The sequence below is a fragment of the Equus przewalskii genome, chromosome 1, assembly GCF_037783145.1.
Source record: "Equus przewalskii isolate Varuska chromosome 1, EquPr2, whole genome shotgun sequence".
Classification (NCBI taxonomy): domain Eukaryota; kingdom Metazoa; phylum Chordata; class Mammalia; order Perissodactyla; family Equidae; genus Equus; species Equus przewalskii.
Window position 1 is genome coordinate 48012066 of NC_091831.1, and position 144179 is coordinate 48156244.

The following is a 144179-nucleotide window of genomic DNA, read 5'->3' on the forward strand; positions in this document are numbered from 1 at the left end:
TCTAGAATTTTTTTTTCGGTGTCTGGGCCCCACCCCCACAGATTTTTATTTAATTGGTTGGGGTGGAGCTCAGTAAGGATAAGTTTGAAAAACTACCCAGGTGTTTCTAACATTGCAGCCAGGGCTAGGAGCCACAGCATTAACGCTTTGCTATAAGTTAGTTTGTCCCTTTAAATAACAGGAGCCTAAGAGAAAAGGAGCCATTTCACCAGGAAGGAAACTATAGATGGTAAGCAGAGTACGAACCTCTGGAGTGGGCACAGGAATTGAGAGCCTTGAAGAGCAAGGGGCCATGAAAAGACACAGAAAACATCGGAGGAGGCACAAATTTTCTGAGCCTCTAAACAAGACCCTGAGGAGATAGTATGGTCTTAATCTCTGGAGCATGCATTGTGGGATAGAGGACTGATCCTGGGGAGGGGTTGTGTAATGAAAAACTCAGTTCTCCCTCCTGTGTTTCTCCTTTACTCTCACACTACTAGTACAACACTCATCCTTCTAACCCCAGCTGTGTGGAGTTCTTTGCCCACACCAAGCAATTCTCTGTGACACCAGCTGGGTGGTCCTACAATTTAATTCAATTCTGACACCTGGAGATACCTGGCGATAGCGTCAGATCCCACAGGGTAAGGGCTAGTCTCGTGACACTGCCACTCACTTCAGATGCCAATCACAAGCAGTAAGTCCCCAGGTAACCCACAACTTCTGTGCAGTTGGGCTACAAATTGGGGGTTCCCATGACCTCTGCCCCCTTGGATTCAATTATTTGCTAGAGCAGCTCACAGAAGTCAGGGAAACACTTACTTATTTTTACCAGTTTATTATATAATAAATGATATGCTAGAGGATACAGATAAAGAGCCAGGTGAGGAGATAAATAGGGTGGAGTCTGAAAGGGTCCCAAGCACAGGAGCCTCTGTATCCATGGGTTTGGGGTGTCACCTTCCCAGGATGTGGGTATATCCACCAACCTGGAAGCTCTCTGAACCCTGTCCACAAATATTTGATATTTTAGAGATATTATTCTTAAAATGGCACTTTAAAGCAGAAAAGCCATTAATTGCCCTATCCAATAGTCTTGATCTTTGTTCTGTGACAAATATTACAAAGAAAAATTATTTTTCGTTTTGCATTGATATTGTCTGAATGGAGAGCATCATCCAAAAACATCTTTATGTTGGGTGTTAGCATACATATTGCTTCTGATAAGCTTCTTTACATACATGCTTTGATTTTGGCTTTGACATTGAAACGGATATTGCATTTGCTAACACAGATCTTAGAACAGTTTGCTATTTCATGTCAGAGTAGTCCACAAAAATGTACACATCTTTCTCTTTGCATTTCTCTGTTAAAGTATTTATAAATTTAGACACTGGAAAACACCAGCAAACATTTTTGGGTATATTCTCAAAGACTAAACTCCAGATTCTCTAGCAAATATAGCAGCATTACTAGGATCATTCTACAGATGAGAAATGGAGGCTTGAAGAGTTTAACTGGATCAAAGTTTACACAGCTAGTAAGTTGCAGTTACCGAATTTGAAACCAGTGTCTGTGTCCCTTAACCACTACCAAACTTGCCTACACAAGATACCTCTCCACAATCAGAGGCCAAAACATCAGCAGGGGCATAACTTATCTAACATTTCAACTTAAGGGGTTTTTATCCAAAGACAGACATAGAATTGCTCATGAGGTAAAACACTGTGGAGAGAGAGAGAGACCGTTGAACAGCAGGGCAGGTGCCTGACTGAGCTTTCCCGTGAATCCCTAAGTTCCCAGTGATGGCTGGGTCAGGATCTATGTTGTGCTCCGAGGTTTAATGGGAAAGTTTATGGCTCCTTTATATTCCCTTCCTCTACCTCTTACTTCGTCCCAAGGACTAAGGTGTATTGTTACAGACTGGTCAGTTTACTGGACTCCCCCAAGAAGGGAGCTTCCCAAGCGATTGAAGTTCAAGTGTACATGGTTACGGTCTCTCTTTAACTGTACTTTATTCCAAGAGGCTAAAGAGAGCAGAGGTGGAGTTGGCTCGCAGAAGATCTGACTAAATCCCCCACTTTATTTTGGACTGAGAGAAAGCAAGAATGGCCTCAAGCATTTGGTTTTGAACAATGAACAGGATTGTACACTAAAGGGAAACCCAAGGAAGGAAACAAGAATAGTGCTTAAACTGGAGGAAATACAAGAAAGTAAATTAGCAGGAATATGTTAAGAGGTCTCCTCCTTCAGGATAAAATTATCGGGGATCTAAGGAATTCCGATGAAGACATATGAAGCATAATAATAGGCCAGGGCCCAGAAAGCCTTAGAACCATGCTAGACAAAAAAACAGAGATCTGAACTATTTTCAGGGGGAGTGCCTGTTATAAATGTGGGGCACCCTGCTCCAAGAGAGAATGAGCACCACCTCCCTTGAGAGAACCCACACTGCCATGGACTGAATGTTTGTGTCCCCCCAATTCAGATGTTGAACCTCTAACCTCCAATGTGGCTACATTTGGAGATAGGGCCTTTAGGGAGGTAATTAAAGTTAAGTGAGGTCACAAGGGTGGGGCCCTAATCTATAAGATTGGTGTCCTTAAAAGAAGAAGAAAATAAGACACCAGAGAGCTCACTCTCTCTCCACAGGCACTCAGAGGAAAGGCCCTGTGAGGTCACAGTGAGAAGGTGGCAGTCTGCAAGCCAGGAAGAGAGCCCTCGCCAGAACCCAAATCTGCCAGCACCCCGATCTAGGACTTCTAGCCTTCAGAACTATGAGAAAACAAATTTCTATTGTTTAAGACACACAGTCTGTGGCATTTTGTAACGGCAGCCTGAGCTGACTAATACACTCCCTAATTCAGCAATGGAACCCAAGGAAGTAGGAGGTCAAAGGGAGATGCAAAGAAAATTTAGAGGTTTTAAACAAATAAAATGGACACCAAAAGGAAGGAGACCGTGGGAAAGACCTGAGGATGGACACTGTCACTATAGCAGGTTGCTAAATTTTGCAAAAACACAGGATTTTTAGATGTCACCCATGGAAAAAAGACAATTTGTAACAGCAGTGGATTTCCTCCCAGACTACAAGAGCTATCATGTCACAATTAACTTCCTGATGGGAGATTCCTCCCAACTGAGTTGTAAGTTCACAGTCCTCCCCTCTGGAAAACTGGCATAGATTGATTACTGGAACCAAGAAATTGTTGTCTTTTGCGCTCTTCTGTTCACTCTGTCAGTCAGCTTCTCCCTGATAAATCTCTGTCATAGTCCACGGTTTACATCAACAATGTAGATCTAGAATACAATTAAGTTAAGTTCCTAGTACTACTTTGTCAAAGGACACATTACTATACGGGGAAACTGCTGCTTCGATTGAGAGTTGCTGAAGCAGGATTATTTTTGCTGCAATTTTATGTCTTCTGTATTGTTGGAACTGTAGAACCATAAGATGCGTGTGGAAGCTGGAATTCAATTAATTCAAGTTTTCAGGGCCAGCCCGGTAGCCGAGTGATTAAGTTCACATGCTCACTTAGGCTGCCCAGGGTTTCACCAGTTCGCATTCTGGGCATGGACGTGGCTCATCAAGCCATGCTGAGGCGGTGTCCCACCTAGCACAACTGGAAGGACCTACAATAGAATATACAACTATGGACTGGGGGCTTTTGGGGAAAAGAGGAAGAAAAAAAAGAAGATTGGCAACAGATGTTAGCTCAGCTGCCAATCTTAAAAAAAAAAATTTTGAGATGTTTGGTGGTGCTGAAGGAGCGACCTCAGTTCCTGAGGAAGGCAGCTGCTACAGAAGAAATCTAGATTCCAAATAAGCCACCACTGATGGAGAATGAGTCAACTAAGAGAAAAATAGGGGAAATTAGCTGGTTTTATACATATTTATGGACCTTAGTTTTTCTATGGCAACAGGAAGAAAGGAGATCCATTTTATTATGACTAATTTCTCTGAGGAAAAGAAGGATTCACTTACTAAGGAATTCGTATTGCTCAACTTTAGTTCATTATGTCATAATAAAGCATTATAAAGTAGATGAGCCTGGGTTAAAATCCTACATCCATCATTTATTAGCATGTTGTTTTAGCAAATTACTCCATGTCTCTGAGCCTCATGTTTCTCACCTATAAAATGAGATCTACAGTAATATGAACCATCTCAGAGTGTTAATGTGAGAATTGAGTTAAATAATGCCTGAAAAGTACCTAGCACAGAATAATTTCTCAATAAATGTTAGATAATAGTATTACTGACTTTTCTGTGGACTTTGGTGCAGACAGTAAGACACCATCTGGTGAGCTGGGTTGGAGGGGGACAGGGGAGGAGGAACATTTAGCACTGACTGAGCTCTTACTGTGTGCTAGACACTACTGAGTGCTGGAGCATCGATTATTTTTTAAATGTATTTATTATTCAATTATTATGGATTTATTTTTTGTTTATTATTTATTATTCACCACAACCTTATGGACTAGGTATAATTACTTCAAAGATGATAAAACTCAGCCTCAAAAAGACCAAGCATTTAACTGAGGTCAACACAGGTAGTAATTAGTGACCCTAGGATCCTAAATCCAGGTGATATGACTCCAGGGTCTGTAATCTTGATGAGGATCAAATAAAACATATTTCAACAAAATTCAAATCAAAAATAAAAAGTGGATGGCTTCTCAGATAATGTACAGAGCGGTGTTGGGCTAACCTCAAAAAGACTTCCAGGGCACCATGAGGGGCATTCGTAAAAGCCTGGAAAGATAAACTGCCCAGTCCATGGTCACCGGTAGAGAGGCAGAGATCGAACCCATGGTCTCATGAAAGTGGAATCTGATATTTTCCTGACAATCACATCTCATGTGATGAAAAGCTTCTCTCTGGATTGACCACTGTCCTTGAATGTGAATTTTCAAGGTAGGTAAAGATCAGGTGCATAAAGTTATGTTCTTTCTTTGTATTCCCTTGATTCCTTGAAGCTGGAGAAACAAAGACAGGACCAGGGCCTGCTCTGTCCTGGGAAAAATCTGCGCATCTCTGTTTCATTTTGGCCCCCTTCTCCCTTTTTAGACCCACCTCATCCCACCTGGTGGGGAAAGGTGAGTCTGAAGACAACTTCTTCCTAAGGGCTTCTAGAGCTTCTTGATCTTTCATTCGTTGCTGGTGCTCCAGCCCTTTCACTGAAGCAGAAAGATCTGAGACTCAGGGATGCACTAAAGGGAAAGAAACTAGTAATTATTATTCTTGACTACACATTAGAATTAGGAAGAAGGGCCTGGCCACCCACTTCTGAAAAAATTGGCCATAAAAACCCTGTGAACAGCAGTAGATCAGTGTCTGCTGTATTGCTAGAAGGTGAGAGGATGGTGCAAAAAAACCAGGCAGGGTTCCGCTCTGCTGTAGAGGGGATCACTAGGAGTCGGGATCCACTCAACAGCACTAACAACAAACACTTGTTAGATTTTTAAAATTCTCTTGGCCAACCCACAAATTATACCAATTTAGCCAGTCTCTCTGGTGGCAGGGAAGAGAAGAACACAAGCCACAGTATTTTTTTTAAATCCCAGATAATTCCAATGGGCATATAGTGAAATGGACCACATCATCTGTTTTGGTTCTAGACCTCACAACGGCCCTTAAGATGGTAAAAAAAAGTTTTCCATATGGCTCAGTGTAGACCACTAAACTTCTGCAGTAGGTTTTGGGGCCAGAGCTAGAGCATAATGAAGAATGCTGCTTGGTTCCACCATTTTATTCCATTAATTCATATTCTCTTTAGACACTCTGAAGGATTAAACAGGAATAAATTCCAGGGGTTTGGGTCAAATACAAGCCTCACCCTCTTATCCCATAATATTTCTCACAAATTGCAGAGGCCACATTTCTCTCTCTTTACAATTACAATAGTGCTCTTTCCCCTTCCCATTTCTCTCAAGTCTTCAGCAACTCCTGAGCTGGAAATTGGGTTCTATCTAATTACGGTATAGTTTCATGAAATACTAGAAATGATTTTTTTAAGTATCGTAAAAATACTTCAAAGAGGAGGAAATGTCTGTCTCTGACAGAAGGATAATAGGTCGGTCATAATTTCTATTTATCTGTATCATGGAACAAAAATAATGGTCTTATTCAACTTGTAACTATGAAAAAAATCACAATGATCTTCACCAAGGAAGAAAATTTTTAAATAATCGTAATAAATTATGCACAGAGGGAGCAGTTAAACAGCAGTCAGAATGGCCATAGACAGTGCTCTCAACTCGGTTCGCACATTACAATCCCCTGGTGAGCTTTTAAAGATGCATTAAACCAGAGTCTGAAGCGATAAGACCCACGCAGGATGTTTTTTGTTTCTTTTTTTTTCAAGCTCCCCAGAGGCCTCCAATATTCAGCCAAGATTGAGAAGCCACCCTGTAAGTAGTGTTTCAGGACCTTGGACAACTATACATAGCCTGGGCAGCAGGAAGAAAAAACAGCAATGAATTGAGACACTGTTTTTGAATGATTATTTTTTTATTAAAGAGACAAACAAGTGAAAGAGAGCAGGAAGGGAAAAAAAAGAGCACAAAACATCAAGAGAAAAACCTCATTCTTGTTTGAAATAATATTCTCAAACCAAAATGACTTACGGGGTCCAGGAAGAAAATGTTAAGAAAAGAGGTTTGTTACATAATATCCATTCAAATGTATCCTTTGACAAAGAAACCTTTTGTATGTAGACTACTCTTCAATTACATACACACGCGCGCACACACACACACACACACAAATGTTGTTTGATTTTTCTAGAAAAGTCATGACTTTCTAGGTCTGGGTTTTGCTTTTCCGCTTTTGATGGAAAAATATTCATAAGACATTACTGCATTTTCCTTTTTATTCTGCTGTAAGAAAAGCAAGATGACAATAAATGAAAACTGTGGGTTAATAACATGAAAGCTAAATAGAACACATCTGTAGGATGATTTTGGCGTATATAACATCAACTTGCAACTAGAAATTAACAAAATAATGCAAAATATAAACTTTCTTTCCTATTCACTTCCAAACTAAGCTCAAATTAATTCTCAGGTCATAATGTGCTTTGTGATTTATGGGGTGTTTAAGGGAGGGAGATCTTTTCACTATTTATTATCAGCTTTCCTACTTCCCAGTCAAATTATATTAGCAAATTTCCATTTTATAAAACACCTGATGGCCTGATTGTTACAGCTTATACAATGCAAAGAACTATTGCAATTAGCTGGATAATTCATGATGAGCAGGGCATTTGCATAGCATTCAGGACAGTCCATTATCGTTTTCATTACAATGTAGGCAAATTATTTATTGGAAAACCAGATAAAGCCGTTCACATTTATCACAGGAAGCCACAGAGGCACTATGCAAATACCTCAACCTTTTTCTGTCAAATGTGGTATTTCAGTCAGTTAATCATTGAAAGCACATTTCATTAAGAACAGGAATCTGTGAAGGCCTAAAGCCAAGCAAAACTCTTTTTTATCCAGTCAGTCACGAGAAAATAGATAGTGCCCACATTATCTAATTTATTTATAACTGATTAGTCACTAAAAATCAAAGACATGAGAGAAATTTGTTTTCTCCATGAATAAAGTAAGTCATTTTCATATATTTTTTTTTAAAGATTGGCACCTGAGCTAACAACTGTTGCCAATCTTTTTTTTTTTTTTCTGCTTTATCTTCCCAACCCCCGACCCGTACATAGTTGTATATCTTAGTTACAGGTCCTTCTACTTGTGGGATGTGGGACACCGCCTCATCATGGCCTGACGAGCGGTGCCATGTCCATGCCCAGGATCCGAACCCCGGGCCGCCGCAGCGGAGGGCACGAACTTAACCACTCGGCCACGGAGCCAGCCCCCTAATATTATTTTTTTAAGGCGAGGATATTTCAGGCATCTGATTGACCCTATCTATGACTACTGACCTCCTGATTTTAAATAGTTTAGAGTTCACCTGGCAGAGTCAGAAGCTGGTTTTTCAAACCATCCCATTGATCTCCTGTGAGCTGTGTGTACTGCTCTTTCCAAAGAGAATGGTGAGTACCAGACCAAGCTTCCCGTGACTGTGAAGAGGAGAAGCACTAAGGCATAATGTCAGAAATATTTACAGTTGCCAATAATTCCGTCTCTGAGCTGAAGTTATAAATACTTGACTAAGTTCCAAAGGAATATTTATGAGATTCTTTTCCCCTGAGAAAGAACTGCAATCTCCAAAAATGTCTGTTGTAAAAAAAAAAAAAAAAAAATCAAGTTTGAGAAATGTATGTTTCTCTCTGGTTTCACAGAACTTCGGACTCTGTGGTACAAGAGGCCTCAGGGCTCATCTCTACAACCCTGACTGATGCCCGGGGGTCACACACAACACTGAAGAGGCTCAGGCTGCTTTACGGGGTGTGTAGCTGCCTTGGCTGGAGGCCTCTCTGATCCATCCTGCTTCTTTTTATTGTGGCTACAACCTGCTCCTTAATTAAGACCTGGAACGATATTACTGTAAATATTGGAAGGCTAAGCAAATCGGTTTCCAAAGCATATATTTCAGAGTCTGATTAACCACATGGGCAACCAGAGAAGACCCAATGTCACTAGCACACCATTCATTCCATATCCTGAATTCTATTTCTGCTTCCTGGAGTGTGATAAAGACCCAAACAGAGAAAGCCTCCAGTAATTTATAACAAAACTATTGGAGTAGATGGCTAATTTAGAATTGATAGCTAGGAAGTTCCCCCCCCCCCCGCCCCCGCCCCATGGGAAAATTTGCTCTTTCTAGTTTGTGTGTGTGTGTTTATTGAGGTGAAATTCACAAAACATAAAATTAACATAACATGTAACATAGAATTCTAAAGTGAACAATGCAAAGTCATCTTTCTAGGTATTTTAAATCCTCAACTGGCTACCATGCCATTCCAATGCTAAAAGCAAAAGACATCATCAATCAGAAATGTTTTGTACTTTAGGTTTATGCTAGGTTTATGCCAAATGAAAGCTTTAACTGATTTTTTTTTTCCACTGAACTGACTAGTTTTAGACACAACTGGCTCAAATTGACTAGTTATTCAGGATATATATATATATATATATATATATATGGATATATGTGCTTATATAATACTAAAATAACAAATCAACCCAGAGGAAAAATAATAATTAAGTAGATTGTGTTCTCATGCATTTGGCTGATGGACAAAATTTTTACTTTTTAATTTATCATTGTGGTGTCTTAGAAACATAGCCTCAGGGGCCGGCCCCCAGGCCCAGTGATTGTTTAGGCACTCCACTTCCTGGCCCAGGGTTTTGCCGGTTTAGATCCTGGGCGTGGATGTGGCACCGCTCATCAGGCCATGCTGAGGCAGAGTCCCACATAGCACACCAGAAGGACCTACAGCTAGAATATACAACTATGTATGGTGGGGAGGGCTTTGGGGAGAAAAAGGAAAAGAAAAAGAAAAAACATAGCCTCAGCAATAACACTATGAAACCCTACGACATCCACAAAGAGAAGCCCTGTGCTCTTGACCAGGAGACCTGACCTCATCTCCAACACTGCTCAGAGATTAGAACATGCCTTTGACACAACTGGATTCAGCTTCTCCGATCCTTCCCTGGGAAGAATTATATATTAAACTTGACTCCTCCATACTAAGCAGTGAGCCTGGGCAGCACCCCGCAAAATTGGAAAACATACAAAGTCTGCTTTGGGGAACTTACAAATCCTCTAATCAGCATCCTTTTCCTGGCTTGTTACGCTCTGGTGACCAGTGAATTTCTGGGCCTCCCCATAGTCAGACCTGCTCTTCCCAAGAGGATGCAAAATCTTAAAACTTTTCTCAACTCCTATCAAACTAGGGTTTTATGCTCAGTGCTGTATTGACTGCTTTTGATAATACTATAAACAATTCAAAACAGTAAAGCTAAACGCTGTTAATGAATGACATCTAACATTACTGTTGCACTTCAGCCTTGGAGACAAAAGGGAGGAACCAGCAAGAAGACTCTCAAATCTCCTACGAGGCTGAAGGGAAGAATGGATTTGGGGCCCCTGGGTCCTTTTTGTGCTCCTGAAACCACCGTTGTAGGCTGTTACCGTGATAAGGATGATCCTGAGGATGTGTTTACTTTATGTTTAAGAAATTATAAATGCTACTCCAGGAGTGGGGTTTTCACTGCAGAATCACCTGTGTAGAAACGCCCAAGCCCGTTTCCCACCTCGGGGATGCTATCTCTATCATCCAGGCACCCGTACTTTTTGAAAGCACCCAGGTGAGTTTCAGTCACAGTCAGGCAGGGTTGACTTCCTCTCAAAGAGATTCTAGTCATTAGATAATCACTGAGGACCAACCTAAATCTGAAGTTCTAAGATGTGCAATGAAACATTTCTGTATCCATAATCATGAGGTAAAATTATACCCCACCATCTGTTCTGTTAGCCTCTGCTAGGATCTCAAGATTCTTAGGCAAAGATTTTTGGTATCAAACATGACGTCCAGGTTTTAAATCAGATTTCATTTTTCTCCTAATACTCCCCATTGATGAATGCGAGGTTGAGGTCCTCAAGACTCCACTCCGTTACTAAAATGAATTGAAAGGCCTCAAAAAAGCAGCCCCAGCCAAGTCATCAATAATGTAAAAACATGTTCGCTCTAGATTCCAAAAGAGATGTCTATTTCAATGGGAACATCCTGTGTGGCCTTCGTGTGTAAGAGGGTGACTATTTAATTAAGACGATGCAACGTCCTGTCAGGACAAATTCACGCTCCAAACTCAACCAAATCTTAACAAGAGCACGTCTGCCACCTAGTGTTCAAAGTCAGCATAAAATCCTGTCAGCACTCAGAGGGTAGCAGCTCCTTTCTCTCCTGCCCGCTGCAGTTTTACTTTCTTTAGCTAAGGTCAATTCTGGGATGCTTAGGGGTAATAGGGAGAGGTATTTATTTCTGGGTAAAACCTATAAAAGCTCAAACACTTGCACTACTCACTCGCGCAAGACTATAAACATTAATCCAAAAAGTCATGATCCATCTGTTTGACCCTCCTTCTCATTAAATTGGCTCCACAAAGTTGCCAACCAGATCAACACAGGCGCGTAGAGCCAGAGCCTTGCTGTAGTCAGCCACATATAGTGTCTACGTGCATGTCTATAACCTTGAGAAATTTTGTGCCTCTTTGGCTGAGGCAGTCTATCCAATTACAGTAATTTAAGCTTCGACAAGAGGGTAATATGAGGACTGCAGTATTTTGGTCCTGAAATTCACATTTCACAAAATATGATTCACATCAAAATGTTCTGTCCCTACGAAATGCCTGAGCTCACAGCTCAGTAGACTCAACAGTCTTCTCTCCCCAGGTGGTAAAGAAGAAGACACTTAATCTCTAACCTCAGCTGGAAAATAAGCCTGAACTTACTCACAAGGAGGTGTTGAAAGATAGCTATTATATGCAAGGGTAAAAGAGCTTGTAGAAGCAAAGATGTTCCTTAGATGATGTAAAGCCTTTCCCAGCCACGGGAAGAGCCGTGCTATAGCTACTGCAACTAGGGATGAATCACCTGGTAATGGATTCAGAGAGAGAGAAGTCTATGGGGATATTCTCGCTTGTGGTTCCACCTCTACAATGCACTCTATCCTCTTTGCACTCTCCCAGGGTAAAGATAAAATAGCTATGGCCCACTGGCAACAAATAAAGGACAAAAGGCCATCACGGGAATTGATGCCATCACTGCCACCACTGCGAAAGTAGTCTAAACCTGACCCTTCCTCTAGTCGCTGCATTTGGCCACAGAGGGAACTAACCGGCATCAATCAAGTACTTACTACGAACCAAGACCACGCTTTACCTACATTACTCCTCCCATCTTACCAGTGAGATGGCTTTAACTGTCTGACCGCAGAGCCCCTTCTCTTCATGGTACCCCGTACCAATCAGAGAAGGGTCTAGAGGTCCTCCCAGCATCCAGGGAACTCCAGTGTTCTGTTTATCTTTGATACCATAAGCCACCTTGGCTCTAGGCCCTAGGGAAAAAAGTTTTTGAGAACTCCAAACCAACATGACTCAAATATTACTCAATCGTGTTTATATAGTCTGGTACCACTACTTTCATGATCTAAACCCGTATGAACACAAGTCACCCAAGATCCTTTCACCTCATGCCAGGATTTTAACAATCGTCTCCTACCTGATACCCTTCAGTCCATGAAGACTTTTTCCCAGTCCATTATGTTCTAAATTAATTTTTCTTTATATCTTCTTCATCAAAACACACTCAAGCTTTCATATCTTTCCTGTGGTCCAGGATAAAATCTAAATGCTTAATGTGGTATTTGAGGTTTTCCTTAATCTGACCACAATCTAGATGTTCAGTCTTTGCTGCTGCTCCCTGCTTGTGCAGATGCACCCTCAGAACTCCTGCAGCCCTTATTGTCAGAGTCGCTTACCAGAGCCTGTGTGTGTGTGTGTTTCCACTGCACTGAAGCACCTCTGGGACAAAAGCCATGTTTCCAATTCAAATTTCAACTACATTTATTGAGAATCTTCTTTGTGCCGGGCACAATGTACCCTGCTACCTTATACTTCTTTAAGGCCCCAACATAACACCTGACAGACAGCTGGGTGTAAAGTAGATGTTCAAGAAATGTTCGTAGAAGAAAGAGAGAAAACTAATACTTTTGAGGGCATATCTCAGTAGTAGATGTTTGATGTATGTTATTTTATTTATCCTAAAAACCACCAAGAAAGAAGGTATTTTTGCACATGAGAAACCAATATTCTAAGACGTTAACAATTTGCCAAAGGTCACCTAAAATGTGGTCAAGTTTGGACCAAAGCTAGTTGTTTCTATCTCCAAAATATGTCTTTTCTACTATGTTATGGAGTTGCCTTGTCTTTATAGCAGTTAAACATCTCCTCTGACGTATTTCCACACCTAACATTAACCTGTAAATAGACTGGTAAGAGATCCAATGAAAGAAAATCTTTCTTTGGGGGGCAACTGATGCTTCCAAATAAATGCCATCTTGTAGGGAGAATTTCTCCTTTTGTCACCAGACTGTCCCCGAAATTACTTGGTGTGTCCGAGCCTAAGTTATAAACCAGATGACGCAAACTTGTTACAATAGAGTAGTTTGAATCTAAGTGCAAATAGTATGTTTAAATTTTTTAAATGTGGTGCTATGAAGAATTCTTTCCTAAAAATTAAACTTCTGTATCTAACTACCAGTTTACGGAAAATGTGGGGGTCTAGGGACAAGCTGAGCAATGACATGAAGACCCAATCAGCCAAATCTAGAAATGTGGAGCATTTCATTGGACAAAGGCCCCAATTTGGGCAATAGGTCAATGAGAGCCGTCAGTGGCTGAGCCAGGACTGAACCCAGGCAGTCTGCAGTCAGCTCGAGAACCTGGGCTCTTAAACGTGCTACTACACTGCCCTTTGCAACATAGCATTCTACATTCTCCCTTGACAGCTTATTCTCAGCCCAACAGAAACAAAGAAGAAATATCTCAATGTGATACCATTTAAATTTAAATCAGAAAGTGAACAACTTCACTTTTCCTAAAAAAAAAAAACACACAGGAAAACCATTATAGAAATGTCTAATTCTTTCCCAGTGCTATAAATATTCCTAACAGCTGGTTCCTGAAAGCATGGCTCAGTGCCATGATGAAGAATGAAAGCACAAAACCATTCCTGGGCCCCCATTACTGACATCAGCAAGCTGGGATGGCTGTCACGGGTCTAACAATAGTGTACAGCAGGGCCTCATGGCCCCAGACCTTCTCCTGGTTACACAACATGACCTTTGTATAATAATCGAAGTTCCTGTCTACTAGATTGGACAATATTGGTATTAAGGCATCCACATGTTGCTTTAAACATTTGCAAACATTTACAATTTGTCAAGCAATTTAAGACAAAAATTTTAAAGACAATCTAAACTGTGACTAAACATTTTCTGTAATTTTAATTCCTTGTACTGGGTTTTTTACTTGGGTAGGTTGAAATCTTTCCTCCCAGCAAACAAATTCCTTTCCGGGGCTGGCTACATGGCTAAGTGGTTAAGTTTGTGCTCTCCGCTGCGGCGGCCCAGGGTTTCGCCGGTTTGGATCCTGGGTGCGGACATGGCACCACTCATCAGGCCATGCTGAGGTGGTGTCCCCCATGCCACAACTAGAAGGACCCACAACTGAAAAAATATGCAACTATGTACTGGGGAGATTTGAGGAGGAAAAGCAGGAAAAAAAAAAAAAGAGATTGGCAACTGTTGTTAGCTCTGTCGTGTGAAGCCCTTGAAAAGCTTTAAGAAAACAGAGCTCCCAGGGATTAAGTCAGTGGTTCAAGATCTGACTAATATCAGAACTTCCTGGTCAGATTGCCAAATGTACAGGCTCCCAGGCTCACCCTGGATCATCTGAATCTGATTCTGATGAGACTCAAGAATTTGTAATTTTTACAAACTCCCAATGATTCCAATAGTTAGCCAGGTTTGAGATCCTCTGCTCCAGACAGCAGGAGGAGCCCTTCTCTTTCTTTCTCTTTGTTCCTACTTTGGCTCATGAAAATAGGAACTTCCACCCTGAATTTTACCCTAAGTGTGAGGGAAGAAGTTTCTGCCAGCCATTGGTTCCTCTTCTTCTCACTTGCTCCCACCTGAGATGAGGAATGACCTGCCCTGACTGGGGGAGTTGTGGGGAGGTCACCGAGCCTGTACGGACTGTCCTATTGCCTCTGGTTGTTGCTCTCTCCCAAGCGGGCCTGCTCACAAGTAGAATATCTGCTCCAATCTGCTCCTGCTTCCACGCAGCAAGTGCCCCGATGATTTCCCTAGCTTCTAGGCTTCTCTCTTGGCCCTCTGATTCTTATCTATTTAAACTTGAAGGGTTATGAGCAGGCTGTGACCTTCCGTTGTCTCGATGGGGAAGCATCTGCCTTACAAACCCAAGTCCCCCTGCAAGTCCCAAGGTCTACACTTGGGTGTGGGTAAAAGAAGGTTCCTACATAGACAACATAATGAATCCTGCATTTTAATTCCCATCTGGTTCCTGTATCTACTTCTCAACCAGCTCCTCCAGAACTTCTAATCCAGACCACCTAGCATCAAGGCAAAACACATCTGAGTAGTCCCATGCTACATTTCACCATTAATCAAGAAGTGAGTACGCAATGAGCCCAAAGTAAACAAAAAGTAGGTAAGAATTTTGTGAAGGGTGCCCTTTTGGACTGCCTCTGCCAGACCTCACCTATGGCATCAGGAGGTCCAGACTAGGGGGTGGAGCATGGGAGGAGCCATTGGCTACAAATATAAAAATAAAGGGATTGTAGGGACAAAATGAAAAAGATTCACTCCCATTTATCTTTCCTCAGTGGAGCCAGATTCTCGGAGTAAAGAGCTGATCCCCCTAACTCTTCTTTCGTCTCTCTCATAACACACACCTAAGCATACACACATCCCTCATTTTTAAGGCTGTGCTTATGGCTGCGTCACCTAACCCAGCAAAAATATGTGCATTGGGCATGTTATTTTGCTGAATGCGTTTCAGTGTGAATTTTATATGTAATTAGTGCACAAAAGATCAATAGTAGCTTTTCCAAAATGATTGCTATAAAAAAAACGCTCCAAACTCCTATTTCATGTCAGCTTTCTTTATACAACTCCTTTACACCTCAGGTGGAAATGGAGAGGTAGTTTTTATGTCACCTTTTAAAAAATGTGTCTAGGTTTTTTCAGTTTAAAGATAAATACTCTTTATGGAACCAGATAGAGTTCTTGTAGAGAAGGAAAGTCATCTTTCAAAACTCTTCAACCTGAATCATGCTGGGAATGTTTTCAGAGGGTATTGGCGGAATAGCAATGAGAAAAAAATTAGAATGAATCATGGAAGCAACTCTGATGCCAAAAGATAGAACTCACAGCCTCCTAATGTTACAAATTATCTTTCATCAGCGTTTAGCTACCATACAATCAACATGCATCAAGCTTGACTTTACCCACTTGAAATTGATTATAATTCACATGGTGGTTGGTTTTTTAATTTTCTTGTCTATGGGGAGAAAGGGTTTGTGAAGAAAATCAATGGTATTGATAGCATATATGAGAGAGCGCTTCCTAACTTGAAAAATAAAAAGTCTTCAAACACTTTAGAATTCTTTTGCAAAAAGTAATAAAGCAAACACTACAGCGTCATTGCATATAAATGTCTGTAAGCTGTTCTATAGTAGCAGAAGATAAGGAAAGTACTGACATGCCATCAAAGAGTTTCTCCCACCATAGTGAATGTACTCTGATTCCTTCTTATTTTCTTCTATGAGCCTCGTACTGACCAGCAGGACTCATCTATAAGGAAAAATGACCCCAGCACAGGGAAAAGTTAAGTGACCAGTATGGAGATGGCACTGGGCTGGTGAGAACTGTGCCCTGATTTGGTTGGCATACAGTCCTATCAAAACTGAAACATAGTTCTAACACACCTCCCTGTTTATCACTTTATATTGTACTACATAGAGACCATAATTATTTACATATATATGAACAACGCAACCATAATACACTTAGGCTGGTGGTTTTATAAACTTATCTATTTATGAAAGCAAAGCTTCCAGGAGACTTTGAATGCAGCAAGCACTTGAAAATATTCGACTAAATTCATTTACAAGCTTTTTTTTCAAATTTATTCAATTTACATAGACATTTCCACCCAGTTCATCTAAATTAGTGACCTGGAGCTCTAGTATTGAGTTCTAAAGAATTCACCTGATGTGTGCTCTACAACATGCTTTCTAATAATGAGATAAATTATAACGGGGCTCTTTGCACTTTCCTTTAACTGAGAGCAATTATATATTGGCCACCTTGCAGCTAATATTTAGAAATAAGCAATGTCAATACATTATATATACACATATAATATTTATCAAGGGTCACTAAGGATTTGATCCTGTCATTTTTTAATATGCCTCACATCAAAGGCATTGATATTAAGTTATCTGGCAAGATGACATCCCAAGCAAGACACGATTTAATCAGATATTTGGAAATCATCCAGTTTCACACAAGAGTTCAGTGAAGAGAATGCATTAACTGGCAAAGAAAACGTATTTCTACCTATAGGACTATTGATCTGCTCATGTAGTTGGAAAATCACTGATTTACATTACCGGCAGAAATATCTCACTTGGGTTCTTAGGGTCTATTTTGCACTATAATTTTGAACATTTGGTAGTTAAATTCCTCCACCGAGTTCTAAATTTATTCCTCTCTTACATCAAAAATTTATTCCTCCGTGTGGTTTTCCCACTTTAGCGCAAATTATGTATTGCTAGACACCTTCATAAGACAGCAGGAAATATGATTTCCTCTTTGATATTTTTTAATTAAAATATGGACTGGAATCCATAAGGAACATTTAGTCACATCTGAAGGGAGAGCAATTTAACTAACTTGCTATTTTCTTATGAAAGTGTTGAGAATGGAACCATTCTAAATAACTATTCCCATTTATTGAATCTCTCTTCTGACAAATAAAAATGGCAAGCAATAGGATATATTGGAGTATATGAGGAAGCCATTTGGTATAAACCTAATTCAGTCTGACTTTGTTTTTCCAAAAGGGCCTGACTGTGGCCATTGAGCATGCATTGTATATCTGCTTAGACATTTTGAGATAAAGGTGCAACTTCCCTCCCTCTCCCAACGTTGGCATCTCCTTAAAGACTAAGCATCTTTCTTTAGGCTGGGAATCGATTACAACGCTCATCTGTGACCGCCCACCTCGAGGCAACACACCTGCCACCCCGCAGCGTTCACTGAGACAGTAGACCTATCTGCCGTTTCCATCAATCGCTGTGCCGACAGAGCAGCCTCGTGACAATTGTAAAAGGGACATTTCAATCATATATGAAACATACTCTTTGAGGGTATGTAACCGCCCTGTATACCCCCACTTCTTTGGAGTGCTCTGCTCCTTTGTGGAAAGACTCTCCCGGGTTATAATCCTCAGATTTAAACTCACAATAAACTCACCCAAATTTTCATTTATAGATTGGTTATGGATTATTTTCGTCGACACTTCCTTGAGAGTAAGCCAACAGTTGAGTGATGGTGACAAGAAAAATATATCATGTCCTTATGCTTTCTCTGTATGAATTATGTGAAAAAGGATAAAAAGGAAAGAGTAAAATTCTTATTTCATAGTCACAAGAAACAAGATTACAACTACCCCAGTAGTGTTATGTGTGAAGGGAATTCCTTGGCATGTTAAATGTTGAAGGAAAAAAAACCAGCATCCTCATCTATTGCAAGATGATGTTCAATTAGACAATTGATATAACATCATGTCACAGAAACTCTAAAGGAATAGTGCTATTTAAATTAAAATGTATTTTATCATCTTAGAGATGGACATTGGCAGCTATCTATACAGTCCACCCTTTTTGTCTTACAGATGAGGAGACTAAGCCCTGGGGAAGGTAAGTGACTTGTTCAAGGTTACAAAATTAATGCTACAGGAGGGCCAAGAACTCCGTGTCTCCTGGCTTTCAAACCAGTGCTCTTTCTAAGTATCTACTAGCTCATCCAGCTAGATTGGGACAAAGGATCAAGTCAACATTTACTGAGCACTCACCAGGATTAGAGACAAGGAAACCCTGTGTGCCACTTATCAATGTATTGCCTCTCAGCTTTAAATTCCCCTCTTAATACACGCTCTGTAACAAGGGATGGATTTTCTTGTGCATTTCTCTTTTACAGTGAGCATGATGTTCATTCATTCAGCAACCACGTGCATTGAGCCCCTGCTGTGAGCCAGGCACAGTGCTCAGCCTGAGGCACAGTCTTAAAAACCTCTGCTTTCTTGGAGTTGAAAAATCTAATAGGGAGACCAAAAACACATATAGAAGTGCTGCAAGGAGAAGCATGGTCTGCTGTGAAAAGGAGGCAGTGGCCAACCCTGGTCTGAAGGATCAGAAAGGCTTCTCAGAAGAAGTGAGATGTCAGCAGTTGAGGCTTGAAAAATGAGCAGGAATTAGCCAGGTGACTTCTCACCTCCAGTCGTCCAGTCCCTGCATTCTGGAGCTTCAAAGGGAGGCCCCATTTTGGTGCCTCACCCTGGCTTTCCTTTCCCAGAAGATACTCCTAGTCACCCCCAAGCTCGTCCTCTACAAAGAAAAAGTAAGCTCCTATCTATTTTGTCCTGAGGCCTTTTTACAAAGATGCTCACAGTCACATCATTTGAGACCAGCATTCTGACTCCACCACTTAAAAGCTTTGTGAAGGGCTGGCCAGGTGGCGCGGTGGTTAAGTGCACATGTTCTGCTTTGGCAGCCCGGGGTTCACCAGTTCGGATCCCGGGTGTGGACATGGCACCACTTGGTGAGCCATGCTGTGGTAGGCGTCCCACATGTAAAGTAGAGGAAGATGGGCACGGATGTTAGCTCAGGGCTGGCATTCCTCAGCAAAAAGAGGAGGGTTGGCAACAGATGTTAGCTCAGGGCTAAGCTTCCTAAAAAAATGCTTTGTGAATAAGGCAAGTCATTTTTGGTTTTGATCTCCATTTTCCTCACTGTGAAAAATGAAGTCCTTCATACCTTCCTGCCTACTCTACAGAGAGAGGAGTAAATAAGAGAATATTGTTATTGCTGTTAGATACGAAAGGAAACTTTAAAGAGGTAGAATTATCTCGTAAAGTCATTTCAACTAGGCCAGATACTTCCAAAACACCCATCCTCTCCCATGATGCCATTAATAATTGTAATTATAGTCATCATCATCATCATCAAAATTAACATTTCTGATTGCTTACTTTGATGTCTGTGTATAGCCAACACTCTAGAAATATGTTTCAATTACTTAATCTTCCCAACAATTCTCTGAGGTAGATATGTTGGAGGAGGTCATCCAGAGGCTGTGACTGCTGGCTGACCCACAAGCTGGACCCAGGCGATCAGAACCTTCTCACCCGCTCCCTGTCCTTGAAATGTCCATCAGCCTACTATTCCCATACTACAACCATTCCAAGGATGCAGCCTCAAGAGAGTAAGGTGTTGGTGAGATCATCTAGACAGAACAAACCCGGTTAAGGCTTTTACATAAACTTAAAATTCTGGCGAGTGGGGGCAGAGATCTACTCATCTTGCAGCCACCCAGGACAAGCCTCATATGTAAGTTCCCTTGCTTATTAAACCTGCCACCTAGCAATCTGGAGTGTCTGCCTCTTTCTTTGGTCTCTCCTTGCCCTCTGTGTATGGGGGCCAGTTTCAGATTTCACCCTGGAACTCTCGAGGTGGTGAATCAACAAGATTTTATCATTAGTTCCACTTTCAGATGGATATGAGTCTGGGAGAGGTTCAGTCATTTGTGCAGGATCACACAGCCAGGAAATGATGGAACCAAGAGCATCTGTGCATGCTAGCACATCACATTCCTTTATCTCCCTTTATCTTCCAGCTATCTGCTTTTAGACCCTCCCTTCATTGTGCCCCTGCTGTTGTTTTCTGGGGTCTGCAGTAAAAGCCAGAAGCAGCCTGCCCATCCTTTTCTCTACAGCGCCACGGCAGAGCTATCTTTTTTTTACATGCTGCAAGTACAGAAAATTTCAAGCCGCTTCTTGAACAGGCTGACACATAGTTACAGAATGTGACAGTGCTCCACTCTGTAGTCACCACTGGGAGACTGATTTCATTGAGTGGGAGAGAAGAAGCAGGTAAAATGAAAGCCTCCAGCCAAAAGTGTCAGATGTCCTTTTCAAAAATAACGACCTCTATCTACGGACAACAACGTGTGGTCCATCAAGACACCTGACTCATTGCTTCTATTCCAGTCTCTGGATTAGGTTCAAAAAAGCAAGTAGAAAAAATATGATGCTATCAGAGAGCCTTGGACCTTTTTGTTACCCTGGGATGTTATGGCTACTGATTATTACCATAGTTGCTCAAGATAACCATGAGATACTCACTCCTTTTCTCTGTTGAAGTTCCTGGGAGACTTTCTTTCAAATAGACAGGAAATTGAGAGTCCTGGATAGTATAGGCCCAAGGCACTCTCCAGCAGCTCATTTTCAGGGAAGAATTGAATCTGTTACCATTTGGAGGTATACCCTAGAAATACGCAATGCAGAATACACTAATAAGGAAAGAGATAAGATGAAAATGAATGAGAACAAAAAAAATAATAAAGCAAACAGACCCATTCAAATAAAATAGTCATATCAGGAAACTACACACTTGCTGAAAAGAGACAAACCGTAAACCCACTGGATGGCCCTGGCGGCTGCCCCCTATGTCCCCCTCGCCACCGCCCACCTTGGGGTGGCGTGGCAGTGAGTTAGCTAAGCAGAACTGAGCGGGCTCAGCTGAAGCACTACAAGGGAACGAGCTCATACTGGCTCTGGCGTGTGAACTTCCTAAACTATTGACCTCTGGGCTCCGGACACTCCCTTTCCCCAACAAGGCCACTTCTCGAAACCAGAAAACTCGTGGTACAGCTTCAGTCAAGTGTTTCCTGTTCCCCTCACACATTCTCTGTCTCGATCTGTTTGGGCTGCTAAAACAAAATACCACAAATTGGGTAGCTTATAAATGGCAGAAATTTACTTCTCACAGCCCTAGAGGCTGGAAATCTGAGATCAAGGTGCCAGCATGATCCGGTTCTGGTGAAGGCACTCTTCTGGGTTGCAGACAGCCTTCTGCTCTTGTCCTCACATTGTGGAAGGGGTGAGCTAGTTCTCTGGAGTCTCTTTTATAAGGGCGTAATCCCATTCATGAGGGCTCTGCCCTTGTGACCTAATCACCTCCCCAAGGCCCCACCTCCTAATGCCATCACCTTGGGCATTAGGTTTTCAACATAAGAATTTTGGAAAGACACAAACATTCAGACCACAGCATTTTCCATATATATGTAAAGTGGTACCACGGCAGGATTCTTCTGCTGGAGCACTTTCCACTGTGCATCCAGCTGTGCCTAAACTAAGCACCCTACATGCAACGGGCTGACCTTTCTAAAATCTTCCCCAATAAACTTCACTTTATGCTTACCCCTTGTGTCACTAGGCATGCTTGTCCCTGCCCTAAGGCATGACACTTACATGACAAAACTCAAGAGAAAGTGATTCTCTTCGCTTTATAGTAGTTTTTATTCCAAATAAAGTCAGCATTAAGGAGTCAGAATGGTGGAAAGGAAAAGCCAGTCTTCTGAGTGAGATAAATCTTGGATTGAGTCCTGGCCATAACAATAGGAACTGTGTATCCTCAGGCCACTTACACAACTGGAATTAATAATGCCGATTTTGTAGGTTTTTATGAATTTTAACAAAACTTAATAAAATTTCATTTCCTTTTCACTTTTCCTTCTTCCACTTCTACCCTTTAGCCTCATTCTTCCCAGGCTTACCAGACTTATTTTTAACTGAAGTTTGGCTGTTTGCAGAAGTCAAGTCATTTTCATAGGATGAAGATTTATCCCTATTGAGTTACAAAGAAAAAAATGCCACAGATTTTGAAGGCAATTCATAAGACTATTTCTCAAAATATACTGAGCAATGGCAGTAACATTCACTGAAAGACTTTTTAAAACCCCCAGGTGACTACTTTGAAAATAATAATAGGCATCCTACGAATTCTGGCCTGTGGAAATAAAATTAGTTAGCTGTTTGAGGGGGTCGATCATGCCATTGTTAAGCATCTGCTCTGTTAAAGAAACAGTGCTCTACCCTGTGAGAAGAACAAAGCTGAATAAGATCCAGTCTTTGTTTTCCTACCTAATTGATAGGTATGTCTTGAGAATTAAAGTAAGAAAATGGTACATGTGAAACATTTTGTACCTACTGTTGACGAAAATAATCCATAACCAATCTATAAATGAAAATTTGGGTGAGTTTATTCTGAGATGAAATCTGAGGACCATGGCCCAGGGCCTTTCTTCCCAAAGGAAGAAAGGGCACCGAAGAAGTAGGATGCACAGAGTGGTTATATACCCCCAAACAGGGTGTTTCACATATGATTGAAATGTCCCTCCCACAATAGTCACAAGATTGCCCTGTTGGCACAGCACTTGATGGACACAGCAGGTAGTGGGTCTGCTATCTTGGTGGGCGTAGCAGGAGGCAAGTCTATTGTCTCAAGCTGGACGGTCACAGGTGAGTGCAGCAATCAGTTTCTAGCCTAAGGAAAGATGCTTAATCCTTAAGGAGACACCAACGTTGGGAGGGGGAGGGAAGTTGCACCTTTATCTCAAGGGCCTTTGTTCTTGCCATAGGGAATATCTAAAGCAGATACACAATGCATGCTCAACAGCCATGGTCAGGCCCTTTTGGAAAGACAAGGTCAGGCCAAATTAGGTTTATACCGAATGGCTTCCTCATATACTCCAATATATCCTATTGCTTGCCATTTTTATTTGTCACTACCTAAATAAACAGAGGAAGTCATAGTCAGGAATCTTTCAGTCACAAATGACAAACCTGATAGGCTTAAACAAACAAACGAAAAAGGGAAAGAAGTTATTGACTCAAGCAATTGAAGTCCAGGAATATTTAGCTTCAAGAATGGCTAGATCAAAATGCTCAAGTGATGTCACAATCTGTTTCTGTGTATGTGTGAATGTGTGTGTGTGTGTGTGTGTGTGAACTCCATTCCAGCATTTTTCTTGTGTTGACTTCTTTTTCAGACCAGTCCTCCTTTGTGCTAATAAGAGCCTCAGATTCACGTCCTCACAGTGTAGTGACTGTGGTGGAATGACAGCTTGTCTTTCCGATTAGTTACAACAAAAGTCCCAGATTGCATCTCATTAGTCTGGTATTGATCATGTGACCACCCATGAGCCAATAACTGAGGCCAATTAGATGGAACATTGTGATTGGTGAGCAAGGCTCATATGCCCTTCCCTGAAATTGGGAGGCTAAGGTCAGCCTCATCTAATTACATGGACAAAAACAGGAAAATCAGGGCCGTGTTTCCTGAAGAACGGGAAATGTATGCTGTGACATCCAAAAACACTATAGAGTATTAGTTAAGACTATATTAGAATGCAAGTGCCAGAATAACCCAAAATCATAGTGGTTTAAACAAAAATAGAAGTTTATCTTTCTCTCACATTTAAGAAGCCCAATGGTAGTCAGATCAGAATCGTTAAGGCGCTCAATGGTGTAAGAGATCCAAACTCAATTATCTTGTTGCTGCTCCCTGTAGGATTCCTATTCTAAAAGTCATCTCATCTCAGTCCAAGATGGTTGCTGCAGCTCCAGCTATTACATCCTTATTCTGCCCAACAGATTGGAGCAAGTATACAAGAAATGCAGACCCCCTTGCCTTTAAACATCACCTCCAGTTACATCCCATTGAGAGGAATGCATCCACTTGGCCATATCTAGCTACAAAGGAAAATATGGTCTTTATTCTGAGTAACTATTCATCAAAACAAAAATTGGGGTTTAAAAATTTGGGGTTTTAGATGAAAAGGATGAATGCTGGGGGAAAACTAGTATACATTACCACACAAATTTGAATAAACACTTGTAGTACAATACAAGCTAGTAAATGCTAATAAGATAAAATAAAAGGATGATGTTTTTGGCTTTATATTTCTGGAATGCTAAGCAGCTATAATTCAAGTTGGTCTCCTGATAACACTGCTGAATTAGGGAATCATTGATCTAAAAGAACCCTAAATAATGATAAAAGTAAAATTGAGGCAGCCAGAGACTTGGAGCGCATCACTTACATAGCTTTAGACTTTCGCCAAAGACATAGTTTTGAGAATAATAATGAAATATTTTTTTTTGACATTGGGAGTTTATCATTTCAGATCTTCAAATCATGTCACAAATAGTGACAAGTAATTTACATGACGACTTTGAGAATAATATTAACTAAATGTTTTCCCTATTCTATTATTAAGGACTCAGAATCAAAGCCAATACAACAAAATGTCTAAGAACTCTACATGGTCTACAGAATAAAATGAAGAGCTTTGTTTCGAAGATTCTCACCCTCATGGGTCCAGCTTACATTTCCCAGCTCCCCTCACAGGAGTCCCAGCACCGCCAGCGCTACAGCATAACTGTCCATTCTTTCTGCACCCTTCCCAGGAGCTCACCTGCTCCTTTCGTGATACTGAGCACTTTAGATAAAGCTCCCTGAAAACATCCCTTCTTGTTGAAACTCCATCCTTCTTTTTACAACTTCAAAACCACTAAGGAAGAACAGATGAGCACAGCAGGAAAGAGAAAAATAACCAGTAAAATAAAGCCTTCCCTCTCAAGGTAAGAATGCACTCCAAATGCCAAAATAATTGAGAAAAAATCGAATCAAGGCAAGACAGAAATGCAATCAACTGCTGCAACAGTTTGACAAAGACCAAAACAAGCATCTTATAAGATGCTCATCAAAATAAATGCAAAAAGCCTTATTCTAAAAAGAACAACTATAATTCTAAAATTGTTATAAATTTATTACATAATCCTCTCAGAAACTGGTGTAATGAGCAGACAAGGATGTCAAGATATCCAAAACATAAAAAATTAATATTGTATTGGATCTATTAAATATATTAAATGTATTAAATACATATTGGAATACAGACACACACACACATACATACAGCCAATGAAAAATAGACACTTTTTGGATACACATGCAACATTAATAAAAATAAATCATTTTAGGCCTTTGAAATAATCTCAGCAAATTCCAAAAGATCAACAGAATATTTGCTCCAACCAGAGTGCAATAAAATTAGAAATTAATGTCAAAAATATAGCTATTAAGACATTTCAAATGTTTGGGAACTAAATAACATATGATCAAGATACCCATGGGGTTAAAAGAAAAATTCTAAAGGAAGTTAAGATCTATTTAGAACTGAATACAAGCGAAATGCAGGTCATATAAAAATTTGTTTGACATAGGGGCCAGCCCGGTGGCGTAGTAGTTAAGTTCGTGTGCTTCGCTTCAGTGGCTTGGAGTTCACAGTTTTGGATCCCAGGTGTAGACATAGCACCACTTGTCAAGCCATGCTGTGGCGGTATCCCACAGGAAAGAGAGGAAGATTCTCACAGATGCTACTTCAGTGACAATCTTCCTCAAGCACAAAGGGGAAGATTGGCAACAGATGTTAGCTCAAGGCGAATCTTCCTAACAACAACAAAAAAATTTGTTTGACTTGCCTATGATAGTACTCAGAGGGAAATGTATTGTTTTATGTGTGCTCATTAGGAATTAAGAAAACTTAAAAATAAATATTTTTATTATCTCTTTCCTTCTTATTTCTTTGGATGTGCTTTGTTATTCTTTTTCAATTCATTGAATTAATGCTGTGCTTCAGTGACTAGTAAGTGTATGAAAAAAGATGCTCAGCTTCCTTAGTACTCAGAGATAAGCAAATGAAAAGAATAAGATGCAAGGCTGGTTTGTTATGCACATCTGCATAGTCTAAGATAGGTCCTTACCATATTTGCATTTCAGCCATCAGAAAAAGAAGCAAGGAAATGGACAGAATAGGAAAAGTCCTTCCTTTCAAAAGGGCATGACCCAAAAGTTGCACACGGGACAACAGCTCCCATCCCATGGACCGGAACTTGGTCACATGACTACAGTTGACTATACCTCAGAGCTTTCCGAGGGTCTGGGAAATGTATACTTTATCGTAAGGCTTTCATGTATCAAGTTGAAGACCGGGTTTTATATTAATGTAGAAGCAACAGAGAATGGATGATAACGAGCAGGCTCGGTCACATGTGACACACACTTAAGTGAATTTTTTTGTTTAACTTTCAGTCTTCTATGGGGGATCCAGCCCTCTTGTGATGTTCTCAGTTCATTTGTCTGTGAAAAAATCTTTGCTGCTCAGATTTGGAATTTCAAAAACAGGCCAAAAGAAGCTTTGGAAAGAAAACTAAAAGTATGCATGCAAACCTTCCTTTAGGAAACTCTCGTTAACTTTATTTAGTCCAGTATTTAATTACGTGAAGCTTTTCAAGTATGTACCTTTAATGGAGCTTTTGAAGCAATGTACCTGCAGTCTTCTAAAGGGGAATTGATAGATAGTTCAAACCCTGGGACTTGATGGCAGCCACTACTTATAGTTAAAATCAGACCACTTTGCATTTCTGTTTATGGTATTCCATGATTTACCAATAGTTTTATCTTTCTAATTCCTTACACATCAAAAAAACTATAAGGGGCTGGCCTAGTGGTGCAGTGGTTAAGTCTGCTTGTCCTGCTTTGGCAACCCAGGGTTCCCCAATTCAGATCCCGGGTGCGGACCTATGCACCCCTTGTCAAGCCATGCTGTGGCAGGCATCCCACATATAAAGTAGAGGAAGATATGTACAGATGTTACCTCAGAGCCAATCTACCTCAGCAAAAAGAGGAGTACTGGCAATAGATGTTAGCTCAGGGCTAATCTTCTTCTTCTTCAAAAAAAAAAACTATAAATATCCTTGAATGCAATGACAAAGACATTCGAACTTAACCGCTGCGCCACCAGGCTGGCCCCAACAAGAATTTTTAATGCCTCTTTTATATCAAGAATGCAATCTCTGGAAAATGAATGGGCATTTGACAAATCAATTAATTGTTTAATTGAGTGCAGAGTAAAAGATTTTCTTTGGAATAGTTGATTCCTCCTAGTTGGTTTGAAATGCCTAATTTCTTCTCACAGTCTACTTCCAGTTATTTTCCAAGAAACAAGATGACCCAGCCTTGTCAATTTATCAAAGCCTAAATTCTTTATTCTGAAATATTTTAGGGGCCAGCCTGGTGGCATAGTGGTTAAGTTTGCACACTCCGCTTCAGTGGCCCAGGGTTCACAGGTTTGGATCCTGGGGGCAGACCTACACACCACTCATCAAGCTGTGCTGTGGTGGCATCCCACATACAAAATAGAGGAATATTGGCACAGATGTTAGCTCAGTGACAATCTTCCTGAAAGAAAGGAAGAAAGGAAGAAAGGAAGGTTATACAGAAGAAAGGAAGTGTTTGACAGAAAGAATCAGTTGACATCTATGATACATGATGGATAGAAGCAAGCAGGAAATAAGAATGAATGAGGAGAAAAGTAAAAGCCAAGAGAAGGAGGCTTGTGATACCAGGCAAAGTGCTGTTACTCTTAGGGGCCAGTATTAGAGTTCAGGATCGTGGTAATCAACTCAAAGTTCAGCAGGCCCAAATCCTCACCCCACTGACCGGACAGGGATGAAATACCACTTTCTTTTTTGGGTTTTTTTTTTTTTCTTTTTTTTGAGGAAAACTAGCCCTGAGCTAACATCTGTTGCCAATCCTCCTCTTTTTGGTGGAAGAAGACTGGCCCTGAGCTAACATCCGTGCCCATCTTCCTCTATTTGATATGTGGGACTCCTACCACAGCATGGCTTGCCAAGTGGTGCCATGTCCACACCCGGGATCCGAACTGGTGAACCCTGGGCAGCTGAAGCAGAACACACGGACTTGACCACTACGCCACCCAGCCACCGCCGAAACACCACTTTCTGTTATACCTCTTCTCTGTGCTCCCACACACCACTCAAAGAAATGTAGAGACATGAGTAAAATCAGTCTAAAATTTACATTTGTTCAGAAAAATGCATAAAAGGGAGAAAAATGTAGGACATGGCAACACTGTCTCTTTACTGGGATGCCACTGGCTGCCTGCCACAGTCAATGCCCAGTACCAGGTCAGGAATTTATTACACCCTAGGGAGGGGTCTAATTACAGCTAGGGGAAAGTCGCTTCTTTCAGATGACACGTACACCTTCCTGTGTCCTGAGTTCTGAAATGTGTGTTTGTGTGTGCGGGTTTCCTCTCACTTGTCCTCTCACCCACGTCAGGAGTCTTGGGAGAGGTTTGGCAGGATGTGCAGGTACAGGATGTGCAAATATGTAAAATGATTACGAGGAGCTCTAGCAAGAATTACGCCTAAGGTAATTTTTTTGTGCCTTGTAATGAGTTGAATAGTATCCCCCAAAACATATGCCCGAGATCTAGGCCCCCGTGCCCACCCTCTCCCCATCGGTACCTGTGAATGTGACCTCATTTGGAAATAGGATCTTTACAGAAGTAATCAAGTTAAGATGAGGTCATATTGGATCAGGGTGGGCCCTAAACCCAAAGACTGGTGTCTTTATAAGGAGAGGGAAATTTGGAGACACAGACACACACATATATAGGGGGGAAAAGGCCATGTGAAGAGAGGGGCAGAGACTAGAATCACAAGTCAAAGAATGCCAAAGATCGCCGAGAGCTACTAGAAGCTGGAAAAAGGCAAGGAAGGATTCCATGAGCCTTTAGAGTAAGCATGGCCATACCAACACCTTGATTGCAGACTTCTAGCTTTCAGAACTGTGTAAGAGTAAATCCCTGTTGTTTTAAGCCACTCAGTTCACGGTCATTTGTTACAGCAGCTCTAGGAAAATAATACAGATGAAAATTATATTTCTAGGTCAAATTTTTATATTACATCATCAGGAGTTAGTTGCAGGCAATAGAACCTCAGGGAAATGGGGAAAAAATGGCGTTGGTTATTTGGCCTGAAGGCAGTAAAAACCAGGTTAACGTTTGGAAATGAGACTATAGCAGCCTGTATCGTGCAGTGGTGAATCACCTAATTAAACTAATTCCTGGGATCATCTGGAATAAATCGACCTTTGAAGGAGATTTAGGGGAACTGAGCTGCTCTCTGGCCATAGAACAGTATGAAGAACATGAGGAATTCAAAATTGTAGGGGGGGATACTTCCAACAAAACCAAAAGTTTAAATAGAGAGAAGTTAAATCCTTAAATTCTTTGGACTAGGATGAACTAAAGACTATTATTCAGCACCAAGGCTGGGATAACTGGGGACCAAACTCCTCCGGGTTGTCGAGTTGGCAGTCCCATGATTTCTTACACGGCAATTATAGCATTGGTCACGAAGGAGTGGAATACCAAGAATTTGACTGAGAATATGTAGCAAGATTTAGAAGATTTGGACTATCCCAAGACTCCAACATTCCCTGAACCTCCTCAGACAAATGAATCAGCCTCTCTGCCCCTGCCTGCTGAGGCAGACCCCCACCTTCTTGAAGACACAGTAACTCCCTTATATGAGTGAACCCCTTGCCAAAGGAAGTCACTGCTCAATGCTCATCCCCAATCTTTCCCTCTTACCACTCTTCATAGTCTTCAGATATTAACCAGAAGAAGATACAGTATACAATAGGGGACTAAACCTAAGAGGAAAATGTGTCATTGTGATATGTGGCTTAAATTTCAGGAAAGACACGATATCATGTTTGTTAAGAGCACAGACACGAGCGCCAGGCTGCCTGGGTTCAAACCTCCCCTGTGACACCCATGTGTGACCTTAGTCAAGGCTCTCTACATATTTCTGCCTCAGTTTCCTCATCTGTAAAATTGCAAAAATAATAACGTTATCCCTTGTGGTTTTTGTAATATTTAAAATGAATCAACATGTAAAACATGTTAGAACAGCCAGCACAGAGTAAGTGCTATGTAACTCTTAGCAATTATTGCAGGTTACATTAAACTACTTTTAAGATACAGTCCACATGTGTCCCAACCAACAATCATCCCTTAGTGTAACCAGACTCAGGCCTTTCCTGGCACTCAGGCTCCATCCTGATGTGTTTCACATCTTTGGATCCCCGCCACCCCCAACACAGTCAATCTGCACATTTTCTATGCTGAGCAATTGCATGTGGCTAAGGAAACAAAGACAATGGTAGGGCTGTATGTGCTGATACCAGACTCATCTTGTATGGTCTGTGTCAAGGAAAAGAAGTAGAATTATGCAGTGAGACTGAAACAATGAGGTCCAGGTTACAGCATCCCCTCTATGTGGAACTATCATTTATTGAGGGTCTTTAGTGTAACAGACACTGTGTGCTCCCCACTTTACAGGCTGTTATGGACTGAAAGTTTTTGTCCCCCCAAATTCATATGTTGAAGCCCTAACTGGCAATGCGATGGTATTTGGAGATGGGACCTTTGGTAGGTAATTGGGGTTAGACGATATCATAAGGGTGGAGCCCCCATGATGGGATTAGTGTCCTTGTAAAAAGAGACACCAGAAAGCTGTCTGCTCTTTCTCTCTGTCCCTTTCTGTCTCTCCCTCTCTGCCAGGTGAGAACATAGCAAGAAGACCAACCATCTTGGCACCCTGATCTTGTACTTCCAGCCTCCCGAATTGTGAGAAGTAAATTCCTGTTGTTTAATGGGGCCAGCCCGGTGGGGTAGTGGTTAGGTTTGCACACTCTGCTTCAGTGGCCTGGTGTTCACATGCTTGGATCCAGGGTGTGGACCTACACACCACTTCTCAGCCATGCTGTGGTGGTGACCTACCTACAAAAATAGAGGAAGATTGGCATAGATGTCAGCTCAGCAACAATCTTCCTCTCAAAAAATAAATAAATAAATAAATCCCTGCTGTTTAAACCACTCAGTCTAGGGTATTGTGTTAAGGCAGCCCAGCTAACTAAGACACAAGCATTATCCTTTGTCCTCACAAGCACAAGACCCAGCCCCTGACCTCAGGGAACTTGCAGTTTAGTAATTAGGTACTAATCCCAAAGTGATTAGGTACTGTAATTTCTGTCCTGATGACAGCAAGCAATGTAATTTGTCTGTGTCTGTGCATTTCTCTTCACTTCTGCTCTCACCTGCTTCAAAATTCTTCTAAGAGTTTGGACAAGGAATCACTAGTCCTGAGGTTTCAAAACAAGCTTGCCCTGCTGAGTGACGGTGGTTTCAGAACCAAGGACAGCACCTGTGCCCCGCCTCTCCCATACTTTTAGTTTACTATCCACACCTACAGGAGTGGTGTGATCAGATTTCCCCCACAGTCACAGGGTAAACCAGACCTCCCACACACCACTCTAAGAAAAGAATACTGATAGTAAAATAATTGTAGCAATATATAACATTTATTGAGCACAATATATAGAATACATGTATCATTTCATCTAATTCCCATAAGGATCCTATAAGGTAGGCATTTTTGTTATCTTCAGCTTACAGTTGAGAAAAAAATTCAGAAGGAGGTCAAGTGGCTTTCCTAAGTCACATTGATAACAAGAATAAGAGCAAGAATAGGAATCTAAACTAAGTATTTATTGTTATTATCTAACTTGACATCTCTAATTACTAAACCGCCAAAATTACTGTTTCTTTGAATAATTTTTTTGTAATAAAGCAGTGTTTTCTGGGAACACTATCAGAATTATTTGCATTTCACCATATGAACACTGTTGATCAAAATTTAATTAATCTTGGGACACTGAGCTCCCATGAAGGCAGGTACGGGTGAACTCCCCAGCAAGGAGTCATACTGTGAGGCTGAGGCAGGAGCTTCCCAGTTAACCACTGCCTTAAGTCTTTTCCTGTCAGTATGCAGTTACTGCCACAGAAAGGGAGGAATCCAGAAGGGGAATAATAGTCATGGAAAATTACTGTCTTTCAAAGACTTTGCTAAGTGTTTTTGCAATATTTTGAAATTTGATGTTCATTTTTAAAAATAAAGTTTATTACAGTTTTTTCAACTATAAGTATGTACTTGAGAGAAAAATAAAACCAAAAGGAAAAATTCACTCTTTTTCCAATATCCAAAAATAACCACTCTTTCTATTTTTGTGTATTTCTCCACAGTCTTTTCTTTATAAAGTTAATTTCATCAAGTGGGGAAGCAAGTGGATCAGGATCCAGGCCTCCTCATCCCTGCCTCAAATTGTTAAGCATTTATCAGCTAAGCAGATTGGGGCTCCAGGGAAACTCTCGTTTGAAGAAAGGATATCATTAGTTTTTTTAAATTGAAGTTTCAAAAATTTATCTAGTAAGGATTTTAGATAAGCTTGTCGATATTTTCAAGTTGAATTTCAATTATAAACCATGAATATTTGTAGCTGATTTAGTGATTCCATAGAAGGAATCTGGAATCTGAGGATTTCAGGAACTGCAATGTCACCTTGCTATTTACTTAAACACCACTAGGTGGTACTCGGTAATTTTTCGTTCTCTTTAAGTAGTAAAATGATTGTGTCTGTGTTTGTGTTTGTTTTCCTCCCTCAGGCCTGTTAAGAACAGTGAAACAAGTGCAAATGAGCTTGAGAAATTTTGGGGGTGATGGAAAAGTTCTAAAACTAGATTGTGGTGACGGATCACAAATTTAAATCTCAAATTTACTAAAAAGTCCTGAATTATACCTCAATAAAACTGTAAAAAGAAAAGAAAAAGCAAAAATAAACTTTTCCTTACATGGTATATCTTGAAAGCATTCCTATGCTTTGTCTTTGTATTCATAAGAAAGCTCTCTGCTTAGCTGCAGGTTAAAATTTTAGATTCATGTATATAATCTGAACATACTTCCACCACTGTACTTTTACTCCTTTATTTTGCATCCTTTCAAAATTGTTTTGCAACATCAGAAAACCATCATAATGCTGCAAGTAACTAATTAACTAGTACAATTAAGTACATATTTAAAATCTCTTTTCCTAGGTTATGTAGTACACACAAATAGAAACAATCCTATTTTTAGTTCTGACCCTTCAACGTCTTCTTTAACATGCAGAGTATCTCCATGAAGAGTGAGAGCCCATAAACCCATGTTTTTAACTTGGATGATATTTTCAGCATTTAATTGGATTATAGGTGTTTTTTTCTACAATGCTAGTACATGGTACAGCATATTCTCACTAATCCAGCCATCCCTTGTTCAGGAAGTTAGGGAACTGGGAAGTAAGCAAATCTAGTTGAGAGTTAAGCTACTTGGCATCTCAGATCTGGGTTGAACTCCTTACGATAAGCTCTGTGATCTTGGACAGGTTACTTAATCTCTCTAGGCCTTTTCCTACTCTGTAAATTTGGAATAAAACTTTCTTGTGGAGATTTTGTGAGGATTAAATGGATTTGACATCAGTAAACTAGAGGGAAAACATGTTACTAAACTGTGCTTGCCAAAGAGTGGCTATCATAATTCATCTCAGTAACACTGAATTTCTGTTCTCCCACTTACAGATACTATTGGGAAAGGGGGAAAAAACAAAGTCCAAAAGCCTTGGTCAGTGCTCTTAAGCTTAAGATCTGAAGCAGGTAAATAGCCTATTGTTTTTAATAAAGACTCAGATCTAGCAATTATTAAAAATTCCAGGAGCTGGGGTAGAGGGACTAAAGCTCAGTTTAAGACAAGGATGTTTAATATTCTATTTTAATTTGTTTGTGTTATTGCAATGTGACCAAGTTTTTCATTCCCAAGTCTCCCTTAAAGCCTGATATACAAACAAAGTCTCTGTGAGAATAGTTTGAGAGGAAATCAAGGAAAAGGTGCGGAGTCTCACTCCTGGCTTTGTGTGGAGCAGAAAGAGCAGCTGCTGAGACAAACGAGATCAAAGGCTTAGGAGGAATACGAACTTGGGGCTGGTTCCTATTGAACACAAGCACCTAGGATTTCACAGGACTCTTGGGAAGTACATTGAACTTCTCATAGGCTATGAGATAGATGGTTCTAATCAATTATGCTTAAACCCCAAACTAACGGAGTATATTTATAGATGGAATAATATGTAAATTATTAGTACAGTGGCTGATAAAAACACACATACTGTAACTGAGCAAAGGCTCATTCTGCCCCCCACAACCCTGAAGCCAATCAATTGCAAGATGATTTGGGGGTCAAGAAAGGGATTTATTTGATTAGCCAGCAAATCGGAAGATGGTGAACTCATGTCCCAAAGATCATCTTCCCCAAGCACAAAGTTTAAGCAATTACACAGGGACTAGTGGGCTATAAGGGAGGGGCTCAGGAATGTTGACCATCTGGCATCAGTGACGGGAGATGCCACACCAGGTCTTTCAGTTGTCATTGATGATGGATGCCAGCATAGACATTCTTCTCTGAGGAGGTTGTCATATTCCTAAGAAACTCAAAAGAGGGGCCAACCCGGTGGCACAGAGTTTAGGTTTACACACTCTGCTTCGGCAGCCTGGGGTTCACAGGTTCAGATCCCGATCACAGACCTAGCACCACTAGTCAAGTCATGCTGTGGTGGCATCCCACATAAAATGGAAGGTTGGCATAGATATTAGCTCAGCGACAGTCTTCCTCAAGCAAAAGAAGAGGAAGATTGCCAACAGATGATAGCTCAAGGCCACACTTCCTCACACACAAAAAGAAACTCAAAAGAACAACGTTATCATCTATCACTGCAAGGAGGTACATGCGTCAGCCAGGATTATGAAATCTACAGAGCATGCATATTCATCACCTAGGCTACATGTAAGTTAAAACATATAGCGTGGGTGAGTTAGTCAGAGGTCATTCTGAGTTACAATATGACTTCCCTCATGTCAACCTTGTCCTGGGCTGATATCCATACTACGTCTATATAGGTGAGTCTAATTATTCATGGATTCCATATCTGTAAATTCACCTACTCACTAAAATTTATTTGTAGCCTCAAATCAATACTCATGGCATTTTTGCAGCCATTTGCAGACACTCCCAGAGCAGCAAAACCTGAGTCACCCAATGTGCAGGTTGTCAGCTGAGGCTGACTGAGGCAACGCTCTGCCTTCTTGTTTCAGCTCTCATAATGTAAACGTATCCTTTTCACAGTTTGTTTAGTGCTACTTTTTTCGCATTTTTGTGATTTTTTTTGGTGATATGGCTGTTTATAAGGGCCCTCCGAGTACAGTGATGAACTGTTGTCTACTGTACCTAGGTGAAGAAGGCTGCGCCATGCCTGACAAAGAAAACACATGGGTTACATTAGATTTGTTCAGGTATGAGTTATAGTGCTGTTGGCTGTGATTTCAATCTTTTTTTTGTTTTTTGTTTTTCTGATTTTTCTCCCCAAATCCCCCCAGTACATAGTTATATATATTTTCAGTTGTGAGTCCTTCTAGTTGTGGCATGTGGGACGCCACCTCAGCGTGGCCTGATGAGTGGTGCCACATCCACACCCAGGATCTGAACCAGCGAAACCCTGGGCCGCCAAAGTGGAGCGCGCCAACTTAACCACTCGGCCATGGGGCCGGCCCCCATGATTTTAATCTTAATGAATCAACAATTAAATTAACTAAAGTGTCTTTAAACAGAACACACATTTAGGTACTGCAATATGATTCTGACTGACCACCTGGGGTCACCATCAGACTCCACAAGTTAAATGACACAGTCCCCAGGAAGACTGCCCTTACTTCAGATGCCAGTCACAACTTTGGGGGGCCCCAGGTCATCTACACTTCTGACCAACTGCCTACAAAATCAGTGGTTCCAGTGACTGCCCCTCCCCCGGGCATAGGTTCAATAATTCACCAGAGTGACTCACAGAACTCAGGAAAACACTAACGTGTGATTACAGTTTTATTATAAAGGACACGTAGGGCGAGGTTTGGGAGGATCCTGAACACAGAGCTTTTGTACCATTAAAAAGCTTCTGTTGAAAAGAAGAGAGAAGCTGATGAAAGATAGGTAATGCAAGACTAACCAAGAGCTTGGCAGTCTAGAGCCATTTATGTTCAAACAGCCTTGTAATCTTCATAAGCCCCTGACGCTACTGGGTAACAGGATCATTGCTACCTATTTTTTAAATTTTAGATTCACCAAAAAGACATTATTGATTCATTCAGTAACATGTGAGGAACACCTACTCTGTGCCAAGCAGTGTTCTAGGGGCTGGGGAAGCAACAGTGGACAGGAATGGCAAAGCTTCTGCTCTCGTGGAATTTCCCTTCTGGTAGGGGCAGGAGGGGAAGATAGACAGCAAATAAATTTTAAATAGACTAATATGTGTCTGATAGTAATAGGTGCTAGGGAGGAAAACTAGACAGTGTAAAATGCCTGAGAGACGAGGCACTGCCTATTTTCATTCAGGGAAAAACCTTCTGCGGCATTGATACCTGAACAGGGACCTGCGAAGTGTGGGCGAGAACTGTATGAGTATGTGAGAACAGAAAGTTTCAGGTGAAGGCAAGTCCAAACCTCAGGGGTAAGATAAAGGAACTGTAAGACGGGCAGTGCCAGCTTAGCCATAGGGCTAAGTACGATAGGAATGGTAGGAACTGAGATCAGAAAGGCAGCTGCAGATTAAAGAATATAAGGTTCAAGAAATAATTGCAAGTATTTTGGATGTTATCCTAGTGTGATGAGAAACTATTGGAGAATTTTCAGCAGGAGAGTAATACGATTTCACTTATATTTTTAAATAATCATTCTCACTGCTAAGTCGAGAAAGAGCATAAGGTGGCAAGCAGGAAGGCATGAGAGCAGTTACGAAGCTAGTGAGCAAGCCTGGAGAGTGTGGTGACTTCCACTAGGGTGGTAGCGCTGGAGGTGGTGAGAGGGAGCCAGAGTCTGGAGAGGTTTTGGAAGTACAGTACTTTCCCCTCATCCGCAGTTTCATTTCCGAAGTTTCTGTTATCTGTGGTCAACAGAGGTCCAGAAAATATTAAATGGAAAATTCCAGAAATAAATAATTCATAAGTTTTAAACTTCGTGCCAAGTTGAATAGCATGATGAAATTTTGCACCATCCCCTTCTGTCCCGCCCAGGACATGAGTCATCTCCTTATACAGTGTATCATGTTGTATATGCTACCCTCCCATTCGTCACTTAGTAGCCTTGGCGGTTATCAGATGGACTGTCGCAGTGTTGCAGTGTTTCTGTTCAAGTAACTCTTAGTTGACTTACTAATGACTCCAAAATGCAAAAGTAGGGATGTGGCAATTAGAATATTCTCTTACTCTGCCTAATTTATAAATTAAACTTTACCATAGGTATGTATATATAGGAAAAAACAGTGTATATGGGGTTCAGTACTATCCTCTGTTTCAGGCATCCACTGGGGGCCTTGGAAGGCACGCCCCAAGGATAAGGAAGGACCACTGTAGAACCAACAGGATTTGCTGGTGGAATGGATTTGGCATGTATGGAAAAAAAGACCTCAAGGATGACTCCCAGTTTTGTTGCAAGGACAAGTGGAAGGACGGTGTTGACATTAACAGAACTGGGGAACAGCAGGAAGGAATCTGTATATTTTTCTAAGTCTTTTTGGAAGACTTAGTGCTCTAGTGTAGCTGAAATACATTGTGACTATACTATTTCAAATTACTTTGGCTGCCAAATGGCTAATGGCTTAAAACTTGTAAAGTACAGTGCTTGGGACTCAGTTAGGGCTCAATAAATATTAGCTACTAATACTACACTTTAGATCACATGGGTAAATTATTTTGTAAAATGTCCAGAACAATCAGACCCAAAATAAGGATAGTCCTTGAGAAAGTAACCCAAGTTTTTTTTCTGACTTAGTGATTAACCATCCTTCTAGGTAAAGGGAGAGTGTTCAAGTGTTGAATTCTCAGAAGAAACTAAATTTGAATGCATGGCTTTCAGACTTGTTTTCTTGGAATAACTGGAATGACAATTAGACGTCTAAGACGTAGAGATTAAAATAGTAAGCTCCTAAAAAATGTTGCTGGGGAAGGATATTTAACATTTGTAAACCAGAAAATTTATATTGCTTTCAATCATATTGTATTCTGCCATGTGCTCCAATGTTTAGTTCCCATGAAAATAAACAGAATGTGTGTCTTACAACAGAACAACTGGCAGAGCATGAGCAGTCGCCACATTTCCTGTTGCTTATTTTAATCAACTTTATTGAAGTATAATTTACATATAACAAAATGCAACCCTTCTATGAGTTCCATGAGTTCTGACAAATAGACAAATTTGTGTATCCACCAGCACAATCAAGTTAGATAATATCGCCATCATCTCTTTCCCAGTAAATCTCCCTCCACCTTTTCTGGTGGCCCTTCTTCTATTTATTGTTGGAGATGATTAACTCCGAGTCACCATCTCTGTCCAGCTGGGGAAACTCAAACTTATGAATGAGTCCTGCATTTTTCTCCTTTTGGGGAGACAGAGGGACTTCTATTCCACATACCTGGTGTATATGGGGTAGGGGAGGGGTGTGAGGAGGTGTTAATGAAGTTTGTCAGAGTTTTATATAATATTCTTCTTCTCTCCAAGTGCTTTTAGAGGGATTAAAAACTATGTCTTTCTGCCTCTGGGTGGGACATTTCCAACTTCATGTTACTAAAAGACGAACACATGACATGCTCTAAAATGTGGAGGAGGGAGAGACGGCTGGTGTAAGGGGAGAAGGGTGGGTCCACCAGCCCTGGATCCAAATCTCAGCTCTAACACTTACTAACTGCAAGACAGTGGGCAAGATTAGTTAACAAGACTGACCCTCACTTTCCTCATCTGTAAAAAGGACAATAGTGGCCTCATGTACTGACGTCCTCTGCCTGTGCCTCTGCCTCCCTGATAATCTGTGCACTCTGGCGGGCGGGGCCGTGCCTGCCCCCGCTGCACCTCCCAGGCCTGGCCCACAGGAAGCAGTGATCCAGGTTGTAGAACCCAGCGTGTGGCTCTGAGTGTCTCATAAATCTCTTGGTTTCACTCAGATTTGGTTCCCTCAGAAACATTCTTTCTAAAGCCCCTTTCCTTTCTGCCATTCTTTTCCCACTTTCACAAAATGGACATGATGGAGAGAGGAAAAGAATTGTAAGAGGCAAAAGGCTGAAAATGGCTGCATTAATGCTGAAATTGCAAATTTTTATGTAGAAGCTTATTTCTTCATTTTAAGGTAAAACTTTTACAGATATAGAAATATGACCTAATTTTTTCTCTTCTTGTTCAGTTTCTGTTTAAGATTTTTAAAATGTTGGTTGCTACTTGATGAGAATGCATTGAAGCACTAATTATACAAGGTGAAAATATTTTCACTACAGGAGAGGCCACTGAACTACAGAAACTCCACTTAAACTATTTTCTCAATGTAATTAATATTCTCTCCTAGTTTAGAAAAAACAACTAGCATGCCTTTGGATATTTCTAAATAATTTAATAGTCCTAACTCATGACTAGAGCTTGACTCTCTTTGAATTCTGGTGTGTTTGGGTTTATACTCAAGTTTCTGATAACTTAGGGAAAGCGTTAAACTATTTGGGCTGAAGCTCTCTGACCTATCCAATGGGGATCATAATGGAAATATATTTTAGTATGAAAATGCTTTACAAAAGAAAAAAGCATTGCAATATCAAGCTGTGTGCTTTAAAAATTTAAAGAATGTAATTTCATGGATTCAGTCAATGTATATTTATTTAGAATCATACATAAAACATAGGGGGTTGTCCATTTGGGAACTCTGAGGGTGGATTCATCCATGACATAAAAATCTTTGTGACCTTGAATTAGAAAACTAGAGAATGAACCCCAAAACAATTATGCTAAGTGAAAGAAGACAGATCAAAAAAACAGAGTATATAAATGATGAAAATGAAAGCTAATATATAGTGACTTGAAAGCAGACTAGTGTTTGCCTGGGGATGGAGGAGGGAAGAGGGGATGGTGAGGAGGGGATGGAGGAAGGGATTACCAAGGGGCACAAGGAAACTTTTGGAGTTGATTGATATGTTCATTATCTTGATTATTGTGATAGTTTCAAGGGTGTATACATATATCAAAACATCAAATTTCAAATATGTGAGTTTATCATGTCAATTATATAAGGGAGCTTTTAAAAATCCAATTGATTATATATACTTGGGTCTACTTCTGAACTTTCTGTTCTGTACCATTTCTCTATGTGCCTATCCATTCTCCACTACCAAAGTCTATTAGTTTTCATAGTTTTATAGTGAGTCTTGAAATCTGGTAGTGCTAATCCTACAACTGCATTCTTTTTCAAAAGTTTTGGCTATTCTATTTCCTTTGCCTTTCCATACAGATTTTAGAATTCCATTGTGGATTTCTAAGGGGGAAAAACCCTGCTACGGTTTTAATTAGGATCACGTTGAAGGGTCAGTTTGGCAAGAATCGACATCTTAAAAACAGGGAGTCTCCCAATCCATAAACATGGTATACCCTCCCTTTATTTAGATCTTCTTCGATTCTTTAAATTAAAAAAAATTATATGTGTGAATAGATTATATCATCTATGAGTTTTAGTTCAGGATTTCAAATGTGGTTTTATAAAGTATTAATTATTGAAAGAGTTGTTAAGTCTAATAAGTTTGAGAATCTGATCTGAAGAATTATTATATAAGAGAGGACTGATCTTCAGTGTACACCAAAATGCAATGGTTGGTGAAAAGAATGATTCAGTAAAAGAGACTGAGAAGGTAGGAGGTTGGAGAAAAACAAGAATGATATATCAATAATCCTGGTGGGGCAAAAAGAGAAAGTTGACCTAAAAGTAGTAGAGAGAGAGAATTGAAAGTACAGGAGGCAGAGCAGGATAATAATTAGCAATGTCTAGGCTATGCCCACCGGAATGAGTGGCTGAAGCAGGGGTGGAAAACAGAATCTTAAGAAGTGAGTGGTCAGGGACTGAGAGGGCAAGGTGTTAGGAAAATCACCTATGTATACATGGAAATCACCAAGAATAACTTCAGTCACTCAGGTGGAGAATATGACTGTAAGCCAGGTGCTATATCTGACATCGCTGGAGGGTCTGTGAATAGACGACTGCAATAAGGAGGGAGAGCAGGTACTTCACAGGAGTTTGCTTTCGCTTTTGTTTTGTTTTAAGGAAGGAGATGGGAATAACAATGATTCTGGAAGAGGCTACAGAATATCTATCACCTCCTGGCCTAAAGTTATTTAGGTGGTGTTTTTTAGTCACCACTTACCTTCAATATCTTCTTCTGAAAATGTAAGGAATCGTCAAATGCCTTTTGGAAGGATTACTATAAACACTTTAAAAACACTGTGACACAAAGTTATTTGTAGATTTGTTATGTGGAAGCATCTAATATGTTATCTGCTATTTACGGCTTAACTGAAAAGGATATGAATATCACATTTCAAAGAGTCAAATACTTGAGCCCTTTTGTAAAAGCAAATTCTCTACAAAAGCTACAAAAAAAAAAAAAAGATTAAACAGCTGGGAAAAGCTACACAGCATATCTTTGTGTAGTTCCTGAGCATACATCTGATGAATCATCCCACTTGAGGTTACGCACAATTACCATATATCTAGAAATCAGAAATTAAGGATAAACCCACTGATTGCTTTGGATAAGTTAAGTCCAGAGTCCCAGATGTTGTCATTCTTAAAAGAAGACTTCTTAATTTTATTTTCCCCAAGAATATATTCAGAACAAATTACAAGGCTAAAAACCATAATAGTATGCCCTCTGGGAAAGACGAACAGGAAATGCATCAGGAAGGGAAACTATGGAGTAAACAGACATTCTTCCTAAGAATTTTCACCCTTTGGTATATTGTATACTAATAACAGAAAAAAATAGGGAGAAAGTGACAATTAATGAATTAAAGTAAAATTCTGATTTAGGGAAACTAAAATCCAGCTAAATTGTCAATAAAACAGCACTTTCAAGTTCAAACAGTATTTTAGAATTAAGTAGCCTCCGCACGTAAAAATTGAACCAAAACTACTAGTTCAATGAAAAAATAGTTTTAACATCAACTGAACTGGAATAGAAAGTACACTTTTAACATAATTTTTGTCATAGAAACCTAACAGTTTGTATACACTTGGAAGAAAAATCAAGTGACATGCAAGTTCTCACCAAGGAAGTTCATGAATAAGACAAGATTGCTGAGGATACAAAACCACTCCCCAAATTATAACAACACAGTAACATAAATTGAAGACGGCAACACTATGAGACGGCCCAGTGGGTTCTACCTACGGGCGGTGATGGGTGGAAACCTGGATGAAATTAAAAGAAGGAACAAGAAAAGAGATTTTAAATTTTGCATATGCAAAGTAAGAATTGTCCTGCTGCCTCTGCTCTATCAGCAGAATTAAATATCCACATTCTCACATGATCTGACATTGCTTCCTATGAAATCGTGGGCCATGACAAGCCGAGAATCAATTTCCTGGTGCCCTACAGGAGTTGGTGTGAGATTGGAGAATGTTGTTGATTGCATTGAGACCTCCCTGCATCATGCCCTTCCTTCGGGGTCTTCCTACACTGACTCTAGATTTGGCAACAGCAGCAACCTTGACTCAAACAAGCTTGAAACCTGTTTGCATGTTTCAGCATATTCTCTTGGACCCCCACTACCACTAGCAGAAAATGCCTGGGCTAGCCTGCTGATAGAATGTGAGAGTCACCTCATCCCAGTCATCCTAGACTAGCTGACAACCCTCCCTGCCCAGGCCCCCACTCAGATGATCTGCCAGCTGATTAGAGAAACATGAGTAAGTCCAGCCAAGATCCACAGAACCACCCAATTGACTTGCAGACCCATACAAATAATAAAGGGGGGTTGTTTAGACCACTTACATTTTGGGGAGTTATGAAGCAATAACTGCTGACAGAGTGGTCAGGCTAGCCCAATATTTAGATTGTCCTCTCTCTCTGTGGCATAACCTGGATGGGTTAGGGTCAACCATAATAGGGAGTGGAAAATGAAAGACCGATGAGAAGTAAAAGTTATGGTATTATAGTTTCCTCACAAATTTACAAAAACAAGTGATCTTTTTTTAACTGGATTCAAGCCTCAGAAGCTATAAAGCTGCTTACCTTAAGTTTACCATCTTCAAAACGTGTGAGGTGATACTGTTTAATCTTCCAGACTAACAAGCATCCACACAATGCCTCACATTCATCATCTTCTTTGTGCCCAGCCCAAGGCACTTTGTCAAATATTACTAATTTTAAAGGCCTTCCTAACTTCTCTCAGAAACATAAAGCTTCAGCTTAAAAGACCTGAGAGTATCCAAACCATGTCATTTATGCCTAAAGCATCTCTTGAATGTTAGATGGCAAGTACAATGTAATTAATGAGCATATGCAGAATGTTTTCTTCAGTTGACAAAGTAGTTATCATTCACACACAAAAAAGGCCAATGACACACACAATAGAAAAAGACAAGTCTATTATCACAGGATTCCTAAGACCTGTTGCAGGAGGAAGAGTTAATGGCCTGACACAGCTGATGAACTTTTCTTCCAATTGAGAATGGCCAGTATTATTTCGAGCCATTGCTGATTGTGTTTTGTCACATTATAAACTCACTTCTTTCTCTGAAAGAAATTTCACTTCTTTCTCAGCACTCTTTCCTGGTTTTCAAACAGCTCCAGTTGCTTGGATCAAAGTGTTCCAAGTTCTACTGCACACTCCACTCCCAAAGAACTTGTTGAAAATCTCGCTACTCAAAGTGTGGTCCACAGACCAGGAGCATCACAGATCCCATTCAGAACATGCATTTTCAACAAAATCTCCAAGTGATTATTTTTACTTTTAATTATTATTTTCACTTATTATTTCATTTCAGGTTTTATTTAGTTCTTACACTTAGCTGTAACTTGGGGACTATAGCAGTGGTGACTCCCTGTTATTTTCAGCAGTTAGGCAGCCAGTCTTAACAAAAGACACTTCACACAGTATTGCTCCTCCCCACAGTATTGCTCCTCCACACAGTGCACAGGAGCATGCACTAAACAGGAATGCCATACAACCTTCCAGAGCCTCTACTCAAGATTGCTAAGAGACTATGAATCACAGACCCTCTTCCTCCTGCATGCTATCAGAACTGACTCCCTTCTCTTTCACAGCCCTGCTGGATATTGATAAGTATCAATCATAGCCCCAATAACATTTTATCCCACATTTATATGGTTTTTTCTTTCTACCAGATGGTCCATATCTTGAGGACAGGTACTGAATCTCCTGTTCAAATTTTTAAAATCTCCAAAGTCAAATACAGTGCCTAGTAAAGGGAAGGTATTTGACAGTGTCCTCTCTTTTTAATTAATGACAGAAAGAATAACTTGGTCACTAATTAACTGATTCATGAAATTTAAAATACACGCAAAAATATCTTACCTACTCCTGAAGCTTTAAAACTATATATTTTCATAGTCATGTCAATTTGTTCCTCCCATAGTTCACTTGTCCTATTAGGTTGATTCCAAAGATTTTAGTCTATGATAGAAAAATAAATATTCAAACAAAAGAGTTTACATACTTTTTCATTTCCAGTGCATATGCTTCTTTCAATTACATCCTGTCGTAATCATCTCTGAATCCCTAATGATTCCTATAGTCTCTGGTACATAACATGCACTCAAGTATTTGTTAAATGAATAAATTAAAATTACCGTTGTTCGTTAGCATATTACAATTAATGAAAAAAGCTCCAATGCAAAACATTTTAATAGGTTGTCAAATATACAGTTATTAGAATTATCTAAATATCACTTATAAAAATCGGTATATCACATTAGATGATTCTATAAAATAAAAACACAAATCACATTGACAATAACCCCTGCAGTCCAGGAATACCCCCATCAATAGTACAAATTACAAACACATTAAAAAAAAGAGACATTGTTTAGACATTTAAACCAAAGTAACTTTGACTAGACTAAATACATTCATTCATCAAGTACAATAAATTTAGCATAGTCACTAATAACACAATTTTAGGTGCAATTTCACATGCTTTCATAAATCTTCCAGTATAGCTCCCATAGTAAAGTGTCTTTGTGCACACCATTTTCATTTATATGCAAGTGCATCATACATGATAGTTAAGACTATTTTATGTCATAATTAAATTTGTTAATATGTAAGTGAACACCAGGCCAGATTTTAACCCCAAAAATGACAAAGCTTAACAATTAAAAAACTTTTTGAAAGTATATTCTAATTTGTTTAATCAAATGAGTACTAGTTCCCCTTACTAGACTCTATCAAAATAAGAATTTAAACATTAAATCCCCAAAAATGGAGACTCCAACCTTCTTAAAATATTAACAAGTATTTTAAGTAACAATACAATCACTTTGTAAGCCAAAAAGTAATTTTATATTCATTGCCAAATTTAAAATACCAGTGATTTGAAGATAAGATTGAGGCCTAAAGTATTTGTACTAAATTGTAAAATACAATTTTAAAAATGTGCAGTAATTTGCTTGTGAATATGTAATAGAATGTTTTTCACAGTAACGTTATGTTAAAACACTACTCTAAATGGACAGTCTAAGTAAACGTACCCTTACCAGCAAGAAAAGTGAAAAATTAAGGCCTTTTTATGCTATCTATAATCACTACCTGAACTCAGAAGTCAAATAAAGGTTACAATGCTACAAAGTATTATTTTTAACCTCTCTAACATATTGGTAATGCTTCAACTCAATAATTACTTTATCTTTACACAAACTCAAATGCTAGTTAACTTTATTATCTTTAAATGCATATTTCTCTGTATCTCTATTTTAATTAAGCCCTCAACCCCACCCCATGGAGAAAGAATGCTGGAAGTGATTAGGGCTTCGTCTGATTGGTTCACAACTGCATATTCAGGGGCTAAAAATGCTTGGCACATGGTAGACATCCAGTAAGTATTTCTGAATGAACTAAGAAGCCTGGCCTCCAAAGGCAACTCGACTTGTTTTCCTTTGCAAAGCATTAATAGAAAATTGCTACCTCTTTACAAACCCAAATTGACAAATTTTTAAAAGAAATTGATGTCTAGACTATGAAAACGTAGGATGTAATAGAAGAATAACTAAGGCTACAAATACATCAAATCAAGGTTAAAGGCACTGAATAAGGAAGATTATTACAAAGCACTGTAAACAATTTTTAAAGCAAATCAAGCTTAAGTATCAAATGCCACCTGCTAAGAGAAATTGGTACTAAATGACAATGCTTTAAGAGTGGACAAAATTTCTGTAATTTCACAAATAAAACTTTCATTGTTCTACCGTTTTCTTTCATCCTACATCTTCTACAATAGTCTAAATCCTAGAAACAAATGTTTTCAGTCACGTAAAACAATAAAAGTGCCAGTGACATATCTCTGAAAATTAATTCCTTTTTCTTAAGTTATGTTGTAAATTTGATATGCAGATGTTATAAAGACGATATGAAGAACAGCATCTTGGAAATCATAAAATAGCAAATTGTACTCAATCAAAATGCAGAAAAAAGTTATTTGGTTGAACACAATCGAAAGCCCCACAACAGCAAATTGTAGTGTAAAGAGGCATAGTAAGTACAATCTTTCCAGACACATAAAACAAAGAATAATGAATACTGAGTTGAAAATACCACAAGCTCCATGTCAGAGCCATTTAATATACACATTTTCACAATTGTTTCTTGAAAAACTATTTAGATAAAATATTTAGTATTTATCAACTTTTAATTTATTTGAATCTATGCAACTTCCATCCATATTAAAATATCAATTAATGTAAATACTTTATTATAAAACTATTACACAATTTAAATTTTTATTAGAGAAATGTATTATTCACTATCCACAATTGCTTATAGTCCTTTTTATGAGTGTATTCCATAAGAAATACACTAAAATCATTACTTACATTTCCTTAGGGGGAAAAAACTATGATAATCCTATTAACCCAAACTATATCCTTATTATTCTTATTTCTTAAACATTTAAATGTTTAACTATGCTTGGTGAATAGTGATTATTCAGCCCCACAGTGGTAAATTTCAGCATAATGTTAAATGACTGGAATAGATAGTAAAATAGTCATATGTAGATTACATAAACAGATGCTTATTCTGTTACATGTAAGCTTACTTGTAAAGTAACACAAGATGGGCATTGGATGACAGTGATAAAAAATGTAAACAAACAGAATTAAATGTTAATCCCTTCCCTGAAAAACAAAAGATAAAAGCGCTTCTTGTTTTATTAAAACAAAACATGATCTATTGTATCAAAAAGTAAGACACTGATTTTACAAAACTATATTTCCAAATACGGATAAAGAAAATCTGGAACAGTTGATTCAGACTTTATTGAGCTAAAATGTGCAAAAAATCTGATAATACTTAAACTTATTAAATTGATTGTACATAGGCTGATTGATATCATCCCATACAAAAAAAGCCTCATTTTTGTTCAGATTCAAAATAGTGTTTAATTATCCGAGCTTAAGATTTATTGAACCACTATCCAAATAACAACAACAACAACAAAAGTCTGTACTGTAGGAGACAAAAAGTATAAAACTAAAAAGTTTCTGACTACTAATTATGACTGAAATCATCCCCACAAAAAAAAGCAACAGCAATACCCATTAGGCAGTAGAGAAAAATATGAAGTCCTTATGGAAAATACTTACACTGACTCTAAATAAAAAATTTTAAACAATAACAAAATGCATATGGATTTTAAAGTTATTCAGGTTTAACAGATTTACTAAGCATAGAATTCAGAATATGTGGTACTTCTGTTTGTGCTCAGATATTTGCAAACGGCGCTCAGAGAGGGTTGAGAAGGTGAAATAAACCTAAAATTGTGATACTTTCCTCCACATCAAAAAAAAAGATGTTTGGATTTAAACGTTTAATTTGTAACTCTAGGGGAAAAAGTTTAACAATTCACAACTCTGAAACATTTTCCAGGAATATGGCAAAACTGTTAACTACTTAAATGGGTTATTAGTGAATCAAAGTGCAAGTAATGACAGCATAAACATCTAACCTATTTGCAAATTTAATTTCAAAGTTTTAAGTGTTTTCAATAACAAATAGTTATTTTTAAAAAGGTAGTGGATGTGTAAAAGATAATACTTAAGAATCTAATTTTTCCAGGGAAAACAGCATTGCCCTCCTCTCCAGGAAATTAAAATTTCTCTCTTGAATATGATATAAAACTTTTGGGTGAAATAGAAGCATGGATTTAGATATGCACCAAACTCTAGAGGATGCACTAATTTACACATAGCACTTTTGGTAACATTCACAATATTGCATGTTGTTCTTTCCTGCTTATTAGAATTCTCAGAAAGACTATTTTTAGCAACATATATTTATACTACTGCTTAATTAAATGGGGACATTTAAATATTCGGATTTTAGAAGAAAAAACTCAATATTTATTTAAAGGAGAAATAAGATAACGCTTCAATCACCCACCTTTTTGAAGCTGCAGTTAGAGGAAAAGGTACTATATGGTTTCTAAAACTTTTCACAAGGTAGTACATTTTCCCATAAAGTAAAGATTTTAAAACAAAACACCTTGTTCCTTGCAAGTTACTTCTCTCTTCTCATCCTGGTAAGTGTAATTACTAGTGCCCTTAATTTCAAGATTTTTGTTGTTGTTGTTGTTGTCCATTTCAATTATCTTTTTCATGAAGTGTAACATTTTGAAATATGAATATAAAGGAAAATTAAAGGGAAAATCTGCTTTTGAAATGGAAAATTCTAAATCATTTCACTAAGAAGCACCTTTGATATGCTGGTCTTAACTTTTAATATAAAACCTAAACAGTACTTATTTCTGAAGTAGAATTTTCTCCAGTTTTAATAACTTCATACATAGCAATACTAAGTATTTCAATCTGTGCTTTCTAGATTTTTGAAAGTGTTCTAATAATGTAATGAGTTTAGATATGGCTCATTGTCAAGGTTGGGTGGACAGAGATTTCCTGATAAATTGGCTACAGAAAATTGAACTCAATGACTGAAAAATGGTTTGTGTGTTGCTTGAGCCAAATACATGTATAAGCCATGTACCACCACATTCCCTGCTCAACATTCCTAAGTTTCTTTATTCTTCATAGTTTTCTAATGAACAAATAATTAGTTTTCCTGAGTAAGATTATAAAAAAGTTAACCCTTCTACCAAAAGTATAAAGACAAATAAAATGTAGATTCACAATACAAATTTCTTACATAGCATTACAAGTATAGAGATATTGACTGCTGCTGCTCTTCATTATGATTGCCCCACCTCTTAAAAAGACTGCAGCAAAGGATTCAATTATCTAAAATACTTTGCAATACAGTAATTAAATGCTTCAGCCCATAGACATATCCCTCATCTACTGTATTACTAGGGAACACATGAGCAAAATCTATCATTCGTACTTCTACTTCTGCAATCTCTTGGCAACCAGTGGGAAGATGGTAGAAAACCTTTTCCAGTTGGGAAAGCACATTTCCATTTAAATGTTCCTGGGACATGCTTTTCCATCCATTGTCTTGCTCTATATTTTCAACTTTCAATGAAGTCTGACTGTGATGCTTTTTTGAATACATTTTTCTGTGACGAGCATACATCTTGGACAAGCTTTTGCCTACTGACGACTCTATTTTTCCATTCACTGTGGAACTTAACACATGAAAGTTATTATTGTACTCCAGTACGTCCGTGTCTGCAAGTTGTCCTTTGGACAAAAACTTCTCTGCCAAAGTTCTGTCATTTGATTTTGTAGTAGATGGCTGAGATGAACCTTCATAAACAAACAGTAATGAACTTGCATAAAAGTTAAGCTGCTTCTGGCTTTCAAACCACTGCAGAATATTCTTAATCTTCTGAATGCTGGCAGCAATAGCATCTTTTCTTAAGCAGAATCCATTATGAAAAAACTTGGAGACTCCTATAAAAAGGAAAATATTACTATTATAGTGAAATAGCTATCACTTGGGAAGTAAACTCATCTTAGATATAATTCTTCAACTTTTTCCCATCACTCCTTGAAATTAACTGAACAGGTAAGAATTCCAGTCAGACACAGAAACTTGGACCTCAACTTAATTTCTGGTGAAGATGCCCTTACTAGAAAACATTTAAATGACACTTAGGTAAAGTGAAAGATTGTATTCGGACAAAAACATTTACTACAGGTAGACTGATGGTTTATTTCTCTCTATACATATTCTCTTAAAGAATATCATTCCAACATTTGTTTCATTTGCTATCGTAAAAGATTTGATAGTAAGATTACTTGTTTGTTAGAATAACACTCAAGAACTAATCTAAAACCTAGAGTTAAATCGTAACCATTTTTAATGGTGTCAACAGCCCATTACCAACATAACAAATTGTACCTGTCATAAGTTTTTTGTTTTCTATAGTACTGATTAAATCAGTCTTTTCACAAAAGTTATGCTCACTTTGGGGATCAGCACTACTCCAGGTTGAGTATGTTATTCAAAATTGACTTTTAAATGTTTAATATATCAGATTATTAGGCCTCTTTTAAAATTATCTATGCCTAATTTATCATAATTGGGAATTTATGGGCATATTACATAATTTGATTTTTGTTTTTAAATAGCTTATTCCTCCACTCTGGGATAGAAACTGCTAAAAAACATTCAGATTAGCCTGGAAAATATTAATCAAGAGTCAATTGGACTATTATCTTGCTATTGATTAAGTATACCAAGGCAGAAACTAATTGTTAAGATCACACTGTGGATGTTTGTTTTCTATACATAAAATAAAAATTATTCTTCAAACTCCTTACACTATTCATAAGCTCTTCCTCATCTTAGGTAGAGCTAAGAATAAACTCCTAATAGAATAGTATTTCCAGAAATCCAAGATATCATTTCTTTTGTAATGGCCATAAATATTTTAGAAGCATATATGTTAACAGACTTTATTTAAACTACTTTTAAAGCCACTTGTTTATTCATTATGTAGCTTATATAGCTCAACTATATGAAGGAAATTTCAATAAAAATACATTACATGCTATAACACACATTTTAAAGTGTGTTATAAAACAAGCAGTTTTAATATACTATAATCTATATTCTATGATTTCAAAGACAATCTCTAGTTCCAGTACTTGAACTAGATGGTTGGTTCACAGATATCCATTACTTTTTTAAAGTATATTAATAAATAAAAAATGAATAAAAATGTAAAAGAGGGCCATTCATGGACCTATGGTTTTGGTGTATCATGAACTAAAGATTATGATTAATCTAATTCTGTGCATCTAAGGTTTATTTTTTTTAAAGTTTATTTATTTATTATTTTTTGTAAAGTTTATTTATTTATTTATTTATTTATACCAACAGAGAGTTAAAACTGAAATCACTTGAGAATTATTGTGACAACCATGCAGTAATACAGGCATTGAAATATGGTTTTTCAATCCTTACCATCCTTTAGAGTTTCTTTTGTTAAGCTTCTTCCATAGTGCTGGTTTTGTGTTTCATAGGTATCAGAATGAACATGATAAACCTGTCAGAAAAAGCACTGAATATTAAAAACTAATATTCCTTGACCATGTGGAGTTTACCCTAGCAATGCAAGGATGGTAAAAGATGGGAAGATCTACTCATATATTTCATTCTAATGGATCTAAGAAGAAAATCACATCGTCACATCAACAGATGCCAAAAACTCATTTAAGAAATTTATATCCACTATTGATGAAAATTCTTTAAAAGGGAAATGAATATTCCCAATATGAAAATTATCTATCTCAATCCAACAAAAATTAGTTTCAAGTTTAAAGTGGAAATAAGGAAGTATCTGTCGTAAAACACAAGAAACTTCCACAAAAAGTATTCTCTTACAATGTCTTCCATCATCATTACTATCTAATATTGTTCTGGAGTTTCTAATAAATGCAAATAGACAAGAGAAAGAAATCAAAGATGTAATAATTTGGAAAGGAGGAGACAGAAATATTACTCTTTGTAGGTAATAGTTATATACTGTAAAATCAAATGAAAAACTAATACAAACAATGAAAACGAAATGGTGACTGAGTACAAATTAGTAAACAGAAAACAGCTTTCATATATACAAATAATTGTTTAGAAATTGTAATGGAAGATCCCATTTACAAATGCAACAAAAAAGAAATAAGACATAGAAATAAACTAAATAAACGTATGATCTTTAAAACAGTCCTAAGACATACACACAAACACACACCCATGTTCTCAGAGAGGAAGCCTCAACATCATAAAAGATAGCAATTCTACTTAAGTTAATCTCTACTTAAAATGAGATTATAATAAAACACTGACAATTTTTAACCATATAAGCTAATTCTGAAGTTCATATAGAAAAATAAGAATAGCCAGAAAAAATCGAAATAACATTAGCAACGAGGGACTAACTTTGCCATCTTACTAGACATTAAAACAAACTTATTTTTTTCCAACTTAATTGAGGAATAAATAACAAACATAACTGTACATATTTAAAGTGTACAATGTGATTATTTAGTATACACAGACATTGTGAAATGATTACCAAGATCAAGATAATTAACTCCCATCTCGTCACATAATTAACTCGTTTTTTCTGTGTGTGTGGGAAGAATGCTTAGAATCTACTCTCAGTCAATTTCAAGTTTACAATACCATAATTATTAAATATAGTCACCACGCTGTATAATAGATCCTCAGAACTTCTTCATCTTATAACTGAAAGTTTGTACCCCTTCACCTACATCTTTCCATTTCTCCCTCCCCAAGCCCCTGGAAACGACCATTCTATTCTCTGTTTCTATGACATTGGCTTCTTTTTTGATTCCACATAGAAGTGATACCATACAGTATTTGTCTTTCTTTGCGTGGCTTATTGCATTTAGTAAAATGCCCTACGGGTTTATCCATGCTGTCACAAATGGCAGGATTTCTTTCTTTCTCATGGCTAATATTTCATTGTGTATATATACCACATCTTCTTTATCTATTCATCTGTGGACAGACACTTAGGTTGTTTCCATATCGTGGCTACTGTGAATAATGCTGCAATAAACAGTATCTCTTTGAGATACTGATTCTGTTAAAATATATTTTAAATACATATGACAAGTTTGTATGTTATGATATTTTAAATCAGCAGAAAAAGATTAATTATTTATTAAATGGTGTTAGTATGATTAAGTAGTGATCTGGGAAAAAAAAAAGCTGTATTTACACTTTATGCAAGGATAAATTCCAAATACATCAAAGATCAAAATGCACAAAAGGAAATGATACAAGTGCCCTCCCCCCATCAACATGAAAGAATCTTTGAATAACTGATAACTAGGAAGGTATTTCCAACCAAAACTCAGCAATTTCCACCACATAAAATATTTAAAAAATGTTCACGGTGTTTTTACCATGGAGAAATCAAAACACAAATAGACAAACAGTATTGGAAATTTATGACAAACAAAGGACATATATACTCTTATGGGAAAATAAACAAAGGACCTGAAGAGTTCACGAAAATCAAACAGCTCTCAAACATACCAGGACCACAGCCCTCCCCAAAACCGTGACAACCAAAAATGTCTCCAGACATTGCCAAATGTCCCCCTGGGCAGCAAAAGTGCCCCTGGTTCAAAACTACTGCTCTGTATCCGGCAGATGCTCATATCTACCAAAATTATAAACGCACATAAGCCAAGCAATTCCCCCCTAGAAACTTATCCCATAAATATGCTAGCTTACTGGTGGAATGAGGTAGGTCTCTGGTTACTCACCTGTAATAGCAAAAGATTGGAAACAATCAAAGAATCCATCAAAGAGAACTGTTCAAATTATGGCATGATATGTTAAATGGACAAAAAACGAAGATATGCAACAGTGTTCAAAGCAGGATTTGTGATAATAGAACACATATCAGCAGTACCTGTTTTTCTGTTTTTGGTGAGGAAGACTGTTGCTGAGCTAACATCTGTGCCAACCTTCTTCTATTTTTGTATGTGGGACGATGCTACACCATGGCTTGATGAGTGCTGTGTAGGTCTGTGCCCAGAACCTGAATCCACGAACCCCGGGCCACCAAAGTGGAGCATGCGAACTTAAGCACTACACCACTGGGCCACCCCCTGTAGTACTTGTTTTTAAATGTGTAACATACCTCTGGAAGGATACGCTGGAGAAAAAAATAGAATACGGTATTCTCTGTGGAGGGCGACTTCTCACTCTGCATATTTTTATATTTTTTGGAGTTTGAACCACACAACTTTGTAACTTCTCAAATTTTAGTTAAATACATTTTTAAGAAGCATTAAGAATATATTAACTTAACAAATTGATATTTTGTAACTCCCAGTTTCGCATAGCTAATTATCATCTATCTCAAATGCTTCAAGTCATTGGAAAAGTTCAAATACAACCATGTTCTTATATACACATACAGCCCATTAAAGAGAGACAATTTATCTTTAAAAATTGTTACTATGAATGGAAGAAAGCACTTTATAAACACCAAAAATTATATTTGATTACAGGAAAAAATGTTTTTGTAGGAACACTTAAGCACATCCAAAATGTTTATAAAACAAAAACAGAAACAACTTATGTTCTCTATACACATAAATATGTTTAAAGGAGGATTCTCAATGTGATATAGGTGTTACTTAGTGCTATGGTGGTAATCATATTGCAATATGCAAATGTATTAAGTCAACCTGTTGTACACTTTACACTTACACAATATGTCAATTATGTCACAATAAAAAGGATGAAATTGAGAAAAATAATAATCTGAATAAATTACAAATCTGAATAAAAACAAAAAAACAGAAAATTTTCAAGTCATAGTCATATAAACTACAAACCAGGAAATGCACCAAAAAAAAGAGGATTCTCAAAATAAAAAGAGTCACCATTCTACTATTCAGCGGTATATTATCTGAGCTAAATTAAATTTCACATATGAGAATCTAAATTTCACATATAGACTAAAGCTAAATAGTTTCAGTTTACTGATATTATTGATATTTGTTGATATTCCCTCTCCCTCTATTTATTTTTACGTTACTAGTTAAAGCTAGAATGGAAAGAGATCTGAGAATTTCTCCAGTCTCTACCTACTTCCCAGCCTTGGTCAGTAGCAAACATATTTCTAAATCAAAATTTATACTCCCATCTTGAAAATATGTAAATATGTAGCAAAAAAGGTACCTAATTTTTTTTTAATGGAAAGGAAAGCTGGGAGACACGAGTAGGACAGAATGACAAGCAAAAGTAAGCTCCAGCACTTACTGGATCATATTTCACTATATAAGTTGATTATTTTATATGAACTTATGTCAGGTGCAAACAAAATGAAATATCTTTAGTGAAATACATTTCATATTAAATCAATTCATGGGAAGGAGAGATTTGAAGACAGTGACTCAGTATTATAAAGAAAAAAGATATACAGAGTGATTCTGATTTTTAGATAACGTGATCAATCAAGATCAAAAGAGAAGTATCAAGTAATCAGGAATCAGTGGTTAAGAAAGGTTATTTCTCTCCAAAGGGTATTTCTTTGTCAAAAATTTAAGTTGTCACAAAAAACATACAGAAACATCTAAAAATTAAATCATTCTAAAGTCTTAATTACATGTTTTAATTTCAGGTGAATTTCTACAGATTTTATTTCAATAATAAATCCCTATAATTACATAGCACATGTCTTCACAGTCAATACAAAAATTGGAAAATTAACCATGTACACAATAGTTAACTCTTAAGGACCCTATTTCAAAAAACCAGTAAGTCTCAAAGCAAGTTGCTGATATACTAACTTCTCTCAAGTATGATCCTTTAAGACAATATACACTCCACCTATCCATATATGGTATGCTCTAGTCACCTTGCATAAACTCCTAACAGTTCACAATATGCTCTGCTTCTTCTTGGTTTTCTAGCTATTATTTTCCCTTGCCACCAGTTCAAAATACCACCTTTTCCAAAGTCACTCTATACCCCTCCTCTCTTGACTCCCTTTCTCTTATAGGCCCTATTATGTTTCTATCTCTTTTAAAATACATATCTTAACAAATCTTCTTATTCTATCAATGGTGTCTTATCATCTACCCCATGTTGGAATCAAGGAAATAAGAGTATAATTGCTGAAAATCATTTAAAAATAAAGAATTCCTAAATCAGCACAGAAAATCAGCAAGTTATTCTGCCCACGAAATTTCTTTCACTACTGGTTAAACATAACAGAAAACTATTTAAAAACATGTATTTGGTGAACCTCCATCTACTCAGTGATATCCAAGGTTTTTTTATTTAAAGGCATGACTGTCCTGGGGGGAAACTTTTAAAATTTGGAACATCAATTCTAAAATTATCCAAGTCTATCTTTATTATTAGTCTATAAACCCACTGTGATTAAAAAATTCAATGAATTTATCACCTACTAAAGAAATAAATCATTTGAAAAACTTAATCCTAACATTACTCCTGTGAAAATTCAAGATTTATCTCCCAATCTGAATATTCCAGAATTGTATAATTAAATCTATATTCACATTATCATTTTATTTCACACTTCAATCATGCCTTTTCTCAGATAAGTAAACAATATGTAATTATAAACTGTCAAATACTATATAAAGGAAGATATGAGAACAAAAAGAGGGGAACCCAAATTGGCCTACAGATCCAACATAATCCATACCAAAATCCTAGCTGGCACTTCTTTGCCAAAACTGACAAGTTGATCTTAAAATTCACGCGGAAATTTAAGGGACTCAGAATAGTCAAAACAATCTCAAAAACGAAAAACAAAGTTGGAGGTCTCACAATTCCTGATTTCAAAACTTACTCCAAAGCTACAGTTAATCAAGTTAGTGCGGTTCTGAGAAAATACGTGCAAATCACATATCTGATAACTGGTTAATATCCAAAATATAAAAGTACTCATATAATAGGAAAAAAAGCCAATTTGATTTAAACATGGGCAGAGGAACTGAATATACATTTTTCCAAAGAAGGCATCTAAATGGCCAACAGAACATCAAAAAGTACTCAACATCACTAATCATCAGGGAAATGCAAATCAAAACCATGATGAGATAGCAGTCACAGCTGTGAAAATGGCTATCATCAAAAAGACAAGAGATAATAAGCATGTGTTGGTGAGAATATGGAGAAAAGGGAACTCCTCGGCACCAGTGGTAGAAATGTAAATTGGTGCAGCCACCACGGAAAACATTATGGAGGTTCCTCAAAAAAATTAAAAATAGAAATACCATATGATCCAGCAATTCTATTTCTGCGTATACATCCAAGGAAATGAAAATAGGCTATCGAAGAAATATCTCCATGCCATGTTCACTGCAGCATTATTCACAGTAGCCAAGATACGGACAACCTAAAGTATCCATGAATGAATGAATGGATAAAGATATGGTATAAAAATACAATGGAGGGGCTGGCCCTGTGGCTGAGTGGTTAAGTTTACGCACTCCGCTGCTGAGGCCCAGGGTTTCACCGGTTCAGATCCTAGGCGCAGACATGTCACTGCTCATCAGGCCATGCTGAGGTGGCATCTCTCATGCCACAACTAGAAGGACCCGCAACCAAGAATGTGCAACTGTGTGCTGGGGGGCTTTGGGAAGGAAAAAAATTAATAAAAAATAAATAAAAAATAAAAATACAATGGAATATTATTCTCAAGTGAAGGAAATCTTGCCATTTGTAACAACATGGATGGACCTTAACTGCATTACGCTAAGTGAAATAAGCCAGACAGAGAAAGACAAATATTGTTTGACATCACTTATACATGGAATCTAAAAGAAAAGTCAAACTCATAGAAACAGAAAGCAGAAAAGTGGTTGCCAAGCACTAGAGGATGGGGGAAATAGGGAGAAGCTGGTAAAAGGGTACAAACTTTCAGCTATAAGATGACTAAAGTCTGAGGATCTAATGTAAAACATAGTGACTACAGTTGATAGCACTGTATTGTATACTTGAAATGTGCTAAGAGAATAGAACTTAAATGTTCTCACACATACACAAAAAAGATAGATGTTAGGTGATGGATGCATTAATTAACCAGATGGGGGGAATGTATACATATATCAAATCACCACAATGTACACTTTAAAACTTTAAATATCTTACAACTTTATATGTTAATTATACCTCAATAGAGTTGAAATTAAAAAAAAAAGACAACAGTGTGGTACTGGCATAGAAATAGACAATCTGGATCAAGAGAATAGAACTGAGAGTCTAGAAATAAACACACATTTATGGTCAATTTACTTTTAACAAGGGTGTCAAGACCATTCAGTGAGGGAAAGAATAGTCTTTTCAACAACTCGTGCTGGGACAACTGGACATCCATACGCAGAAGAACGAAGCTTGACCCCTTCCTCAAACCACACCAAAAAATTAACTTCAGGGGCCAGCCCTGTGGTGTAGTAGTTTAAGTTCAGGTGCTCTGTGTTGGCGGCCTGGGGTTCATGGGTTCAGATCCTGAACGTGGACTTGCACACTGCTCATGAGGCCACGCTGAGGCAGCATCCCACATGGAAAAGAGAGGGAGACTGGCACAGATGTCAGCTCAGCGGCAATCTTCCTCAAGCAAAAAGAGGAAGATCAGTTAAGATACTAGAGTCTGGAGAGGGATAATGGTGATAATGGGACTCAACAGATATTTGGGAATTAAGATTGATAGGATTGATGGATAGCTCTGAGAGGTGATGGTGACTGTAAGGTTTCTAGTTTACAAAACTGAATGTAATGGTGATTTCTAATTTATTGAGATAGGGAATAACAGAAATTTGTTGCTATGTTATGTTTGTTAGTTTCCAAGAGGGATGTGTGTGTCAGTTTTTTATGTATTAATCCTAAATGTCTTTAAGTTATCTAAGTAAAATGTCTAGTAGGCTGTTAGCTATACAGATCAGGAGATCAAAGAAAAAGCAGAGGCTGAAGATATACATTTGGGAGTTATCAATGTAAGTGAAACTGAACCACTGAAAACAAAGGACACTGCTTAGGAAGAAATAGAAAGAAAAGAGAGGGAGGCAGTAAAATGGAACTGAGCAGAATATCTCAACATTTAAAGAATAAACAGAGAGAAATGAACTGGCAAAGAAACCTGCACAGTGGCCTTTGGAAAAAACCAGGCGAGAGTGCAGTGCCATGGACACAAAGAGGAATGTTTCAAGGAGGACCAAGTCAGCCTTGAAGGCTGCTTTTCTAAGTGACATAAGGTAAGTAATGAAAAATACCATTTGAATTTAGTAACATGGAGATATCATTAGGGACATCTTAGTGAGAAGCCAATCTGGTGGCATGATGGAGCAGAAGCCATATTGGATTGGACTGAAGAATACTAAGTGGAAAGTAGCGAAATGGAAATAACTAATTTGGTTGTGAAGGAGAGGCAAATTAAATCCACCGCTGGAGAACAGGGCAGGGTAAAGGTAGGTTCTGATGTTTTGTTTTTTAAAAAATTGAGAGTGATTTGAACATATTTAAAGCAAAAAGAAAAGAGTAGAGAGAGACAGAAGTTGAAGATATGAGAAAGACAAGAGAGAATCAATTGTGTTAGAGGTTTCTGAAAAGGTGGGAGGGAATGAGATCCAGAGAACAGAGAGAAGGGCTGTCCTTAGACAGGAGGATAGAAAATTCTTCAGTGTGACAGGAAAGAGTAGAGAGGGAATGAAAGCACTTGCAGGTTAGGCATGTACATCTGTAAGCAGGAAATTAAAGGAAATCCTGTCTGATGGCTTTCATTTTTTTCTGAAGCAGAAGGCAAAGTCATCTGCTAAAAGTTGAGAAGTAAAGTGGAAAGGTGAGAGATTTGAAAACAGTGAAAGTTTAAATAGTTGCCCACTCAGATTCCTGTGGAATGTTTATTCCTTGTTTGTTTTAACATTACTCCATTACCCTTTTTTCTCTTTACTATATACCCACATTTAATTACAGTTCCTAAAATGAAATACTTGTATCAACAATTTCTTTAGTTTATTTACAATCAGAATACCAAATTCAACTGTGCTGTTATAACCATCACATTAACAGTTCATCTATAACGCTTCCTATTAACTCTCCTGCTTAAAACTCAAAAGACTCATATACCATCTTACATGAATTTCAAAACTACCCATTATGCTTATATAGTTAAGCAGACATGAGAGTGAGGTCATTTTACACCATCTACCCCCAGTAGACCCATCAGATGAGTGCAGTCACAGGAGGGACCCTAGGGGAGACTAGCAGAATTGTCCACCTGAGCCCAGCTCAAATTGCCAAACCACAGAAGCATGAGCAAATAAAATAACTGTTTTAAAGCACAATCTGAAACAGTGACCTAATTTTTAATTTCCTTTTTCTATTTTAAAATATATAAAAATTACTGAATATATAAACAACACTTTTCTCATGCGAAAATCATAAATATCACATTTACTTATCATAAATTTTGTACCTAAACATAAGCTTGTTTAAAACATTCATTCATCTATTTAATAATCACATATTATATGTCAGAATCATTCCAGACACTGACCATGTTATCAGTGAACAAAAGAGCTAAAAATCTCTGCTCACATTGGGGAGTGAGGGACAAATCAATTCCAAATATATTATCTTTTGATATATTAGTAGTATAATGACATCTGTAATTTTTCAAAGGAAAAACATGTAAAGAGAAATGTGTGCATTATATTAATAATCACTCTTACCCTCATGCCAAGCACCAAGAACCCAATCTCTTCCATTAACGGGTACTTGCTGACCTGTTGCTGAATCTTCTCAGAAGAGGCAAAAGGATCATAACTTTTTCGCCCTATCTTTACATCCATTATACAGGGCTTACTAAATTTATGGGTCACATCTTCCAGTTTTAGGTATAAATCTGTTATTAAAGAAAAACCTTAATTAGTATTAGGCAAACACACTACTACTCAAGTAATTGTCAGGTGAAAACAAAATGAGGAAATCATCTGAGCATTGAGATCTTTGCTGATTTTTTTACAGTCATCATCACTGGAAATAAATCTAAATACAAATTCTCTCTGAAAAACGCAATTAGCAAATTATTTCACTAGAATAGACCTTAATTTGAAGTAAGTCAATCTTGAGATTCAGTAATTTAAATGATCAAAGGCATTTTATTGCAGGGGAGCTTCACTTATAAAGCAAGGCCACAGAATGGATATCTAAGGACACTTTTTGAGCTAGGCCCCTCTGGGTAGAGTGGAGCAGTACTTTTCAATTTTTAGGTGAACAGACAATATGTTGTAAAACTCATCCAAAAAGTCCGACAAACTAAGCATAAGATAAATGTTCTATCTGGAATGGTTTAGTTCATTCTGACCAAGGTCAAGGAAATAAACTACATTAATATGATATTCGGAAAATAATTACGATTATTTGATCTGATGTAACTTGCAAGTAAAGACAGAATTTTACATATTAAAAAAATGGAGAGAGTTTTACATATAAGTACATATATATGCATGTGTGTATTTGTGTGTGTATAAATCATAAAGATAGATAGTAGAATAACTGGACCGACTTTGTTAAATTCTCAAACACTCTGTTTAGGACAACAGATTCTGATGAAGCCCATCTGTCAGAGGTCCAAGGACCAGCATTTGTGAACCTCAGATCTAAGACAGTATTCTGCAATGCTTAGTCTTGGCATTTGCAAAATAAATAGAAGGACATCTACTTTTCATAAATACATGGAGCTCATTACAAGAGGTCACACTGAAGAGAAATATAGTTAAGTTTAAAAGGCTATGTCCACAGAAGATAAATCTAGCATTTATCTATTAATTTATGGAAAGTATATATATAATTTCTATAGTTTCTTAATTTTTTGAGGTAAAGATCCTGAAAATAACTACCAGGTACTTCAAAATATACCACTTCATGGCTGGTTATAAGCAGACTACTAAGTAAGATTTCTCAGTGGCTTTACCAATGACATGGTTAGCATGCTCAAAACATTTATATACTTCATGCTGTTGATGATAGCACAAGATTACACAACGTTACTATGAAGGAAGGAAGCTTTTCTATTTTACATATATTTTCAACTTAAATATATATAATTAAATATTATCCTAAATATAAATTAAATATACTTATATCGTTTTATAATACATTAAACATTAAAAATTCCCATAGATGGGCCAGCCCAGTGGCGAAGGGGTTAAGTGTGCATGTTCTACTTCTTGGTGGCCCAGGGTTGGCCGGTTTGGATCCCAGGTGCGGACCACCGCTTGGCAAGCCATGCTGTAGTAGGCATCCCACATATAAAGTAGAGGAAGATGGGCACGATGTTAGCTCAGGGCCAGGCTTCCTCAGCAAAAAAAAGAGGAGGACTGGCAGTAGTTAGCCCAGGGATAACCTTCCTAAAAAAATAAAATAAAAATTCCTATAGCAAATTTTCTACTGCTGAAATATAGTCCTGACACTCTAAGAAAGAGAGGCAGAAAATTCCCCAGTATCAAAGGAGAAAAAACAGAAACATTTGAAACATTGTGGAAAAATCAAAAGACCTACAAATAACTAAATAGTAAAGATAACTAGTTCCTTTAAAACAAAGACAAGGGAGAGGGCATTTAGGGAGTTGAAGGAAGACTTATTTAGATCCCCTTAATGAATATCGCTGATTCTATAAATTATGAGAATATGGGTTCCAAGTTTCATCAGGCTCTTCCCCACCATATCTAGAAAGTTTACTAAGTATTGGCTACCATCTTCATTTCTGAACCTCTCAAAAAGGAGAAAAGACCAGGTGAGGATCCCCTGCCCAACTATGAAGCCAAACGGAAAAACAGAGAAGGCCTTGTTCCCACTTTCCCCATCAATCACCAGCCACTTCTGAGCAACAGAAGCTGAAAGTAGGAATCACAAGTAGAGAACTTGAACCTCCAAATCTGGGGCAAAGAGGGAGGGAGATAACAGACATGTATGCCAGCTTATTTTAGTCCATGCTTCCTGAAGCTTGACTGGTAGCTAGATCCAGAACCCCACCAATCAATAAGGCTGGACATTACATCTGAGAAGCCTAAATTTGCTCAAACCTACTTGAACATATACATTTCCATTCCTCTAAAAAACTATCAATAAAAGCCTTTTGATAGTATGTGTACTAGGCATCTGTGTTCATACACAGGTACAAATGAGATTTAACATATAGAACTAGCCCAAAATCTTTAAAAATAATTGCCAACAAATGTTTTATCTTAAAAAGAAAAAAAGAATCCTATTGGTCATGTTCTAAAAATAGTTACAGGTGATGATTGTGCAACTCCATGAATACACTAAAAACTGAATTGTACGGAATCGTACACTTTAAATGAGTGAGTTTTATGGTATGTAAATCATATCTCAACATAAGTTTATACTGAGATAAGCATATCTCAATGTAAGAAAAAAGTTTCTGTGCTCCGCCTTAGCGACCTGGGGTTCGCAGATTTGGATCCCAGGCAAGGACCTACATACCACTCATGAAGCCATGCTGTGGCAGTGTCCCATATACAAAATAGAGGAAGACTGGCACACATGTTAGCTCAGGGCCACTCTTCCTCAAGCAAAAACAGGAAGACTGGCAACCAATCTTCCTCACCAAATAAACAGATAAATAAAGCTGTCAGAAAAAAATTTTTTAAAAAAACACATTGGTCAGCACATTCTTATGCTTCCCTAAAGTTACAATAATTTGCTGAACTGACAGTACTTTCTACATTTTACTACTTTGGATTATAAGAATTTACCAAGCTTTATAAAACTCTACCCTGAGCATATAAGAAAAGATGCCCAAATAAAAAAAGAAAAAAAAAAGGGCCAGGAAATAAATTACGTCATTACTCTAATACTAAAGCTCAGCTCACTTTTTAAAAACATTATTGACTGACTATTAGCTAACTGGGGACAGTCACAGGCAGACACCATGATTCACTACTAATGCAACTTGGCAAATCCTGTGAATAAGCAGAAGGAAGACAAAGAAGTGAAGCAAAGAACAAGCTCAAACTGGAGCCCCCTTCTCTCCTCATTCTCAAAATGTGGTTCAAGCACTATCCACATCAAAAAAACTTGCAGCTTTTATTTAACAAGTATATCACTAAACGCCAACCTACAGCTACATAATCAAAATGTCTGGGAGTTGAGTCTATTAATTTGCATTTTAAGAAGCCTATGGGTTATTCTTAAACTCTGTCAAGTTTGAAACTCTTCTCCATTCATGAACCTTCTTCAATTAAGTAGTCAAGCTGCTTGTTTAATCAAATTCTCTTTGCTCTGTCAAAGGCCTTGAAGTGGCAAATACTGCTTCAATATTAACTAATATTAAGAGAGAGAAATACTGTGACCTACATAGATCATTTTGTCTCCTAACTACGAAACTTACCAGTATTTTTTAAAAGACTGCAATTTAAAGCCTGGAGGTGGAGGATGAAGGAGTGGGTAGGAGATAGGGAGGAAATTATGCAAAGAAAATATTTTTCTTGATTTTTTTTCCTACTCAAAATGAGAAAAGAAACTGCCCAATAAACCAGGAAAAAAAGGACATCTGTAAATTGATACAGTATTAAGTACCAGTATACATTATTTTCATTCAATTGTAAGATTGGCCATTAATTTGTATGTATCATTTAAGAAACTGGTTATGAAAAGCAAGTGTTAATAAGTTTTCTTTAATGAAGTAGAGAAGGATTAGAAAGAAAAACACATATATATTCTTTTTTATACTACTAGGCTTAGTTTTATATAAAGACTTTTAAAAAGCCACTCTCATGAATTAAGATTAAAAGATAGATTTTTAAGAAAAGATTACCATTTGGTGCAGTGGGAGGTGACCAGATACCATAATATTTTGGCAAATATTTTCGTAGCTCTAAAAGAACACCATCAGTACAATCAGCAGCATAAACCTGAAACAAAGAGAAATATAACATTTGCATGTTAGCTTTCTTATAACGCTTTATAATTGCTATATACTTTTCAAATAAAACAATACTGTTGAATCACAATTTATCTGGTCTGAGTTTCAATTTGGAAGTAAATTTGGAAAAAGCAAAAAAAAAAGATTACTGTGCGTCTCCAGTGAAAAACTATGTGTTGTTTAGAGCAAGGTCTTCTCGGTTACTTAACTCTAGGCTTTCACTATCCTTCAACTATTTTAGAACTAAGTAAGTTGTAGATAACTCTTAGCAAATACAAAATAATTCTTGTTCATAGACATGCAAATAAATTCTGGCCAGAGGAGGTTCAATTGGTGTCTCTCCACCACCCCCAAGGGATGGGGGGAGTTTAGTGTCCATTTGATCACATCTATAAGCAAATTGCGATTTTACTTTTTTTAAAAAAGTTATCCTTTAACTTAATGTTAAGTCTAATTATAGCTCATTTAATTCCTTCATTTATAACCAGTAAGAATTTTAGAAAATACTAGAAATGTTCAGATATCCTGGAACTAGGGTCTTAGTTTTTTTCCTAGAAGAGGAAACAAATATTTTTGTCTTAAAAACAACTTGTAAGACATCTTATCCAATGAAATTTCACCAGATATGGTCTACCTAATTATCCAAAACCATTAAAGTTTACTGGTATAAAATGCTTATGAAATCTTAGTATTTGAATTCTAATTATATATATCAAACCATGCCAAGTAGTTACATACAACATAACTTTACAGAATAAACTCAAGTGTGGCAGAGACTCACCAAATATTCATATGGTACGTTGTATTTCCCAGCCTCCCCTACTGAAATGTGAGCAGAAGTGATATTAGTCACTTCCAGACCAAGGTAATTAAGAGCAGGGTGTACCTTATCATCCCTCTGTTCCTGGCACAATGACAATGAGGGCAGTGTTCATGATGACGTAAAAACAAGATGGAGGAGCCAAGTATATCTCTATGTACTTACCTAAAGAAGTCCATGAAATATTTATAAGCGAAAAAGATAAAAGAACTGGAAGAGTAGAGAAGTAAACCTTCTCTTCTTATTTTAAATATAAATTTCTTAAAGTACTAGGACTGGTATTTACTGCAACATGCCAGACTTTCTACCTAAAAATGTAAGACAAAATTAACGAATATTTCCTTAAATGCATAGCTGAGCTCCCAAGAAAGAACAGAAACTAACAAGGATCTAAATAAAGAGGAAACCAAAAGCGTTAAGCTGAGCAGTGATCTGTGGGCTTCACAAAGGTCCACTATGAAGACTTGAACCAAAGGATCTCTGAATTTAGGGACCAGGCATACATGATGATAGAATTACTATACTGAAAAAGGGAGAGCAAATAAAAATCTAAATAGTGAACAGTAAAAACCTTGGCATCCCTCTCCATTCCCCTACCATTACACTACAAGAATGCTGGTGGCCAAACTGATTGAGAAAAAGAGAGAAGCAGCAAGTCAACAATATCAGGAATAAAAAGTGAGTCACAACTAGATTAGCAGAGATTTTTTTAAATACTATGAAGAACTTTGCCAAGTGGTCAATTTTGTATAAAAATATAATCTAACTATTTTACCATTACATTAACAAATAAAAAATCAAGACATTTAAGAAACTAAATCACTGGTTAAAAATATATCCCTTCCCAGGAAAGAATGAAAGGAAAAAAGAAGGATGGACAGGAAGAAAGAAAGAGACAGAGACAGACCACACGCTACTCTGATGAACTTATACTTAAGTTTTATCAAGACTTTAAGGAAAAGATTTTTGTTTTAAAAACAACTTGTAAAACATCTTATCCAATTAACTCTCACCAAATATGGTCTACCTAATTATCCAAAACCATTAAAGTTTACTGGTGTAAACTTTGGATAAATCCTTATCCGATACAAACTCTTTCATAAAATAGAAAAAGAAACACTCCTCAACTCATTCTATGAAGCTAAAAGAAACCTGATATCAAAACCAGACAAGGAAAATAATAGTTTAATCTCATTTATGAGCATGGCTGGAAAAAATCTTAAATAAAACACTAGCAAACAAAACCCAGTAATGTGCACTATTATAAAACAAATAAAAAAGACATGTCCAAGTAAGTTTTATTCTAAACTTAATACTAGAAATCTATTATGGCATTTACCACATTAACAGATTAAAGGAAGAAACTCATATGATCATTTCAACAGATACAGAAAAGGTAGCTGAAAAGTATTCAATACCCATTCATGTTTTAAATTGTTTCTTGAAATAAAAATAGAAAAAATTCTGTCTATCTTCCCCTTTCCCAAGAAGCTAACTTGAATCAACTGCATGACAATGGGTGGGTCCCTTGCCCTCTTGCCATTGTCTCTTACTGGTGCAAGAGATGGAGGGTAGAAGAGTTGAGATCAGGTTATTTACTTCTCTAGTTCCCTCCTTATTAGTTCATGTCTTCTCACAAAGTTAGCTTCCTGGGTTTTAGTAACCACTCCCTCTCCTTGCCCTTTCGGCCCAGGGGTGGTATAGCATTATCTCTTGCAGGTGGCCTTAAACTCTGACTGCACCTTTGTAAACAGTCCTTTTATTAAACTGACAGAAAGCACATTTATTTCTTGACAGAACCCTCACTCACACAAAAGGCAATTTCCTTAATCTGCGCAGAAGTAGCTATCAAAAACTTAGAGTCATACTTTAATGGGGAAATGTCAGAAGCACTTCTGTTAAATGAGAGGGACATGCCCCCATCATTACTTCAATGCAGGACTAGACTGGAAGTCCTTGAGAGAAGTAACTGGAATCAAAAGGGACAAACAAAACTTCCAATCACAGAAGATATAACTGTCTATACAGAAAACAATTAGAATTGTTAGAGAAGCTCAGATAAATACAAGTTAATAAGAGTTCAGTAAGATTACTATATGTAAGAACACTATAGAAATATCTATTTCACTCATATATTAGCAATCATTGGAAAACGTACTTCAAAAGAATACTGTTTACAATAGAAACAAAAAATAAAGTACCTAGAATAAATTCAACAAATTATGTACAAGACTTTTACAGAATAAATATAAAATACTTTCTTCAAAATAAAGGCAGTGTGGAGAAGTTAAACGCATATTCTAGAGCTACACTGCTTACATTCAAATCCTGAGGCCATCATTAACTATTTGAACAATCTTGGTCAAGTTATTTAAACTAATCATGCTGTAGTGTGCACGTACCGTATGGTCATGCACCGCATAACAACGCTTTGGTCAACAATGGACTGGATATACGACAGTGGTCCTGTAAGATTAGTACCATATCCTAGGTATGTAGTGGGCTATACTATCTGCGCTTGTGTAAGTACACTCTATGATGTTAGCACGACCAGGAAATCACCTAACGACGCATTTCTCAGGACGTATCCCCGTCATTAAGTGACACACGACTATATATAAAATGAGGATAATAACTAACAGTGCCTAACTCACAGGTTGTTGTGAGGATTAACTGAGTTAATATTGGTAAAGCATTTATAGCAATACTTGTTTTTCATTTTAGCTTGTATTGTTTTTTTTCACTTGCACCTAAATTTAAGAGCTAAAGCTATAAAATTCTTAGAAGAAAATAGCATAAATCTTCATGACCTTGGATATGACACCAAAAGCACAAGCAACAAAAGAAAAAACAAGATAAACTGGACTTCAAAATTTAAAAACATTTGTGCTTCAAAAGATACTACCAAGAAAGTGAAAAGACAATCCAAAGAATGAGAGAAAATCTTTGCAAATCATAGATCTGATAAGGGGCTTATATCTAGAATATGGAAAGAATTCCTAAAACTAAATAAACAAGACAACCCAATGAAAAAATGAGCAAAGGGTCTGAAGATACATTATTCCAGAGAAGATATAAACATGGCAATAAGTACAAGAAAAGATGCTCAACATAATGAGCCATTAGAGAAATACAAATCAAAACAAACCACAATGAGATTAACACTTCACACTCACTCAGATGGCCGTTAAACAAAGCAAAACAAATCAAACAAGCATTGTTTGTGGAACAATATGTGGAACTCTCACATATTGCTGATGAAAATATAAAATGGTGCAGCCGCTTTGGGAAATAATGTGACAGTTCCTCAAAAAGATAAATGTAGAATTATCATATGACTTAGCAATTCCACTCCCAGGTATATATCCAAAGAAAATGGAAACAGGAACTCAAACAAATACTTATACATGAATGTTCACAGCAGCACTATTTACAAAAGCCAAAAGGTGGAAACAATCCAAATGTCCATCAATGGGTGAATGGATAAACAAAATGTGGTAGGTAAGTACAATGGAATATTACTCAGCTATAAATAGGAACAAAATACTAATGCTTACTTTAATGTAGATGAACCTTAAAAACATTACACTAAACAAAAGACGCTAGACACAAAAGATTACATATTGTATAAGTCCATTTATATGAAATACCTTGAATAGGCAAGTCCACAGAAAGCAGATTGGTGGTTACCAGTGAATGGGGGGAAGGAAGAATAGGGCATCATGGCTTAACTGGCACAAGGTTTTCTTTTGTATGATGAAAATGTTTTGAAACTAGACAGAGGTGGTGGTTGAAAAACACTACCAATGTACTAAAAAGTATCCTAGTTATATGGTTAACTAAGATGTTAAGGATGCCTCTTCCCCCTCCCCCACTTTGGTGATTCAACGTACACATTAGCCTATTTAAGGCTCTAAGAAATCCTGTAATAAAAACACTTATTTACACTCAGTATTTCTGAGAAATACAAAGTCTCTCAGTTAAGTGTTTTTCAAAATGTAGGTCATCTCATTAATTGAAGTCAATTTAGTGGATCAGAATAAGGATCTTTAAAAAATGAAGTAGAATAGAAAATACTACACTGCATCAGTAAAGATAAGAATTGTATTTCATGAAGCTTTTGTTTCAGTCACATATACAGTATACTAGGACTTGCTGTCAAATGTATTTCTTACTGACTCACCACCAGAAAACAATGAAAAACACTTTGAATACAACAAAACAAATCTTACCTCACTTACCATATTATAGAATTCCAGCTCTCTTGGACCCCTTGGAGGTGGCTGTAACTGTTTCAAAACTGTGCCATCTGGATGTTGCAATATACCTATAAAACAAAAATTGAATACACTTTAATGCTTTAACAATATTGTACCTTGCATTATAGGATAGATTTGTACCTGAAGTTACAGATAAACAACTTTCATAAATTTAAGCGTTTCCTTTTACTTATTTCAGAAATTTTAACATTCATGCAACACATTTCAATTCTTGTTATACACAAAGCACCAGAAAAAAAATTCTAAGTAGCTTGGTTTTATTGTCTCCAACCACTACTCCCCAGTAGCGCTCTCAGACTTTCTAATAAATAGAACATTTGTGTACATTTTTATAGAAATTCTTTGGTAATAGACTTTCCAAGAGATGCTAATTTATAGTTAAAACAAGAAGTTGAAAGCAGAAGCATAAACTGATGCCACTTTTATTAGCAGAAAAAAAAATACATGCTAATGGTAGTCCTATATGAACTTCTTACTTTGTAATTTTTTACAAGTTTCTCTCATCTGTTACAAGAAAGCAACTAAAAATTTTTCCTGATTCAGATGCACTATGTACAGCTGTACAGATAGTAGGAGGGCACATAGCCAATGGGAAAAGTGGGGGTTGAAATCAGGCACCAACCCTGGAGCAGGAAGGGGCACTTTTACAATCAGCCCACTCAAAGCGGGAGCCTTTTCCTAAAGTCATCATATATGTACTAGCACTGGCCCTGTCCCTATACTATGAAGACTCATTCTCAAACTTACATGTTAAAATCTTAAACTTTCATATACTGAGATTTTACAAAATCATGCTAAACACAATAGGGCTCAAATAAATCTATTTATAATTTTGAAATATGCTATTAAGTTTCTATTTCTTTTGGTAAGTGTCAGGAATTTTTAATCATGACAAAAACGCAGAATTTAATCAACAAAAGCAGAAAGTTGCAACTTAAGAAATACAATAATCACGTTTGTTTTAAGACCTAGACACAGAACAGAAAGGCAGTAAACAGTAATCTGTACGGATATAAGGGAGAGTTATGTCAGCATCATGGCAGAGTAAGAGGTTCCCTGTGTCTCTCACCTCTAAACTACAACCAGACAGACATCCACTGAGCAACACAGGATTCCCTAAACAGCACAAGACGCCCAAGAGATCCAGGCAGCTTTATATCTGAAGGTGGGTGGACTAGACCCCGGGGAAGCAGTGGAACTAGGAAAGCAGTCCTCTGCCCCACCCACAGCAGCAGTAACCCAGGACATGGATCCTCACACAGTGGCCTGAATGACTGCAAGAGGAGGCAAGGGCAGCATGGCCCTGGGCACCTGAATGCCAGTGAGGTGGTGGCAGCCCCTCATGCACAAACACCCAGAAGGCAGCAGTAGCAGCCCCATGTGCGTCTGCAAAGTCCAGAAGCAGCGACAGCCAGTGCACGAATGCCTGAGGGGCAGCAACGGCAGCAGTGCAGTGCTGCCCCACAACAGTCAGTGGAATGGCGGCAGAGGCAGTGGCTCAACCTGCACAACTGCAAGCAGACAGGGCGGGAGCACCCAGCCCCCAGTGGCAGCACCCTGACACCAATTCCACCAGCAGCAGAGGCTGCATATGAGTCCGTTGGCCCATACGCCCCCACCAGGGACAGCGACACCTGTGAACCCAGTACCCCTGGCAGTGGTACAACCAGCATCCCCAGACAACCGGGGAACAGCAACACAGGTGGTGCCTGGGACAACAGCATCCGAGCCCAGAGAGAGCCAGTGGACGAACACGAGACTCAGGTGACTGGAATCAAATTAACCAAAGCCATATCCAAATAAGAGAAGGTGATTACTACCACAAATGAACTGGCAGAGGATCTATTCATCAGACACCCTAAAGAACTATAGTCACATGGCAGAACAGAAGGAAAATGACAACTTTCCAGAAACCAAATCTGAAGTCCCAAAAGTTTACAATCTAAGTGACAGAGAATTCAAAACAGCAGTCATAAAGAAACTCAATGAATTACAAGAAATTCAGAAAGTTCAATGAGCTCAGGAATAAAATTAATGAACAGAAGGAATACTTCACCAATGAGCTTGAAGCTCTACAAAAACCAAACAGAAATTCTGGATATGAAGAACACAATTAATGAGATAAAAAATATAGAAAACATAAAAAAGAGAGCAGACCCCATGGAGGAGAAACTTAATGAGCTTGAAGATAGAAACACAGACATGATTCAGGTGGAGAAGGAGAGAGAACTAACATTTTTTTTAAAAATGAAGAAATTCTTTTTCATGTCGAGAAATATCCAACTCAATTAGGAAAAGTAAGATTACAGGTATCCCAGAGGAAGAAGCGAGGAGAAGGAAGCAGAGAGCTTATTCAAAGAAATAATAGCTGAGAACTTCCCAAACTTGGGGAAGGAAGTGGACACCCGAGTAAATAAGGATAATAGAACTCCTAATTGCATCAAACCAAAAAGACCTTCTCCAAGGCATATAATATTAAAACTGTCAAAAGTCAATGACAAAGAAAAATACTAAAGGCAGAAAGAAGAAAATAATGTACAAAGGATCCCTCACCAGGCTTTCAGTGGATTTCTCAGAAGAAACCATATAGATAAGATTGTTGGTAAGCAGTTAAAAGATTTTAGGACTTCAGGGGCCGGCTCTGTGGTCAAGTGGTTAAGTTCGCACGCTCCGCTGCGGCGGCCCAGGGTTCGGATCCTGGGCACAGACATGGCACCGCTGGTCAGGCCACGTTGAAGTGGCGTCCCACATCCCACAACTAGAAGGACCTGCCACTAAGATATACAACTATGTATGGGGCGGGGGAGGGGGGGAGGTTTGGGGAGATAAAGCAGAAAAAAAACAAGATTGGTAACAGTTGTTAGCTCAGGTGCCGATCTTAAAAAAAAAAAAAAAAAGATTTTAGGACTTCAAGGAGTAGTTTAATATAACTAAAAATTTCTGAAGAGAAATTCTGTTCCCAAAGGTTGGGATGTAGAACAAGAAAGGCCTTCCCATCCATGGAGTGCTGAGATGGTAAACAGCAAACATGAAATCTAAGACACAAACCACTATTAAAAGGCAGGATGGGAGCACTGGCTTGCTTTTGGCAGAGCATGGGAAGATGGGGCCACCTTACAAGGCAGTAAAAATAATTCACCTAACATTTTCAACAAATGGCTAAAGGACAAGTGTAGGTTAGGGAGAGAGTACAGATGGTCCCTAATATAACAATTGTTCAACTTATGAATTTTCTTCGATGAAGATCTAGCAATATGCATTCAGTACAAACTGGACTTCAAATTTTGATATTTCTCAGGCTAGCAATATGCACTGTGATTCTCTCTCACGATGCAGGGCAGCAGCAGAGACCCGCAGCTCCCAGTTAGCCATGCAATCACAAGGGTGAACAACTGATACACTTCCAACCATTTTGTACCCATACAACCATTCCGTTTTTCACTTTCAGTTCAGTATTCAATAAATTACACGACATATTCAACACTTTATTATAAAATAGGCTCTGTGTTAGATGATTTTGCCCAACTGTAGGCTAATGTAAGTGTTCTGAGCACATTTAAGGAAGGCTAGGCTAAGCTATGATGTTCAGTAGGTTTGATGTATTAAACACAGTTTCAACTTACGATATTTTCAATTTACAATGGATTTATCAGGACATAGTCCCATCATAAGTCAAGGAAGATTTCTACAGAACTCTTGAGAAGCTGCAAACACTTGCAGCATCTTCTCCAGGGATCTCTCTTCCAGTCCCTCAAGAGAAAGACTGGGGTAAGGAAAACCCCACCTCTCAAAAAAACCCAGAAAAAGGGACCCTCAGGGGTAGGAAGAGAGGAAGTCCTTGAGGAAGGCAGACACCACTATTATAGAAAAAAAGACCTCCCAGGACCTCTTGCCCCGTGAACAAAACTCTTAAGCTTCCAGGATAAGGGCAGTAAATTATGCTGCCCCCCAAGGCACAGGTGATCCACTGTGGACAGGCAAACGTTAAAAGAAAAAATCCTCTAATCCTGGGGAGCCGAGAGAGCAGAAAACGATAACGGGTTCACAGTTCAGAGGTCTCCTATTACAGGGGAAGGAAAGGAAACTCATGTAAAGCACCTGCTAAAGAGTTTGACTCCCACAAAAAAAAAGGTGTAGGATCACTGAAAAAGCCCACCGCAAGACTCAAGGTCACAGGGCCTTCCTAATATTGAAACTGGACCAGGCAACACAGGACACGCCTACAGCCTAGTCCAGGCCTGCAATCACCAAGTAATCAGCAACAGTAATCTGTATTTGAAGGAGGGGAATGAACACGAAGAAAAACTCTCTCTGAGGCATGAGTGCACAAGGAAGAACTAAAGCAGAGGGTTAAACAGCAATACTGAGAAAAATCCTCTGGCAAACCAGCCCCACTTTAAACATAACTTACATAAACATAATTTACAACATAGGTATTTCAAGCACATGGTGCACTGAAGGTGGATTGGTCTGCTCAGGTTTCTATAACAAAATACCACAGACTGGGTGGCTTCAACAACAAAAAATTTATTTTCTCACAGTTATAGAGGCTAGAAGTCCCAGACCAAGGTGCCAGCCAATTCGATCCTGGTGAGAGCTATCTTCCTGGTTTGCAGACGGCTGCCTTCTCACTTTGTCCTCCCATGGCAGGGAGAGAGAGAGAGAGAGCATGCTTGCTCCTGTCTCTTTTCCTAAGGATACTAAGCCTACTGGATCAGGCCCTCACCATTATAACCTCATTATCTTAACTATCTCCATAAAGGCCCTATCTCCAAATACAATCATATTGGGGCTTGGTGTTTCAACATATGAATTTGGAAGAATACGACATTCAGTCCATAACAGAAGGTAACTATAACAACAACAAAGGTCAAGGCTGGCTCTACTCCTGACTAGACTGGCTCAATCACTAACATTAACAGCCTAGCAGAAAAGGCATATTTATTTCAGGCATAAATAATGTTTGCTCCAGTTGCTTCAATCCTACACATGCTGTCCAGAATTTAATAAAAAAAATTACAAGACATGAAAAAGCAAGGGAAAAAATACTGCCAAGAGACAGTGCAACATACAGAATAGTTTCAGTGATGACACTGATGTTAGAATTATCAAAGCAACTTAAAATAACTATAATTGCTGTTAAAGGTTATAATAGAAAAGGTAAACAACATGAATGAAAAGATGGAAAATTTCAGCAGAACAAAAATTTAAGAGAAAAAAATGGAATGATAGAAATAAAAAACTGTGGTAACAGACAAAAAATGCTTTCTGCGGGCTCATCAGTAGACACAAAACAGCAGAGGAAGGAATCAGTGACTCTGATATCAAGTCAACAGAAATTACCCAAAGTGAATCGCAAAGGGAGAGAAAAAAAGAGTGGAAAAAATCTGAAGAGAGAATCCAAGATCTGTAGAATAATATCAAACAGTCTGAGAAAAGATCTTTAGAATCTCAGGAAAAAAATGAGAGAAAGGCACACCAACGTTCACTGCAGCCATAAATCATAAGAGCCAAGAGGTGGGAGCAATCTAAATGTCCATCAACAGATAAATGGATAAGAAAATGTGGTATGTACATACAACAGAATATTATTCAGCCTTAAAGAAGGAAATTCTTTGATACGCTACAACATTGATGAACCTTAAGGGCACACGCTAAGTGAAATAAGCCAGTCACTGAAGTACAAATACTGTGTGATTCCACTTACATGAGGTATCTAAAGTGGTCAAACTCTTAGAACAGCAATTACAATGCTGTTTTCCAGGAGCTGGTGGGAAGGTAAATGGGTGATTTGTTGTTTGATGGATACAGAGTTTCAGTTTTGCAGGATGAAAAAGTTCTAGGAGATATGTTGCACAAAAACGAGCATATCGTTAAACATTACTGTACTGTACACTTAAAAATGGCTAAGATGGTAAATTTTATGTTTTGGTTTATTACCACAATAAAAAAAATTGTGTATTCAGTGGAACTACAACTATGTAAAATAAATGCATGTTATACTTTCTATCTGTGGATGGAACATTCTAGGTAATTTTTAACCCTTTATTGTCACTTTTTCTAGAAATTTCTATAATAAACACATACCGTTTTTATTATTGAAAAAATAACATAAAAAATACATACATGCTAAAATAATTATACATCTGTACAATCTCAATTACATAAACAAGTTATTTAAAAAGACTGGAAGGGAAAAATTTTTTAATGACAGAAAGAGTTTGAGGAAATACTTGACAATGTCCAAAATGTTCTAAAACTAATGAAAAACATAAAAACACAGAATCAAGAAGCTTACAGAATCCTAAATAGGACATAAAAAACAAACTCCTAGACATTTTAAATATAAAGACACAGATGGCTTAAAGGGATGCGAAAAAATATATACTAGCAAGTACTACTCACAAGAAAGTTGATATATTAATATTATTATATATCAGACACAGGAGAGTTCAAGAAAAGGAAAATTATCATAGAGAGAGGGACATTTCCTAATGATAAGAAAGTCAATTCATTCGGACACAACAAGCCTAAATGTGTATACCTAATAATAAAGCTTCAAAATACACGAAACAAAAACTGACAGAACCAAGAGACTGGCCTGGTGGCGTAGTAAAGTTCGCATGATCCACTTTGGCAGTCCAGGGTGTACTGTACTGGTTCGGATCCTGGGTGCAGACCTACAAGCCACTCATCAAGTCATGAGGCTTCCTCAAGCAAAAAGAGGAATATTGGCAACAGATGTTAGCTCAGGGGTAACCTTCCTCACCAAAAAACAAACCAAACAAAAAAACTGTCAGAAAAGATACACAAACCCACAATTACTCTCAATAATTGATAAAACAAGTATAGAGAGCATTAGTAATGATATAAAAAATTTGAACAACAGTATCAAACAACTAGACCACACTGACACCTGGAATGCTACATCCAACAGAATATACATTTTTTCCATGTACAAATGAAACATTTCCCAAGACTGACCATGTGCTGGACTATAAAAAACAAGACTAAAATCTAAAAGGACTGAAATCACACAGAATATTCTCTGACCTTAACAAAAATAACACTAAGATATTTGAGAAAAATACCAAATTAGATGGAAAGTAAACACATTTCTAATTAATCCATGGGTCAAAATTCACAAGTGAAATTAGAAAATATTTTAACTAAATGATAATGAAAACTCAACACATCAAAATTTGTGGACTGTACCTAAAGTACTACTTAGTGCTTAGAAGAAAATGTGCAGTTTTAAATGTTTGTGTTACAAAAGAAAACAGGTTCCAACTTAAGATGACAGAAAAAGAAAATATTAACCCCAAATAAGTGGAAAGAGAGGAGCAAAAAATTCAATAAAATAAGAGTGAACAATGGAGAAAAATCAGTGAAACTTAGAGTCTCTGAGACCACTAAAACTGATAAACCTCCATCTAGATGGAACAAGAAAAAAAAAGGAAACAGAAATTACCACTACCATTATGAGGAATAAATGAAAGATGGGATATGACTACAAATCCTACAAACATTAAAATCCTAAGAGAATTATGAACTTCATATCAATAAATCTTAGATGAATGAACAAATTCCTGTAGATACAAATTATTAAAACTGCATAAGAATAGAAAATCTGAGTTGTCCTATGTCTACAAAAAAACATTCAATTCATAATTTTAAATATCCTGAGACAACTGTAGGTCAAAATGAGTTCACTAGTAAATTCTATCAAACATTTACAGAAAAAAATACCAATCTTACCAAATTTGTTCACAAAACAGAAAAGCAGGAAATATTTCCCTACTCTTTTTATGAAGCCACCATAGTCTTGATTTTTAAAAACCCCAACAAAGACTTAAAAGAAAATTACACACAATTATCTCAAATGAACAGTCACAGAAATCTTTACTGAAATATTAGTAAACCTAATCCAGCAATATATACAGAATAATTTATCATGATCATATAGACATTATTCCAGGAATGCAAGGTTGGCTTAAATATTCCAAAATGAGTAAATATTTTGATGTTTTGGGGAGACAGAGTTCTCAATGAGAAAGAAGGGAGATACAAATATAAAACAGGGAGAGGCAAAGAACCACCCTGTGGTAACAGATGTAAATTATCAGTGAGCATGAACTCAAATGTTTAAGAATATGAAATTATGTATTTCTTAGTCAAATCTGCTAAAAGGATAAACAGCAACCACACCCAAGTAACAGTAAGTACACCTGGTGCAAAGATCTTGATTTTTAAACAGCTTTTACCACTAAAGGAACCAGGTTCTTGAAAAAATGGCTCATTCCAGGGCAGAGATGAGGAAAGTACAAGATGAACATGGAATATTTTTTTATGCCAGAAAGTGAGAAAATGTTTTAAAATAAAAAAAGGGAAATGTTGAAAAGACAAAGTAGCCAGCTTGAAGAAGCTCCCATTGCCCAAATCTAGAACAATTTGAGCATCAAAAGAAGCAGCAACAATAATGGGTAAGATTCATTCATTGAAGTTTGAAAAATCCATTAGTCCATCCTGATAACGAAAGAGAAAGAGAAGGGAAACTTACATTCCTTAAAGTAGAATGCCAACTAATAAATGTAACAGGAATGACAGAGAAAATTACTATTTTGCAACTATCATAGTAATAAGTGAGTTGGTCAAATATTGTCAATGGATGCTTATCACGTTGGGTGAAAACTTAGATGAGGAGGAACAAGATATTTAACAGTCTCAAAATATTCTTCTCAAATCACTTAATTACAATAGGAAAAATAAAAGCTTTACAGTGGAAAAATCTGGCAGACATCATTTAACCAAGTTGATCAAAGTTATATCACCAGTAATGCAACTGACATCCGTGCTTTATGATGCTTCAAGAACACAACATAACTCACAGAGTGTTCTTCCCAAAAATGCATTAATCTAAATCTAATTATAAGGAAACAATCAAACTTAATTTAAAGGATATTCTAAAAAGCCATATGCCTATATTTTCAAATATTTCATAGTTATGAAGCATAAAGAAAAATGAGAATCTGCTCCAAATGACAGGCAACAAGAGTCATAACAACTAAATGCAACGTGTAGTCGTGGATGAGGAAAAATTTCTACAAAGGATATTATAGGAATAATGGCAAAGATGAATGTTAAATATTCTAAATTTGCTAATTTTACCATGGTAAGGTAATGTTCTTATTTTTAGGAGATACACACTTTATTTAGAGGAAAGGAGTTATGTTTGCAATTTAGTCTTAAATGGTTCTGCAGAATCATTATCAAATAAAGAAAGTGATAAAGCTAATGTGGCAAAATATTATGAAAGGTATACATCAGTTCATTGCACTATTCTTGCAACTATTCTGTAAGTCTGAAATTTCTCCAAAATAAAATTCTTTAAAGAGACAGTGTAATTTGCAATAGCATCAACTACTTAGCAAAAACCTAGTGAATGTTGTGTAAGACCTCTTCACTGATAACTATGACTCTCTAAGTGAAACTAAAAAAGGCCTAAATAGAGATATACCATGTTCAAGTATTGGAAGACTCAGTATTACAAAGGAATCAATTCTCACCAAAGCAATCTATAGATTCAAAGCAGACACAAAACCTTATCAGGTTTCTTAGGGAAAAAAAAGACAAGTTGATTTAAAATCTATAGGGAAATGCAAAGGACCAGAAATAGACAAGACAATCTTGAAAAAAATGAGATGCTTATTGTACCATACATCAAGACTTATAACGCAACTTGAATTAAGACAGTGAGATATTATTGCTAGGGTAAAAAAATCAATCAACAAAAATTAATGAAAGTCCAAAAGCAAATCTAGAAAACTGATTGAAAAAACTGGGGTATATACACACAATGGAGCACAACTGAACTATAAAAAAGGGTGAGGCAGCACTCTGTGAACTGATACTATGGACTTCTAGGATATATTGTTAGGTTTAAAAAGCACAGTGTAAAGCCAGCCCTGATGGCTTAGTGGTTAAAGTTCAGCAGGCTCTGCTTTGGCAACCAGGGTTCGGTTTCCAGGCAAGAAACCACACTACTAGTCAGTAGCCATGTTGTAGCGGTGGCTCACATAGAAGAACTGGAAGGACCTACAACTAGAATATACAACTATGTACCAGCGTTTTGAGGAGGAAAAAGGAAAAAAGAAAGAAGTGCAAAACACTATATAAGCATACTACTTTTTGTGTCAGAAAGAAAGAGAAATGAGAAAACACAGAGATCTGCGTATTTTTGCAACAAGAAACTCAGAAAGGATAAATGAGAAAACAATGAAATTGGTTACCCACAAGGGATGCTGAGGAATAGGATGGAGTGACAGGGAATGGAGTGACACTTCTAATAAACTTTTCATAAAGTTTTGACTTTTGGAAGCATGTTAATTTTATAAGCATTCAAAAATATATAATCAAACAAAAATGAAGAGAGGGAACTGAATTTAAACAGAAACAAATGAATCCAATTGTATTTCAAACAAATAATATTACAACAGAGAAGAGGGAGTAAAAATAACAAGAAAAAAACCTTCCAATCCAAATAACTTTTGAAGTTTCCAACCACATCCCCTCAGTATACGGCAATCTCATCCTGAATTCTTTATTCTAGGTTTGTTTTCTGCAGTAATATGGGTATAAAAATTCTGAAAATTATAGGATTGGGAAAAAAAACCAAAACCATTAATATTCTTGGAAGCCAGGTCCTCACTGAGGTAGACGGGAAGTACAAATTTAGAATCAGGAAAAGAACTCCGTAGAGTTGGAATGAAATTGGAAGTATTAGTATGAAATTAGGATTTCTAAAATATCTATACATACTTTTTAGTTATGTCCATTGAAAAGGCCTGGAAGCAATGATACCCCAGTGGCAATGAGCACACCTAGCACCCAGATCGTGGTTTCTAAATACCATTTCCCACTAAAAATGAACCAGGGGTCCTTGGAGAAATGGCTGGTTCTGGAGCTGGGAAGGGAAGGTATGAGATGAGTCTAAAATTACTTGTGACAGAAAGGAAGCACTCCCAGTGGCCAAATCTGGGACAATCTAAACAGCAAAGTAAATAAGTTCTATAACGGGATATGACACTTCATAAAATAAGAATCCATAAGTCCAAACTGATCATAAAAAAAAGCACACAGATATGTACAGAGGAGTAAAGGGAGGGCTACTTCTTATAACAAAATGTCGTTAAAATAGGGTGCGTGGTTAATCTGGAAAAATCAGCATTTTTCAAGTATCAAAGACTACTTCAGGCAAGAATCATAAATAAACACCAAATCTAGGGTGAAGTGTGATGAGGATCCATACAGCTGCACAATCTTAAACTGTCCCTCCACAGACATCTTATTGTTGCAAAGGGAAAAAGATTAACTATTTACTGGAGAAGCCTCACTTGGACCAGATGATCAAAATTACCATCACTAATAATGGGCAGATAGAGATCATGGGCCTCCAGATGTGATACCTTAGGAAGGACACATTAGTATAGAGTTCCAGCCAGAAGTGCATCACCTGAATTTCATCATAAGCATCCATCAGAAATCCAAATTAAAGACTGTTTTGTAAAATAACCAGCCTGTACTCTTCAAAAATGACAATGTCATAAAAGATAAAGACTGAGGAACTGTTACAAATTGAAGGATTCTAAGAGATGTGATGCCTAAATGCAATAAATGATCCAGGACTAGTACCAAGAAAAACAAACAAAACAAAACACATTGGAACACTTGACAAAATTAGCATATGGACTATAGATTAGATAAAAACATTGTATCACTATTAAATTTCCCATATTTGATAAATATGCTGTGGTTACAGAAATACTCAAGCATTACTGTGTAAAGGGGTATGCATGATCTATGCAACCTATACTCAAATAGTTCAGAAAAAAAATAATATGCAGAGACAGCGCTAGATTCAGCAAAATGTTAAGTTCTCTATACTGTTCTTGAAACTTTTCTGAAAGTCTGAAATTATTTTAAGTCAATTAGTTTCAGAGACTATCTAATAAAATAGACCAGTAAGCCAAAATAGTTGCGGGTTTTCCCCCAAAACACTATCAGTTTAAATGCTTCTTTTCCCTACGAACTATGTCATTTCTATATCTTTAGTTGGATCAGGATACACAAACCATATTTCAACTATTCATTTAAAGCTTTAAGGACTTTTGAAAGAAATCAGTGGTACACGTTAAAAATTAATACAGAAAAAGGATTTTATGCTAACTTTGGCAAACTTTGGGAATTTAAATTGATAGCAATTACACTTCTGTGAAACTTTCCTATAGAAAAAGTTGCACAATGTGCAAGGTACACTATAACAAACAAGAATGTTTAATATATTATTTATAATTGAAAAAAAAAATGGTGAAAATTTAAAAATACGTTACCAGAGGAATAAATCATGATACATCCACACTGTAGAATACAACAGTTTTTTAAAAGAATGAAGTGTATCATAAGTAGAAAAATATGGACATACTACATGACACAGAATGAAAACAAAAAGTTGCTAATACATCTATTTATATGAAAAATCCGAATTTTGTTAATGTTTTTGTATGCGCCCAGAAACAAAGGCCTGAAAGGATTCATGGGAAATAGTTACCACTGATTGCCCAGGGAGAGGGAGAGGTGGGGGCAGGGCACTACTACACTGAATTTTTTTCCCAAAAGATCATGTACTACTTTTACCATTTTAAAGAACTAAACACTTTGTAGTCTTAGAAATAAGATTTAAATATACTTTGATAAAATATGATTTCATTAAAGAACATAAAATGTAACTCTCATATTAGAACTATCACATTCTTATCACTTAACTGTAATAAAATCTATTTTTCTGTTCAAGTACCTTTGTGCAATTGGTTCCATGTTTTCAATTTTTAATTTAAAAAAGCCAACAATTCCTTTTTGGAAATAGGTAAGACATCAATCCTAAATTGAAAAACCCTGTCTACTTAATGATAGTAACAAATTTAAACAAACAAACAAAACAAAAATAAATATCCACACATCTTTAAGAAAGTTTATTCTGAGAATTACAGTTGACAGCCAAACCAAAGTATGTTCTACACAATGTACTTTATAAGTAATTTATGGTAGTGGAGAAAGATGATAAATTTTGAACTCTGAATTACTAACCATATTGTTATCCATTTTATGAATATAAAAGAGTATCACCATTCAGGTGTCCTTTTACGAACAATATATAATATATGCAAGATTGTGTAAATGACTGAGAATTAAGTTCAACAAATATTTATTAGATTGACAGCACAGTATCTTTGAGATGCTGTGCCCTGCTGATGCAAAGACAGTCCCTAGACAAGAAAACCTTACAAAATTGAAAAAAAAAAGTTTATTTTAAATTAAATGCAGTAATAAATAAAATTAAGGACTCCTTCCTCTAGAATCTAAACTACTCCTTTAATTAGGTAATATGGATGACAAATTAACTCTTTCAGCCACTGTTTTTACAATGCAGCCTATGTCACATTCAGGGTACATTTATAATTACCTAGAAATAGCTCTCTGAATAGGCTCACAATTACATACTTTGATAAGCAGTGGTTACACTCTTAAGTGACAATCGTCATTGAGATTGTTTGGGTTTATGTTGGGACTTTTAATCTCTTCTCCTTTGCAGGAAAATTGATCTCTAGGGACCCTCAAGGAAACAATTACTTTTTCAGGCCTCTAGATTATTAGGAATAGTATCATTACAATTCAGTAATATAAATCAATAGGTATGCAATATAAATCTATTAACAGTAATTCCATAAGTACTCTCATTACCAGAAGTGACACACATGATAATATGTCTATGCTAAGCGTCTTGAGAAGGTTGTTTCCTTACATCTATGCGAAGCACCTTGAGGATCATATTTGTTTCCTTGTTTTCTTACCTATGTGTACTAAAGGAACAGTCATTTTCACTCTTTCAACATTTCCGGAGTTTAACTGAGCCCAGTCTGTGTATGAGGCTATGAGAATAAACAGATTTGGTCTCTAACCTCAAGGAACCCAAAATTTATTGAGCAGAAAGCCACACAATCTACATGACAACATCATTTATGCCTCACTTTCAACAAGAGAAAAGAAACAGATAAAGACAATAGTAGTGGGAAATTCTGCTCTTTGAGAAATACATACATTCAAACGAGTACTCATCCATTTTCAAAAATGTTTGAGTTATCTACAAGTACAATGCATGGCCGAAAAAGACAGTGCTCTTAGCAGGACCCCTGGTTTTCCGATTCTAACACATAGTAGCAGTGTGACTTTATGCTTGTCACTTAACCAGGCTTGGCCTCAGTCACCTCGTCTAAATATGTCAGTATTACCTTACCAGCCTAAACTAGAACCATCTTACCAGCACAAACCAAACTGTCTCTAGTGGTTTCCAGGTCGACGTAAGATGCCCAATTCTCACACACTCATCAGTCAGATTCCCCAAATAATCACGGCCCAGAGAACGAGTGTGAGTAAACTAGGTGAATTTCAGTTCCTAAACTGAACTTTGACCTCACCAAGACAATAAACTGAGATAAGGCCCTGTATTGTGCTTTAAACGTTGTGAGCTCACAAAATGTATTACACAGGCCATGATACAGTCTGATAAAGACGGATGAAAAACAACCGAATGTCTCAACTGTGTATCATTCCAGGACAACAGCAGGGTGTATTTCCTACGATGAATCCGAGTTTCTGCACTACTGGAGCCACGCCTCCCAGAGAAATTCAGGAGATAGCAGAAAAATTTCTCAAGGAGGTCAAGGAGAGAGATCCCGGATAAACCCAGACAGGCTTCCCGCCCCCACCCCCCCCAAAAAAGAAGAGAAAGAAAAAGCCCTCTGTTTTTTCTTCCCTTCCAGCTATGCAGCTGCACCGAGAAGAGAAGCACCAGATTAGCATCATCTGCATTTCATTCCTTTTCTTTTGCAATAGCTGCCCGCCTATAATAAACAGATCCTGTGCTCTGGGGAGAATTTACTTCCCCGTCCAGTAAAAATGAAGTTCCTTATTTTCACTAACAATACCGTCTCCAGTTGACACCCACCCTCCCTGGGGAGACCAGGAACTCCCCTCCCGGTCACCTCCTGCTGCAAGCCTGACGCCCCACACCCTAGGAATCGCCCCACTTTTCGAGCCCCTGCTGCGCGGGTCGCGAGGCTCCGAGGGAGAGCGGATGAGGCCGGGGGGGAGGGGGGGGGTGCGGCGTGCAGCCCCGGAGGGGCGTCCATCCCGGCCCCGAAGCGCCAGGCTGCCTCCGCCGGGGGCTCGCGGAGGCGGAAGGGGAGCGGCGAGCCCCGCGCCACCCCCACTTACCCACTTTGTCCTTCCCGTACATGTGCCCGGCCACCTGATGCGAGAGGGGCATGCAGCCGTTGAGGAAGCGCAGCCTGCCGCCCGCCGGCTTCGGGGTGCCCTCAGGGGCAGGCTCGCTCACCGGCGAGGTCCGCATTTCTGGGGGGCCGGGCGCCTCGAGCCGGAGGGGGGATGGCGGCTCCGTTGCCATAACTGAAAGCTGAAGCGGTAGCGACGGCGAGAGCAGGACAAAAATCGGGCGGAGGGAGGGGGCGCCGGAGAAGCCGGGGGTCGCTCAGGCTCGGCCGCGAGGAGGCCCGGGGGTTCCCGCGGCTGGTGTCCGCTGAGGCCCGGGGAGGGGGCCCATGACGCCGCGGAGGCGCGGGCTCTCGCCAGCCCAACTCTCGGCCGAGCGCGGCTCCCGGTCCCCGCTGCTCTGCCGCCGCGGCCACCGGCACGACGCAGCCCTGGAGACTGAAGCGAACAGAGGAGCGGCGGCGGCGCCCCGCGCTCCCTGGGGCCCTGACGGCGACGGCGGCCCCACCTCCCGCGCCCCCGCCCCCTCCCCTCCCCCTCCCGCCGTCCTCCAGTCCCCTCAGCTGCCGCGCGCGCGTCAGCGCCGCCTGCACGGCCGCCGCCGCCGCGAGCTTCCGACTGCGCGACCCGCGGCCGCCGCCGCTACTGAGCATGCTCAGAGGCCGTCGGACAGGACCCCAGCAGCGCGGCGGGCGCTCAGCGCTGCCAAAGCAAGCTAAAGCCGACCTCGGTGGGGCGAGCGCACCCCCGGGCTGCCGTGACGATGCCCCCAGGGTTGTCGTGTCTTCATTCACTGCGCGTTTCAGCGCTTCCCAGGGTCCGGCTCAAAGCCGCCAGGGGCTTCCAGTTGTGAACAGCAGTCACTGGTTAGGAGAGTTGAGAGGCAGTACCTGTGCCAAGGGTAGCTTGGGAGGCCACCCTTTAGCTGCAGTCAACTCCCACCCTGCACAGAAACTGCAGGAGTAAAAACAGGCAGCTTAGTAGAACACCCACCCTCAAATCCCCCCCCCCCACTGATGTCTCTAAACAGCTTTTATAAAAAATTTTGGAACTGGTACTAATTTCAGACTGTAGAAGATAGAGAATAATCTTCATTCTTTTTTTAAGTTAACACATTTTTAAAAGAAGTGAGCCGCTTTTTTCTCTCTCCCACTCGAGCCTTAGCGCATGTTCCAAGGTCCTCAAGAGATAACTGGGTCAAAGGCAGAAGAAAGGGATGCACACCGGGAGCGCGGGGAGCTTCTGGAATGAGACTCCAGAATTGATTCCTATGTGTCTGCCACTGGCACTTTATATGAAAACTGGACCTGGCCTGCAGGTACTGGACCGAGCAAGAAAATTGTGGGTAAAATCTTAGATATCTGTTTACGCCAAGTGTTACACCAGCACCTGTCCTCTGCCCTGAGAAACCCGCACACCTGGAAGAGATGTAAAATCTGGCCTGGACTACGTATTCCCAAGGCCCTGCCCCAGGGCGCCTCAGGATTGCGCAAACTCAGTTGCTACCTCTCTAGGTCTCTTCCTCCTCCCCCGCTCCTGCTGCTGTCAAAATCCGGACTCAAGACTTCCCTAAATCCCGGGAGGCAGATCCGCGCATGCTCAACATCTACTTGGGTGGATAATACACACGTGCTCTCGGCGCCTGCGCCGTAGCAGCCTGGAGTAGGTGCCCTTAGGCCGCCTGTCGCACCTTGACTCCTGCTGTCCGTGCGAGCCCGTTTGTGGTCTGTGTCCTGTGCACACGCCTGGCAAGCGACGGCGCCATGAGTCTGACTTCCAGCGTAAAAGGTGAAGTAGAGCCTGGGAGCGGGGGACGGCCTGCGCCCCGGTTGCAGCTTCTTCAGCTTCTCTGGGCTGCTACCGCTGCCCTGCTGCGCGCCCGCCGGTCCCGTAACCTTGAGATGCAGAAGGGCAAGCGCTGGGCCGGCCTACGGGCTCCCTGGGCCAGACGGGGAAAGGGGGCGAGGTCAGGGTATGGATTGGTGATATCCTCGGGCATAAGTGGCGTGGGGGGCACGCAAGCACCCACCCAGGTCTGAACCACGTTTCCCGTAACTAGCTAAACCCTAAAACCTGATGATCTCGCTGCTAGCTTTTCTCGTTCTCCCCCTGAGATGCCTCTGTGTTCTTAAGTCACAGAGCCTGGAAAAAGGAAAGGTGGGAAGAACAAAAAAAAGACCTGTTCCCCCATCTCATGTTTAAATCACCGTGGAGTGAGGAGGTCGATTTCCTGCAACCCCGAAGCGATGCATGACTAATCACATCTTAGTTTTGCACATTTTTTTTTAAGGGAAGAAATCCAGTCCGAAGTCTTCAGTTTTCCCAGTTTTTTAATGTCTCTGGCATCTGGCGCTCGGTGGCAGTAGTCCAGGAGAGAGGATTGAAAATCGAGCTCACGGAGCCTTCAGTTTTCTGAGCCTTGCTTCTTATGCTAGTACCTGGCGTTTAGAAACGTACCTTCACAGAAGGTCCAGTTAAAATTAAGAGACTTTCTAGAAGTCGGTTAATGTAAGGCTTCACATTATAACAATTCTTGGTGGTGGTATAATTGTTAATATATAACTGCATCAGCTAGGTGATACATGTGATCTCCCTGCCCAGGTGTAAAACGCCACACCTCAAGGTGTGCTTGCTTACCTGTAACAGTAGTTAAGTAAAGATAAAGAGATTGTTTAGAAGTTAATATAAAATAGTCCCGTCAGTTCACTTAGTAAATATTGGGCAGCTAGAGCGTCAGGTTCAGTAAAAAGCCCTTGCTAACTTTAGCCTTAATTTTGTAATCGAGTCTGTTAAATTGGAGAATTCCACTTTTGTTGTCCAAAGTTACCTGGCAGAGTGAGAGTGATAACCCGTGACATTTTTAAGTTACTAATGAGTTATATAGGAGGTGATTATTGGCAAAAATTATTTCAAAGGATACTCATCTTTGGGCTCCTTTAAGTAGAAGCACTTTGGTGCACTTAAAATGTGGAGTGATTTTTGTTTGTGTTTTTTTTTTAAAAAAAACTCAGACCTTTACTTTCTCAGGAATAAGACTGTTGTGTAAAATAAGATATTCATGTGACTTGAGCCACCGGTAATTTCAGAAGATAGTTTGTGTTTGTGTGATATGGGCCCAAAGATTCCAAAACGTATTTTTAAAATGTGGAGTCATTGTGTGTAAATGGGCACTAAACTCTCTTTGGGTAGTCTAGTATTGAAATGAGATAGATATAGATGAATCCTAGTGCTTTTTTGAGGGGTGGAAGAGTGAGGAAAATTGGCTCTGAGCTAACATCTGTGCCAGTCTTCCTCTATTTTGTACGTGGGATGCTGCCACAGCATGGCTTGAGGAGCAGTGTGTAGGTCCCCCGCTGGGATCCAAACCCAAGAAACCAAAGCAGAGCACACAACTTAACCATATGCCACCAGGCCAACCCCTCTAGGACTTTTTAACTCTATTTGCGGGCTCATCTTTCTTGCAGTCAAGACAAGTTTGTTGTTTTTTTAATCTTAACCATAGGGGAATCCAAAGGTGACTTTCTTATTAGTTTGGCATTTTCTAAGGGGTAGGTAATTGCTTGCTGAAGCGATTAAACTTGAAGTACTCAACTTTGTTATGAGAGGTAGCTACTTTTTTTTCACCTAAAAGCATAAAAGTTGTTGTGAGGACTTTGGAAAGAGGCCCAACACCTTTGTAAATCTCTTCTGCCAGCACCTTTGCCCTCAAATATAGTGGTGTGGCAAGGTAGGGACAGGGAATGTCTTGGGAATCCACCTTGTAATGTTTAGCTCTCAAATTGTTCTACTCCCAACTTTTAAACCAAACCTATTAATTCCTATAGAGTGAAAATCAGTTTAGATCTTTTGATTTTGGGGAAGATGACCATGTCTCTTCTCAACTAAATAAGTTAATAATTATAAAGGGCTTAGAATGGTATTTGACAATGGTAAGCACTATGTAAGTATATGTTAAATAAAAAATAAAAGGATATTTGTATGCATGCAGAATTCTTGTTTCTATTTAGAGGAAAAATAATGGGTGGGTTATAAATAAAATTAATGAGAATCAGGCCAGGACATGAATCTGGGAGAGGCAATGAAGGTGAGTAATTGGAATTAAAATCCAAAGACCCCAGTCCCTGAGATGGCTCTTGATACCTGTTTGGTCTATGACACCGACCTTATTTTTTTTCCTTATTGAGGTATAATTGACATACCAATCTTATTTTTTATTTGATACCAAATATTAGTTTATTACAGTTTCTTTTTTTTTTAAAGGTTGGCATCTGAGCTAACATCTGTTGCCAATCTTCGTTTTTTTCTTCTTCTTCTACCCAAAGCCCTCCCAGTACATAGTTATATGTTCTAGTTGTGAGTGCCTCTGGTTGTGCTATGTGGGACGCTGTCTCAGCATGGCTTGATGAGCGGTGCCATGTCCGTGCCCAGGATCCAAACTGGCGAAACCCTGTGTGGCCGAAGCAGAGTGGGCAAACTTGACCACTTGGCCATGGGGCGGGCCCCACAGTTCTAACATTTAAGTGGCTTTCACTACTATGGAGTCCCCAGTCTCTAGTGACTCCCTCTCATACCCAATAGATCACCTTCAGGAAGTTTGCTAGACGTCTCACTCCTTGATAACCTGCAAAACTCATTGAATCTGCTCTCATCCTTAACCTCTTCTCCTCTGTTTGTAAGGAAGAGATTAACTGAGACCTTTTTCTTTCCATGTCCTCCAGATGCTGTTTTCTCTTCCTGCTTTAAACTCTTGCCTCACTATTAATACCTATTACTCTTAAATCTTCAGGCCTCTTACTCACAGGGGTTTTCTTCTCTTAGCCCAAAGTCACTCATAATTCACCTTCATCCCTGAAAAAAAAAAAAACCAATCCTCCTCTTTTTGCTGAGGAATACTGACCCTGAGCTAACATCCGTGCCCATCTGCCTGTACTTTATATGTGGGATGGCTGCCACAGCGTGGCTTGGCAGGCAGTGCTAGGTCTGCACCCGGGATCCAAACCGGTGAAGCCCAGGCTGCCAGAGTGGAACGTGCAAACTTAACCACTGCGCCACCGGGCCGGCCCCTAAACCAAATATTTTAAAAGGCCTTCCTTAACCTGCTGTCCCCTCAAATCACTTTTTTTCGTATTTGCTTTAGCCTCAAGTTACAAAATAGATGTTTGTCTGTCGACCTTGCACTTTATTATTCATCCTAAACCCTGAATGTTACAGTGCACATAACCAAAACTGAATTTCATAAGTGCTTATTCTCTGACTTTTATATCTTTGTCTATTTGATTGAAACTAATTCATAATTTTCCAGTTCATTTAATCTTGACATATGAAAATATTGTTTGGGTTCAATAAATTGAGTCATTTAAAGTAACTTTATTTTTTTAATGTGAATATATCCATTTATTATATAGGTTTAAAATTTTCTCTTTAAGGGTTTCTCACATTCCTGAGAAGGAATGTGCAGATTGTACTGAGAATAAAAGAGGTAGCTCATATAGGTTATAAACAATAAATAAATCATTGGGGGATTGGTGTCTATAGATGAAATAAGATTGGCAGTGAATTGATATTTGTTGGAGCTGGGTGAGGGTAAATGGGAGTTCATTATAGTGTTCCCTATGTATGTCTGAAATGTTCCATAATAAAGTTTTGGTGTTTTTTCTCCCCAAGCCCCAGTACGTTGTTGTATATCCTAGCTGTGGGTCATTCTACTTCATCTATGTGGGATGCCACCACAGCATGGCTTGATGAGCAGTGCATAGGTCCATGCCCAGGATCTGAACCAGCAAACCCCGGACCACCAAAGCAGAGTGCATGAACTTAAACCACTCGGCCACAGGGCCAGCCCCTAAAGTTTTATTTTTAATCTTAGGAAGTATTTAAATTCCACACCTGGATACAATAGGTTAAGATGAGGCCAAAGATAAGTCATTTGGTGTAAGAGCAACGTGATGGTAGGATGGACGACAGATGGAGTAATCTATTATTTCTTTTTATCGACTAACCCTGAACACCATTTGTACGGCAGGCCTTGAGAGGAAAACATTACCAGGCACAGCCTACCAATCTGGGGGAGACCTAAGGGAGTGAAAGATTTAAACACAGCTCCCCTCCCCCTCTCCTGAGATGAAAGGAACGTTCTGATTCTGTGGCAGTTGATACTGGGCAGGAGAAGACAGTTTGGAGCAGACAAGGGGCAAAAGGAAAAGAAGTAGGGTGAGATCTCTGTCTAAGTTAAATCGAAATAATCCCCACAGTAGAGAAAAGCTGAGGAATGGGTCATAAACAAGAGATTTGGGAACAAGTTCATGTATTCTCGACCTCTGAATAATTCTGAGAGAGAACCAAAGATTATACAGTAGTGGGCCATGGGAAGAGTAAGAAAAGAAAGGGAGGGATTATTTAGAAATGTATTTTTTGTATTTTGGTCCTCATATTGGCTTATTCATGGTATTTGTATAGATAGAAAGTAGGAATACTATACTTTGGAAGATGTCTATAGAAAAGTGAGGATGAACCAGAAGAGACAGAAATAATGCTCAGGATTTTTCTGGACGCCAGTTCTAAAAGATTTGTGTCTGAAAGGTGCCAGCTAACAATTGGGTCTTGGCAAATCCCTTGTTGTCTCTGAGGTTGTGTCTATTCTTAATAGGCATATAGACAAGGACTAAATGTTACTTGGGTTTTATTGTTTTTGTTTGTTAACTGTCTTGGGTTTTCAATTCTTTCTCTACTCTGATTCTTGGCTTTTGAATCAATCATTCTCGTCTATCTCCATATACTTTCCTTTCCTTCTTTTCCCTAGAGTGCCAACGGCATCCATAGCTTTTTGCCAGAAAACTGTTTCAGGCTGCAGAAATGAAATGATAAAACAGCAACATTTTTCTTATTCTGGGAACTTTTACATTTGTCTCAAATGAGATTAGAAAATTAGAATTTTGGATCGGGGGAAAAAAGAAATGGAAATTCTTAGGACCTAATCTAGCTCTGTGATTCCAAAAAACTCATTAGAGCAAATACAAAGCCATTTTCCTAGCACACATATGGTACTGTGACATTTATATAGGGTTATAAGTGACCGTTGTCAGGAGGTAGGGTCACAGAGTGTGTGTTTTGATTCCCCCATGGGGCAGCTACTCTTGGGTAATAGTTAGAGTCAGTTCCCATTTCTTTCATTTGCTGTTGCCTCTTTTCTATGTCAGTTATTCTGTCATTTCTTCCACCATCAAAAAATCCAGGAGAGGTAAAAGTTTGAAAAAAAGGTCACCATTTGGATTCAGTTAGTAATATGAGAAAAGAGAATAGAAGAATGTTTTAATGGCTAAGAAAGATTCTTTTGGCCTATCATGAATTTCAGGTAGAAATTCCTAGCGGGTTCTCTAAAAAGAGAATATTGTGAGACAAATTAATGCTAGCCAATTGTAGTTATTCTTTGGAGCTCAGGCCTTTTTGTAATATATAGGCACCATTAAAACAAATCAGAGATTACTTCATAATTCACCTAAAAATTAGGTGTAACTGAGATCAGTAGCATTTAGGGAATTGTGTTATTTTAGTCTTTTGGGATGTTCTCCCTTTTAAGTTTATACTAAAGATAACGTTCGGCAAACATAACTGAACATATACTATGCAAAGCAATATTTTAGCCCAAAGGGAAGATCATGAATCAAGCTAGAAATCAGAGCAAAGTTTCAGCCCTGCTTGGAATCGCCGCAGGGTAATACCATGAAGCAGCACTAAGGTTCAAGACAAATCTACATAAAGCATGTGGTTAAGAAATATCCTTCCAATGAGGCCAAAGGTTTGAAACTGTCAAATGACTTATTAACTTGTTTTCCCAGTCGTGCAGCACCTCGGAAGGACATAACATTCATGTTTATTTGAGGGTATTATAGCAAGGAGGAATGGAAATGTTGTGGGAAGGAAAACAAACTAAATTACTTTGTAGAGAAAAATACGATAGTTGAAAATGGAATCCAAGGAGCATGCTAATTAGAAGCATTTGATAAAAACTAAATTATTAAATAAGCCAGAAGAGGAGACCAAGATAAAAAGAACTAAGTGTGAGAATGGTTGTTCCTTCCCATTAGAGTTTTGTAAGAATGAGCTCCAATTTTATGTAAGGCGCTATTAGGTATGGTATTTACTCGTATTAGTGCAGTAAGAAATTTGACTCAATAGTGTAAATAAGCCATATGGTTAATTATTCATTATATGTTTTTATTTGGCCTTGGAATGTGTTTTTGTACTTATCTCTCTAGGGCTTTATTTGATAGTCTGGGAACTTATTTCAAACGCTATGAAGATCTGACTCAGGAAGTGCTGGGAAGCAGTCCAGCGTGTTTATCCTGACCCCTGTTCACCTTCTTCTGCAGTCCACTCCATGCTGGGAATAGACAACTCTCCTCTGAGGCTGAGGCTAACCAGACTATGCAGAACTTGCTTCTCTCCAACATTCCCTGGAACTGGGGTAGTTGTTAAGTGCTTGGTTTTCTAAGGGCTCCTTGAAAGCTACATTGAAAAGAATAGATGGCCTGTTAGTCAAGCAAATAATTGAGTAGAAAAATGTCATTAAATTTAAAATGAAGTTAGCAGAGAATTCAAATGATCATCCACTAGTTGACAATGGAAATTTAGAATTTATTAAATGAGAATATAACTATAATTATATTAACCATGTTTTTTACGAAATATGAAATGAGTACATTCTGATTTTTATTTTAATGAGAAAGCACTTTGAAATTTAAGAAAAAAAAAAGAATAACTTTGAAGCCCACAATCCTGCTGGATATATTCGTCTGAATGTTTAGTAGGAAGGGTGGTTTTGTTTGGTTTGTCCTTTTTTGTTTTTTCTTCAGATACCAACTTTGTGGTAATGTGTTCTAAAAGCACTGAAGTGGGACCGGCCTGGTAGTGTAGTGGTTAAGTTTCCGTACTCTGCTTTGGCAGCCCAGGGTTCACCAGTTCAGATCCCAGGTGTGGACCTATGTACCGCTTATCAAGTCATGCTGTGGAGGGGTCCCACTTATAAAATGGAGGAAGATGGGCATAGATGTTAGCTCAGGGCCAGTCTTCCTCGGCAAAAAGAGGAGGAATTTGCGGAGGATGTTAGTTCAGGGCTAATCTTCCTCACCAAATAAATAAATAAATAAATAAATCCCTAAAAGATCTACTGTTTAAATGAACTCTGATAAGTCATTCTGTTAACATAATCACCTGGTTTTTTTTTGGCGGGTGTGGGGAGGGAGGGAGGAGGTCATTTGCAATCTGAATTTTTATGGTCTTGCTTGTAATCTGAATTTTTTTATGTATCAGTTGTTTTGTCTAAGTAATAGGTATCTGCAGGCTCATATTATTTTAAATCTACTTATGAACACTTTAAAAAGATTATTAAGCCTTGTTTTTCCTTCTCCATCAATAAAATAAGTTTCCCTCTTCTATCTTCATTTAGCCATCATCACTCAACAGAAAATACACAGTTGCCTTAGTAAGGGCTGGGGAAAGTCTGAACAAAGGACTATTACACCAGTGTGTTCTGATCATTTTGTTAACATTAAAAACCTTTGACTGTTGGGATGCTTAATACTCAAAAACTGGATTTCCTGAACATTCCTGTTAGATTATTAGCGTGTGTTTTGGTTTTGATCATTATTCCTGTTTTCTTTCCCTGCTCTAGTTGAATGGATCGCAGCAGTTACCTTTGCTGCGGGCACAGCTGTGATTGGTTATCTAGCTTACAAAAGATTTTATGGTAAAGATCATCGCAACAAATCAATGGTCAACCCTCACATCCAGAAAGACAACCCCAAGGTAGTACACGCTTTTGACATGGAGGATTTGGGAGATAAAGCTGTGTACTGCCGTTGTTGGAGGTCCAAAAAGGTGAGGAAAACAAGTCCTTTATTTAGTGCCATCTTTAATGTAACATTGCCTTTAAAACTATTCTATCAAACTTGTGTCATGAGATATTAAGATATCCCTTTTTCTTTTCTTTCTTTTTTTAATGGATCCTGTTCTTCTGTGTTTCCATGTACTCTTCAGGAATATATTTACTAAAATATATAACCACTGTGCAGTAAAGTTACATTGTACTCTCATTGACTTCAGGTGAATGTAACTGTATTCTTGGCAAAAGAAGAGAGAAAAATCCCTTTATTTACTCTTAGAATTTCCTCCCCAAGTGGATCTTAGCCTTGAAAGGGAGGTTGCGGCCTAAACACAAAGAGAAACAGAAGAGGTCAGTTCTTTTTTTGAGCTTTCAAGCTCCTGGATTCTAAGACAAGTTTTAGAAATTTCAAGAGAAACTTTTGGAAAATTGCCCTTGAAAGTTTCTTATCCGATTAATACATTCATCCTGTATCCTCAGCTTTCTTTAAGCTGTAGCTCCTATAGTTAAATATCTAACAGAGGATTTTTTAAAATCTTATTTTCTTTTGTGAGAATTGCATTTCATCAAGTTCCACTTGGAAGTGTCATCTGTGATGCCTTCAGTGTTTGGGCAGCTTTTAGACAGTGATGACAGCTAGAGATCTAAAGATGGTAAATGCTCTCCTAAGGTCATCTTGAAAAGCTTCATACGTTGAATGACTTCAAAATTTCTGGTGTATTGTGAGAAATATGGTGAAAATACTGGATGTACTGCCATTATTAGCATTAAATAAAATGGATTTCACTAAAGGTGACACTGTAAGGCCTAAGAAAATAGACAATAAAAGTGATGTATCTCTTTCTGAAAGCACATTATGTCAGGGACCTCTTCCCCGTAGTGTAAAACCATTATCACAAATCACAGATCACAAATAAGGAAGAAGTCACATACTAGGTACTGGAAAGCATATTCCACTAACCCTCTTCTCCCAGTACAGGTGATGTTGTATCATCCAGTGATCTAGTGCTTAGATTATGTCATTGTGTCTGAAAACTACTTGATGAACATATGGAATATGAACCAAAAATTAATAGTCCCATTGCAACAAGTTGTACCTTAAGAAGAGCACTGTTCATTTGGAACGTGGGATTGTTCATAAGTACTAGTGGAGTTGCTAGAAAATAATCCTCAATAATATTCTGTAGCCTAGAACTGTTTTTTTCTTTAAAGTTATAATAGGTTTCATTCCCTTGCTGCTCATCATAATACAGAAAGTAATAATACCTGTAGAAATTAGGGAATTTCTAAGTCACTTGTTATAGTTCCTTAGTCAATGATAAGTACTGCATTTAGTGCCTACTATATATACATGCATGAGAAAAGTTAAATAGTAAAACAGCAGGAATCATAGATGTGTATAATAGATGCAGTACAAGTGCTCCAAGTAAAAGGAAGAGTTTACACCATGGGCTAGAATTTTCTGGGAAGGCGTAGTGAAATACCTGGAAGTTAAAATGCCCCTGGAAAGGTGGTAGTGTTTGAAGAAACTAGCAGGTGTTGGGGAGTCGTTCTCAAAATCTGCTAGGAAGTACTCACATGAGCACAAATGGGATTAATGAAGAATCTACTCTGGTCCTTGCACCCCTCCTCCCCCATGCTCAAGTGCATATTGAGGAGTGCTGAGTGTCAGTGTGACGTGGAAGAGTGCCTCCAAACATGGGGGAGTTCCTTTTCAGGGACTTCAGACATAAAGTTATGATATTTTTACCAGGGTACTGGCTTTGGGAATGGAAAAAAAATGAACAGATGCATGACACATTTTGCAGGAAGGATCAGTCAAATGCAGTGACTGCTTTGTGAGGAAGATTAAAGCTCACTGAAATAAGCATGTAGGATTAGAAGAGGGGATGCCATTAACAGAAATAAGGAATTCAAGGTGAAAACCTATTTTTCTAGGACAGTGATAATTTCAGAGAGTGAATCTGAGGTGACATTTGAATGAGAGTGTCCAGCAGATGATCTGAAATGTGGGACTAAAGCTGAGACATTAGGGTTGGAGATAGAGATCAGCAAAAGTGATGAGTCAAGTGTAGGAATGCAGCAGATCCTGGATACAGAGAAAAATCAAGGGCTAAGTATGAAATCTTAGAGAAATTCCTGCATTTTGGAAAGAAGAATAAGAGCCCAAAAAGGAGATGAATTTGGCCAGAGTTAGAAGAAAACTAAGAATATCTTGGCTTCACGGTGGAAAAGGGAAAAAGTTTCAAAGATTTGGTTGTGACCATTGGCTTGCGCAAAGACACTCAGGTGAGCAAACTATTAGAGTAAGACTGTTGTTGGATTGAACAAGTAGGCTTTTGACCTTTTGGTGTCTTTTCAACAGAATGATTAGAATAGAAGCTGTGTCCAAGTGGGTTAGAGTGTGAATTACTAATAAAGAAATGCTAGAAGTCTGAGTATAGGTCACAATTTCGGTAAATGTGACAATGAATGAAAAGAAAAATAACTGCTTGAGTGAACTCTAAAGCTTAGCTTTGAGGTCAAATAAAGTGTTTGCTTTGATTGGGTTTTCCCAGAGGGTAAAGGGTCGATAAAGCAAATACGGACTTTCGCGGCCTGATCTCAAGTATTTCAGGAAGAATGACAAGTGGACACAAGCTAGTGGTTGAAATGTTTATTAGACTTTATAGTTGAACAAAGTGTTCCAGGACTATCCTTTAATCACACAATTTAGAGTTTCCAGATGGTAAAACTAGGGGTTGTCATTTCCCATAGGTAGACTTAATGTAATGGGATGCCAGACCAGTCGTTTTATTTTCAGTGTCTTTTTTTGGGCTTATCTGTAATGCCATTAGTAATCCTCTTCACATCTAGGATTTGTCAGTTCTGAATTTTCACTGAATCTTGGACACTTTTTTATTCCCACGTGAATCAGTTGAGTTCAAGTTAGTGGATGTTGTTGATCTTTAGACATCTTTGGAAACTCCCCACATTCCTGAGGTTTCTAAGCTTATCTTACAGGTGCCAAGTCACACACTTACATGCCAATTCCCAGAGGACTTGTAATTAATACCTTTGATTAGATGGCTAAATTGAGTTTATATTCAGTAGTTTTTTTCCTCGTACAAACCAGTTGTCTTTAAAATAAAATTTAAATGGCTTTTTGCCTCTCTCAAAAAAAGTTATATATTTAATTCAATCCTAATTCATTCTTAAGGTATAACCACTAGTAACCTGTGTTGTGTGTCTGACATTTTGAGCAGTTTTCCCGGACCTGGTGAATCAGGTCTCTTAGTAATGTCCGGAAATTATGCTTTTTAACATACCTCATTCTTCCTCTCTTCCCCCCAGGTTTGGTATGCCCTCTGCTGTTTCAGAAACTGGCCTATTTCATAGTATTTCACAAAAGGGCTGTCCATATTTGAACTGAGAAGGAAAGGAGCCAAAAGAGAGGAAATGACTAAGGCGACTACAGGGAAAGAAAGATACTATTTGAGACAGAGGTGTCTTGAAAGAGGGTGGAAGGAAATGAGAGTAAGAGCACAGATGTGAAACTCAGCCGTAAAAATAGTCTTACTTTCGAAACAAGATGAGAGAACGTTGGTCTGAGGGGGAAGAGTTTGCAGCATGGTCTTGCTGGGTCCTCATCTCCCCGCCCCCCGCCCCCACCCCCCACCCCCACCCCCCCCCACCCCCTGCCATTGGTTACGTCATTTGCTGAGTTGTATGGTGGCCATCTGTGAGACAGGAGAGAGTTTGAGGAAGGACAGCAGAAGAACGTAGACTAAGAAAATCACGTAATAGAGGAATGCTTGTGAGTTAACATCAGGAGCTCAACTGAAATTGAAGTGAAACACAATTGAAACATACTATATGGGATCATTTCCTTCATTTACAACTTCAGGATTGGAGTTTTTGTTTGTTTTGTGGTGATGGTGGTCTTCTTTTTGTTTTGTGTGTGTGTGTGACAGAAAATCTCCATCCCATTAATGGCTTGGAAGTGGATTGCAGTGAGTCCATTTCTTTATAGAAACAATATTCTTGATGTCGGGTACATTGCTTGCCCAACCACATAAGAACAGTCGTGTAAAATCTTAATTTCTCTTTATACATTTTCCTATTGTATCTGTCTTAAGTTTTACTAAAGTATGTAAGAATGATATAAAATATCGTATAGCTCTATCAGGTAGTCTCAAGGATCCCATTGCCTTTGTTTTCTTTCTCAACCAAAGCAAGCATGTTTCTCAGAGCAATTTATGATAATGACCCAAAATGACCCCAGGCAACTTCCTTGGGAAGTAGAATCCAAATTTCATTAAAAATACGAAGTTTGGAGAAGGAAGATACAGTTTTTTTTTAGTTGTTGCAGGTAGACGATACAAGTTAAGGAAAAGCCTTTATTTCCATCTTGAATCACCCTAATAACAGAAAGTTCATAACTTGAGATGTGGGATCATTAAGAAAAACTCAAATCTTGTGTCTTTTAATGAAGATAACCTTGCTAGCTTTCCGAGTAAAGATGAAGGATCTCTAGTAGTTTTTTCCTCCTAAACATTTATTCCAACCTCTTCTCCCCACCCTTTCTTCCCTAGTTTAAAAAATATTTGGAATTTGCAGTTGTCTAATTGGGTTAACAAACATAATGGAATATTTTCTAGACATACAGGAAATTCAGCTGATTTAAATCACAACTTTCTCCACAATTTCTTAATAAATAAACACTGGCATCCCAGAACAAATTTTAATCAACTCTGTGCTAATTATTGAACCCCAGAATCATCTCCCAAACTTCATGTGAAGATTAGGTATTCTCATATTTATTCATTAGGGATTACCCTTTTTTGTGTGTGTGTGAGAAAGATTGGCCCTGAATGAACATCTGTACTGGTCTTCCTCTATTTTGTATATGGGATGCTGTCACAGCATGGCTTGATGAGTGGTGTGTAGGTCAGCACCTGGGAGCCAAACCTGTGAATCCTGGGCTGCCAGAGTGTGCAAACTTAACCACTACACCACTGGGTCAGCCCCAGGGATTACTCATTTTAAATTAATGAAAAGACTTAAACATTTTTCTCAACCAAAGTCAAAATGAGTTATTTCATGATAAGGTTAGCAATTTCTGAAGAATGTGTTGTACATGTTAATAGAACATGTTTATTGAAATTGTTTCATGATTCTCAATAGAGTATAAATGAATGAATGGTAATTACTCGGCTTTAAAATTCAAATAGTATATTATAACAATATTTATGTTTTTCAGGAGGTATCTTGTTTTATTTTTTCTCCTTTCTATGCAGGACATAGAAAATGTGTGGTGGATATATATTTTCAAACCTAATCTAAGAAGTATAGTATTAAATAATAGTGTAATGAAAATGAGAGTTTTATTAATCCACTTTCACTTAAAATTTTGAAATTTATTAAATTATTCAGTAATTCCTGGGGTTAAGTTATATAGAAAGTACTATTAAAAGATATCTTCTACTCTGAACAAAATGATTTTTAATACCTGGTTTACATTTTAAATGCATAAAAGCTTTATACACTTTAAAAGCTTGAAAGTTTATTAACATATAGCCAGGGTTTACTACTCACTACTTCTTAAAGAAATAGTTAACTTTTACTTGTTTGCTTTTAAGAACTTGGTGAAACAGGCAAATTTCAGTTTTTAGGCAGAACAAGATTGTTATAAAAAATATATTCGCATTTTAAATGTATGACTTTCTTAATCTTTTGTTAGATTTGCTTCGTATATTTCTCTATGGATTTCTCTCCTGTTCTTGATTCTATATATGGAGCAAAATAATTAGAGAAAGTACATTAGTTTTCTAATATTTTCAACATGAAATTAAGAAAGAAATAAAAGTTAAACATACTATTTCAGTAAGTTATTTGAGTAAGCTTTTTAAATTTACAAATATGTCATTTTTCAAAAATATGTTTTAGAACCTGGATGCATAAAACTGTACAGTGCCCTGTTTTGTATGTGCTATTTATAAAAATCGAGTGTTTTACAAAGTAAACTTTTATTCTCACTGTAAAATCATCTGTTTGTTTATTAAACATGCGTCCCTTTGAAATGCTGCTCTTTGCTGTGGGATACATTTCAGCTTGATTTTTTTATGGCCTCTCTCCTCATCTATGCCAAGAAAAAACTGAAAGCTTGGGTTCATGTTTTTGCTACAAAGACTTGTCTTTAGTATGAATCTACTGTGTAACACATCTTATTGACCTAACAAAAAGAAATAATGTAAGTTTTATATATATTACATTTATGTATATATAATATATGTATTTATACATGTTACCATCTACCCCAAGATAGAATTTGTACCTAGAAATTTCAGATATGCTGATACCTTGAATTTTTCTTTAACTAATTTACTGCTTCTCAGTATTATATACAGATAGTAAAATTAAAATTGAGTTTCTTTAACATCAACCCAATGTTATTGTAATCTTAGAATAAACTCTTCTAATATCAGAGTTTAAGATTAGTTTCAGGTATCTAAAATTATACTCCCTTCACTGTGAGTAATGCGGCGATTTTTTTTTTTTTTTAAAGATTTTTTATTTTTTCCTTTTTCTCCCCAAAGCCCCCTGGTACATAGTTGTGTATTCTTCGTTGTGGGTTCTTTTATTTGTGGCATGTGGGACGCTGCCTCAGCGTGGTCTGATGAGCAGTGCCATGTCCGCGCCCAGGATTCGAACCAACGAAACACTGGGCCGCCTGCAGCGGAGCGCGCGAACTTAACCACTCGGCCACGGGGCCAGCCCCAGTAATGCAGCGATTTTACTCTTCAAGCCAAGATGTCTGTTACTTTACTCTTCCGCATAGGCTCCTTCAATGCAACAATGTACCTTGTACTAAACAGAGAAATTCTAGATTTTAGAGTTTAAGTACATTCAGGATATCGAGAATAAAACAAAGATGCTATCTATCTTCGTTTGACATGAAATAGAAATAAAACGTATAAATTTAGAAGGAAACAAACAAAATAATTTACTGATGCTTGGACCTTCTGAGTGTAAAATCCTGAGGAGACACTTAAAACATTGTTGGATTCTTTATCATTTAGCAGTAGGAAGGATATACTTGCAAAAATAGCCAGAGTAGTCAGGCATGAAAATGTACCTAGTTGTAATAACCATAAAACATATAAGGCAGAAGTGATCTTACCAGAATATGCATGGCACGTGAGGATGAAAACTACAAGAGAAGTAAAACAGGACTTGGCAAAAAATTCTGAAGTTTATCTGGAAGAATAAATAGATAAAGTTAGGTAAAGAATAAATAGGAAAGGTTTAATAAAAGAATAATATGAATGAAAACTAGCTCTACCAAATATTGAAGCATATTTTAAACAAGTCATTATTCCAGTGTAGTTGCCTGATGAATAATGATAATATAGAACCTATAAATAGGCTTTTTTTTTTTTTTTGAGGAAGATTAGCCCTGAGCTCACATCTGCTGCCAATCCTCCTCTTTTTGCTGAGGAAGACTGGCCCTGAGCTCACATCCATGCCCATCTTCCTCTATTTTATATGTGGGACGCCTGCCACAGCATGGCTTGGTATGCAGTGTGTAGGTCCGCACCCGGGATTCAAACCGACACACCCCAGGCCGTCAAAGCGGAACGTGTGAACTTAACCCGTGTACCATCGTGCAGGCCCTATGTAGGCATTTTTGTATGTAGAATTTATTTTGATAAAATTATGCATAAAAGTATAACAATTTGGGAAGCAACTGCCTCTAATAATAATGAAGCAACAGGATCTTAGAACAGCATTTTGCAAAATGTGCTGTATAGAGCACTATGACAGTGGATATCAAAGTTAAAAGTGTCCATAGTCCAGTCAGCTTGCCAAATTTTGGGTTAAAATTCTGGGGTTTTTTATAGCAGGACCTCTTTAAAATAACAATATATGTTGTGAATCAAGAGAGCTATATATGTTTTTTAAACACAGAATGAAACCAAATTAGAACATCTTTCAGGACTTAGCTTCTTTGGAGCACTTTGGGAAACACTGTGTTAGAAATTGTTTTTTCCCTTTTCCACCCACTGGACACCAAAATGTCAGTTGTATCTAAAATGAGAAATCATGAAAAGGAATGGAAACTTATCACATCTCTAGGAGAAAGAAGTCTCAATGGAGGATGCTAAGAAGGGAAATATTGGCTTGTTTGTATAAAACTGGAGAAATTAAGGATATGAACAAATAAGCAAAATAAAAAAGGTTGTAGGAAAAATTGCTACAAAGATGATCAACAAAGGGATAATGTACAAATTGATTTTAAACTAATGAACTTAGGCTCTTACGAATAAATAGGCAATGGACATAGTTCACTAGGAAGGAAATGTAACTAGTGCATAAACATGGAAAGGGTTTTTAACATCCATAATCAAATGCACAAATGAAAATGCAATTAATGATCTGTGTATTATCCACAAGTTGATTTCTTCCTCCTACTTAATATATACACTTTACAAATGCTCTTTAAGAAAACCTGTATAAGGTAGCCTTGAAAAATCTTTTGAGTTCTCACGTTAATATATGTGAATTAAGCATCACGTAATACTGGTTTTGTGATTACATGTTTCACATTCTCTCTTTCTCTTCCTAGTTCCCATTGTGTGATGGATCTCACACAAAACACAATGAAGAGACTGGAGACAACGTGGGACCTCTGATCATTAAGAAAAAAGACACTTAAATGGACAGTTCTGATGCTGCAAACCAGCTTGTCGTCATGTTACCTGAGTGTTTAACTAGAATGACTACCACTTCTGTCTAATTCACCTCCCTTGAATTCTTGATGTGGTGTGTTGCAGACTACAGCGTTCATATTCGTGGCATCTGCCTTACTTGTTGAACCATCGTGGTGCACATTTGTTTAAACAAAAAGAAAGGAAAAAGTAAAAACCAACCTCATAGCCTGTGGGTTATTTTGGTCTTGTAAGGATCCGTTTCTTTACATTTCAAATAATGACATTAGAACATAGTTGTGCATTGATCTTAATGTATTAAATTATTCTCAAAATCATGTATATGCAGATTGTACTTGTAGGTTTCAAAGAAAAATTATCGTCTTTTAATATTACTTAGTTAACCTAGAAAGTAAATTGAGTGTGATTAAGCTACATTAATCTCTTAATATAATCTAGGAAAAACTTGTTAGGACCTTGATTTCTTGACAGTGGTCAAGGCACTGAGAAAATATAGCTTCTATGTTTTCACAGTTTTCAGTCCAAATGAACTTTGAATGTTACTCTGCTGAATTATATAAGTGGGCCAGGTCAATAATAAAGGGGTAGTGACTTCTTTGTATTTATCTTCATAGATATTTAATTGATCCATTAAAGGAACCAATAATGGAAATTTAGATCAACGGGATGTTAGATTTAAAGTAGTTATGAAGGAATTGTTCCAGAATTTTGGCCCATGGAGTGGCAACCGCTCAAGCTAGAGGCATCGAAGGAATTGCAGCACATAATGTCAAGTCTCTTGAACACAAAGCCACACATCCATGACCGAAATAGTAATCACAAGGCTAGATCAAAGGAATGGGAAGGGGCTGGCCCGGTGGTGCAGCAGTTAAGTTCCCACATTCTGCTTCCACGGCCTGGGGTTCGCCAGTTCAGATCCCTGATGCGGACCTAGGCACTGCTTGTCAGGCCAGGCTGTGGTGGGTGTCCCACATAAAATAGAGGAAGATGGGCATGGACCAGTCTTTCTCAGCAAAAAGAGGAGGATTGGTGGCAGATGTTAGCTCAGGGCTAATCGAAGATTTTTATTTCCCACCATCGATAATCAGGCACATGACTGATTCTACCAAAGAAACTATTTGAGAGAGAAAAATAAGAATTAATCCTCTTTTAAATTGTGTGACCTTAAAAGCAAAAATTTGAAGACATGTTTGTTTATATAACGTTTTTCAAAGACTCAGACCAGAAACATTGCATTCATTACTAATTCAGAAAAAAGAAAAGATGAGAACAAAATAATTAGGAAAAATACAAGAATTGACAGAAGTAAATATATTTTTTAAAGTGTAAAGTTAAGTTTTTTGATTTTATGGGTTGAAAGGAAAAGTCATGACAAAATATGTATGTAACACAGGCAAACAATTTGGAATTGAAAACCCTAGCAGGTAAACGTTCTCATCGTTTAGTATGCTTGAATTCTCAGTAGTAGTCAATCACAAATTTCTACTTGCTAAAATCCGAAATTATCTTGAAAGTCACAGGAATCAGTGAAACCGAACATCAGTATTCTTATATTATTTATGATCACTGATATTTTTTCAATGTATGGTTTTGTCTGTTACAGTAGACAAAGCTGATACCAAAATTGTGTATATGGTTTTAAGTAGCCCGTGTGACTTAGTTAACTTGTCTTTAAGGCACATTTTTGGCTCAAAAATCTCAAATCCTACAAACGCTGCTTCTACCTATCAGATTCTTAGGGTGATTTTTTTCCATGCCTCTCCCCGCCTCTTTTAAATAGGTATGAATGGGTCAGCAAAAGAGAGCATCATGGTTTTAAAGGTTAATTGTTTAAAAGAAAAATCCATGCCCTCCCAAAGCTAGTGACAAAGAGACTTCCATTTAACAAACACTGTATTCTGAATTTTAAATTTGAAATTAGTCATGCATTTTTTTTTAAAGATTTTATTTTTTTCCTTTTTCTCCCCAAAGCCCCCCGGGACATAGTTGTATATTCTTTGTTGTGGGTCCTTTTTTTCAGTTGTGGCATGTGGGACGCTGCCTCAGCGTGGTTTGATGAGCAGTGCCATGTCCGTGCCCAGGATTCGAACCAACGAAACACTGGGCCGCCTGCAGCAGAGCGTGCGAACTTAACCACTCAGCCACGGGGCCAGCCCCCTAGTCATGCATTTTTGTAGCTAATGGGGTAAGAAGAAACTAGTGCCAATTCTCAAAATTACTTTCCAAAGGGGTGTGTATGTTTATGGTGAAATTGGAAATGATCACCCAATTGTGAAATGCGCATCTGCTGTTGCATTTTGATAGTCCAAAATAATGAAGTAAAAGTATTCCCTAGATCACGTTAGTTTCATTACATGCTTTTGAATTAGAATTCCTTTGGGATATTAAACTCTTTCTGTGTTACTTCGTTAACCTAAAAAGTAAAGTGGGTGTAGCCAAGTTGATGTGAGGTGTTTTTACGCAAAAATCACTGTGTGCAATTACTGTTCTTATTTAAGCACCCTAAAGCTTCTAATTCCTTTTGCATTTGATTGAGAAATCAGGCAAGTGGGGCTCCCCGACACCACCACCATCTTCTTTTCTCTATGTCACTTCTGTCCCAGTGATTTCTGCAAGATGTGCTAGGTTGAGAGGCTTCTAAATGTGATGAAGAAACTTGTTTTGCAGAGATTTAGAGTGACGTTCATCTGTTCGTGAAACAGACGTTTATTAAGCATCTTCTGTAGACCTTGTCACTGAGAATGAAACATTTTGGAGAATTAAAAGCTGACAGGTTAGGTTATATCATTTTTGACATAGGTTATATAATTATGATAACTTATCACTTGAGGTTATTTTCCCTTACAAACTCAAACAGGGACAGTCATGTATACCAAGTCTTTCTACTACAAAGTAGGTAGGTTTATTTGACTTTACATTACTTATGACAGGTTTTGTTTTCAGGTAAACATTGATTAAGATGCCTAATTAGCAACATGTTTAGTGCTTGCGTATCATCTGTGAGGGTGTTGTCGGAAGCTATGCTTTCCCCAGATTTTAACACTAACTGACTTCAGGCAAAGCCACTCACCTCTCAGCCTTTTAATTGAAGTGGTTGGACTAAATGGCATGTTAGGCCAATTGTTCCCAAATTCTAGGCCAAGACTAAATTTTCAGCATCCACACAGGGAAAAGATAAAAGGCCGATGGAAGGTTATCAGCTTGAATTTAATTTTTGTTAAAAGATTAATCCAGCTTTTGTGGTATTGAATGATCCTTTTATGAAATGTTGATAGTAGCTTCAGTTGCTTTAAATATCCTTACTTGGCAAAATAAAAAGTTGGCAGCCCTATATTGGTCCCCACTTTTTTTTTAACTGCTCCATGCAATCTAAAAGTCTGGGAACCACTAAGCCAAGGTCCTATCTAAAGTTCTTATTAATTATTTTATTAAGGTATTAAAACAACAGTTTTGTTGATTTTAATATTTAGTTTGTATATTTGAAATTCTTCATATATGATTACTACTACAATGCATTGAGGCTTCATGCAAAGCTTTTAATATCAAAAAATGGTTTTGGGCCAGGGCTGGCCCCGTGGCCGAGTGGTTAAGTTTGCGCGCTCCACTGCAGGCGGCCCAGTGTTTCATTGGTTCGAATCCTGGGCGCGGACATGGCACTGCTCATCAAACCACACTGAGGCAGCGTCCCATATGCCACAACTGGAAGGACCCACGACGAAGAATGTACAACTATGTACCAGGGGGGCTTTGGGGAGAAAAAGGAAAAAATAAAATCTTTAAAAAAAAAAAAAAATGGTTTTGGGCCCACCCAGTGGCATAGTGGTTAAGTGTGTGCACTCTGCTTCTGCGGCCCAGGGTTCGTGGGTTCTGATCCCAAGTGTGGACCTACATATTGCTCATCAAACCATGCTGTGGCGGCATCCCACATAGAAACTAGAGGAAGATTGACACAGATGTTAGCTCAGAGCGAATCTTCCTCAAGCAAAAAGAGGAAGATTGGCAACAGATGTTAACTCAGTGCCAATCTTCCTCACAAAAATAAAAAAAAAATTACTTCCACTTAGTTTACCATCATGGATCCCAACTAAGAGTAATGCCAAGCCATCTTAATCCCTTTGCAACCTATGACTTTAAAGGATTAAATAAAATACATAACACTGAGATTTGCAAAGGATGAATGTTAACTGAACATCTCCCTTTCCTGAGAAAATTCTGTATTTTTAATGGACTTAAGTATTTCATAGACAAAATAATTGCATATATTAACTGAAGTTGCCAAGAATCATGCCAAAGGGGAAAGACAGAATAAGATTTTAATTAGTAAATAGGTGAATATAATTAAGATTATAAATTAGGGGTATTGATATGGTGTTACCCCTTAGGTCTGTGAACAGGAAAAAAGGCCATTCAACCTCAAACGTGGAACAAACAAAAAAAGTGTGCCAAGCTGAGAATGTTGTCACCGAGGTGTTGTGTAGACTAGATGTTCTTCACTTTAGTTGATACCTGTATCACTGAAGATAGTCTATTTCTAGTTCTTCCAACCTGTCACAGATAAGCAGAAGTCAATTTCTGTCAAGACCTGGTTCTTCAAGTGCTATTTCAGAAGTTGTTTTCATTTGTAAGTATACAGAGTTGTATAGATTCCCAACTTTATTTTACGTTTAAAGTAATTTTGGACATTGCACGCTTGCCCATGTGCTCATTACTGTTGGATAAATTACTTTTCTGCCAGTAATATTGCCTACCAACATTTTCACTATTGGGTTAGGCAGTGGCTCATCTAATTCCATAATCAGGACAGGCATGAGAGATGATATCTTTTATGGCTCCATTGTCCATTAAACTTTGCTAAGTCGGTTAAATTTATTTCAAAATCTCCCAACAATGAAAGGTAAGAGTTCCATTTATGTACTCCATCTCTGCACAGCAATCCTTTTTCTTTATCCTAAACTCTCTTGATACAAGCTCCCCCTCCTCATTCTAGGCAATAAGGCTGTATGTTCACCTGAATACCATTATGATTTTATAGTTTTAAAATTTCTCAGCCTTCTTCTTTCCAACTTTCAATCTGCCCTGTAGCCATCACATGAGTCTTTTCCTTGTTTCTTCACCTCCACATCCCTTACAACAAAGAGCGTTTTGATCATCCCTTAAAGCAACCTCATCCCTTTCTCTTTTATTACTATTTCTCTTAAGATCCACAGGAAAGCTGCTTCTAGCACAGAAACTCAATTAACATTGGCTTTCCATTGCTGGTTACTGCTTCCATCCTGACTCTGGATGCCACCTAGTGTAGAGTCTCTGATAATGAAAATATTAAACCATAAATTGCATTTCTTAATTTAACAATGCCATCCAGCGTGTGCATTTGAGTTAAACCCCTGATCCTGAAGTACTTTCGTACCCCCAAAAGTCTCGTCACTTGCAGCAGTTTACGGTTTACAGCTCTCTGACTCCCTTAGGATTTGGCATCTGGTTTGGCAAGTCATTGGTCACGCTACCTAACTTGCTTTTTTCAACTTCTGAGGGAGAAAATGTTTGAAATTTTGATCATTACATTATACCCAGTGCCTAAAACAGTTACAGGTATATAGCAGGTGCTCAATAAGTACTTGCTTTAATACGAGATCTGAAAGTAATTTTAAAAGGATGCAGAGGTAATAGCCAAAAAATCAATATAATTTGTCTTGTTCTGCCCCAAAATCCTGATTACCGTTTTTGTCGTTTGCTCCTCTACGCCTAGTATTGTAGACTTTTGAACATGCTTATTAGAAAAATTTACTGAAAAGCTGTTTTATCCTAACAAGACTGGCTATAGCTTAGTCTAATCAATACTTCTGTACCTAAACTTCTGGTATAAAAACCAACCAACCAGGCAATACTGCTGCTATCTGGATCAATTTGTTTTAAGCCAGTGTGCATGTGATGCATGGTAATTGGGGGAAAAGCTGACACTTGGGATATTTAAAATCTGTGGATTGTTTTGGGAGAAGAGAAAGCTGCTGTGAAAAACACCAAAGTGGGGCCGGCCCGGCAGTGCAGAGGTTAAGTGTGCACGTTCTGATTCGGAGGCCCAGGGTTTGCCAGTTCAGATCCTGGGTGCGGACACGGCACGGTTTGGCAAGCCGTGCTGTGGTAGGCGTCCCACATATAAAGTAGAGGAAGATGGGCACGGACATTAGCTCAGGGCCAGTCTTCCTCAGCAAAAAGAGGAAGATTGGTGGCAGATGTTAGCTCAGGGCTAATCTTCCTCAAAAAAAAAAAAAGAAAGAAAAAGACCAAAGGTTCTGGTGTTTGTCAACCTGGAAGGCTTTCTGATTGTATCTATTACCTTTTGGGGGCAGTGTGTGGACTGGTGCAACAATCATGGGCTTCTAGATCAGGCTTAAGTTCAAATCCTTTTTCTACCACCTGACAAATAATTTTCTGTGGGGCACTGTGATGGTTAATTTTATATATCAACTTACTGGGCCACAGAGTGCCCAGATATTGGTCAAACATTATTCTCGGTGCTTCTGTGAGGGTGTTTTCAGATGAGATTAATGTTTAAATCAATAGACTAGGTAAAGCAGGTTGTCCTCCCAAATGTGGGTGGGCCTCATCCAATCAGCTGAAGGCCTGGATAGAACAAAAAGATTGACCCCCCCGGGAGGCAGAGAGCCTTCTTCCTGCGGACTGCCTTTGAACGGAAACATCTGCTCTTCTTGGGTCTCAAGCCTGCCAGTCTTTGGACTGGAACTACGGCATTGGATCTCCCGGGACTCTGGCTTGCTGACTCACCCTACAGATCTTGGTTATTGTTAACCTCAGTAATCTCATGAACCAATTTCTTCTAATAAATCTCTGTCTCTCTCTCTCTTTGTTTAGATGTTTTATGTTACTCTGGAGGTCCCTCACTAATACAGCCCCTTTTATTATTTTTTTAGAACACATAAAAGGGGGACTCTACCCAGAAGGTTAGAGAGAATGGTTTTAAGCATCTATCATTGTATCTCACACATAATACAAACAAGCTTGGCTTTCTTACCCTGAAATCGTGCCCCCTGCTAGAAGAAGCACAGAAAGAGATTCAGAGTTGTTTTCTACCTAAATAATGCAGAGAGAAATGTTTGAACATTGGCTAACTTGTTGACCTTCCCAAGACAATTTTCTGAAAAGGTCCTCTGTTTTTCCGTGTGAGGAGAAGAAAAAAGCAGTTTTTTAAACTGCAGGGTCTTTATACAGCGATTTCCGCCAATAATTATTGAGCACCCGCTGTTTGCCAGGCTCTAAGTAACAAGACTGAAGCAATCCCCGCCCTCATGGAGTTCATCAAACCCCACTCTCAGTAAGGGGGAAGGTTGGTGTTACAGACAAGTAATCAGACCATGAGCAATATAATTAGAGATATGAGGTGAGGGAGAGAAGTATAAAAGTTGTAAGAGCACAAGGGACAAAAATCCAGAATCAGAGGTCAGGACATTAAGAAGAACGAGTAAGTGTTCGAAGGGAAGAGAGGTAAGCATGTTTCCAGGCTGGGAGACCAGAGAAGTCCACCTTGCTTTCTCCTCCAACATGGCCCTGATTGGTGATCCACTTGGTGTGTCTGCAGTGCACCTTCCTGTGGAATAATCTCATTAATAGTATTTTTTTCTCCTGACTTTTAATGTACAAGATGAACTTATTGTCATCACTGACTCATCAGGTGAAAGCAGGACAAAGGCAGGGTTAAAGCCAGGGAGAAGAGGCTGGCCCTTACTGCTTTAGCCAAATCTTAAAAAGTCATGTGTCTGACCTTGATCGCTTCACCAGAGAGGCCAAGAAGTTAAATCAATGTTGTTATGTATTGTGGTCATTGCCTAATGAAAAAATACCTGATCTGGGTGGAAATATTTCATGATCTCAGTAAAATAGTGATGTTTTAAATTAAGCTATGTATAGCACACTGTACTTTTGAAGAGGAGGGTTAAGTGGATATTTATACCAAAACTATTCTCAGTATTCACTGCCCATCAGTGAGCACCCTGGAGGGTCCCTAACAAACAAAGAGGTAAGGACTCTGCCTTTTCCACTGTGTGACCTTGGTCAGATCACTTAACTTATTAGGGCCCCTATAAAACAAGGATAATGGGACTAACTATTTCACAGGGCTGTCAGGAAGATGAAATGCATATTAAGCATCCTACACATTGCCCAACACCTGGCTGAGTGTGCTCAGTTATTCATTATCGTCCATTACTGTTCAGTCATTTAACGGGATATCAGAATGCAGTGGGAATCATTACTCCTGCATCACCATGATCGTTTCAATTCAAAGAAACCTTTTTCTTGGGCCAGCCCAGTGGTGCAGTGGTTAAGTGTGCACGTTCTGCTTTGGTGGCCCAGGGTCTGCTGGTTTGGATCCCGGGTGCGGACATGGCACCGCTCATCAAGCCATGCTGTGGCAGGCATCCCACATATAAAGTAGAGGAAGATGGGCATGGATGTTAGCTCAGGCCTAGTCTTCCTCAGCAAAAAAAAGAAGAGGATTGGCGGATGTTAGCTCAGGGCTGAGCTTCCTCAAAAAAAAAAAAAAAATAAAGTGTAAAAAGGAAACCTTTTTCTTGATCAGAAACTATAGTTTCGTCAGAACTATAGTCAGCCAACTATAGTTGTTTTGAGTATAAGCTTGCTTTGTTATTCCCTTTGTTTGATCAACACTGTCTAAAGACCCAGAACAAGAAACTGGAAGAGAACAGGAGCAATAAACACACCGTACAAAGGTGATGAGATTGGAAATTTAAACTGAGAAACGTAACCCAAACATTCCACATTTTTTTCTTTCCTCTTTAGTCCTTTGGCCTCTTCTTTTAATATCTACTCCATAGGATGAAAGCCTAGCGAGAAATGCAAAGATCTGGAGATTCCCATGTACTTGTTACCACGTCCACCAGGGGGAGTCCTGGCCATACCTTTCTATGGCAAGTTACTAGGTTTACGGGAACAAAGTCTCTTTTCTGTAAGTTTTTCGTTAACATTTAATCAAGATTAGAAAAACTACTGTACTGTTGACTAATGGGGCTGTACCACTTGATTTCAAAGAAGCCGCTTCAACCAGCTAAGTTTTTATTAGTGTCCTAAGACACAAAAGAGAAGAATGTGAACCCTAAGGGCAGAATCAAACTCCAGACAGTAAGCAGATCAAAGCAAGTAGATCTCAGGCTGTTCTTTATCAGTAGGCACAGAAAATTACACACTTGCAGGGTGAGCTCTGAGAAACTCCTCATGGAATATCAAATAAAATTTCTAATCTCGCATTGCCTTCAAATACATCTTAAACAATAGGAAACTTTAAAAATAATACACTTCCTGAAGCACATTTCTCTAGACTTAATTTTCTAATTTTCCAAAGAGAAAGGAGGGTTTTTTTCTTCTTCTTTGGGAGGGTAAAACAAAGAGTCAACTATCTATGTATATATGTGTATGTGTGTGTGTATGTGGATACATACATATATATATTTATATATGTGGTAATTATTTATGATGGCTTACAAATATCAATTGCAAGCCAAAAGGTCACTTGGCAGATATAAATCAAAGTATAAAGAATGCAATTACAAAGGAAGTAAACATACCTTTGGGGGTTATAGTTTGTGTTGAAAGATTTTGTACCAGCAGAAAGTCCAGAGGGATTTAGAAAAGAAAAAGGAGCCTTTTGGGTTTCAATAGTAGTTGGAAAAGACTACAGGGAGAAAGTCAAACATGAGCTGAGTCTTAAAGGACACACAATAAGGAAAGACCTGTCAGAGTTGTCTGTTCAATGGCACTAGTACAAATAGGCAAATGCCTCCCCCCATCAAAAGTGTTTGAACACAGGTCAAAGCAATGGAAGAAGAGCTCAGTGTGATGGAATTTCATGACAACCTCCCTCCTATATCAATGCCATCAAATTTCCTTTTTCTCCATTAATCACTTGAGCAATCATTTTAACCCAAATGATTTAATAAGAAATCATATCTTTGTTCCCGCTATTCCATTTGCATGATATGCCCTCCCTCACTCTTTTTTGTGTCTAATATTATTTATTCTCAACATTTATCTCAAATGCTATTTCCTCAAAGTCAGTGACATACTCTTGTTCCTTTTGCCCTTTACAAAATATCTTGCAGAGGCTTTGGATTCAAAGATGAGCTTAAAAACAGTCCTTGACTTTAAAATGATTCCAGCCTAGCTTGAAAACTAATAATAACAAGTATAAAACAAATAACTAGAGCTAAGATAAAAGTATGTGCCAAGTACAGTAGTTCAATCAATCCAAATTTTGTTCTTGGGGGTTACCAGAGGGTTGAGAACATCTTTCCAGAAAAATTGGCATTTGACCTGGTACATGAAGGATAAGTGAGATTTTCCCAGTCAGAGAATAAGAAAAAAGAAATTACAAATTGGGGGGGGGGGGAGGGGAGGGGGAACTCTGGGAAAAAAAAAGTGCAGAGGTATTGATTTGTGTAGTGTGCTAGCATGGCATAAGTTATTCAGTGCAGTTCTTGGTGACCAAGCCTGACTGCCCTCTGACGCCATCAGTCATCATTCCCGGCCCATGCTCTAGAAATCAGCTTTTCCAGTCTAATTTACATCCCATACAAATCTGCTCTCTCTTCTTGGAATGCCCCCCACCCCCAACACACACACACAGCTCTTTTTTTTTTTTCTGGATAAATCCAACTTCTCCCTCACGAATCAAAGAATCCATTCAGATATCGCCTCCTCTGGGGAGTCATTCCTATTCCTTCAGTTAGGATTAGGTGCACCTTCTTTGCAGCCCACAGAACTCGGCTTATTTTTTGTCCAAGTCCTTATTACACTTATTATAAACCTTTTCACTTAAGCTATGAAGTCTTTTCTAATTCCTTGCTATCTAACATTTGTTAGATGAATGAACGGACACCTATTAACTACCAGAAACTCCAGTAGGCAGGAGGGGTGGCATGAGTGAGGGAGAGAGGGCGTGCAACAAGACATCATCTTTGCTCTTCAGGAGTTTACGGTCCAGGAAAGTCCTAAGTGGCGCATCGCTGGCTGAGGATGAAGGGAGAAGAGAGAAGGGGGCACTGAGTTGAAAGAGCCTCTGACTGAGACTGGAGGAAGGAGACAAGCAGAGGATTCCTTTTGTGTGTCCAGCACCTACTAACACAAAGACTGAAAACTGGGAGACCCTTGGCCAAAAGAACCACAGGCAGGTTTGTTTGTCCCTTTAAGCTAACATTGAAAAATCAGAAGATTTTATATAATAAGATAGATTTCTGGCTTTACTTGAATAATTTAGTAAAAAGGAACTGCATTCTCAGAACCAAGGAACAGCTGCCTTTTTTAGATAGGGCGTTAACTCTCACATTTACCAATTTTTGTATTAAATAAACTTATTTCCGTTAAGAAATGAGTCACTTAAAGAAAAACATAAAGTAAATAACTGTACAAGAAGTACTTAGATGTGGCCTAAAAAGTAAAAGTGGTACTTAAATGATGGTTCAAGGTCAAAGAAAGCAATACATGGGCCTCCAGATTCTCTACCCTCCCCACCCCAATCCTCACCTGCAATTTCCAACGATTTTGGTCAAAGTGTACAGGTAAGTTGGCATATCTGTAAGACCTTCATGGTATATTGCAGCCTTTATAAAGTGTCATCTTTATAATTATTTTCCAGAATTTAATCTCATCTGATTAATATCACAACCCCCACTTTCTTTTATTTTCCTAGAATATCTTTACTCGTCCTTTTATTTTCAAATTTTCTGAGTAATTTTAATTTAGTGGTCTCTGTATATACAGAATATACAGTGTAGAGTGTTCTTTGTTTTATAATTCAACCAGAGTCTTTTTTTTTAATAGGTAGGTTTTAGCATGTTCACATTTATAGAAATAATAGTTAGATGAGTCTTAGTTCTATCTTTTTTTTTTTTGTTTTTTTTCAGGAAGATTAGCCCTGAGCTAACATCTGTTCCCATCTTCCTCTGTTTTATACTTGGGACACCTGCCACAGCATGGCTTGATAAGCAGTGCATAGGTCCGTGCCCGGAATCTGAACCAGTGAACCCGGGCGGGGCTGCCGAAGCAGAGCACGTAAACTTAACCACTGCGCCACTGGGCCAGCCCCAGTTTTATCATTTTTCAATGATTTCTTTCTTTTTTTAGCTTCTTTTTTTAAAATAATATTTCACTATATGTTCTATGCATGTTTTGTGTTGGTGTGTGTGCTGCTTCTGACAATTTGGCAAGTTTGTATTTTTGTTTAGTTGTGACCTTTATTATGAAATGCTTTATCTCCTATTTGTTTAGATGGTGTCTAGCTACTATATATTCAGAAATTATGACATGAGCATACTTATGCTTCTTTCTCCCTTTCTTCCCTCTCTGCCACCAACCTAAATAGATATCTCAAGGAAGCAAGTTCCAGGTGGCTGAACAGCAGGTATAAAGACCTGGGGTAAATTATGCTAAGTTTTTTGTTTCTTTGCTTGTTTTTAAGGAATAGCAAGGAGGTCCCTGGGGCTGGTGCTGAGGGAGGGAGGGAGGGAGAGAGAATGAGATCAGAGAAGTCACGGGGCTGTGTGAATATATTTGTCTTTTACTCTGAGTGAGATGTAAGATCAAATGCTCCTGGAGGGTTTTTGAGCAGGAGGCTGACATCTGATTTCATATAACCCAGGCTTCTGTATGGAGACTAATGACTAACGACTAACTGTAGGGACACCAAGCAGAGAAGCCAGGAAACCACTTAGGAGGCTATTGCAACAGTCCAGATGAGAGGAATGATGGCAGCTTTGTCTAGGACGCAGGGGTAGAGATTTGGTCAGATTCGGGATATATTTTGAAGGAACAATGGATTGGATTTGCAGATGGATTGGATGTAATATTTGAGAAAAAGAGAAAGGATTCTGCAAGGCTTTTGACCCGAGCATTTACTGAGATGTTCTCCAGATCGATGTAGGAGGATAACAAAACCTATTATTAAACCCCAAATTAGCAACCTCAAATAGTTAAACCTATTATTAAACTACAATAATAATTGAAATGGCATGATAATGGAGCATGAATTTACAAAAAAAAAACCACTATGAAATAGAATAGAAGCTTAGAAAGAACTTTAATTCAAATAAGAATTTAAAATAAAAGTGGTATTTTTAATCATCAAAAAAAGATAAATAATTCAAAGAATTGTGCTGAGACAAATAAATAGCCAGCAGCTGGGAAGAAAGAATGATATTGGATACCTACCACTACCTGCTATCTTTTACAATAATTGATAATCCTACCAAAAAATGTAAAGATAGTGAGAGACTATGAAGTTCTAGAAGACAAAACAATGTTTTTAAACTCTTGAAGTGGGGAAGACTTTTATACATGTAACAAAACACAGAAGCCATGACTTTTGACTTCATTTAAAAAAACACAAAACTCTTCTGCATGACAAAAACCCAATAAATAAAATCAAAAGATAAACAAGAAATTGGGGGAAGGGGTATATTTGCAAATGTCACAGACATATATGATGTTATTTGTCAACTTTTCTGTATTTAAAAAACTCATTTAAAAAATCTCAATAAAGATATGAAGAAGAAAAATATAATTCTACAGAGATTCAGGAACTGGGGTATCTGGGAACACAGGGGAAGGTTATGGCACTGGAAACAAGAGGCTATATTAAACATCTGACTAGAGAACTATAGACAACTCTCACCAAATTCCCAGTCAGGCCCAAGAGGCAGATGACTCTCTGAAAGATGACTAAGGATTTCTCTGGGGAGAGGTCATCATGGGTGGGTACTGGACTCCAGGACTCTAAAGATGTCAAGGGGCTCAATTAAAAACAGGAAAGCTAAGTTAAAATCTCAATATTAAATAACGAGACCTGCAGCCCCTTTTCCTGATGGGTTGTTTGTCACTCTTTTCCACATCCCACCCTCACCTTAGTCATTTTAGGCTGCTATGACAAGAACAACCAGAGATTGGGTGACTTAAATAACAAACATTTATTTTTCACTGTCTGGAGTCCAAGATCAAGGTGCTCAGCAGATCCGGTGTCTGGTGAGAGCCCACTTCCTAGTTTGCAGATGGCCATTTTTTCTCTGTATCCACGCATGGTGGAGAACAGAGAGAAAGGACTCTCTTCCTCTTCTTGCAAGGACACCAATCCCATCATAGAGTTTCCTCTCATGAAGGAATTACCTCCCAAAGGACCCACTTCCAAATGCCACCACATTACGGCTTCAAAATATGAATTGGGGGGAGGGGACACAAACGTTCCATCCACAGCAACCCCCCCGCCCCCCCAGCCTGTAGAACAGCCAAAAGTAAATACTGACATTTGTAATGTAAATGGATAACCCTAACGCAATACCCATTGGTCAGCACATTCTTCTTATACACTCGGAGACTGAGGCAGCTTTTCAGTGCCCCCTCTTAAAGGTGAACCGACAGCCAATGATTTCCAGGCCTGTGAGGTAAACTCTAACAGGAAAAACAAGAGCAAACAAGCAAGAGAGATAAGAAATTTGGAGTTAATAGATGCATTAAAAACTCCAGGACACATAAATGAAATACAAGAAAAGAAAGAGTCATGTGTGCCTTTGCTGTGAATAATATTTATCTAGTTATAATGATTAAACCATTAATTTTTATTTTACCCAAACTGAAAGATGAGAAAGGACAGCTGTTTTCTCTTCAGAATCTTTTTGTACTACTTGACTATTAAAATTATGTTCAGATGAGTCACTGGAAGTCCTAGTCCATGTGGGAGGAGAGGGGGCAGACAGGGAGGACACCAAGATACTTGAATAAGAGACGAAAGGATTGAAAAGGACAAACAATTCTTGGTGGTCTATTTGTCACTTCCTAATTTTCAGAGTCTTAACTATGACTTTATAATTACTCTTGACCTTGGGCTATACTTGGTGCCCTAAAGATTGTTGACATGAAAATCTTATAACAATTAAAGCAGATAAGATCACACTGGGTTGCGGAATACAAGGTCATGATACCAAATCAATCATATTCTTTTAAACTAGCAACAAATAATTACAAAAATGCCAAGAAATAAATTTAACAAAAGATGCAAAGATCTTTATGGAAAAAAGTATACCAATTTCAGTAAACACATGAAAAGACTTGAAAAAAATGAAGATTACAGTATGATCAAGAATGCTAGGAATTACCATCCAGTGTTATCAATTTCTCCTCTAAATTACTCTTTACTTTTAATGCCATTACAATTAAAATTCCGACAGAGTTTTTTTTTAGACTTTGACAGGCTGATCCTAAAATTCATATGAAAGTGTAAAGAATAGACAACTTAATTTTCAAGGCAAATAAGAAAGGAGCATTTGTCCTACAGGACATTAAACTCAGGACATTAAACTCATTATAAAGCTAGAGTAATTGAATAGCATGGCTAGGTATGAGACAAAAATATCAGTGAAAAAAGAATAGAGAGCCCGTACCAGAGCCACATATATATGGACAGCAGCAGATCAATTGTCTAAACATTTGGAAAAAGACAAAATTGGATTCCAATATCATTCTATACAAAAATGAACTCCAGGTAAATTAAACAACTAAATATAAAATGCAAACTTTCAAATGCTTAGAAAAAATACAGCAGACTATTTTATTGACATTGACAGAGAAAGAGATTTCTTTTTTTTGGGGGGGGGAAGATTAGCCCTGAGCTAACATCCGCTGCCAATCCTCCTCTCCTTGCTGAGGAAGACAGGCCCTGAGCTAACATCCGTGCCCATCTTCCTCTGCTTTATATGTTGGACACCTGCCACCGCATGGCTTGGCAAGCGGTGTGTAGGTCTGCACCCGGGATCGGAACTGGTCAACCCCAGGCCACTGAAGCAGAGCATGGCAAACAGCCTCTCCGGCACTGGGCCAGCCCCTGAGAGAGATTTCTTAAACAAGACCCCAAAAGCACAAACTCTGAAGGGGAAGATCTGACTATTTAGATAATCATATTTGACTACATAGATATTTCAAACTGCTGTGTGACAGAAGACAGTGCCTTTAATATCCAGAATATATAAAGAACTTCTACAAATTCATTAAGAAAGTAAAGAGAGGAAAAATTGGCAAAAGATGTGAAAAGGCAATTCACAGATAAGGACACCCAAATGATCAATAATTAGCTAGAAGATGCTCACCCTCTTGATTAATCAAGGAAACGCACACTTTAACAACAGTTTGACGTTCATCTGATTATCAAAAAAGACTGATAATACTGAATGTTGGGAGAGAATGAGGGAGTGTAAGTTGGCACAATAAGCTTGAAGAGTAATTTGGCAATATTGAGTGAAACTGACAGTGCGTATACTCTATGACCCAGCAATTTCATTTCTAGACTTTAACCCAGAAAATCTTTTGCTTAATTGTAAAATCCAAAAAGCAAAAGCCATTAGTGACGTATTATTAGTAATAGTAAAATGTTGAAGCAATCTAAATGTCGACTGACATGAACTAACGGATAAATTGTGGCCTATTTATATATAATATACAGCAATTGAAATTACTTAACAAGCTTTATATGCATCAAAATGAATAAAACTCAAAAACATTTTTGTTGAGCAAAGAAAGTTACAGATTGATAAAGTGTGACGCCATTAACGTACAACTTTAAGACACCAATATTATATACAAACCAATATTATGTATAGTCAATATTTTATTATCTATATAGCTACCTATTGTATATCTAATATTAGATATACACATCTAATATTTGATATACTCATCTAATATTATATATACAATAGTATATACAGCTATGTGTTCATAAATGTTTAATAAAGTTATGAAAGGGTCACACGAAACTTCAACACAGGAGCTACCTCTTCAGAAAGAAGTAGGGGAATGAAATGTCTTTAACTTTATCTATAATATTAAATACTACAAAATGTAAACATTCATTATATCTGAGTGGTGGACATAGGACTGGGGATCTTTTACATAATTTGGGCATTTTCTTTATGTTTAAAATACATCATAATTTAAAGAGAGAAGCAGATACACTTCATCCAGTCCCAAAGCCTTAGTCATCACTGGAAACAATGATTTTAAGTAACACATGGTGTTTCTACTCACATTCTTCATTGAACCACGTCTCCGCCCTCCCCGCGGACTCCTGTGCATAGTTTGCTGGGGAGAACTGGAGGCGAGGACAGGGAGATGGAGGGAAATTCTGTAAAAACAAACTAAAAGCATAATTTCCTTAAAATTCTAGAAGACATAGTGGTGCAAGTCATAGTGGGGCAAATTTTTTTCCCACATTTCCTTTTTTTTTTTTTTTTGAGGAAGATTAGCCCTGAGCTAACATCTGCCACCAATCCTCCTCTTTTTGCTTTTGCTGAGGAAAACCGGCCCTGAGCTAACATCGTGCCCATCTTCCTCTACTTTATATGTGGGATGCCTGCCACAGCATGACTTGCCAGGCGGTGCCATGTCCTCACCCGGGATCCAGGCGGCAAACCCTGCGCAGCCGAAGCCAAACGCTCGATGTTAACCTCTGCGTCACCAGGCCGGCCCCTCTCACATTTTCTTTTTGATTCCTGGTATGTACTAAGGCTGTGAAAACAGAGAGGAGACTTGGTCATGCAATTCAAGGCCAAGAAGGAGACAGACATCCTTTCAGCATATCGGCACTATGCTGGGAGGAGGCTAACTTTAACACTGCCAACAGTTAGCTTTCTTTTAGGTACTCCACCCTTTTGCCAGAGCACAGAGAAAGCCTCTTCCTCATTGCTTGTCCTAGTGGCACAATCGGAAAACCCCTGGCCCCATCTGATAACCCAAGCAATAAAGAGAATTTAAACTCCAGGAATGAGGGAGGAGCAAAGGGATTTAAAAGGACTGAATGATGAAGAGAAGCCAAGAGATAGAGTAGGCCAGTGGAGAGAGATTTTCGGGCAATTATGGAGAGATTTGGTCATGCAGATTGTCCCTGGAACTGGGAACTAAGACCATGTCTGAGCTCTTTGGAAGAGATAAGGAGGGGTATTCTATGCTCTCTTGCACCGTACAGTTGCAACAGTAGACCCTGAGGGCTGAAGAGAAGGTAGTACCACTAAGCATTGTAGAGATCCAGGATGTGGAGGGTCGTTTCTTTTGGGACATCTGGTGAAAGCAGCAGTAGCAGGGCTCGCTGCTTATAACAAGCATCCTCCGGAAGCAACTCTCCTGTGGGCATGAAAGGTAGCAGCAGCATGGCACCAAGCCCAGTGACAATACTGGAGTCAGGGACACACAATTTACACATACCGATAGAAGGTTTCAAATGGAGGACTATGGGGGAAGCTCTGGGAGGTGGTAGAGGAATTCTATTCCCCTCAGTTGGATGACTTCCATGCTCGTGTCTACGAGGAGGCTATGCTCCTAAACGAGCCCTGGTTGCTTTCCTTTCTTCTACAAGGCGCATCTTTGCTTTTGGAGTTTGTAGCTTCGGGATGGTCCCTGTGAGATTTTAATATGGACTGGGCCAACTGTCAAACTGTGAAAGACTGATCGAGATTCATTACACAGTGGATTTCCTTTAAAATATGTGTGTGTGAGAATGTGTGTGTGTGTGCTGTTTGGAAGCAAAAGTAGTGATAACATTTCAGTACTTCTTTCCAGGCATTTCAAAAGGAGAAAAGAAGACCGAAGAGGGGCATTTGGTCCAATGACTGAGCTATTGGCTCCACTGATCCCAGGAAATAATAGTAAGAACCTGAGGGGGTTCCTGGACAGACAACTGGCAGGGCTGATGTTCATCCCGGGAAGCATCAGGATGGCCATGCCAGATGTTAAATTATTGAAATTCCTTCACACCAGATGGTGAATGGCCACTGCCCAGAGACGGCCCACTCCAGTGCTGCCCTGGCTTTCCTAGGTCTTCTCCCAAACTCCCCTCCTACCTGGTTCCCTGTGATCCAACAGCTAAAGGGCCTCCATAATCCTGTTGCAAACTTGCAGTTCAAAGGAATGACCAGGAAAAGGTCTCTACTATTTCTACTGTAGTTTTTGCATCTTTTCCCAAATCTCATTACACCTTCTTCTACTGCATAAATTCCTTTTTTTCCTCCCTTATCTCCTTCCAATGTCTAGCCCTACTGAGCCCTTCTTCTCAAGATAATCTTTGTAAGCCTAAGACCCCAGGAACTGCTGATGCCAGCCCTGGGATCTTATGTGAGAGAAATGCCCAGCACATAGACGTCATCCACTTTCCAGGAGGGCTTGCATCAGCTTCTGTAGCCCTTGTGACTGAGTAAAGAAAGGAGGATGAAGTTTCTCCAAAACGTGTTCCTCCAAGCCCCCTTCCTTCTTTTCTTCTCCTTTCTGCCTTCTTTTCTTTACCAGATCATTTATTCCTTGTTTTCTCTCCACTAGTCAGAAGCTAGGCCCTGGGGTGTAGACGTGGACATACTTGGGTACCTGGCCTTTGGATTGGCCTTTCCTCTCCTGGTGTGCATTTGTTGGGAGAAGGAACACAGCTGACTTCTGTTCGGTTTTCTTCCCTCTTATTAAGCAATAAAAAGAATGGTTTCTTTTTCCCTAACTTATTCAGCTACTTTCCTCTACAAAATATTTTCTCATTTGTAGGACAGATGAATTTTTTAAATGCATTTTGTCCTCAATAGACACTAGGAACACTCTTTAAGTGAATGATGTGTATTCCACCAGAGGCTGCTAAACTGGGGTCAATTTTCTATTTAGAGCATTACAAGGGTCAAATAAAAGCAAAGTTAAAATCTCCCATTATTTCAACAGACTAAATGAAATACGTAAACTCTTCCTCATTCTTAGACAAATATCTAAGTAAATTTTCTTATAAGAACCAACCAGAAATTTAAATTTAATATGTAATGGTATTTTCCCCAGATGAAATAAGAGTGAATGACTCCTTTATAGTCAGAATTCCTTTCATATCTACACTAGTTAACACTAACTGGCATTACTAGAGAGAACTATTAGCCACTGATCCAGCCACTGTTCATTTGAGAGCACAGTATTTAGAGCTGCCCTTAGAAACAGCACCTTGACTACAAGTAAATCGTTGAAACTTGAAGCTTCCACCCTGGTTCATTATTTTTGTACCATTTTGTATTATTTTACTGCAAGTGAAGCTCAGAGAAGTTAAATAATTTGCCCAAATTCACATAGCCATTAAGTAGAGAGGTCAGAATTCAAACCCAAGTCTCTCTGACCTCAAAAATCCAAGTTCTTGCACACAATTGCATTTTTCACTCAATCCTAGACAAAGATAATTACTAAAATTACTACTTGCTGTATTTCTTTCTCTTTTCTTTCTTTCTTTCTTTTTTTTTTCTTTTTGAGGAAGATGAACCCTGAGCTAACATCTGCTGCCAATCCTCCTCTTTTTGCTGAGGAAGATGGGCCCTGAGCTAACATCAGTGCGCATCTTCCTCTATGTTATGTGGGATGCCTACCACAGGATGGCTTGACAAGTGGTGCATAGGTCTGCACTCTGGATCCGAGCCAGCGAACCCCAGGCCACCGAAGCAGAACATGCAAACTTAACCACTGCACCTCCGGGCCAGCCCCTACTTGCTGTATTTCAAGAGGAGAGAGAGTATTCTGGACTAAGCTTGGCAGAAAAGTTAGCTTAGTTCCTCTCTACAAAAGAGAGAAGAGAAAGAAGAGAGTAAAGAGCGGAGATACTTCAAAAGAAAGAAAATAAAAAAGGGCGAAAAAAGGAACAGGAAGAGAAAAGGCATAAGGGCAGTGTATTAGTTATCTATTGCTGCAAGCAATATTATCAGATATTTAGCAACTTAACACACATTTATTATCTCACAATTTCTGAGGGTTAGGAATCCAGGTATAGCTTCATTTCAGGGTCTCATAAGGCTGAAATCAAGGTGTTGGCCAGGCTGTGGTCTCATCTCAAGGTTTGACTGGTGAAGGATCTATTCTAAATTCAGATGATTGTTAGCAGAAATCACTTCCTTGTGACCTGTGGACTGAGAGCTTCAGTTTCTAGCCGTCAGCAGAGGCTATCTTTAGTTCTGTCTGGTTGGGCAAAGTCCACCCTCAGTTCCTCGCCACATGGGCCTCCCCAACATGGCCTTTGCTTCATCAATGCCAGCAAGACGGGTGTTATACCACAAGTAAGGTAATTACAGAAGTGACATGCTGTCACTTTGCAGTATGCTATTGATTAGGGGCAAGTCACAGATCCTGACCACAGTCAAGGGGAGGGGATTACACAAAGGCATGAATACCATGGGGAGGGGATCACTGGGAGCCGTCTTAAAGTCTGTCCACCATAGAGAGGAAAGAATTTTAGGCTCCCAGACTAATTTGCCTCTTATAAGCCCAAAAGAAATCCCTGAAACCAAAGCTTCCTAAAATTCCTTTCCCATTTCTTCACCTGCCAAATACATAAATCATCCTTCAAAGCCCAGATCAAATATTTAACTGTGAATTTGGGTGTTTTCTCATGATCCTCCATTCACACATTCCATTACTCCCTCCTCTGTTGTCCCATAGTGTTTTCTTTTTCTTTTTGTGAGGAAGATTGGCCCTGAGCTAACATCTGTGCCAATCTTCCTATATTTTATGTGGGATGCTGCCATTTGCGCAGAGAAGAAAAGAGGTGAGAAGAGGAGGGCAAGACAGCAGATGCTTTGGCCTGTGTCACAGTGCAAAGAAAATAAGACTTGAGTCTAGGTGGTAGGGACACACTACAGGAGCTTTCAACAGATAAAACTTGAGACATAATGACAGGAAAGGGACTATAATGAACTTTTTTTTCAACAAACCCCATCCTCCCACCTTTCCCTGTATAACCTACTTCCCTTTTCATGGCATCTTAACACCCTTCTCCCGGTGAGCTTTTCTCTCTGCCTTCCAAGAAGCCCAACCCTTCTTCTTCCCTGGTTCACTTCCAGAGCACTCTTCCTCCTCTCCATCGCCAGCCACTCCAACTTTTTCTTAGCTTATCAGCTTGGTTGTGTTCTTTTTCTCAGTGTACTTACCCAAGCCTGACCTCTGTTACTGGAGTCTCCTGCCTGTCTGAAGACTGGGACAGCCAAGCCCCCGGCCTTGCCTGTCCCAGGCTTCTCGAGGCTTTGAGAGGGGCCTTGGGATGAGCAAACAGTCTCTTCTTTCAAGATTGCTCTGCACTTCCCACCTGTCTGAATGTGGGTGTTTTGGTGCAGGAGGATTTTTTCTTCTCTAGTGTTTATAGGATGTCTCTAATTCTCCCCCTCACAGTCCATTTTCTTGCTCACTCTTTTAGGTTATGCTTGCACGTAGCATGGGCCCCAGCAATATGGGATGAAATGAATTGAAAGCACTTTTGTGGTAGGCTGCTTCATTGGACCCAGGAGACAGTACAAAGCATTAATGGATCAATCTTTTGTTTCTACGAGGAAATAATTTGGTTCCAGATAGGTGAAAAACCATCACTGTCCACCTCTATGAAGGGGTTGGGTTTCAATTTTAAAAATCAAAAATTCGTGGATCATTTAACCCAGAATCTCCACTTCTAGGAATTTATCCTGTAGATTTATTCACATGTAAGCAAAGGATATTGTTTTAAGGTCATTATGTGATGTACTGTTTGTAATAGCAAACCAAAAGAAACAACCTAAGGGGCAAAAAACAGAGTTCAGATTAAATAAATTATGGCGTATGACTACATTGAAAAGAGACGGATCCAATAAAAGAAATGAGGCTGATATGAAACTCTCTAGAATATAGGTTAAGCAAAAAAAGCAAGGTGCAGAAGAGTATGCATATGCTTCATTATAGCTACCTTTTTTGCGAAAATATTATTTGTGTGTGCATATTTGTGTATATGTGCATATATATATACAGTAATTAAAAATCGTGAAGTTTGGAGAAAAATCAGAACAAACCTTTATCCATAGCTACTATGCTCTAAATATTTGTTACATTGAATACAATGGCATTAGCTTTTGAAATCCAAGCCCAAACTTGAAGGTGACTGGAAGCGGTTAGTAGGATTTTGTTTCACTTATATAGGTAGACAAAAACGACAAGAATTTTATTCTCTAAGCAGGTCCTTCTAAATCATTTAAATTTAGCACTTACAGTCCTGACAGGCCAGGAGCAGACCCAACTTTGCACATTTCCTCATGTATATTCCTCTTTTTTGTAGTTTTGTATCTAAATACTCCCTTGCAAGCCCTGCTCAACCATTTCCCCACAAAGCCTTCTCAACTGCAAGAGCCTTTAGTGATGGCTCCCTTTCTTGACCCAATCAAGGGCTTGGTCAGGTTTTTATGGCCACTTGGCATAATATTACTTATATTATTTTACCTTTTTGTCTTTATTTATGGATTCTGAATTCTCAGTTAGACTGTAAATACCTGTGGGACAATACCACTCATTGGAGACAGATCCGGATCCAAATCCATTAGTTAAAAACCACGTTACCATGTAACCTTGTTTATTTTGCTGAACCTGTTCTGTAAAATGAAAATAGTAAAACCTACCACATGGGGTTGTTGTGATGATTGAATCAAGCAACACACGAGAAGCTGCCTGTCCTAGCGTCTGACACATGTGAGCACCAGCTGTGAGTCATGTTGCCCTCCCAGGCTCTAACAGAGTAATTTGCAGGAAGTTACCAGTATATCTTTATTTATGAGAACATAGGTTAAAAAAGAAAAGAGAAACCAAACATACAAGTAATTTTCAAAGGTGATCAATGTAGTGGTCAAATATCTTTCATATCTGACATCCAGAGCAGATTGTTTTGTTTTGTTGTTTTTCTTTTTTCTTTTTTAAAGATTGGCACCTGAGCTAACATCTGTTGCCAATCTTCTTCTTTTTCTCTTCTTCTCCCCAAAATCTCCCTAGTACATGGTTGTATATTCTAGCTGTAGGTCCTCCTGGCTCTGCTATTTGGGATGCTGCCTCAACGTGGCTTAATGAGGGTTGCTAGGTCCAGGCCCAGGATTCGAACCAATGAAACCCTGGACCACTGAAGCAGAGCGTGTGAATTTAACCACTTGGCCACAGGGCCAGCCCTGTTGTTGTTGCTTTTAAAAACCCCTCATTCTGTACGACAAAATTAGTTTCAGTAATATCATAAAAAGAAATGAATAATAATAATGGCCAGAAAAGAAAAGTAAATGGAGACAATTTTCTTTTATTTAACTTCATATACATAAGCAAGCTGGTGAAAAAAAAAAAATTTAAATATTTTGAGGCCAGCCCCAGGGCCGAGTGCTTAAGTGGTGTCCCAAGTGCCACAACTTGAAGGACCACAACTAAAATATACAACCACGTACTGGGGGATTTGGGGAGAAAAAGCAGAAAGAAGAAAAGAAATTGGCAACAGTTGTTAGCTCAGGTGCCAATCTTTAAAAAAAAAATTAAAATATTTTAAGGAAAAAAGTAAAGCATCAATGCTTTTTAATTATATTAATGTATTTTTTGAAAGAAGGGAAAAATACCTACATATGGGTCTGTGACAAATGAATGGCATTATGTTTTCTGTTTTTGAGTGTTAACTTAGAAAAAGTTGTCAATGACTTCATAAAATTTGACCCTCTTCTTATCGTCACTTTCAATAGATTGTCTAGTCAGATTCATCCATCTATCTTCGGAGCAAACAACATGTTTTAATAATTTTAACTTGGAAAAGTTTCTTTCACACAAAGCAAGAGACATACAAAGAGATAGGGAAAGTCTTAAACATGAGGAGAAATTTGGTAGAGTCATAAAAATAGGATTTAACCAGAAATTGCAATATCTTCAAGTCTTTGTCCTTAGGATTGACTCTAGAAGCTTTCAAATGTCTCCAGCATCGAAAATTTTCCATTAAAATGTTATCTTTACCAGAAATTACTTTTTCTATAATTTAGTAAAAACTTCCAAAGTTTTTCATCTTATTAAAAAAATCTGAGAAAATGACTAAATAATAGTAAATATTGGCATTTTTTGATCCATTGCTTTAAAATGGGTGCCCAGTGCTTGGAATTCAAACACTGACTTTCGATTTCTTCTAGCAATATGAGACCAGCATCTTTCATTGTTTCTCTTGGCATTCCTCTTTGAAGTTTTATTCTTTTTTTTTTAAATGTAAATCTCCCATTTCCTTACATTTTGTTGTTGTATACTCTCCTCCTCAATTTCTATGGGCAGATTTCCAGGGAACAATTTTTTTTTTAACAAATTTTTTTCTTGTGATGAGAACTTTTTTTTTAAAGATTTTATTTTTCCTTTTTTCTCCCCAAAGCCCCCCAGTACATAGTTGTGTATTTTTAGTTGTGTGTCCTTCTGGTTGTGGCATGTGGGACGCTGCCTCAGCATGGCTTGATGAGCGGTGCCATGTCCGCACCCAGGATCTGAACTGGTGAAACCCTGGACCACCGCATCAGAGAGCCCAAACTTAACCACTCGACTATGAGGCCGGCCCTGGGAACAATTTTAAAGGTAGTGTTTCACAAGATAATATTAAAGTCTGATCCTCTCAGTTTGAAAATATTTTGTATCTGATTAGCCTCATCCAAAAATTTCATACCGGGGAAATAAACTAAAAAAAAATTGTTTACATCTATCATTGTTTATTTTCAATCTATTGTTTAAAGTAGAAATATGTAAATTACAAAGATTGGAGGCAAAAACTGTCCAACGACCTAAAACAGTTCTAGATCATTACAAACTTACTGCCAACAGTATAATTAAAAATTCTCCGAATTAACTCCCATGTAGTATGCAAAGCTGTTAAAGGATTAGTAATAACAATGTGCTAATTAGAAGCTTACATATGTATTACTAAAACTCAATATGTGATGGAAATATTCTAAACTTAGATTGTGGTGATGGCTGCACAACTCTGTGAATATACTAAAAACTATTGAATTGTACACTTTAAATGGTGAATTTTACGGTAGGCGAATTACACTGCAATAGAGATGTAAAAAAAGAAACTCAAGAGGAACTGCAGGGATAGTTCAGAACTTCAATCAGTGAAAGATTTGGGGTAGGAGTATCTTATCACTGAACATTTTTTAGAATCGCTGACAGTTTTATATTATTCTGAAATTCTCTACAATGAGCCCTATTGAGTCTGTACCCAGGGTGAACAGCATCCTTGACACACATGGGATCAATGGATGTGCCTATAATTCTATGTGATGTAGGTGTTATTAAATTTTACTCCTTTAGGCTTTAAGCTCAGGACAGCTATATTATGGCTGCCCAAAAGCTAAACCACACAGTAATCCGGGGGATTGTGGAATCCAGCGTTAAATGACCTATTCCGGGATGACTTTGCAGTTTTCCTGCCTCTGAGACCTATTCCGGGATGACTTTGCAGTTTTCCTGCCTCTGATACTGAATTTTCTGTCTTGTCGTTCCTCTGTCTCTCTCTCTCTCCCTCACTCTTTCTCCCTTCCCCCTCCCCAGCATTCTGTGTTAGAAATATCTGGAAATTATTCCAAGAGGCTTAAGGTTCTTAAAGCTGTCAGTTGCATGAGACTTTTTAACACTGCAAAATAAGGTGATTTTTCTTTTTTAAGGTATGAAGGCTACAGCAGCTGTGTAGCTACAACACCTACATTCACGCTAATTCCACCTCCTTTTCAGGCAAAGGCAAGAGAAACTTCAATCCAGACACCAAAAGTTTGCTTTGTTTTGAGGTGGGTGGGATGTTAATGTTGGATGTGACTCAGTCATTTCCCATCCCCACTGGGGTGGTGGGCTGGAGAGACATAAGAAATTAACAACATAGCAGTCACTTATGTAAGTGCACCTTTTATGGAATGTTTTTGTCAAAACCGGAAACTGTGGCTCTCTTCGCCATTTCTATTCCATTGCTGTCTCCCCATTTCCCAACAGGCAAGCGTCAAAACAGCACAGTTATCCCCTAGCAAACAAAGGGCCTCTGCCCAAAGTCTCACTTTTTTCTTCCTGGTCAAAATGTGCTTTCTCTTCACTGTTCCTGGGCAGCTGTACTCTTTTTACTTTCAAGTTTTACAAAGTGGATTGACCCCCTCATTTTCAGTCTCTTCCCGTTTCTTCCATTTCCTGATCATCTAATGATAGAATGTGTTCCTCTTGCGCAGGACAGCAGTGGATGGAGTTCTTTGACAGATAAAAGCAGAGAGACAGGTGTACAAAAGGGCCTGGCTCACAGAGTTGAGAGTCACACATTTGCTCTCTCCATAACAGACGGGATAAGCAACACTCCTTGCCCTGACTGTCCAAGGCCAACTGGGGTTGGCAGAATGAGTGCCAGATCCCACCCTCTGAGAGATCGACTGTTCTCAAGAGGGGGTTTCTTATGGGAGGAGCATATACGTTCAGAAAAAGCATATTATCTTGTAGTGGAAGGCAGTGAAGTACCATGGCTATTAGCTCAGTCACTTGCAGGCTATGTGACCTCATGAAATCATTTTTTCTCTTTAAATCTCAGTTTCCATATACGTAAAATGGGGCTAATTAGTATTTCCTTAATGGAAAGGCAGACTTTTTTGTATTTTCATATTTATGAAATTGGGATATCTGACAATCTGTGCTGTTCTACATTATTTGTATACTAATGCCTACCTCCTAGGGTGGTTATGAGGCTGCAAGGTGATTGGTGTGCAAAGTGCACTTCACTGGTGGGAATTCTTCCATGATATATGTTTTTTCTTTGAGAACATAGGGGAGGCATGTTAGAATCTGCAGGAACATGAGATTTTATTTTTATGATTGGGTACGAGGGTTGGTGCATGTGTGTGGATTTCTTTTGCTCACAAATCTTCATGTTGGGCAGAGCTCAGCAGAGACAGCTCACCTCTGCTCCAGGAAGCAGTTGCCCTCCAAGACGGCTCACCATATGTGGGGCATGGCTTTGTTTTGAATTTTAATTTTTAATACTTATCTTATTGAGGTATAACTCACAGACTATAAAATTCACCAATTTAAAATGTACATTTCAGTGATTTTTTTAGTGAAAGTACATTTTATGGAGTACAACCATCACCACATCCCATTTTAAAACATTTCAATCTTCCCAAAAAGTTCCTTTGTGCTTGTTTACAGTTAACCACCACTTGCATTCCCAAGACTAGACAATCACCGATCTGCTTTATTTTGGTTTTTGTAAATTTACCTTTGTTGGACATTTCATGTAAATGGAATGATACAACAGGCAGGTCTTTTGCATCTGGCTTTTTTCACTTAGCACAATATTTTTGATGTTCAGCTATATTGTAGCATGTGTCAGCAATTTGCTCCTTTTTATTGCTTAATAATATTCCACTGTATGGATACACCACATTCAGTTTATATATTCACCAGTCAGTGGACACTTGGATTGTGTCCAGTTTTGGGCCGCTATGAATAATGCTGCTATGAACATTCATGTACACATCTTTTTGTGGACCCACGTTTTATTTCTCCCTGGCAGATTCCTAAGTGTGAAATTGCTAGATTATATGGTAAAGTTTGTGTTTTTGCTAAGAAACTGACAAAATATTTGGCAGTGTATAAGAGTTCCCATTTGTCCACATCCTCCCCAACACTTGTTTGTCTTTTCAATAAGACATGTTTTTTTAAAAAATTGTGGTAGAAAAAAACCCGTAAAATTTACCAACTTAACCATTTTTAAGTATACAGTTCAGTAGTGTTAAGTATATTCACGTCACTGTGCAACCAGTCCTCAGAACTCTTTTCATCTTGCAAAAGTGAAACTCTATACCCATTAAACAACAACTCCCCACCCCCCACCCCCTAGCCCCTGGAAACCACCATTCTACTTTCTGTTTCTATGAATTTGACTACTGTAGAACTTCACAGAAGTGGAATCATATAGTATTTGTCTTTTTGTGACTGGCTTATTTCACTTCATATAATATCCTTGAATTCATCCATCTTGTAGCATGTGTCAGAATTTCCTTCTATTTTAAGGTTGAAGGCATGGGTTTTTAGAGACTAAGGAATGCTGCATTTATTTCTCATCTTTGGAGTTAAGCAACGTCCCCCTTGCAATCCTGGGTGTGGGAGAGGGAAAGAGAAAGAGAAGGAAAGAGGAAGGAAAATAGCAGAAGGATATTGGGGGGGAAAGTTTCTGAAAAAGACAAAGAAGTACAGAAAGGAGTTAGGAATACACACTTTATTCCAGTTTTGCTCAGGGTGAGCCCAACCACCAAACTCCCTTTGGCAGTCAGAAGGAATTGCCTCTCTGCTTTTTCACGAGATATATAACAAAGGTCTTCCTGGGCAGACAGGCTTTTGGAGTCCTTGTTGCTCTTACTGCCCATAATTAGATCATGTTAGGCTTTGCAGAAAAGCACATCCAGCAGTGACGCAAGGCACTTGGAAATAAGTTTGTTTGTTAAAGGGCTGTATCATGTCGACTTGTGTAACAACTTTTATAGCGTTAACAGGCTTACTATTGTTTAAACTGAAGAGTAAAATTACAAACATCCCTCTTTCTCAGTATATTGTCGAATATTGTCCTGGATTACTTAGAGAATTAACAGAGTGAGATACTTATTTATTGCCTCTAAAGAAGAGTCTTTACTACTACATGGCAATATCAGATGCAAAATGGACAACTCTTGTACATCAACATTCTCAGAGTAACGAAGTATGGGGATGGAGTTGAAATGCTCCATCCAGAATATTTATATCATAGCCTAATACGACAATTCATATCAAAGGATGAAGGGACTAAATTTCTGAAAATACTTGTGGAGAGGCAAGAGATTTCCAAGCATAGGAGAAAATTCTTAAATGGAGTTGCAAAAAAAGAGAGCTGAGAAGGAAGAACTCTGCAGAGTAGAACACATCTAGTTAGGGAATAATATTCTCTCTACAGATAACGTTCTTCTGCTCTAGGACTATCACTGCCTTAATCATTTTTACCTTAAAAATTTGAACTGAGTTGATTTTGGATGTTTTCCCTAAAAACATTTTTCATTTTAGAGAAAAAAACATGGGGGCAGACTTCTGTATTGTCACTGTTGCTTCTTTAAAAAAAATTTTCATACAAATGAATTCATGGACTACTGACGTAATTTATCAAAACATTTTTTTAAAGAGGAATAAGGGCCAAATCAGTAATTTCCAGACCTGTTTTTCAGGTACTGGAAGCCATCCTTCTAACAAACTCTAAAGTAGAATCCAAACACAATAGCAGCAAACATTTTTCTGAAACACGCGCGCCCCATGCTCCTCCAGTGTGCTAAGTGATTACGTGCACTACCTCATTCATTATACGAGGCAGGTGCTATTAAACCAATTTTTATACAAGGAAACTTACCCAAGTTCACTCAGGTACTTTAGAAAAACAGATAAATGCTGAACTGCTCCAATTCCATTTGGGAGTGAGAGGGGCCAGGCCTAGAGCCTCATTCACTTGTCTGCCCTCAGCACCACCTTGTCTGAGCTCCCACAATCCCAGTCCTGACTTCTGGGACTTCAGTGAAATACCACTCTGCCTCAGAGTGGATTGTCAGGAGCCCATCTGCCGGGCACTGTGCTGAAGACTGAGGTGACGTAGCTGCTCTGTTTAAGAAGCGTCCTAGCTATCCAGATGCAGTTAGTTTTATGTGCCAAATTGACTGGGCTAACAGATGCCTAGATACCTGGTAAAACATTATTTCTAGGTGTGTCTGTGAGGGTGATGGCTAGGCTGAGTACAGAAGATCTGCCCTCATCAGTGTGGGTGAGTGTCATCCTATCCCTTGCGGGCCCAAATAGAACAAAAAGGCAGAGGAAGGATGAATTCTTGTTCTCCCTTGAGCGCTAACATCCTGACCAAGAGAGGCCAGGGCCAAGTTCATGGATTGCAAACGCTGGATTTCTGGCAGATGCTGTGTTCTACCATGTCACACACTCGGCCAGGAATGCCTGAATCTTTTCATCAAACCCTTGCTTTATGCTCTACTGTCTTTGAAATTTTCTGGCCAAATCAGTGCGTCAGTTTTTCCAAGGTCTTTATAAACTGTCAGTTTGTCACTTTGACTCTATCCGGTGCGCCTTGGTCAGCACGCCTTCCCCGGTCCCAAGGAGCTCCTCATTCACCTCTTCTACTTGGTCAGCAAACCTCTCCAGAGACTATTCCAAATACATCAATTCTTTATTTCACTTCTTCCCCTGGACCATTCTTTCTCCCGATTTAACATGATCCAGCAACCATTCTATTCCAAGTACCAACAATGGGTGCTCCATATCCTGCAGAGATTTCCCCTTAAATAGGAGTTTCTGAAGGGAAGTGCAATCCCTGTGACCACTTCAACAAGCTGCACCACTGGGCGATGGAGAGCTGGTTCATCCTAGCCCCGCGGCAGGGTGACATGAAGGTCAGGCTTCTCATTGCTATGGGTGATGGTCATGTGGAGATGTGGAGTTCAGCTCCCACCATCTCCTCCATCCTGGCCCAGAGGGGCTGGACTGTCTTCTTCACTTGCTTCCTGGAGCACAGTAGTGGCACAGTGGGTAGGTTGGGCCCACAGGATGAACAGAGGCAGGGAAGGGCCTGATGGAGCTCGCAGGAGCTCCAGGCAAGGCTGACGGGTGAGCTGCCAGGGCCGGCACTCCCTGTGCCTCTCTACCCCGTTCTAGCTATTCCGATGCACAGCTAGGGTGAAGGACTTCTACTTTACAGATTTTGGGGCTGGAGGATTCTGAGATCTTCTTTCCTTTCTTATTTGGAGGGGTGGAAATACAGAAATGGCAACCTGGAGATGGACGCTGGAATACGGCTGACCAGGGAAAGAATCCAGGGGAAGAGAGGGATAGTGATGAAGCCTGAGGATTCAAATCCCAATGTGGACAGAACCGACTCTAGCTTTAAGTGTACAAGTCAATGGTTTTCAGTATATTTACAGAGCTCTGCAACCATCACCATAATTTAATTTTAGAACAATTCTATCAACCCAAAAAGAAACCCCATACCCATTAGAAGTCACCCTTCACCACCCTCCCAAATTTCCCAGCCCACCAGCCCTTGGCAACCACTAATGTACTTTCATCTCTGTGGATCTGCCTGTTACGAACATTTCATATAAATGGGGTCATACAATATGTAATCTTTTGTGACTGGCTTCTTTCACTTAGCATAACGTTTTTGAGGATCATCTGTGATGTAGCATATATCAATATTATATTGCTTTTTATTGCTTAATAATACCCCATAGTATGGGTATACCACATCTGTTTTTCCATTCACCAGCTGATGGACATTTGGGTTGCTTCCATTCTTTGGTTATTATGAATAATGATGCTGTGAACATTTGTGTACAAGTTTTTGCATGGATATTTGTTTTCATTTCCCTTGGGTAGATATCTGGGAGTGGAATTGCTAGATCATGTGATAATTCTTTGTTTGATGTTTGGAGGAACTGCCAAACTGTTTCCCAAAGTGACTACATCATTTTACATTCCTACCAGCAATGTGTGAGGGTTCCACTTTCTTCACATCCTCTCTAACACTTATTATTGTCTGTCTTTTTGGTTACAGACGGTCTCCAACTTACAACGGTTTGACTTATGATTTTTTGACTTCATGGTGATGCAAAAGCAATACAAATTTAGTAGAAACCATACTTTAAATTTTGAATTTTGATCTTTTCCTGGGCTAGCAATATGTGGTACAATACTCTCTCATTATGTTAGGCAGTGGCAGTGAACTACAGCTCTCAGTGAGCCATGGGATCACAAAAGTAAACAACTGACACACTTCCAACCATTCTGTACCCAGACAACCATCCTGCGTTTCACTTTTAGTGTAGCATTCAATACATTACATGAGATATTCAACACTTTAGTATAAAATAGGCTTTGTGTTAGGTAATTTTGCCTGACTGTATGCTAATGTAAGTGTTCTGAGCACATGTAAGTTAGGCTAGGCTATGATGTTTGGTAAGGTTAGGTATATTAAACACATTTTCAACTTATATGGGTTTATTGGGATGTAATCTCATTGAAAGTCAAGGAAGATCTATATAACCATCCCAGTGGGTGTGAAGTATTATCTCATTGATTTGCCTACCTTTAATGAATAATGACGTTGAGCATCTTTTCTTGTGCTTATTATCCATCTTTAAAGAAATGTCTATTCCAATCCTTCACCCATTTTTAAATTGTGTTATTAGTCTTTACATTATTGAGTTCTTTTCCATTCTGGATACAAGTCCCTTATCAGATGTGTAACTTGAAAATATTTTCTTCTAGTTTGCGGGTGGTCTTCACTTTGTTGATGAGAACTGGCCTTTAATGTTTTCATCTTATATTTGTTTTGAAGAATTCTTATAAGTTTGTCATGTCACTGTTGTTGATTGTGTTTGTTAACTTCATCAGTTTCCCTGTTGTTACTACTATTAAAATTCTTTCTGAAAAGTCTCAAAGGAAGAGTGTTTGTGAATTTAGGGAAAAGAAGTGAGAGGAAGAAATAGAAAAACTATGGTAGGCTTCCAAGAGGGCCCGGAAGAAACATAGATGGGAGCTACAATAAGAAGGAAGGTCCAATGCTAAGCAATAAGGTGGAGACAGGGACTATTCCAGAAAGCGATGTCTAGGAAGTAGAGTCTCGTGTGAGTCAACACCAGGCACAATCCCCACCTCTGTTGTGCAATTAGGCTCTGTTTTTTGGCCAGTACTTCTTGTTCAATATAGCACCTCTTACTACATCGACTCTGATGAAATGAGGGAGGAATTAGGGACTTTCCAGAATATATGTGTTTTCTTAGATATGGTGCTAGCAAATGTAATGTGCTCCCTCTAATCAACGTGCTCTCTAATAAAATTATAAAGATTGAGATTCGAGAATCTCGAGAATTCAAGAGAAATTTCCCCACAAGTAACAACCAAAGTTAAAATACCAAAAGATAGGACCTAAATGGAGTGTTTAGAGTTGGAAAAAAGAAGCAAAGGAATGAAAATAATATTGGATGCTTCCTCTGAACCGAGTGCTTTATACACTTTATTTCATCTTCTGATCCACTCTATGGAATTGGTATTATTACCATCGTATTCCATATGAAAAAAATTAAGAACTAGAGAGGTTAAGAAACTTGCCCAAAGATACACAGCTGATTAGTACTGGAGTCAGGATACAAATCCAAGTTTTTATTTCAAAGTTATGTTCTTTCCATTTCGTTATATTACTTCCTGAAGAAAACGGGCTTATTATTCATTAAATCTTCTTAGTTGTAAGTAGGCCTTATCTGAACTAACTCAATGTGGCAAGAAGTCGCTTCCTTTATAAGCACTCTCATTTACTCTCCCCTTCAACTCTGTCATGAGATTCACTTCCACTCTTCTTTGTCCCTGCAGAGGATGCAATCTCCTTCTCTAGAGCCAATCCCCATTCCTGTACTCTGAATCAATGTTTCTCAAAATTTTATATACAGATGAGTCAGCTGACGATCTTGTAAAATGCAGATTCTGATTTGGTAGGCCTGAGACAGGGCTTGAGATTCTGCATTTCTAACAGTCTCCCAAATGATGCCGCTCTATAGACCATATTTTGAGTAGCAAGGGCTTAGACCCATCCCTTAATGCCTTTTCTATTAGCTTTTCTTTTCTATTAACTTTTCCTTTCCCCCTGTGGTGGCCAGTCTCCAAGACGCCCAATGATTGTCACTTCCTGGTAGGCACACTTTTGTGTAGTTCCTTCTCACGTTGGGTAAGGTTGATAGTGTGTGACTTCCTGGATTTGTTTACAAAAGTGGAGAGTGCCAAACTTAACCATTAGGCCATGGGGCCAGGCCCTAGAAATTCTTTATATATTCTGGATATTAACTCCTTATCATACATATGGTTTGCAAGTATTTTCTCCCATTCCATAGGTTTCCTTTTCACTCTATTGATTGTTTTCTTTGCTGCACAGAAGTTCTTAAGTTTGATGTAGTCTCATTTGTCTGTTTTTGCTTTTGTTGCCTGCACTTTTGATGTCACATCCAGGAAATCATTGCCAAATCCAATGTCATGAAGCTTTTCCCCTATGTTTTCTTCTAGGAGTTCTAAAGTTTCGCGTCTTATATTTAGGTCATTAATTCATTTTGAATTAATTTTTGTATGTAGCGTAAGGTAAGGGTCTAACTGCTTTTTATATAGACTTTTACACAGACTTTCAACTCCCTCTTCTCAACTCTTTACCCTTTCCTTCTGAGGAACCAGAGCTTCATCTCCTGAGCCTTTCTGGAACAATCAGCTGGCTTTTTGTTTGCTTCTCTTGGCTCCCACTAGGCAGAACTTTCTTGGTTCTCTACCTTTTTTTCCTCTACAGGTCCTTCTTTTTCCTCTAACTCCTTCACTGTAGCTATTTCCCAGAGTTCAGTTTCTAGTATCTTACTTTCTTTTCTGTTTTCCCCCTACCCCTTTGGGGAGCAATTTATATTTTAAAGTTTCAAATCCATCCTCTCACATGATTGCTCTCAAATCTGTATTTTCAGCACCATGTCTCTATCTACCATCATGGCAATTCCCCTTGGACACCTCGTACATTTGATAACCTCAAATTGCATGTGTCCTAAACTCGACTTACCATCCCCTCTCCATAAAGTTCAAATTTACTCTTCTTTTTCAGTTTCTTTGTCTAATTGTAACCAAGTTCCATGGGTTCTTTTTTCAAAATATTTTTCTTTGTGTTTCTAGGGCTGTCATCCTTGTATAGGTTCTTATTGTCTTGGCCCTAAACACTGCAGTAGCAACTCAAGCTGTTTTCCTTCCTCCCTTTTCTCCTCATCTAATCCACCCTATGCCCCTCTACTAGACCAATCTTATAATTAATATATCACTGTCACAGTATCACTCTCATGATCAAAAACCTCTTCTTGTTGCATTTAAGCTCAATATCATGTTTCTAGACCCAGCAGTCAATGGCCTTCACTATCTGATCCTGATCCTTGATCACAGCTAACTGTATTTCCATGCTACTGCCCTACAGGAAACTTGGCCCCCATATGAACATTTCATGCTCTCTTCCATGTGCATTTCCTCATGTTAGAAAGTTGTTCACCCATTCCTTTGCTATTCCAAATTCTTCCCTCCATTCAAGTTCTGTTATCTCTACAGAGGTTTTCTTTGCTCTCCAGTCCACAATAATACCATTTTTGAACACTATTAACACTTATCCTCTGCACCATTTATTTGGCTCTCAGAAAATTTTGTTGTTGAATGAATGAATGAATATGATCTGGCATTGCTACTTATTTATCTCATATGTTTTTTTGACATCTTCTTCCCACATAGATTTTAAGTTTATAGAAGGTAGGAGAAAATCTAATCTTTCTTTTGCGTAATCCTTATCACCTAGCACAGTGTAATGCCCCAAATAGAGGTAATTCTAGAGACAGAGATTGTTTATTGACAGTGTGGGCTGATGACTAGAAATCTGCATTTCTAATAAGACTTGCAGCCCTCTCCACTTCCCATAAGATTTTGATGTACTGTTTGAGAGTAGAGATCTTATTTACTTTCTTTATCATGTGTCTTCAGTGTCTGGCATACAGTAGGTATTAAGTAATGTTTTTTAATTGATTATGTATTTGACTACAGACTACATTTTGAAACTGTGGCCTGGAAGAAAGAACAAGAGACTAAATAAAAACTTGAAACTACTATATGTTGCCTATATACTTGCATGTTGCGAAAATACATGTGAAATGTTTTGAAAAGTTTAAAGCAATCCAAAAGTGTAAACTATCATTATAAGATGTTAAAGTAGATTTTTTTTTTTAAGTGTGATTTCTCTTCTGTTGGGAGGTAAATTTGCCCTGGGAAAGACAAAAATAAACTTGTAATCTTTCTTTTTAGGTTTCTTAATATTTACAAAGAACAGAAAAATCACCTCTTTTGGTACAAATCATAGACCTTTGAGTTGGAAGGGCACCAAAAGTTTCAGCTGCATTCACTTTAAACAAATATAACATTTATTGACTTTAGTTATAAATGAGGAAATTGGGGCTTAGAGAGACTTGAGGATGTGCCTAAGGTGGAGAGTCTCTCCAAGTGTTTGTCCTCAGGCATCAAAATATCCTGGGAAGCTTGTTCAAAAGTATAGACTCCACAACTGTACTCAAGACTTACTAAATTAGACTCTTTGAAGGAATTTGCATTTTTAGAGGTGTCTTGTATATCAGTGGCTTCCAGCACGGTGCTTCTCAGACTCTAATGTTTATCTAAATCACCTAGGGATCTTATTAAACTGAAAATTCTGATGCAGCATGACTGAGTAGGGCCCTGAGATTCTTCACTTCTAACAAGTTCTCAGGTGATGCTGATGTTTCTGGTACATGGGCCACATTTTGAACAGCAAAGATCCTGAGCAGCAGTTTTCAAGGTGTGGTCTCAGAACCAGCAGCATCAGCATCACCTGGGAGCTTGTTAGAAACACTACTTTTGGGCCCCCTCTTCAGACCTCCTGAGTCAAAAACTCTGATGCGTGCTAAAATTTGAGAACACATTAAAACTTGACAACCATTGATTTAAGAACTTTCATCGAAAAGCCTTTGCCGGAGCTTACCAGACAGTCTGATTTAATTACCCCTGGCTGAGACCTGGACATTGCTATATTTGGCAAGCTCCCTAGTTGATTCTAATATGAATTCAGGATTTCGCACCGTAGTTTGAGAATTCTGGCCTATCGTGACATCTGTATTTTTAGCAGGACCTAAGTCTCTTACTTGTTGGTGACATCCTCTTTCCACCTTTTCTGTGGTTCCTAAACCTCTTTCCACCCTTTCTGTGGTTCCTAAACACAGGCTCTTCAGAATCTTGACCTGCACTCGGATGCTGCCTGAGAATCTCACCCTCCTCCCACACCCACTCATAGGGACAGAGAGTGAGAGGGGAGAGAAGGAAAGAGTTGCTTCACCCAGAGAGCTTTTTTTTTTTTTTTTAAAGATTTTATTTTTCCTTTTTCTCCCCAAAGCCCCGTGGTACATAGTTGCATATTTTTAGTTGTGGGTCATTCCAGTTGTGGCATGTGGGATGCCGCCTCAGCAGGGCCTGATGGGCGGTGCCATGTCCGCGCCCAGGATTTGAACCTGCAAAACCCTGGGCCACCGAAGCAGAGCGTGCAAACCTAACCACTAAGCCACAGAGCCGGCCCTAGAGAGCTTTTTTAAGATTCAGATTTCCAGCCTGGGTTGGGGTACATAAATTTGGACTTTCTTTAAAGTTCCCTAGTTTTCAAGCACCTTGCCCTGCATGACCCTGTCTACCCCACCCGTCTTCCTTTGCACAGACTCAGATCGTTTCCCGAGCTGGGACAACTTTTCAAATAGAAAAATGCAAAGCTTGGGTTAGTTTGAGTTAATCAATAGATTAGAAAACCTAAATTCTATGGTTGTTGAACAGATTTAAAATCAAGCTATGACTTTTAGATGCTCCTTTCTGTAGGGCAGAGGCTGAGCTAAGAATGGAAAGTTATTTCTTGGTGCATCAATGGATTGAGTCCAAGTCACAAATTTACAGCTAATTGTTTGTGAGGGTGTAGTTTTATCTAGTCTCCCATTTTTGGCAATGTCCCCTCTTTACCAGCCCTACCACCATTATGCTCTCCTCTGCAAAAAAATTTTACCCTCTTTACCAGAGAAAGGATTCATAATAAATTCCTACTAATCTTATTTAGGTGGTTACTTAGTATTGTTTGGATAATTTTTTATAGTTTAATGGGGATCAAAATAATGAAGCTAGGGGCTGGCCCAGTGGCACAGTGGTTAAGTGCACATGTTCCACTTTGGAGGCCTGGGGTTCGCCAGTTCTGATCCTGAGTGCGGACCTGGCACCGCTTGGCAAGCCATGGTATGGCAGGCATCCTAGATATAAAGTAGAGGAAGATGGGGACTGACGTTAGCTCAGGGCCAGTCTTCCTCAGCAAAAAGAGGAGGATTGGTGGCAGATGTTAGCTCAGGGCTAATCTTCCTCAAAAAACAAACAAACAAAAAACCAAAACAATGAAGCTAAAATAATTAAGTTCCTATAGTAAAACTCTATGGACCAACAAGAAAGTAGGTAGGAGGTAGAAGTCTGGGAGAATGTGGGAGTTAGTGTCTGTATTAATTTTCTATTGCTGTCCTGTTTAATACCCTCGCCTTGAGCATTGGTGGGACCTGTGAATACAACAGAATAGTTGCCTTCCTGATTACTTTGTTATATAAGACTCTGTATTAGCAGATTGAAGACAGAGAGATTCTCCTGCCAACTTTGGAGAAGCTGCCAGCCTGTGAAGAACATGCGGCTAAAACTTGAGGGAGATTTCTAGGAGCTGAGAATAATACCTGACTGACAACCAGCAAAAAAATGGGAACTTCAGTCCTACAGCCACAAGGAGCTGAATTTTGCATACAACCTGAATGAGCTTAGAAGAGGACCTCAAGCTGCAGATAGAAATGCAGCCCCGCTGACATCTTGCTCTCAGTTTTTTAAGACAAAGAAAAAATGACACCAATGAAAATTCAGATTTGTGTGAAGGAATAAAGAGCACCAAAATGGTAAATATGGACAAGCATAAAAGACTATCTTTTTTTCTGACTATTTAATGTGAAATTATAATATGTATTGTGGGATTATAATATTTGTAGAAGTAAAATATATTACAACAATACCACAAAGAACAGGGAGGTATGCCATCATAAGCTCTTAAATTTTACATGAAGTGATGCAACGTTAACTCTGAATAGGCATTGATAAATTTAGATGCATATTTTAATCTCTAGAGCAAATACTAAATAAAAGGGAGAGAGAGATGTGGAAAGGATTAGCTAAAAATCTATTGGAGAGTTTTCCTCAT

The 144179-nt window shown here is 38.5% G+C and overlaps 2 protein-coding genes across 6 annotated transcripts; one reads left to right on the top strand and one right to left on the bottom strand.

The window, feature by feature from the left end:
* Window positions 1-45168: 45168 nt before the first annotated feature.
* Window positions 45169-86399, bottom strand: IPMK (inositol polyphosphate multikinase). Of its 2 annotated transcripts, none has more exons than XM_070611361.1 (6): window positions 85853-86399; window positions 70484-70569; window positions 65315-65411; window positions 61206-61378; window positions 51922-52003; window positions 45169-50402 (listed from the first exon to the last, which is right to left on the bottom strand). In XM_070611361.1, the coding sequence occupies exons 1-6, from the start codon at window positions 86040-86042 to the stop codon at window positions 49780-49782; spliced, it is 1251 nt and encodes a 416-aa protein (XP_070467462.1). In that variant the 5' UTR covers window positions 86043-86399; the 3' UTR covers window positions 45169-49779. The 2 variants fall into 2 exon arrangements, with proteins under 2 accessions (XP_070467462.1, XP_070467455.1); XM_070611354.1 differs by having other exon boundaries at window positions 70475-70569; window positions 85853-86380.
* CISD1 (CDGSH iron sulfur domain 1) lies at window positions 86317-107789 on the top strand. Of its 4 annotated transcripts, none has more exons than XM_008518777.2 (4): window positions 91982-92077; window positions 94123-94331; window positions 95538-95743; window positions 104356-107789. In XM_008518777.2, the coding sequence occupies exons 2-4, from the start codon at window positions 94292-94294 to the stop codon at window positions 104443-104445; spliced, it is 336 nt and encodes a 111-aa protein (XP_008516999.2). In that variant the 5' UTR covers window positions 91982-92077; window positions 94123-94291; the 3' UTR covers window positions 104446-107789. The 4 variants fall into 4 exon arrangements, with proteins under 4 accessions (XP_008517000.2, XP_008516999.2, XP_070467480.1 ...); XM_070611379.1 differs by having other exon boundaries at window positions 92015-92072; XM_070611389.1 differs by having other exon boundaries at window positions 92039-93662; window positions 94237-94331.
* The last annotated feature ends 36390 nt before the right edge of the window (window positions 107790-144179 follow it).

Bases quoted from the DNA above. Each gene is read 5' to 3' on its own strand.
- IPMK (XM_070611354.1), bottom strand. From the start codon at position 86,042: ATGGCAACGGAGCCGCCATCCCCCCTCCGGCTCGAGGCGCCCGGCCCC. The intron at 70,570-85,852 runs GTAAGTGGGGGT...TTTGTTTTATAG, and splicing joins GTACGGGAAGGACAAAGTGG to GTATATTGCAACATCCAGAT. The intron at 61,379-65,314 runs GTAATCTTTTCT...CTTTAATAACAG, and splicing joins ACCTCCCACTGCACCAAATG to ATTTATACCTAAAACTGGAA.
- CISD1 (XM_008518777.2), top strand. From the start codon at position 94,292: ATGCAGAACTTGCTTCTCTCCAACATTCCCTGGAACTGGG. The intron at 94,332-95,537 runs GTAGTTGTTAAG...TCCCTGCTCTAG, and splicing joins CAACATTCCCTGGAACTGGG to TTGAATGGATCGCAGCAGTT. The intron at 95,744-104,355 runs GTGAGGAAAACA...TTCTCTTCCTAG, and splicing joins GTTGTTGGAGGTCCAAAAAG to TTCCCATTGTGTGATGGATC.